Here is a 130,790-nt window from a genome sequence, read left to right on the forward strand (position 1 = left end):
GTGTCTGCCTATCTTGCTGAGCCTGTGGAGCCCCTGGACTGCGACCCCTTGGCCTACTGGGCAACCCGCAGCCTGATGTGGCCGGATCTGGTCACAGTTGCCCGGGAATACCTGTCCTGTCCACTGACCAGTGTGCCAAGCGAGAGGGTGTTCAGCATGGCTGCAGATGTTGTGACACCCCACCGCACCTGCTTGGATCCTGGTTTGGGGGAGCAGCAGCTGTTCCTCAAGGTGAACTTCCCTCTGCTAGGGGTCCCCAAGTGCCAGGTGCAGACGGAGTGAACACCGCCCTCCTCACTCCATCTGGATCACGAGTTTTGTCTGTCAGCAGCCTAAGGTGCAGTTTCCTCTCCGTTGTGAGGTGTAGTAATTGTGGGGGTGGTGGAGATATGTTGGCAGGTTTTGCATTTCTTGTCATGGCATGTTCAGCACCCATTCAGTGTGTTTTGGGCTATAGGAAGTTTGCATCTGGTGATTAGGTTGGTGAGGTTCGGTGCTAACTTTGTAAGAGACTGTCATTTGACTCCTATGATTGAGTCACAAAAAAGCAGCAAGGAGGAGGGTAAAGATCCACCTACCTTTTGTATTAATAGTTTATCTTGGACTGGAGCAGGGTGGACTAGAACTCAATCCACTTTTGTACCTAACAGGTGGAATAGAATCTGGCCTCTGGTGTCCACAGTGTAAAAAAGGTGGTCAAAAACTCGGTAGGAATCGGAAAGGATGAAGAAAAGGTTTTTTAGCAGGATGCTTAAAAAGATTCATCTATTTAATTTACCATTTGTTGTGGTAAAATTACCTCCCTAGACCTAAAGGTAGGCAGTAGGGCTGTACCCACATGGACGACAACCATGGGGTACTGGTCTGCAGGTCGGATGTAGGCCGGGATCCTTTCCATAATGTCCCTGACCCAAGCCCCAGGCATGAAGCAGACCTGTCGTGTCCAGGGGTCGGGCCGGCAGATGGGACCTTCCAGTCCTTGCAGGATGGAGTCTCCGATGACCAGGACCCAGCGTTTCTTCCTCCTGGTGTTCGCGCTCTGCCCATTGCCTGTTGTGTGGGGAATGGCATCGTCCCCGCAAGAGGCCATTCCACTGTCCTCCTCCATCACAGCTGCCAGGGTGTCAAACCTGTTCCCCAGCTGAACCTGGGGAGCTTCCACTGCTCTAGGCCTAGCAGCTCTGGATTTGGGCACTTTCTTCCACTCCTGCACGGCTTCATTAGGGGTAGGTCATGTCAGACCAACCTGATTCCCTTTTATGATCAGGTCACAAAGGCAGTGGATGCAGGTGTTGCCATGGACGTAGTCTTTCTAGACTTCAGTAAGGCCTTTGACACCGTGTCCCACCCTATCCTCATTAAAAAACTATGCGACTGTGGCATTGATGCCTTCACAGTCAGATGGACTGCAGATTGGCTCAAGGGTCATACTCAGAAGGTGGTGGTGGATGGGTCATATTCGACCCGGGGAGATGTGGGCAGCGGAGTCCCCCAGGGCTCGGTCCTGGGGCCCACGCTGTTCAATTTCTTCATCAGCGATTTGGATGATGGGGTGAAATGCAACCTGTTTAAATTCGCTGATGATACCAAAATTTGGGGCAAGGTGAGCACGCTAGTAGGGAGGGAAAGACTGCAACAAGACCTGGATATGTTACAGGAGTGGGCTGACATAAACAGGATGCGTTTCAATACTGACAAGTGCAGGGTGCTGCACTTAGGCAGTAGAAACCAGCAGCACACTTATAGAATGGGAAACTCCCTTCTTGAGAGCATGGAGGCAGAAAGGGATCTTGGAGTCATTATTGACTCCATGATGAACATGGGCCGACAATGGGAGGTCACGGTTGGCAGGGCTAACTGGACCTTGTCACGCATCCACAGGTACATCTCGAGTAGGGCCAGGGAGGTGATCCTCCCCCTCTATGCGACGCTGGTCAGACCACAGCTGGAGTACTGCGTCCAGTTCTGTGCGCCGCACTTCAGGAGGGATGCGGGCAACATTGAAAGGGTCCAGAGGAGGGCCACCCGCATGATCTGGGGACTACAGGGCAGACCCTGCGTTGAAAGACTGCGGGACCTAAACCAGTTCAGCCTTCACAAGAGAAGGCTGAGGGGGGACCTGGGGACTGTCTATAAACTCACTAGGGGGGACCAGAAGGGTTTAGGGGAGACACTGTTTCCCCTAGCGCCCCCTGGCATGACAAGGAACAATGGACACAAATTATTAGAGAGTAGGTTTAGATTAGACATCCACAGGAACTACTTCACAGTTAGGGCAGCTAGGAGCTGGAACCAACTTCTTAGGGAAGTGGTGCTGGCTCCTACCCTGGGGATCTTTAAAAAGAGGCTTGATGACTACCTGGCTGGACTCTTTTGAGTCCGGTCTTTTCTCCTGCCCAGGCGGGGGGTCGGACTTGAAGATCTACAAGGTCCCTTCTGGCCCGACTTCTATGATTCTATGAGTAGACAGGGGGCATAAGAAAAATGGGTGGTTACTACAGCCTTTTAATCTGGGATGCAACCTAGAACAAGAAACAGTGTTTGGGAGTTAAATCCAGACAAATTCCAAACAGAAATGAGGAACATATTTTCACCATGAGGGTCATAGACCCTTGGAACAAACTCCAAAGGGAAATGGGAGTTTCCATCACCTGATGGCTTTTAACTCAGGTGGGGTGCCTCTGGCTGGTATGCTTTAAGGACCTTCAAATGAGAGGGATCCATCCAGGTGTAACTGGGTGAGATGTAGTCCCCTCATCCATACAAAGGGTCAGAGATATAAGATAATGTAAGAATCCCTGAGACAATGTGGTTCCAATTATGTAATGTATCAGGTGATGCCCCAAGGAGGTATTTCAGAGACTTTTTCCTCAGTGATGCTATACAATAATTGTACAGACATGCACACAGAGCACACCTTAACCCTTTCAGCAGAGGTCAGGAAGGATTCAGACCCCAGAGTTACATGGACTAGGGCTCTTTCCCTTCTGCAGGAGGCAGCAAGGATACACCCATGGATGCACCACAGCTCAGACTTGCCAACAGGGGGGAAAGGGATACTCATAGGCTGAAACCGTGGGTCTAATGGATGAGTGGTGGGGTGAAATCCTGGTTTCCACCCCAGGTCTAGGAGGGGAGAAGGGCTTATTGGATTAGAGTGGAATGGACTGGGATCCAGGACTCCTGTGTCTATCCCTAGCTGTAAGAGGGGACTGGGGTCTAGTATGCTAGTGCAGGGCAGAGTAGTGTTAACTAGAGCTTCAGGGCTCTGCCCCAGCTTTGGGAGAGGAGTGGGATCTAGTGGTTAGAAAAGGGTGGTGGGTTTTATCCCAGCTGACAGGAAGCCTCCCTGGGGGCTCTTTTATACTCAGTCTCCTCTCCAGGCCAGTCAGGAGAACAGACATCTTTGCCAAAAACCCCAACCCCAGTGAGGAGCAGAAGGTGAGGTCTGGCCAAGGAACTCCACTTTTCAGTTCCAGCAGGAGCAGGGTGAAGCTAGGCATGAAACTACAGAAGAAAAAGACTTGGGGGTCATCATTGACCACAAGATGAACATGAGCCTCCAATGCGATGCTGTGGCTAGTAAAGTGACCAAAATGCTGGCGTGCATCCATAGATGCTTCTCGAGCAAATCCCGGGACGTCATTCTCCCCTTGTACTCGGCCTTGGTGAGACCGCAGCTGGAGTACTGCATCCAGTTTTGGGCTCCACAATTCAAAAAGGATGTGGAGAAGCTTGAGAGAGTCCAGAGGAGAGCCACACGTATGATCAGAGGTCAGGAAAACAGATCTTACGATGACAGGCTGCGAGCCATGGGACTCTTTAGCCTGGAAAAGCGCAGGCTCAGGGGTGATCTGATGGCCACCTATAAGTTTATCAAGGGTGACCACTAGGATCTGGGGGAACGTTTGTTCACCAGAGCGCCCCAAGGGATGACAAGGTCGAACAGTCACAAACTCCTGCAAGACCGTTTCAGGCTGGACATAAGGAAGAATTTCTTTACTGTCCGAGCCCCCAAGGTCTGGAACAGTCTGCCATTGGAGGTGGTTCAAGCACCTACATTGAACACCTTCAAGAGTAAATTGGATGCTTATCTTGCTGGGATCCTATGACCCCAGCTGACTTCCTGCCCTTTGGGCAGGGGGCTGGACTCGATGATCTCCCGAGGTCCCTTCCAGCCCTAATGTCTATGAAATATCTATGAAATAACTTCCCCATGAGCTGCTGGGGCACATTATACAAAGCAATTTTTTTCCTCGAGGAAGGCAGATTGGTATAATAGGAACGCAGTCCCAGAAGGATTCTTTTTGAACCGTATTAAGGGGGTAAACTCTCATGGAAGAATAGGGGCTGCCAGGCAGGGCAAAGAAAATGGGGGTTGTGAATGGGAGGTAGTGAGCACTGGCAGAATTACATGGGACGTGTCGAGGCTAAGTTAGCAGAGGGCTGTGGATCAGGAGTTAAGGGCACCAGCAAAAGTAGGGCTGTGGGGGAAATGAGGACTAAATGGAGCAGAACTGTTGAGATCGGTCTTTTTCTTAGAAAGTCTGCAGTTTCCCTCCCTGAAGAGACTGAGGAAGTTTATCAGTGGAACACTCATCCTGCCTTCTCATCCTTTTTCTTGTAAGTCCTGATCACTGCTTCTGGGAGGCAAGTGCAGGGAGGAGAAAAAGGGTGAGTCTGAGAGCAGCCACCTGCATTCCTGAGCATTCCTGGGTACTTCCCAGCTCTCCCAACGTGCCCTGACTTGGGGCTGGAAGGAGTGGCAGACAGCGCGGCGAATCCAGCCAACCACTCCTGCGTCAGGCACTCCCAGCCCTATGCCTCAAGGCTCCTCTATTACTCAGCTGCTCCAGTCAAGTCTCCACCAAGACTGACGGACATTTTCCTCCCCAGAGAGACCATGGAGTAAATGGGTTAGTGGAAGACGGGACCCACCAGCTGGTCTTGGAGGCATCTCAATGGCGTAAGTGACACAGCATCAGGGTTGAGGGCCATTGGTGGAGCTGTAGGTACAGAGGAGTGCAGTGCTGAGCTTGTGGAAGGGCTGTGGTTTGGGAGTGAGGGGGACGCCTGGGGAGAAGCCCAAGGCTGTAAAACAGGGGACTATAGGTCTTGATGAAGGGTCACCATCAGGGGTTTTGAAAGGTAACATAGGTAAAAACTCCTATGTCTTTTATTCTCTCTATTAAACTAATTATTTCTCTACTACTAGTTTAATTATCTCCCCTACACATCCCTATATTTACCCATTCACCTACATTCTCCCTCTGACTTTAACTATCTTTTTCCTTTTTCTTTCTGTCTCCATACAAATCTACCAATTTGTTTGCCTGTTTATTGTGCCATCTCCATACAGCTCTCTCTCTCTCCTGTTCTGTCATTACACAGTATTTCATCCAATTCTAGACTTTCTAAACCAAGCTCCACCTTCACTGCCTCTCTTTCTCTTTTCCTCCATGTAGGGAGACTCCTTTCATCCCACCTCATATCATCATGAACCAGTGCCTCCATACTGCTGGCAACATCACCCTCCTGAACTTCACAACTTCCAGAGTAGCAGGAACAATATTTCTCCTTCTAGCGGCTCTCATTGGCTTACCAGGAAATTTTTTTGTGGTTTGGAGTATCCTGTGGAAAATGAAGCCCAGCCATCGCTCCGTCACCTGCCTCCTTGTCCTCAATTTGGCCTTGGCTGACAGCATTGTCCTGCTCCTTACACCTTTCTTCATCCTCTTCCTCATCTTTGAGGGCTGGTTCTTTGGAGAACACATCTGCAAGGGTGTCTACTATCTTTGTTGTATCAACATGTACACTAGCATCTTCATTATCACCCTCATGAGCATAGACCGGTGCTTGGCTGTCTACCGGCCTTACCTCTCTCAAGCTATCCGCAAGAAGCATCTGGTGGTGAAAATATTGGCTGTCATTTGGTTAGTGGCCATCTTGTTGGCAGTCCCAGCCTTTATCTACCGTCGGGTAGTGGAGTATAAGTCCTGGAATCGGTACACTTGTGAGCCCTGCCATGCCAAGCCAGCATTGGCCATCTTCCACTTCACCATGGAGACCACGGTGGCCTTTTTGGTCCCCTATGGCATCATCATAGGGTGCTATTCTGCCATCTTGGTGAAAGTCCAGGGAAGACAATGGAAACGCCGAGGAGCTCGGACAGAAAAGCTCATTGCTGCCATTGTGATTTGCTTCACTGTCCTTTGGGTGCCCTACCATGTGGTCAACATCCTGCAGGTGGCCTCGAACCTGACCTCTGGGGAGGAAGCAGAGAGGCTGACCAATGCCTGGAAGTCTGGAAGGGTAGGGGCCACAGCACTGGCTTTCCTTAGCAGCAGCATCAATCCTGTCCTCTATGTCTTTGCTGCCGGAGACCTAATCAAGACCTCAGGAGCCAAGTTCATTGCTCAGTTCTTTGAGGGAGCCTCTGGGGAGATGAACAAGAAGTCCCAGTCCCAGAGGGACCTGGATAAGGACCTGGTAGTGGGGGAAGAGGGCATGTTGATGGGGAAGGTGGAAGTAGGAGCCCAGAGGACACAGCAAGATGGGGCTGTGGGTTAGGCTTCACCCCTTGGGTGATGTCTCCACCAAACTTTATGTACTTAGTCCCATGTGCAGGTATTTTGTAATTGCCAGACTCCATCTCTCATGGACATTTTCAGTTTAAGGGTGCATTTTCTCAAACTCTGGTACTAATGGAGGCTTCCCCTTTAAGAGTACAAGTTCTGACTGCAGCATTCTGGTCCTTAAAGTGACTTCACCTTTAAGAGCAGACTCTTTACTGTCATGCTGTGACTCACATAGAGATTTCTCCTTTTTAAGAGAAGAGGTTTGTACTGTCAGAATCTAATTTTCATGGACACTTTAATTTACTCTTAAAGGGAAAGTAATCACTGCCAAATACTGATACTTTCCAGCATCATGCTGCCTTTTAAAAATGCAGTGTTTACCTACAGTACTGCACAAACACTTTTCCTTTAAAGATGAAGTTTTTTGCTGCCAGATGGTCCTCATGGACACGCTCCCTTTAAGAAAACTAAATTTTACTGTAAAACTAAATTTTGTGGGCTTTTCCCCTTTAATATCCTCTTAAAGGGGAGTTTTCTGATACTATCACCCCACTACCTGTATTAATGGCAGCAGATCACCTCTGGTCATATGTGGGAGAAGCAGTAGAGAATGATGTGTAGTAGGCCTATTTGTGAATATGCTTCTCTTTCTCAGAATGTCACCTCGGTTTTCCATAATAGACTTTGTCTCCTTAAGCTCCATAGATTTCTTTTCATTGTGAAGAGGGTTCATTTGGAGGCCTAATTACATCTGGGGTCTGTACAACACTTGGCATGATAGGGGAGTTGGATCATGATTAGGATCCTTACAAAAGTTATACAAAACTTGTAACTCATGTCTCTGATAGTAGCTGACTGGGAAAATCTACGCAGGATGTTTACTGCACAGTAGATTAATTAGCTGCATAGTACACATCTTGGCTTATACATGTGCAACCCTATTAGGTTGGAGTAAATTAATTTACTCTGCAGCAAGTTAGCACTTGTAAATATGAGTACTATGCTGTGGCAGAGTAAAAAACTTCACAGGACTGGATGCTGCCTGGGGCATAAGGGTGCTTCAGTGTGGGGTATGGCTATAGGTTATCCCTATGCTGAACAGGGCAGATTAACACTTTAGTGGTCCTTAGGCAAACAAATCTGTGGGCCCCAGGTTGGTCGAGACCTCCCTCCTCACCCCGGTACTGCTACCTTTGAGGAGTGCAGCTCAGAGCCACCTCTAGGAAGCAGCCACCACTGTGGCAAGGCCAGCAGAGGGGAGGGGAAGGGAAGGGAAGGGAAAGGAGGCAGATTGGGTCATTTGTGCCACCACCATGGAGGGAAGAACTGGGGTTCCCTGCAGCTCAGGGCCCTAGGCACGTTCCTAGTTTGCCTATTCATTAATCCGGCCCTGATGCTGAAGCACCCATGTGCCCTGGCCAGCCCTTCCACAGAGGGTTGAGCCAAGGGGAGCAGCCCCAGGTTGAGGCTGCTTTGACCCAGCTCAATATGCTGCAGTCCTGGATGCATGTTCAAATGGCAATAAACTCTGGAATTTATTGCTTCAGAGTTTATTGCTCCCAAGTGCATGTTCAAATGGCACACATGGGAGCAATACACTCCAGAGCAATCAACTCTGGAGTTTATTGTTTTGCATTAATTGCACAGGTAAACGTGCCTTATGCCATCCATATTGTTACATGGTGTGACCTACCCATCTCTCCCAGCTACACTATGGAACTTCAGCCCAATGATTCCCATGGCATTTAACAGATCCTTTCAGTATTACATTTTTAGGTTTCATTTTATTAGCGATCTCTTTAATTTGAATGTGTAGAAACAGGTACATAGAGTGTATGTATGAGGATGGATGGAAGGACAGACAGACATTGAGACTCTCCTGGTATTATTAGCCCATCAATGTCTTCTACTGAAATATTTGCAATAAACAGTTTTATAAATTACCTTGGAAGGGGTGAAAATTCATTCCTCAATCAGGTGTACCGGCACCATTTTAGAAAATCAATAAAGGATCTAATCTGCTTATTTTAGGGCGATTTGTATTTGGTCAAGGAAAAGGGAATTGAAGAGGAGTTCTGTCTCCACGCTGGGAGGGCTGGGGGTCTTTTGGGCTAGAGTAGATATTCTAAGGCAAATGACTCCAGTTTTGGGACACAAGTAGAATCTATTGGATAAGAAGAGGTAGGAGTGGGTATCAGTGAATCTTGATGTCCATCTCTGGGCCTGAAGGGCTTCTAGGGGGCGGGGGGGGGAGGGGCGGGTAGTGAGTCAGAGTTGGTGGGATAGGGAAAGAGTGGCCCAGAAGTCAGCAACATGGTAATGTGGCCAGGTGCCTGGGGCAGAAGGGAAATAATGACTTCCAGTTCCCACTGTGCTGCCAGAGACAGCTGCTTTTTGTCTCCTCCCCTCCTTACCCCAAGTCAGCACTTTGGGGAGGTTTCCCAGTCACTGCACCCTAGTTATGCCACTGCCAGGAAGCCAGGAACACAGGTTCCAATATATTGTTGATCCAACAGATATTTGCAAGGTTGGTGTCCCTGCAGATCACCCAAGCCAGGCAGAGTAAATGTTGGGCCATTTCCAAGCCACAGGAAGTGGGGGAGGTGATTCAGCTGCTGAGTCAACACTATTCCCATTTACCTCACCCTGCATCCAAGCTGCACCAGGTGGGAAGCGCAGGAAAGGGTTCTGACTCCATCCCCTCACAGTTTGTGCTGATCCTAGGATCCCAGCATGACACCAGGGGTCTCTCTGTTGTAGGTCCCAGGGCAGGAATTCAGTAGGCACTCCCCACAGTGCTTCAGTGCTGTACCCATGTCCCAGGGAGTAAGCTATACTTGCTCCATACTGACCAAGATATCCTAATTCAATACTAGGAACACTGAGCTGTGGAGAAGGGGTAGGGGGACTCGGTAGGGGCCGTTTCTGTTCTCCAGTAAGTGCTACCCCAATATCCCTGCTTGGCTTGATACCCCTGAGCCAGACTCCTGGGTTCCACAAAACTAGGTACCTTCTTCTTTACACTTGACGCCTCCCTCTGAAGCACAGAGGTCTGATTGTGAAAGTACTGGGGGAGGGTGGAGGCTGAGACATACTGTGGCTTTCACAAGGCTCCTAGCACTTCCTTCAGATGCTCAGACTGTGACACTCACACCGGCAAGCCCAGGGCTTCGGCACCTGGAGGAACCCCCCCTAGGGACAGAGTCCACTAAGGAAAAAATAACTGTAAGTGGTCAGCTCTTTCCAAGATACAAGAGGAGCCCAGCACTGGGGAAGCAGGGAGCAGCAGCTCGGGAGTGAGGGGCACTGGGGAGCTAAGGATGGAGGTGATTGCTGGGGTAGCAGGAGGCCACAGGTTATAACTGAGGGTGGCTGGGGTGACCCCAGGAAAGGCAGGAGCTGAGGGTTAAGCCTAGGGGTCAGTCACTCACAGAGCTTTGGGGAAATCCTGGGGGTGGGGGGTGGTAAAGTAGGTTAGTGGGTGGGGGGGAGGGTTAAGGGATGGGCACTAGCAGAAATATGTAGATAGGTTTAAGGGAAGACATGTGATCTTTCTAAACTTATCTCCACATCCATCTGCCTCCTCTTCTGCTTTTGGGCAGTGGGGGAGGTTAACAGCATTGGCTGGCTGGACATGTGAGAGCCAAGCTGCTGTAACAGGGGTGAGAGCCACCTCCATCCCTGGGTACCCCCCGGATTGTCTTTTCACCTCTATGGCTGCCAAGAGGCACCCTCACTCAGCATCCTACTGTACTCCCTTCCTGCTATTTACTCTGAAGTGAGGCGTATGGGAATTGACACCATGCATTGGGGAAATTGCTCTGGTAACTCATACATCCTGTCCTGTTATCACAAGAAACCAAGTTGCTAGCTGGAGCTGGGGGAAGAGGGAGTGAGATAGCCATATAGAGAAAAAATAGATGGGCGTGGGCAGGGATAGGTAGATAGATAGATAGATGTGATGATGAATGTGTGCATAGGAATGCACAGATGAATGGATGAGTGGATAGAAGCAAATGTGGGTGGGGAGTGGGGGGGATGTGGATGGGATGGGTGAAGTAATACTTCTGGGGATGAATGGCAGAAGAATAGGGTGCGTATTGGGATGGTGGGTCTGTACATACGTATGGATGGGGGGGATGAATAGACAGCTAGAGCCTGTATGAGAGAAGGGAAAAGGTGTGGGGGTGGGGAGAGGATGGGGGCCTATTGATTTATGGACCCCTCAATTACTCCTGCTCCTTCACCGTCCCACAGACCCCTTGCCTGCCTCAATGGAGAATGACACCCTCTCTACCTCAGTGCCTCCTTCAGGACAGCCATCTCCACTGCCTGGCAGAACGGTAGGGCTGGTAGTGCTGTCCCTGGCATTCATCCTTGGCTTCCCAGGAAATGCCTTTGTAATATGGAGTGCAGCCTGCCTTGTCCGGAAGCACACTGTCACCAGCCTCCTGATACTGCACTTGGCCGTGGCTGATGGGGCCACACTGCTCACCGCACCCTTTTTCCTCCGGCTGCTGAGCATTGGGCAATGGGAGTTTGGTCTTTTCATCTGCCGGATGTGCTACTATATCTGTGGGGTGTGCATGTATTCCAGCGTCTACCTCATTGTTCTCATGAGTCTTGACCGCTGCCTGGCTGTTTCCAAGCCTTTCCTCTCCCAGAACATACGCACCAAGGTAGTAGCCAGATCCTTGGTCCTAGCTGTATGGCTGTTGTCTTTCCTACTTGCCATCCCCGTCATCTTCTACCGTCAATTGAAAAATGACTCTGGCCGCTTCATCTGCAAGGTGTCTCATGGTAACCAGCAAAATTTGGTCTTCCACAAACTCTTTGAGACCCTGACTGGCTGCATACTGCCCTTTTTCATTATCATCTGCTGTTACATCATCATTGGGCGCCGGCTGAAGGAGACGCGTTTCCGCAGGAAGCGCCGCACCAGCCGGCTCATCACAGTCATTGTGGTGGCCTTCACTGTCTTCTGGCTGCCTTATCACTTTGTGAACATCCTTGAGGTGGTCGGAGAACTGAGTAGCTTGCAAAGTGTCACCCAGGCTGGAAGGAAGGCACAGCCTACCCTGATTGCTTTGGCTTTCTTCAGCAGCAGCATCAACCCCATCCTCTATACCTTCACGGGTAGCAGCTTGCTCAAGACAGCAGGTGTGCGCTTCATGGCCAAGCTGCTTGATGGCACAAACTCTGAGATGACCAGCTTACGGCAAGGGACTGGTCGGTCCACCCAGCAGCGTGAGGAGGTGGAGATGAAGGTGGTGAGGAATGAGAATGCTGAGAACATCACCACTCTCATCACCCCGACAGGATTGCCAACAGAGGCCACGTTGGATGGGTGCTGACAGCTCCTGCCACCTTCAGCCAGCCCTTAGAAGACCCAGATGGATGGCTGCCTCCTTAACAGGGGTGAGGTCTAAATTAACAGAACTGGAGAATTTGCCAGAAAAGTATGGTTTATTTTATAATTGGTGATAAGGCCAGACAGGACAAACACATTACCCTGCTCTGTACACCTCTTTTCCTTCCCACCACCAACTGCTGAGGGGAGAAAACCAAGGATCATAAGACCTAAAGAAATCTCTTCTGAGGCACCAGCAGTGACCAATAAGGGTGAGCTACTAACTGAGAATAACACTGGACTCCTCACAAGCCTGATCCTTGCACTTCTTCCCCCACTCCCTCCCTCGCCTCTAAAAAATCAGAGCTAAGGGAATGAGGTTTTTTTTCCTGGTAAGATGGGAATCCTTGTGGTCTCTAATGCTGCATAGATCCCATCTCCCCAGCCAAGGTTGGTCATAGAAATCATAAAGAAGTTGGGTTGGAAGAGATCGCCACAGGTCATCTAGTCTAAACCCCTGCCTGAGGTAGGCTCATCCATATTCAAACCATCCTATACAATCCATAATCTAACCTCCAGTCATTATGGCTGGCACTGAACAGACCATGACCAAGATTGGGGATCCCCTCCTAAACCAGGTGATGCCCATGGCTTGAGACTGAGGACCCCCTTTTGTGAGTCCTCCCCTGCTTAAATAAATGTTTGCTTTTTGTTCTGTATCCTGTGGCCATCACTGTCAGCGGAGACTGAAATCTTCATCAATGACACACCGACTGGTTGACTGCTTTCCTCTGGCATCTCTGGATTCAGTTGCTTCTGCTGTTCCCTTTTGGGAAATGATGTGTGTGTGTGGGGGGGAGCTGTTATATAACCCTATTGTGTGTGTGTGTGTATGTGCGTGCATCCACTCGTGTGTGTCTACGTGTGTGGCCCTTGCTGGTTCCTGCAGAAAGGAAGGGGACCTGTCAGTATTTGAGATAGATTTCACTTGCAAATCCATAACACCATTTATTCCTCTAATGCAGACAGTGACATGTATACACACACAAACAAATTAAAGAAAATTAGTGAAGTTGCAAAGCCCAGTCCTTGAAAAGCCAGAATTAAATTTCCCTGGACCTCTTTCTTTCCTTTGTGTGGGTGCATCTTTATTGAAGCTTTAACTTACATGGTCACACTGCATTTTTCTCCCACTGAAGTCCTACCTCAGTTAGTGCAGGGGATAGGGCTCTCAACGTGGAAGTTTTCAACCTAGCCATCAGAGCCAAGGGCTACTCTCTTGCTCTCTCCCCCTTTACTGTGCCACTGCCACTGCCATCTCTTACCCCTCACTGCCAATTCTGGTTGCCACCAACTTCTGCTAGTGAGGAATTTGGTGGCAAGAGGTGATAGCTGCAATAAGAGTATAAAAGAGAGAGAGCAGGGAGGGCTGGGGCAGCAACAAGCAGCAGCACAGAAAAACTGTTCAGTGGCCCAGAGGAATGCTACTGTGCAGCTTCCCCTGGCTGCAGAATTGCCACTGACATCCCAGCTCCCCACACCAGATGCAATTACTTGACAGGTCAGATCCGTCCCACAGGATGTGGGTTGCTAACTCCTGTTCTAGCTCATCTCAGTGGCTACTAACAGCCCTGAAGCTGACCAGATCCAACTAATGTCAAAGCTTGTGTTGCAGGTAGGGTTCTCTGAACCAGAAGGCAAGGAGTGTCTCTGAAGTGTGAACAGGTGAGCAGAGGCTGGAAGCAAGTTACATAATGGACACAAGCAGCTGAGAGCTGTTCCTGCATGAATTAAACAAGCTTAAATTGGCTCAGGCAGTCTTATGAAGATCAAAATCACTGGGATTTGGCCAAAAGCTAGTTTTATTTGCAGATTTCTTAGATGGCATGTGTATATGCACATGCACTTGCACATGAATATTTGCATGTGTGTACACTAGTGATTCTCAGTCACGGTGCCATGAGATCCTTTCAAGGGTGCCATGGAGCGCTGCACAATGTTAGCAGTTAGATGTGCAAATACCTGCAGAAAATTCACAAGACACACTAAATAGGAATCCATAGCTTAAGATACATTATTGACCTGTGTGGTCTTTCTGAATTCTTTGCAACAGAAAAATTGCTTTACCATTTTTTTGTAGTCCAAAAATAAGTGAAATCTAAGAGCTGACATTTTCTAAAGGGTTCTCTGGGGCTAATGAGGAGTGCCTTGAGTCCCAAAGTGTGCCTCCTGTCCTTCAGAACTATACCAGCTTCACCTGGTCTTGGAAGCTAAAGCAGACCTTAGCAGAGGGCAGAGATATTACTTGAAATGCCAGGTTCTGTAACTTCAAACCCACAGAGTTTCTATTCATTACTTGGTGACCCTGGAGGTCAACAGAATGGATTTCATTTTCACCTGTTCTCACTGTTGAAGGGACAAAAGGGTAAATTAAAGTGTCAAGGGCTCCTGCGAAGATGACTATTAACTTTCTCATGGAAACGTAGCTTGTTGCTGTGGGATCCACATTGCACCGAGGGATAAAGGTTGCATTCATTTTGGATGCCCAGCCTGAAACTTCCAGGCCTTCACTTTCCATGGAACAGCTTGCAGAGCCATGGGTAGAGCTAGGAATTCAAAAAAGAGGGGTGTAGGAGACTCCACCCATGCTGCAGGGGAAGTTGCAGCTCTCCCACCAGTGGACAGACCATGCCATGGCAGTGTCCCTGGCTGATCTGGGGATGGGGGAGTCTTAGAGCTTGGTGCTTCAGTAAGCAGCAGCACTGGGCCTGTCTGGGGACAGTGGCAGCACTTGTGGGTAGGTCCCCCCTTCTAGCGCCTGCTCCCAGATCATGACATTGCCAGAGGGGGCTGACAGGGAGAAGGAGCACCTGAAAACCCACTGCTGATGCTCCAGCCAAGAGCTACCAGGAGTGGCTGCAGGGGGTTCTGGGTCACTGATAGTGGCGGTCAAGTCCTTGCTACCTTCCTCTCCAACATCTTTCCCCCACTGGCCCTTCACTGGCCTAGGTGATCCAGCTGCAAGACAGCTGCACAGAGTGCCAGGCAGAACTAGGGACATCAGTGAATGACCTCCCCTCTTCCAGGTACTCCTGCTCCTCAGGTGCCCACCATGGTCAAGCAGTAGGCACTGAAAGGGAGGAAGTGTCCACCAAGACTGTCATCCCATCATGCCTAGTACTCTGCACAACCGCTCCCCATAGCTAGAGTCCTTGAGCCACTGAGGGAAATGTGGTGGAAGAGGAAGGAACGGGGACCCACCCCCCACCAGTGCTGCTGCCCTGGCACCCCATATGGCCTTTCCTTGCATTTGCTCAGATCTGCCCCTGTATGGTGCTCTATTTTGTGTTGCTTCAGTCATTTGAGATGGCAGTGGAAAGTGCTCATCCCTTTTCTACATCAGGCCCGGTTTCTGAGTCATGCCTTGAGAGGAAGCATACAACTTTTGGCTTAAATAATATTTTCAGCACCACAAAGGTGCAGAATCAGGGACAGAATCATAGTCCTCCAGGGCTACATTCAGCAGCTGCTGCCTCATTCACTTCACACCTTCCAATCACAGCAACCAAATGGAGCAGGAGTCCTACAGACAACACCCAGCTTTACTGCACAGCTCCCTTTGAGGCCTCCTGCAAGCAAGTCCATCTTGTCCAAGGAATGGGGCAGGCTCTTGCAAGAAAGAAAGTGTGGTGGCACAATTAATTACTGGGTTCAAATTAATGCACTAAGCTTACACGGACAACCTTAATTCTGGGATTTTCCTGCTTTTCTGAGCATGGCTTTGCAACCACAATAATATTATTTTCACATGTGTGCATGTGAATTTATCTTTAAAATAAAAAAAACAAGTGGAAACATAACATTCCCTTAGATGGCATCATGCTTGGATCCAAAAGGGTTATCAGCAATGTGGGGATTGTTTAGACCCACCAGGCAGACTGTCGTGATTGGACACAACAGATGAGCTGATAGCAATGGGTGATTCATATCTCCTGTGTGGACAAGTTCTACCTGAAGGAGAGGAACTCATGGCCAGTAGGTTGCTCAAATATTTACTGACAGCAAAGGAACAGGTAGGCTCAGGCATCTAGTGCTGGTTCTCTACTTGGTAGGGAGGTGTATGCCTATAGCCACAGATCCCCTTTCATCCCATCTCTTTCAACAAATCCACTCTCATTCTTTCTCCAGACCTAGTCCCTTCAAGTACCCCACAACCATAGCTAGGCCCATCTCCCCAGCCAGTTCCCTATCTTATTTCAGTCTCCTCCTAGTAATCACTCCATATCCCCCACACTCCCTTCTTATCATTGTGAGTCCCCATCTTTGTCCAGAGAGTCTCGGGCTTCTCAGAGACCAGACCAGGTGACCTTTCCTGCTCTATAATGTTTGAACTTCCAAGCTTCCCCCAGTTCCAAGCCTTGGTCTCCCTGCCCACCTTGTCCCAGACTCCCCTATGAGTTTCCCACCTTCTTGCCCAATCAGCTGCATCTCCCTCTCAGCTCCCAGTTCCAGGTTTCCTCTCTATCCCCTCCCCCTCTCCTCCCCACCAGGCCCCAGTCATGATGCCCATCCCGAAACTGCCCCTTTGTTCTAATCAGCTGCCCTTCAAGTCCAGCTCCTGTTTACTCTGCCTCCAAATCAGGAGGCTTCCTTTCCCTCACTCTCTGGGTACCAGTAACACAGGCACTGAAACCACAGGTTAATCACAATGGCAGAACCAGAGGGGTGTGAGAGGGGCAACAGCCCTGGACAGGACTCAGAAAGAGTTCTCAAATGCCCCTCTTCCTCCCTGGAGTCTGTTGCTGAAGCAAGGACAACCCCACACTGCTTCAGTGTAGGAGCCAGGTATGGGGATACAGAAACAGCAGTAGGCAAGCAGTGCTATTTGCGTCATTCAAATGGCCCGATTTCTTAAATGGCATGTGTGCGTGTGTGTATGCACATTCACTTGCACATGCATATTTGCATGTGTGTGCACTAGTGATTCTCAACCAGGATGCCATGAGACCCTTTCAAATGCTTGAGTACTCACACCACATTTGCACAGCTTCATGCATAAAGAACACCCAAACTACTACAATATCATCATGCCTTTGCAAATGCAATTATTTCACACAGAGGTGCCTTCCTGCCTACACACATCAGCAGCCTCCACTAAGCATCTTTGGCCATTACATATACATATGTACTGGGCACCACCCATCTATCCCAGGGTTGCTGTGACAGAGAATGAGTGGTGCACATTGCAGAGTGCAGGCTAGCCTCACCGGAAGTCAGCCAGGGAAACCACCATTTCCTGCTACCATGGAGTTCATTAAATGATGAAATGCTCAATGTATCCCGGAATGCAGGAGGAGAAGTCTGACTTTGAGAAAAGGAGGGGCAGGGATTGCCCTCTTCTTGGACTCTCCCAGCTTTTGCAGAGTGTCCATCCTGCTCTTGGCCTCCATCACTGCTGCTCCAAAAAATGTTGTTTGCTCTCCCAGTTCCCAGGGCTATCATGTTACTTCAAGTCTCCAGTGAGTCCCCTCCGGAAAGTAGATATTCACCTCCCCATCTTCCCCAGCCCCTTGTTTGTCCCAAAGAAATAGTCTGAGATCAGGCCTCAGTTCATGATGCAAGTGAAACAAATGCAAAACAGTCAGTCTCCTGTGCTGTGAACACCCTGATGACAAGAAGAAAATACTGCAGTGTGATTCAGAGATCTCTACTGTGTCCATGTGTCCAGGGGAAGAAAGGCCTCAGCTCAGTTCAGCTCAGCATGGGGGCCTGTGGGCTGGATCGAGAGAGGTCAGTACAGACAAAGTAGGTACACAGCTGACCTTTACCCTTCACCTTAATGACCCCACGGAGGTAGCAGGTATAACCAAGTGTCTCCAAGGCTCTGGAGGTCTCTTCTGTGACCTACAAGAAGGAAAGAGAGAGAGAGAGACAGAGAGAGAGAGATGAAATAATTAACCCTGTAGTGAGGTTTGGGGTGTCCTTCCTGTGGCTGAGAGAGCCAAAACTGGGGGATTGCTGGAGCTGTGGGCTTACCCACAACAGTGCCCCCAGCCAGGGACCCCCAGGGCAGAAAGTTCCCCTGCTGAAGTGCCCCATACTACAAAGTCATGATTCCTCCTACCTGAATCTTGCCCAGCACCCCGGTACTCTCCATGCGGCTTGCTACATTCACTGTGTTGCCCCAAATGTCGTACTGGGGTTTCTGGGCTCCAATGACCCCTGCCACCACTGGGCCATGATTCATCCCTGAATGGTTCAAGCCAGGGGAAAGATGCAGGTGGGAATTGAGATTGGGAGAGTAAAACAGACATGCAGGGTGGAAACTTCAAAATTATCTGGCCTGGCTGCAGAGTACTGTGCAGCGATTCCCCCCACCAAAGCCTAAAATACCCCCAGCTATCTCAATGTTAAATTCCCCAAAAATCTCAGCACTGAACCCAAAATCTCAGCCCTGCAACCCCAGAATCCCAATTATACCCCAAAGCCCCAACAGCCCCATAGTTACAGTGGAATCTATTAAAATGTTACCGCATGCTCCTGAAATGTAAGCGATGTATCTCCCACATCAAAAATTGCTTGCATTGGAAAGCCACATTCCCAAATACATCCTCCCAAAATCCCCATTTGTGTCCCCTGCAACCCCCAAACAGCATCCTCCAGAACACCAATACCAAAAGAAACCCTCTTGCATATCCAGTAGCTCAGGTTCAAGCTAACAGTCAGTTGACATGTGCTTATGGCATGGACCCAAAATACAGACCTCATTTGTTGATTCAGCCCTGGCAACCAATATGCTTAGTGAAGAGGACAGGGTAGAACTGGCCATTAGTGGCCAAGAGTCATTAATGTTTGGCAGAGCCAGCCATAACCAGGCATGGTTAATAGGGAGCGGTTGGACATGGACATCTAACTTGGTGAAGAATTTGTCAGTGCATTTATGAGTCCTTTGGGATGGAGCTTAAGCAAGTAGTTTTCATTCATTACCATTCACAGTAGTCTTCACAGTAGTCTTTATTCATTACCATTACTGAGGGCCATTAGCCATGGGCTCTTGGGATGGTCAATGTTAGACGCTGGGCACTGGCAAGCATTAGCTGAGATGACTGCTGGCTATAAAGCAGCAGGCAAGACTAGTGCTGGCTTATAGGCACAGCTAACCACCCAAAGGGCCATTGTTAGCCATGGAAACACCCAGACACCACATAGGTGAACCCTGAGAACTGCCACACCCCATATGTGATGAATACTGACTATGGGGCTATAATTGGACGTTGGCTGTGGACCATGGGTCCACTGGGCAGAGTGAAGAATGAACCTTTTTGATCAGCCCAGCCAGAGTGGACTCACCCACACGAAGCTTGAAGTTGTTGAAGGAGTGTTTGTTGATGATGTCCAACTTGGCTATAAGAGCTACCGCAAACTCCACCATGATTCCCAGATGACTGTAGCTCCTTTCAGCATCCTGAAGTGTAAAACCCAACCCGCATCACATAGAGACAGAAAGCACTAATCACAACCAAGAATGTGAGCCAATGCAAATAGAAACAGCATATCACTGGAGCACATGTCCCAGCAATGAAAACAAGAATCTTCTGAGAAGCAAGAACCTGTAGATGGGGGCAGGTAGGACTTGAGGGATTTGCCAAGGAGCCGTTGCCTGACCTGAAGGGGTCCTGGAAAACTGGGGGAAATCACAGGCTGGAGGTCTGAGAAAAGGAGGAGGTACCTGCTGGTTGTCTTGGCCATAGGTGGCATTTAAGCCCGTAGCTGCCATGTAGGTGCTACCAATGGTCTTGATCTTCTCCACACCACTGAATTTTGGCTTTGAGAGCAGCTGTGGAATGGCAAATCACCAAGTCACCAGCTGGTTCTGCTTTCTCTCCCTGTCTCAGGACTGACTTTATTTTCCACAGCTTCTATCCCATCCCCTCAACCCATCTCTGCTGTGATTAGTGGAGCACATTTCCCCAAGTCCCCAAGACGGACCTCATCAAAGTCTGCAATAATTTCGTTGAGCAGACGCAGACACTCCAGCCCTTCACGGTTGACGTTGGACTCAGAGTAGAACTCCTTGAAGTCAGGGATGGAGGCAAAGAGGACGCAGACACAGTCATAAGACTGGTGGTACAAGTCCTGGTTGGGGTGGAAGATGGGGGAGAAAGAGGGAGACAAGTCACTTTCTAACCATGTTGCATACAAAACAGGAATGAAACCAGGCATGAAACATTGTAAAAGAAACTTAAGTGTATGGCCAACTGAACACAGCTGACACAGCCTTCTCTCCCATCCAGTTCTGCCCCTCAACTGCACCAGCCACCCAGTCTAAACAGCCCCTTCACTAACCAAGTTAAGCAGTCTCCTACTGCTCCTCACTAGTGGAGCAAAGCAACCCACAGTCCCGACATCCTGCTCCCAGCCTCCTCTGTCCCTCACTTGTGCTGGCACACCACACTGTGGAAGGCTCTGAGGGAGTCCCCCAAACAGGTAAGGATCCCCACTCCCTTCCTCTTCATACTCAGAGATACATCATCTTCTTTTAACTTTCCCCCCTTCCTCTGGTCCTCTGCTGCTTTCTCTGCTATCCTTGGGATAGGGAAAGCTTAAGAATAACTTCTGCCTGCTCAAGCCAGCTTGCACAGGGCCTGGGCTTAGCTGGGACAGCAACAGCCATAGTGGAAATCAGTAGTGGCTGAGATGGCCTGTTCATTGTCCTTGGGAGCAGGCGGGGAGAAGGGGTTCCACATCCCCATCAAAGCTGCTGCTGTCCCAGATGAGTTCAGCCCCCACACATCTGGGCTGGAATGGGCAGAAGCCACTCTGAAGCTTCCCTGACCCAGGACATCAGGGAAAGCAGTAGCAGCAGTCAGAGAAGGGGGAGAAGAGGAGGGGAGGGTACATGCCTTTGGGGAAGGGAAGGGGATTATCACCTGTTTTGGAGACTTTAAAAAGTCCCCAGAGATTTCTGCAGCATGGTCTAGTTCAGAAAGGGGGTGCAGCTGTGCCACTGCACCTCCTTTGGCTCTGCCTCTGGTCTGCATCCAACAAAACTATCCAACCCCAATTGCCCCTCCTCAGTCCACTCCCCTACTATGATTCCCAGCCTCCCACCATCAACTATATTATGTTAAGCCAGTCCCCTTTGTGTAAGCACACTTCTGAACCTATCCACAACCTCAGGCAAATCAAAGCTTGACATAACCCAAACCATCCCCCTCCTCAACACAACTGATGGCTCACCCCAGTCATAGGCACCACACCACAGCACCACCCCAACAGCAGCTGCTGTGGTCCAGTCACCCCCAGGATTCTGTCCCTATGAGAGCCGAGGGCCAGATTCTGTCCCACCTATTAAGGTGGAAGTGCACGTAAGTGTGATCCTATTCCCCCCTGGTCATATCCCTGAAGAAAAGTAAATATGCCTACCTTCGTGAACAACCTTCATCTTAGCTTTAAGACTAAATGACCAAAAGCATGAAGGACCCACTTCAGGGACTTGAACAGGGAAAAACAGAATCACTCTTAGGGCCTTGTTACACCTTAGGCTATGAGCCACATCAGTGTAGGTCAATGTTACTGCTAGCTTGAAGTTTGAAGCCGTCACATCCTTAGTTAGGAACCTTCTCTGACTGTCCCCACTTTCACAACTGTGACATGCCAGTAGAAGCCTGGTGAACAGAGGCAAGGCTAGGAGCTATAACTGTGAGTTGCTACTATAGGACTGGTGGGCCAGGACAGGTTTTTACCCCTGATCTATGTGTGAGGGTGTGAGTGATCCTGGGATACCTGAGGGCATCAACTTGGGCAGCATATCTATGAGTGGTCACATCTTAATAGAACAGGAGCTGGGTAGTGTGGGTCAGAGATGATCCTGCCCTGGACTGGCATAACTTTGAGCTGCATAAGGAGCATTTAAAACCACTTTAAGGTGCTGAAAATCCAAAGGTTAAAGAGCTCCAGGAGCTACCCAGAATTACCATGTAATAAGGCTCTTAGTTGCCTAAAGTCTGCTTACAGAATAAATTGTTGAAATAGGGTCCAAATATTTCCTTTGTAAGTCTGAACGATTCATAGATTGTAAGGGGCTAGAAGGGACCTCACAAGATCATCGGGTCCTGCCCCTCTGCAGTAGGGAGGAAAGACAACTGGGGTTAGGTGACCCCAGTGAGGTGACCATCCACTTTCCTATTGAAAATTTCCAGGGTAGGTGATTGCACCACCTCTGGAGGGAGTTTATTCCACAGTCTGGACACCCTAATTGTGAAGAAGTTTTTCCTAATGTTAAGCCTGAAATGGTCTTCCAGGAGTTTGTGGCCATTACTCCTGGTTTTCCCCAAGGTTGCCCTGGTGAATGGTTGTTTGCCGAGCCCTTGATGTATTCCCCTGGTATAGCAGTAAGCTGCTACCAAGTCCTCTCTCAGCTTTCTCTTTTTTAGGCTGAAGAGACCCAAGTCCCTCAGCCTTTCCTTGTATGGCTTGCCTTGCAAGTCTCTCATCATATGGGTGGCTCTCCTCTGGACTATCTCAAGGTTTTCCATGTCTTTGTAGAAGTGTGGTGCCCAGAACTGGACGCAGTACTCCAGCTACAGTCTCACCAGTGCTGAGTAAAGTGGAAGAATCACTTCCTTGGTTTTGCCTGAGACGCATCGGTTGATGCATGCCAGAGTATTGTTTGCCCTGCTGGCTACCACATTGCACTGCTGGCTCGTGTACATATTATGGCCTATTATTACCCCTAGCTCCCTTTCAGTTGTGGTGCTAGTCAGTTTGGCACCACCAAGCCTGTAAATATGTTGAGGACTGTTCATCTCCAAATGGAGCACTTTACACTTCTCAGTGTTGAACTTCCTCTGGTTCCAATCTGCCCAACTTGCCAGTCTGTCTAGGTCTGCCTGTACCTGCAGTCTATTTTCAAGTGTGACCATGCTCTCCCATAACTGGTGTCATCCATGAACTTGGCCAGTGAATGCTTCACTCCTGCATCCAAAGCATTGATAAAGATGTTGAAAAACACTGGACCAAGCATGGTCCCTTGAGGGACACCACTGGCCACTTCTCACCAGGACAAAACAGATCCCTTCATTAGAACTCTCTGAATCCTACGCTGCAGCCGGCTTCCTAGCCACTGAACTGATGAGCTGTTAAGCCCACAATCCTCCAATTTTCCTGTGAGAACATCATGGTATACCAGGTCAAAGGCCTTTTGGAAGTCTAGGTATACAATGTCAACCTCCTCTCTCTTATCTAGGTGGCGAGTTACTTGGTTGCAGAAGGAGATGAGATTGGTAAAACAAGACATGCCGGTGAAGAAGCCATGCTGCCTGTTAGGGCTGTGTGATTCTTCACTTGCTGTTTTGTTTTGATGCTGTGTTGGCAGGTTTTGAGCTCGAAACAGTAACATCGAAATGAAATGAAGGGCTTGGAAACAGCCTTGAAATGAAATGAGGCCAGTTGAAAAGTTTTGAAATGTTCTGAATTTCGAAGCCGCCAGCCAGGTGGTGGGAGGCAGGGGACAGCCAGGGCTGTGCTCCAAGCGGCTCTGCAGCCCCATGTGCAGAGCTCAGCCTGGTGGGGAAGGCAATCTTGGCTCACCTTGCTTCCCACTGCTGGGCTGCGCTCTGTGGGGCTGGCAGAGCTGCATGCAGTGCAGCACCAGCTCCATCTACCTCCCGCCACTGGGCTGCACTCTGATCAGCTCAGGCAGCCCTGTGGGACTCAGCCCAGTGGCCGGCACGGAGAGCCAGCACTGCGCTCCGCCTCCTGCCACTGGGCTGAGCACCACAGGGCTGGGAGCTGCTGGGAGCTCAGCCTGGTGGTGGGAGGCATTTCCCCTGCCAGGATCAGTTCCCCAGTGCTGGGAAGTGAGCTCGGTGGTGGGAGGCATTTCTCAGTTTCCCAGTGCTGGGAACTAAGCCTGGCGGCAGGACGCGCTTCCCCCAGCTGGGCTGAGTTCCCCAGTGCTGGGTCCCAGGCAGCAGAAGCAGCCTCCTGTCATTTGGCAGACTGCCTGTACCCCTGGGAGGGCTGCAGGGGCTCTGTCAGACTCCTCCTGGGGGTGTGGGCACCCCATCTGCCTACCGGATCACAGGACGCTGCTCTTGCTCCCCAGCTTCTGCTTGTCAGCAGCTTGAGGTACAGTTTCCTAGAACCCCTTGTACCTATCTCCTTGAAACTTGGCAGGCTTCATGCTCTCAGAGGGGGACACCATGCCTGCAATTTGCATCAGAATCAGGCATGAATGACAAAGTTATAGCCTGTTTTGTGCTTCCTCAGCATAGCCTATGGGCAAAATGTCGAAACAGAGAAACCATTTGAACCGGAACAGAACTGTGCTTTTGAAACAAAACAAAACTCAAAACGAAGTGCCGTTCCATCGAAACAGAAGTCGAAGTGGGACGCTGCTGTTTCACACAGCCCTACTGGCTGTCATTCAGAATCCTCCCTTCTGCAAACGTATTGCACGTGGACTCCTTGATGAACATTTCCAGGACTTCCCCTGGGATAGAAGTTAGGCTAATTGGCCTATAGTTGCCCGGGTCCTCTCTCTTTCCCTTCTTGAAGATGGGCACAACATTGGCCTCTTTCAGTCTTCAGGGACCTCCCCCAAGTGCCACGAGTTTTGGAAGAGTTTCGCCAGAGGTCCCACAATGACTTCAGCCAGCTTCTTCAGCACTCTTGGATGAAGTTCACCTGGTCCTGCTAACTTATGTCTAACTTTTCTAACCGATCATGCAGCAGCTCAATGTCAACAGTAGGAAGGCAGTCATTCCCACCATGCCCATTCTGAACCTTATCTCATAGGATTTTCCCCTTAGTCCGGTGAAATACTGAAGCAAAGTAGTTACTCAGGAGTTCAGTTTTCTCCTGGGTGTCTTGAGTTGTTATGGCCCCATGCTTCCATTTGTTTTCCTTCTGTTCCCTACATACCTAAAGAAGGACTTCTTGTTGTCTTTGATTTCCGTTGCTGGTTTGATTTCAGTCACTGCCTTACCTTTTCTAATCTGCTCCCTACAAGTGCGAGCTGTTGTTGTATAGTCTTCCCTGGGGACTATCCCAAGCTTTCATTATTTGTATGCTGCTATCTTGTGGACATTTCCAGTCCTGGGGACTATTTACCCATTAGGATGTGAGCCTTCCTTTGAGATGAGCTGTGGAATCTCTTTAGGCCTAACATATGAATCTTTGGTGTCATAAAAACTAACAGGAGATGATTGTGAAATTCACTCCACCAGGGCCACCACACATTTTACCCAAACTATGTACCATAATACATGGTTACAGCTTGAGGTAGCAAATGTTGAGAGGATGAGTTCTTGGAAGCTGGAAGAACTTTATTTTTTTCCTTTTTTTGTGGAAACAGAGAGCGGCAAATCCCTTAACTGGTTGAGACTGGGTGAGTCAAAGGGATGAATGGATGCATGAGGGACAGCTTCATACAGACAGAGGTTGGTGAGACTGAGGATTGTAATGAGGCCAGGCCAGAACCCTGGACTTATCTGTTCCCAGTCAAGAGAAAGGGGCAAGTCATTCCAGAAACAAGTGCCACCTGCAGCAAACCCAGACCAGTGCCCTGGTCCCCACTGGTCTGAGGCAATCAGGGCAGCCAATTGCCTGCAGTCACAGACAGCATGTCCCACCTGCTTCAGCCCTTAAAAGCCAGGCCCAGTCTGAGGTCTTTTTGTCCATACAAAGATGATTTTTATACCTTCTTGCTCTCACACAGGTGAAAGTTATAATCTTCCATATGTTTCCTTGCTGATCTTCTGGTTGACCCCTGGCTCTGTCTCCAGCTTCCAACTCTATTAAACCCCTGGCATTCTCTGATTCCGGTTCCCTACTCATTATTTTGGTTTGATCTTTGTCTCCAGCTTTTGGCTTGTGATCCCAGTTGACCCTCGACTTACCTTGTACCTGAATTCAACTTCTGACCTCATCTTGTCCTGACTTCAGCTATGGCTTCCAAATCCAGTTCCAACACTAGACCCCTCAGGACCTCAGCTCCCTGGGGAACAAGCCTAGACTACACCCATGCTATAGGTAATTAATTCCTAGGCAAGACCACTCACGGCCAGTGCATAACAAGGATGGTTCCAAAGTGTTTCCACCAACTTCAATTGTCCATTAAGCTTTGCTTGTGTATAGTAATCTAGGGCTCCTACCCACTGAAAGCTGCTGGCTTCCTGAAAAGGCTACTCTTCCTCTCTAAAAAAAACCCAACAAACACTCAAATCATTGCATCATTCTCCAAAGTCCTTTCCAAATATTGAGATTGAGAATTCAGATCTGTGGGGTTCATCCATTGAGAAAGCAAGTCCAAGGGCACTGAACCCATAAAAAAGGCACATCAACAAAAGAAACTGTGTTGGCAGTATATGCACCACAACAGTCTCCTCCTGTACTGCTGACATTGGGCAAAGGCCTGAAGCATGTTGCCACCAGGTGGCAGTCAAATCCTCCACTTAAAGGGGTGGGCTCACCTCATTACGGCGATTTTGGCCAATGAACTGCTGGGCCACATCAGCTGGGAGAACATTCTCCAGTAGGACACGGTTGAGGTTTTCCATGGTCTCAATTTCCTCACGCTCCTTCTTAAACTTCTTCTTCCAGAGGAAGTCAAGGCGGCAGTAATACTCATTCTGAGAGAGACAGAATGAGTCTCTCTGACTTTGGATCCTCCATGGTCATAGAGAGTGTTTTCTCCCAGGAGGACATCCCTGCATTCCCAAAACCCAGGCTGGGACAGGGTAGGGAACCCAGGTACCTGAGACAACAACCCATGGGAATCTCACAGCATTCCTGGTCTTGATGGGAGACACCAGGATGGAGCATGGGACCCGGTGCTCTGAGTTTCCCCCACTGGGGCTCTGCAGCTCCTAATCCCATAGGAAAAGACAGAGTGGGGTATGGGACTCAGGCACCTGGGACAACACCCCAAAGGGTCCCTATAGCTCCCAGTCCCTCAGCTGGGTAGACCAGGATAGAGAATGGGACCTTGGTGTTAAAAATGGCATGACTAGCTTTCCCTCCAGCTCCCAGCCCTCTGAGAAGAAGCCAGGCATCCAGAATGACACCCCAGTAGAGACCCACAGAGCTCCCAGTCTTTGTTTGATGGGGAGAAAGGAGTAGATCTCAGACATCTATGGATGTCATAAAGGGGAGTCATCTGTAAGGGGCCTTAAAGACTTACTTGTCTAGCCAGGGCCAGCAGGGTGAAGAAGAAGACAAAGAAGGAGATAGCTCCCATCAGCTTGGGTTCCTTCAGGACCCCTGGCCTGTGGGGAAGAAGAAAGGGTTTAAAGACAGGCCAGGTGGATGACTAAAGGACTGGATTAAAAACAGGCATCATCACGAGAGGCCCCCAGGAGATTAACTCATTTAATGTATGAAGGAGAGCATTTAGAGACCAGAACTTGCTCTGCTTGTACCTCCATATGGAACAAACGTTGGAGAACAGCCCCTTCCCTCTTGCAGACAGACACTGAATAAGCCTCAAGGCATGGACTGAAGGCATATGTACATCAGTGTTATCAGCAGGTGACACAAAGTAATTTCACTCAGCCCAGAGAGGAATTGCCTCTGAAGGAATCAGAGGTAAAACTCCAGGACTGTGATACAACAGTATATCATCTGCCCATATCTGTTTTGGGGTAGACATTAGGGGTGTGCAAAGCAGGTCCTATTCAATTTGGATTTGGATTTGGATTTGGCCCAAATCAGGGACAGTGATTCCATTTATTGATTCGGCTCGCTGTCCCTGATTCAATTTGGCTAAATCCGAATCTGAAGATTCGATGCTGATTCAGAGAATCAGCAATTCAGACATAGGCAAAGCTCTAAATGTTTTTTCTACATACCTCGAAGTACCAGCATGGCTTGTGAGTGCTGTGATGCTGGGGCGGATGGAGCATCCCACAAGAGCGCGGTGGGGCCCTCCACATGTTTGGCAGCAAAACCAGAAGTGGACCAGAAGTACTTCTGGTCCACTTCCGGGTCTGCCGGGGAGCAATTGGCCACGAGGGGACCCCAGGTGCACCCCTAGACCCAAGAGGCACCAGTCACTGAGTTGGAGGGTGCAAGGGGGGCCCCACGTGCAGTCGCCAGCAGACCTGGAAGTGGGCTGGAAGCGCTTCTGGTCCACATCTGTGTCTGCTCCCAAGTGCTCTGGGGAGCCCCCCATGCTTCTGTGGGATGCTCCATGCACCCCAGCATCAGAGCACTCATGAGCCTCCTGCTACCTAGAGGTATGTAGAAAAAACATTTAAAGGTGTCTCTATGTCCAAATCACCAGTTCTTTCCTAATTAATTTGAAAGGTTCCGATTCAATTTGAAGAGATTAAAGAGTCCTCCGATTTGATTCGGATTCAGAGATTTGGCCACCAAATCAGACTGAATCTCTGTCAAATCAAATCAGGGACTGAAGCTGTGCACAGCCCTAGTAGATTCAGGGCTCAAGGCTCAAGGCTATCAGGCTACTCCCTGCTCTCCTGACAGCTGGTGGCAAGGCACTGTAATACTTGCCTACTGTGTCAGTTACCCCTGGGTAGCTGCTACTCATCTATCTGCTTTTGATCCTGAGCACATTTATATTGGTATAAAACAGAAATATAAACTACACCTATGGATGTCCCATGACTGGAAATTAGACAAATGCGGGGAAGAAATAAGACACCATTTTTAAATTGTTTTTATAGTGGGATTAATTGGCTACTGGAACAACTTCACAGGGGCTGTGGTGGATTCTCTGTCCCTGGTGATTTTTATATCAGAATTGGATGTGTTTCCCCCTCCGTCTTCCCTCAAGAAGATCTGCTTTAGTTCTAAGAGGATTTATGATCATAATGGGCCACTCATGGCCTTATCATTTATGGCTCAATGGAGAGACACAAAAGTCCAATTCAGAATTTCCAATCTTAAGCAGGGCCCCAATAAATCATAGTTTTGATGCAAGACCTCTGAGTCCTGCTCAGAAGATGCCTTTACACTCGATGATGACTCCAATGTCCTAGTTCAATACATGGATGTGCTGGAAAGGGGGCTCAGCAGGGAATGGTGTTCAGTGTGGAGTACTGCATGATAGGGAGTAGGATGGGGAAGATCAATGGAGACAGTGTGTTCCAAGAAGGGGACCAGTAGGGGACAGTCTCCTTTTCACACTCCATGATGCTCTTGATTGCACCAGTTAGGGAGTACCTTGGATGAAGGCCCTACCCTGCTAGCTACCTGAGTGCTGTCTGGTCGGCGTAGAGGTGAGCAATGTAGCAGTCAGACAGCCAGCCATGGGTCCGGAGGAAGAGGGCACTGTAGACCACTAGACACAGCAGAAGCATCAAGAGCTTGAGTTCAAAGTTCATGTGGAGGAAGAGGGAACAGGAGAGGAAGCCCAAAATGCAGCAGTAAATAGAGTACTGGAAGAGATGGGGGTGGGGCATAAAAGATATAGGGGAAGTGAGAAAAGGGGACAAAGTGTTAATGACCTTCCCAAATCAAGATGCAAGAGCATAGAGCCCCACCCACTGCAAGTACAGCTTACCGGGATGCTGAACAGGGAGTCATTGGATCCATGCCCTTGACAAGTGCTGAGTGGTAACGTGCAGTTGGGGGACTGAGGAGGACACCAGGGAATGGGCAAAAAGAACTGCACAGAAGAAAAGGAGGGTAAGCAGAAGCTGGGGAAGTGATGGTGCCCAGAAGTCCTGGATACAAGCTCTCATTAAATTCCACTCCCCTTCCAGAGTTGGGAGGAGTCCTGCCTGCCAGTGCCCACAACTCAGCCACCAGTCTGGACCCCCACCTTCCACTCTGGTAACTCACCAAGTTGAGTACAGCCATAGTGAGGACAACCAGGATGGTGGTGATGCCAAGGGTGATGCGGAGCCAGGGCTGGGTGCAGACCGCAGTGGAAATAGAGGGCACCCAGTATAGCAGCTTTGGGCCTTTCAGGAAGCACCTCTGAAAGGAAAGGTTGGGAGGGTAGTGTTAGGGTGTTTCTGATGTGAGCAGTGCTCCCAGCCAGACGACACCAAGGACCTGCCCAGCTCACTTACTGCCAGGTTTCCAGCGAAACAAGTGAGGAGGAGGAGAAGGAAGAGGAAGAAGGAGATTCCATAGGAGATGCCCAGAGCTGGGGTCCTAGAGAACAGTGAGAGATAAACAAGAAGTACAGGGGCAGCAGCCTGGGGCTGCAGTTTGGGAGTGAGGGGCACTGGCAGGGTGGGCATGGAAGAGGGGATCCTCACTCTCCCCTGTCCTCACTTGTAGGCCACAAGCATCTGGATGAGGAAGTTGGAGAGGAAGACGAGGAAGGTGCAGGCTGTGTAATACTTGAAGGCAGGCAAGGCAGAGAGTCGATACTGCAGTGGGGAGAGACCAACAGGGTTTCAGTGAGTGACTCTGATCCCCGGGGGCTCACCTGATTATCCAGAGAGATTAGGATCCCTCAACTCCCAACCCTGCTTACACCCAGCACCTGGGAGACCAGGGGATGTGAGCTCCTACCCATTAGTGTCCCTTCCCTACCTAACCTCCTCACCTCCTTCTCAATGGATTTTTCCTTGAAGTACAGGGTGATGTGGTTAAAATCCTCTGACTTCTTCCACTGCCTGGAAGAGGGGGACACAGGAGGAGATGGGGGTGGGGTGGAGTCCCTCTGTGATGACGTTCCTCTTCTGTTCACCTATTCCCTACTGCCCTCCCCTCCCCTTCTCCTACTGACTCACTTTGCTTCCCCTCAAACCGCACTCTCCCTCACCAGCTTTAGTCCCTTCCAGGCTGCTGTCTTACCTCCGCCCCCACCCTTCCTTCCCCACAGCATCTCCTCTTCTTCCACTTCCACCTGTAGCTACCTCCCATAACCAGTCCAACCCCACCACTCCCCACACCCCCCTCTCCCACCAGACAACCCCTACTTGGGTGAGTTGAGCTGTTCAATCAGCTGGAAGAACTTTTCATCCACTCGGGCAAGCTCCTCCTCAGGCCCCTTTGGGGAGCAAACCCTGCAATCAGAGCAAGCTTGAGTCAGGGCAGAGAGAGCCAGACAGGAAGGGAAAAGGCAAACCTCTACCCCCCAGGTCCTGGGGCAAGGACAAAGATGGTGTACTCTGATACTGTTACATGGGCAAGGACCCGTGAATGCCCCCTAGAATCAGTTCTCCCTGAAACTGATCCCCTCGCCCTGGAATCCATCTCTCCAGCCCCCCAAGTCACTCAAATGCTGCACAAAACCTCACACCTCCCCCAAAATACCCAAGCCCTTCATTCATATACTGATGTCCCTAAATGCTCCATGCCCCCTCAGCCCCATCTAAATGTCTCTGATGCTCCCTAAAAATCATGCTGCCACAGTCATCCCAGTTTTTACACCCTTAGATCGCACGCCCACCCCCTCAGGCCCAGTGAAGGGTGTTGGTCTATGTTTTGGGGGTATATTGACCTACAGAATAGAGAATTTGGGATCCCAAAAAAGGTGTTAACTCCCCACAGGCTTTCCCATATATACCCTCCAAATGTACAAGGGCAGGAAGAGAAAGAGGTGCTCCATACCGCTCAAGGGTCCTTGACTGGTTCAGAGACCCCAGGGAGATTTCCTGTGGAGAGAAAAAGGGTGTTAGGCATTTTGTGGGTGCTGCAGTGTCACCCTTAATAATTTCCAGCACTACAGAAGAGCACTCTGTTTTGGACAGAAATGAGGATGGGCTTTGGCATGCTGCTGCCTCCTGCTGCCATGTGTAGGAATGACCTCACATCACTGTATATGGGGAGACAGTGAGGGTAATGGTATTATCATAGAATCATAGAAAAGTAGGGCTGTAAGGGACCTCTGGAGGTATCTAATCCAACCTGTTGCTCAAGGCAGGATCATTCCTATCAAAATCATCACATATGACTCTGAAAACTACACAGTCAACCCTGCTGCAAAACTACAAACATATTGCCCAGAGACACCAAACACCTAACATGCCACAGGTAAAGCAGGGGGACATGCATTGACAGTGTCCTGCCACTGCAAGGATTGTTAAAATGACCTAGAGAGATTCAAAAAAGAGAGCCATGCCCCTTCTCCCCTCCATCCCCTACTGTGCAGGAAGGCAACCTCCCCTTTCCACCCCCCACCTCTCCCACCACACTTCATACTAATCTGACCATGGAGGTCACGTAACGATTGATCTGATCTCATTGATCTGATCTCTGCAAGACATAGAAGATGGTGCAGGAGGATGTGGGTGAGGTTTTTCCTTGTTGCAGGAAAGGCAATACCTCAATAGTTCCTGCACACAGATCTCCTTTCCTGAAGATAGTCATGATGCTGCCATTCCTCAGATCCCCAGTGCAGCAAGGTACTTGGCTGTTCCTGCTTCTTCAAGGGAGCAAGCAGACTGAGAGGCTGCTTGCAGGTCACAAAGGGGAGCTAATAAGAGACTCACCTGACAGGTACAGGGTTCAGGCTTCAGCTATATAATCCCAGAGCCTGCATCAGTCAGGTAGTCTTGCCCTGGTAGCTATGGAGTGAGGAGTTCCTGAGAGCAGAGCAGCAGGACTCCTGAGTTGATGGTGGCTCTGAATGAGAAACTGCAATGAAGGGAACAAGGGGAGGTACTGGGGGCAGAGAAGTGCTTGGTGATACTGGCATGTGGCCCTGCTTTATCTTAGGCCTAGAGAAGACTTGAGTACCTGACAGAGAGGCAGGTGTTTATTATTAAGTTGTAGCAGTTTAGTCTGGAGCCCTGCAAGAGCAGGCAAGGCTTACTTAGAGGGCCTGTAGCCCAAACAGAGGCTGAATGGGATCCAGCTGGGACCCACAGACCTGAGGCCTGGAAAGGGCTGGGAATGTAATCGGAGGATGGAGGGACACAAGCAGAGTGGAGAGAGAGTGAGACCTAAGAAGATCCAAAGACAGGGAGAGTCCCTGAGTGTGGGACCTGGAGGTTCAGGAGCTAGGGACTGACAGACAGTTGGACCAGAGGGCCCAAGGGCCCAGGGACACGGTGAGGGCTAGATGAGGGTCCACAAGTCTGAGAAGGGCTGTGAGACAGACTGGGGATCTGGGAGCCCAGAGAAAGGGGCTGCATGTGAAAATAGGGATCCAGGAGCCCAGAGAGAGGGGCTGTGAGCTGGAGCAGGGATCTGGGAGCCCTGAGAGGGCTGAACGTGGGACCATAGGGGACTGAGAGCCAAAAGAGGCCAAGTGTGTGAACTGAACATCATAGTGATAACACCTGCAAGGCTTGGGGTATGGTGTAGGGGAGGAATGGAGCCACACAATTTGCCCTTAAGGCTACAGGTGTCCTACAGGGGCATAGTCAGGCTTAGAGGGACCTATCAGGCCTGAGGGCTGGCTTGAGACTAGTGTAGTCAAGGAGAGAACCAGTGAGGAATTGTTAGGATTAAGACTCACTCTAAGGCCTGTGGGCAGCCTCCCTTAATCAACCTTTAATAATAAGAACAAGGCGTGGTGGGTAAGCAATCTACAGAGAGCAACATTAGAGTCCGAGCCAGGCAGGAGCTGTAGGGCCACCAGGGACCACAAGCCGGTCACACCCAGGAGTCTCCTCATTGTTCCAATTTTGAAGAATAAATCTGTGGAGTTGCAATTCTAGTTCCTTGATACCAGCCTTTAAGAATTCTCCAAGTACATTATCCAGTCCAGTAGCCTTCTTGTTCTTGGTTTCCTTGATGGCATGCCAGACTTCTTCTAGGATAGGAGGATTGGTGAAGGATCCCCTTCTGGGATGTCAGGGGACAAACTCAGTGGTAGCATCTGTCACAACTGACTCATGATTCAGGAAGACCTTGAAGTGCTCTTTCCATCTAGCTTGAGTAAGTCATTGTCTTTGAGGAGCATCAAACCATCCTGGGACTGCAGGAAGGTGGAACCATGGTAGCTTGGACTGTAGATGGCTTTCATTACCCGGAAGAAACTATTCATGTTGTGCTTGTTAGTGTAGAGCTGAATCTCCTTGGCTTCATCCTGACAGCGCTAGCTTTTGATTTCCCGGATCCCACTTTGAGCTTTGCCTTTGAGGACCCGATATGTCTCCTCCTTCTGCTGAGAATGATGTGTTATTTTACCAAGCAAAATGAGTCCTTCTCTTTCAGTCGAGGAAGGCTTAGATTTCATTGAAGCAGTCTTGGGATTTGCAGATTATATAGCCAATGGATTTAGCACAAGCTATGTGGATGGAAGTTTTAAACCCCATCCAAAGCTCTTTAACATTACTTTCCGTTTTAGACAGGACAGCGAGCTTTTTATAAAGACACTGTTAGAAAGCCTTACAGACCTTTGGAACAGATGTGATGTTAAAAGTCCTTCACATTGCCTTTGGATGTTATTTTGTGTTTTGGAGCAAACCAGATGTTTATAATGGATCTGCCACGAAGACGATCTGTCCAGAAGTCACTGGCTCCTCACATGGCTCGAGTGATACGGACATCCATCCTGTTATAGGTGCTAACCATAATACAGTTGAGGAGATGCCAGTGCTTAGAATGAGCCAGTCCTCAGGTAGTCTTATACTTGTCACTCTGTCTGATGATGGTGTTCATAATGACAAGCCATGCTTGGTGCATTTGATCTGGGGGGGGGGAGGGGCAGGGATGCTGCTGAAATTAGGTTTTCCTACACCTTCCTTTTCAATGGTGCCACTCCAGGGGTCTAGGTTACACCCATCTCTGGCACTGAAATTACTGAGGAGTATGATTTTGTCCTCCTTCGGAGTATTAATCGGAAGACAGTCAAGATTGGAGTAGAATTGTTCTCTGATATCAGTGTTAGCACTGAGCATCAGGACATACACACTGATTATAATGGCATACTGATTGTTGCTGAGCTGAAGATGGAGGGTCATAAGATGCTCATTTATGCCCACAGGGAGCTCCATAAGTGGACTAACAAGCTGATTCCTCAGGATGCTGGCTGTCAGCATGCTTGTCCTGGGCTGGATTCCTCTTCCAGAAGAAGGTGTAACCACCACCCTGTTCCCTCAACTGGCCCTCATCTGGTCATCTTATCTCACTCAGAACTGCAATGATGTTGTATATCACTAGTTCCCTGGAGACCATAACAATTCTGCTTTCCAGTCATTCATTGTCTTGATTACCCAGCAAAACAGAAACATACCATGTTATGAAAATCATTGTTGTCTTATGATGTTTTCGACTTCAGAGACAGTGAACCTGCTGGACATGGCTACCCAGTGAAGAGCTGATAAGACAGCCTAGGTTCAGTACACCTTTTTTAGCCCCCTCCCCATGTAGGGTGATGCCAATAAGAGGAGTTATGCTGAAGAAAGGTTGACTGAGGAGTCAGTAGGGGATGCTGTTGTGCAGGGAGCAGGCAGTAGTCTTAGCTCGGGGTGCTGTGCTGCAGAGGGCAGAGCAGAGGCTAGGATGGGGGTTACATTAGGGTTAGGGTTAAAGCTCTCTAGAGCTCCCCTATTATGCTCACCGAGTGGTTGCTCCTGGCAAAGCCCCGCTCCTCAGCTGGGATGACATCAAGGTGCTTGAGATTGGCAAAGGGCTTGGCAGCTCCCCAGGACTCCAGGTAACGGGTCATGCGGACTGATGGGCTCATCTTGAGGCCCTCCCCAGGCACAGGAGAGAGAGTGTCGTCTCCTCCTTCCTCTTCCTCTTCCTCTGCCTGCCTCCACCAAGAATGACCAGTCACTCACAGGTGTGTGCTTTTCCCTGCCCCGTCCCCCTCCTGAGCCAGCCCTTGCCCCTAGCTTGGGACCAAAATGAGGCCAAAGCCCCCTGGAGGGGAAAGGCTCAGCTTCTCAGTGATCTGCTCCCCAGCACCCATAACCCTTTGCATGCTGAGTCTTGCATGAGGTCCAGAGTGGGGGCTCACCCAGGGGTCGATGACCAGGTAGGTCTTCACTTTGTTCTCCTTAAGGTAAGCATCACGTTGCCAGTGACAGACTTCCTCCACAGCATAGACTCCTCCCAGGTGGGACAAAGTGGCCTTGGTTATATGCACCCTCCTGTGGGGTGAGTGAAAGATGGCATAGTTCTTGATTGCACCAGGAGGGCTCAGCTCTGAAGGCATGCAGTTGCTCCATCGATCAAAAAGGGCAGCAACTGTCACCAAGCCAGACAAGGGCTTTTTCGCCAAGAGTGAGTAACAGCAGACCCACATCTCCCCCCTCCCTTTTTGCATCCATAGAAGTACACACAACTCTTCCATATACCAGTACACATACACATGCAGAGTTACTCTCTGCACCAGTGGAAGACAATATTACACACCCATCCACATAAAACTCTTCCATCTATCAGTAGATATGGACACACCTGATTCCTTTCTGCACCAATAGAAGGTAGCCAGCATTACACACACACACACACACACACACACACACACACACACACACACACTGTACCAGTAGGAAACTCCATTCAACCCATCTAAGGGTACACACAGCTGAATATCAGTTCTTCCATTCACCAGCAGGGAGAAGCATTGTGCACATGCTCAACACATCCTCCCCAAGACACATGCCATAAAAGCCACAGTTCCTCCTGGTACCACTGGTGGGTAATGGTGGACACATACATGAACACAGACACATGCACAGATACACTGTTCATCCAGTCACGAGGAGGCAGGGACTGCACTCTGAGCATATGTACACTGCTCCTCACCCCACAGTTCACATACCCAAAGATATACTGGTATGGCATGCACCAGTGGAGGACATACACACAAACGCACACACGCTCACACACAACTACGCAGTCCCTCTATACATCAGTCAAGGGCAGTATTCTTTCAAGACTACTTCCCCTCTCCCACCCCTCCATACACACACTCTGAAGACCACCAGCGGGGGGTAGCAAAGTCATTCCATTCCAGCCTCCCCTTTGGCCCTTACCCTGGTACTCCTCCAGCCTCCATGTGATTGGCCAGGGTCACATCGTGGGACCAGACATCATACTGCCACTTCTGAAGCCCGATCACCCCACACAGCACATTTCCGGAGTGCACCCCAACCCGCATGTTGATGTCCACCCCGGTGGCATCCCGGAGCTTCCTGGGGAGACAATAATGAGGTTAGAGCAGCATTCCCAAAGCTCACAGTCCCCACAGAGCCCCTTGCTTCCCTGAGCCAAATGGTTATCCCATGTGCCTGCAACCCACCCACCATGCCCCAGTGCCTGCAGTTACCCTCTAGTATATAAGAGCTACCCTGGGGAAATCTGTCTCTGTTTCACTCAGTAGTAAGATGCCCTTGTTTAATTCTCATTCTTGGTGAGAGTGGGGACAGAGACTGTCCCCGCTACTTGTTCATTTCCGTCTCCTCATGGCAGGGGGCACAGGCAGATGAAACCGGCTCCCACACCCCCTAGTAATGGGGCAAGGTAATAGTTACCCATTGTGTGAGCTACCCCAGGATGGGAGCACTTTTTTCCATTCCTAATTTAAATAAATATGCAAATGGTAACAAATGAAGTGAAACTGGGCATTAACCATTTCATTAGGTTGGTTAAAACATCTTGCTATAGCTCCATGGGGCTGAGTTCAAGCCCCAGTTAAGGATCATGTCAAAGGTCACCTGTAATCAACCCAGTTGGTCATGGACACTTGGTCATTCTGGTTGGGGGAGACAAATTGGTACCAATGAAACTGCATCCATACAAGAGGTTGTAGACATGGGTGGACTGTCCCCCTGATAGTTCTATGAGATGGTAGGCTCAATGTGTTCACCCTTTGATGACTAGAGAGTTTGGGAAGTGAAGTCCAAAAAAGCTACTGAGAAAGAACAGGGCCTCTGTGGGGCCCCAGAAGGCCATCCCAAGGCCTGATTGCTTTGGTGGTACCTAAAGGAGGGGGCAGATTCCCTAAAGGAAGCACTCCACACTCACTTGATAGCCCGACACATGTCCAGGCCCATCTTGACACAGTTACGGGCATGGTTGGGCAGTGAAACAGGGAGCCCGGAGACACAGTAGTAGCAGTCACCCAGGATCTTGATGCGCATGCACTCATTGTCCTGCACAGGGGTAGAAGGGAAGGAAGACTTGTGGATGGCAGGGTGACCATGAAGAAATCTCCTGACACAGTCATGGGAAAGGGGGAGAGCACCGTGGTAGGGGAGGTACTTTCACTAGAGATTGGGCATAGGGATTGTCCAAGGCATAAGCTATCTTTTTGCCTGGACTATCCCCCAACCTCACTTTTCCCACAAACCAATTCTGATCCCTCCTCCAAGTTGTCAAGGAAGATGGACTCAAAGCTGGAGGAGACTGCAGAGATGGGACACCAGGGCAATGAAGGGAAGAGAGTGCCCATCTCACCAAAGAAGACTAGAGGAACTTGGCTAATCTAACTTGGCAAAATGAATAGGCTGGATGTCTGTAAATATACTGGGGAGATAAATACTGGGGAGGGAGAACAGCAGCTGGAGATGAAGGACAATGAAGGCACAAACACAAATGGAAAGGAACAAGACAGGGATTAAGTACAGCTGGGATTTAGAAGAAGCTTTCTACCTACTGCAAGGGGCTAGGGCATATGGTCCCAGGGGAGTTGCAGGGGGAGGGTTTCAGGTCCAGGGGAGCCCCCCCAGAAGGAGGTAGGGGAAGACGACCTGCTTTCTCACCTTGGCAATCTGGTCAAATTTGCCAAAGAGCTCATTCAGCATCAGCACCAGCTCCTTGGGGGACAGCTCACTGGCCAGGCGAGTGAATCCCACAATGTCAGCATAGAGGATACTAGTGGGGTACAAGGAAGAGTGTGAAGGGCCTGGGAAGGTGGAAGGGGAGTGGGGAGGTCCTCCCTCCTCCTTGCCTGACTTCTCCCCAAACCCATGTCTCCAAGTGCCCAATCCGCTTCTTCACTCCAGTCCCACCTCATAACCCTCCCATACCCCAATCCAGCTCCCTTTTCCCTCTCCCATTTGTTTCTTGCCTTTCCTGTCCTTCGCTTCAGAACCTTTCCTTGCATCACTGCCCTGTCTACATGCCCCTCCCTTCCCTGTCCTTTCCCTCTTCTCTTCTCTCCTCCATCTGTGGGACCTGTGTGGGGGTGCCGGTACCTGACGTTCTTGTGGTGTTTGACATAGAGGCTGTGGAAGTTGTTAGCACACTCATGTCTCCGTGGCACCTGCCCCCCATCTCGGAGGCGCTCGATGATTTCAGCCTTCATCTCCATGGCGATGTAGGCAGGCAGGATTGAGAGAAGGAGATGGTCCTGGAGGAGACACAGAAAGGGAGTGATAGGTGCCAGAGATGGATGGATGGGTGGGTGGGTGTTTGGGTGAATGAGTGGATGCAGGTAGCTGTTTTTGAAGCAATGGATGGGTTGTAGGTATTTGTGAATGGAAAAAAGAGAAGCTAGAAGGGTATGTCAAGAATCTACGTGGATGGATGGATTAATGGATGGATGGTGAGACGTATATAGAAAATCAGTGAGTGGCAGGAAAATCACTGAGTGACCAGAAAGACATCTGGGCAGACAGGGGTATGTAGCGATGACACAGGCAGGCAAATGGGGGCCCTCATTGATCAGCCCTCTTCCTTTTCACCTGGTGCCGCTTCTCAGACTCCAGCTTGACCCGGGACTGGATGAGGTTGAAGGTCTCGTGGAAGGTCTCCCGCAGGGCTACCTCCATCAGGTGCTTGTGATAGGCTCCCACCACATTCCCACACAGGAAGATCACCGCATTGGCCAGGAGCTGGGGGGCAGGGTAAGCAGGGACAGTGAGAAAGGGTGGGAAGTGGGGAAAGGGAACTGGAGGGATTGAGAATATATGGGGCATCTGTGGGGAAAAAGACAAAATGGGAATGCACAGAGGGACCCTGAAGCAAGGATGGGGGACAAGGGAAGCATCAATAGGAGATGAAATGAAGCTGGTATTAGGGGGTGCAGGCAGAACAACAGAGGGGAGTCAGCTGAAGGGTGACAGACAAGGGGCTACTAGAAACCCCATGCCCCTGGGGAAAGGCCGCAACAGGGAGGCTGGGACAAGAAGAGCTTCAGAGGGGAGGAGGAAGACTCACCTGCAGGGCCAGCTCCATTCCCCAGCCCTGCCTGGCCGACAGGTAGGCTCCCACAATGAGGAGGTGGGAGAGAGAAGAGGCCAAACCAGCACCCACTGCTTCCCGCATGCCGATGGGCAGCATGGTGTAGACAATAAAAACAATGAAAAGGAAGAAGGCGACCTGGAGGAGAGGCAAGTTGGGGTGGGACCCTGTTACTATTATACCAGTAAAACAACCTTTCTGGTTTACATCATCACAGGGCACTATTCCCCTATAGAGGTACCCACCTCATGGGTCACCCTCTGCTGTGCCCAACACCCTGCTTCTCATCCTCTGCTACCCCCTAATGCCCACCACACAGAACAGCTTCCCCCTCCCTTGTTCTCACCTGGTCCCAGGCACTAACCACACCACCTGTAAACACGAAGACATGGCCCATGGCAAGGAGTCCAGCCCAGATGACAGCAGAAAAGACCCGGGTGCATCTCTGGAAGATGCTCTCAATGCAGGCGAGGATAAGGACAAGAGAAAATGCGGCCAGGGCCACAAACAAGGTGATGAAAAAGCTTAGGTCAGAGGTGAGATCCTGTAAAATACACATGAAGTCATATGGACTGCAGGACTCTGCTACAGGCCCAGGGTGGGAGGAAGTAGGGGTCACTGTGCTGCAGGGAGATGTTCTTCTTTCCCCAAGTCCCTGGGGTCTCTACGGGGCTGTAATGGGGCAGTTCATGTATTATACCACTAGGTGGCAGTGAATGATGGATGAGATGTCCTGTTCTGGTCCTCAGGTCCCATCCAGTCCTCCCCCCACCCCCCTCTTGTCTGTTAACCCTTTGAGGAACAGAAAGCAATTTCGGAGGTCTTGGTCTGCAGGAAGAGAGTCCTGGCTGCCAGGGTCTGTTTTTAGCCCATATGGCTTCCCTTCCAGCAGGCCACCTCTCCCCACTCCCCCCCACCCCACATCCAGGGGGCTATTCCCACACCATGCAAGGGGTGGAGTGGAGAAACTGAATGGGAAGGGGCTGTAATGACCTAGTCTGGCTGGGATGATCTAGTTGGGCCTGGTCCTGCTTTGAGCAAGGGGTTGGACTAGATGACCTCTTGCGGTCCCTTCCAACCCTCATTTTCTATGATTCTATGGAGGGGTAGATGAGAGCAAGAGGTGGTGACAGGAGATGAGATGGGGTGTGAGGAGGGTTTATGGGTAGTACTGGCAAGCATGGCATGGGCTTAGGTAGCAGGTGCGAGTAGCAAGAGTGATGTGCAGATGTGTATGGGGCTGTGGCAAAAGTACAGGAAGCCTATGGGAGATGGGTTATGGGGGATGGATTTGGTCTGGAGTTTCTGCCGGGAGTGGGTGGGGGTTAGGAACTACAGAGGGCAGTAGGGGAAGGGCTTGGGGATGGGTCAGGGACTGTAAGGAGCCCTCCAACCCCTGGCACCAGCTCTATCTATGTCCCATCTCCCCTGGGCCTCACCCTTCCAGTGGCGATGGCGGTGGCAGCAAGTGCCAGGCAGGTGCTGAGCACGAGGAGCAGCAGCAGCAGCAGCAGTGGGTAGAGCTGGCTCAGGCTGTAGTAGCTCTCGTAGGACAGCTCCTGGCGTGGGGGCTCGCTGGCTGGGGGGCGCTGGCGACAGGGCATTGTGCCCCCCAGGGATGTCCCCCCTCTCTGCTCTCTGGGGAACCCCCTGCCCTCCCACCCCTGCCTTCCTCTTTCCTTGTTGGGCACCTTGAGATGCCCTTCCCTCACTCCAAGATTCCCTTTCGCACCTCACCCTGGAGACCCGCCCCCCTCTGCCCTTTTCACAGTGCACCCTGCTCCCTACCAACTCCTTGATCCTTCACTCCTCAGCACCCCCACCCTCCTCCCATGCCCCTCAGAGTCCCCAAGGGCCTCCCAAGGCTCTCCAGCCACTGGCCAGCAAGTAGTTGTCCTCCCCTGCCCCAGTGCCCTCTAACCCCACCCTTAAGGGGGCTCTCCCTGTCCCTGGGGTTCCCCAGCTTTCAGTTCTGGGATCCTGCTCTCAGGGGGCACTGTGCCCCGCGCCTTCCTTCATCAGCCCCATTATGATGAGAGGGTTGAATAGCTAAGGAAGAAGAAGAAAGGGTTAATGTAAGTTAATGTGGGCCTGAAGATGCAACAGGGTTCATGCTCCTCACTCACCACCCCACACTCTCCCAGTCCAAAGCAGGCTTCCCATTCCTGGGAGCTCTTTTGATAGAAATAGATAGATAGATAGATAGATAGATACATACATACATACATACATACATACATACAAACATACATACATACATACATACATACATAGAGAGGGAGAGAGAGAGAGATAATAGGGGTGGATGGATGTAAAAATAAGTAATTGCATTCCACTCTTATCTATTCATCCCCCAGAACCATCCACCCATGTGCCTGTCTATCCAATCATCCCTACATGCCCCATTCATCCATCTAGCTAGCTATCTATTTCATCCATCCTTTGCTAGAGATCTCTTTATATATGCCACACACGCTTGCCTGTCTGGTCTGTTTGTCCCATCCATGCCTGGAATGCCCTATCTCGCCCACTAGCACGTGGCCCAGGTCCTGCTCCACTCCATTCCCCCCACCCACCACATATCCCTTAGCCCCATCTATGCCAGGGGCTGCAATCTTTTCCCACCCATGAGTGATGCCCAGGTACCCTGGTGATGGGTCTGGATCTCCTGAGGGTGGGTTAGAGAGGGTCCAGGGGATCAAAAGAGCTGTACCCCAATGCCCCATAGCTGCCTGCCCCCCCTTCCCAAAGCTCCCCCACCCCCTAGAATATCTCCCCTCACCTAGATGGTCCCAGATGGGGAATACTGGAGGGTGTTGATCATCCAGCCTGGGCTGCACTGCACAGGATTTCTGGCAGGAGCTGCCAGGAGTCTCTTCCACACCCGCTTCCCTAGCCCAGCCCTGCGGGCTCCTATCCCACAGCCTTAACACTTTCACAGCCAGGCAGGAGAGAATGAGGCTGGGAAAGAGACCCAGGAGTCTGTGAGGGGCCCCCATTCCCTGGTGGGGGAGAACAAGAGAAGACATGCAACCCAAGAGTCCTTGTTCTTAATGGGAAGAGACTTTGTAGGGGAATGGGACCCAGGCCTCCAGGAGTCAACTCAGGCCACTATGAGTACAGGTCCCTAACTGGTGGCAACACTGCAGATAACAACCTTTGTTTTGGAGCTTGCCATCACCCAGACTTCACAGGGTTAACTAGAGGGAGGGGAAGTCACACCTGTCCCATGCACCCCACCCAGAATGGGCCAGTCTCTGAAGTCCTCTCCTTTCTGTGTCCCCACAAGTCAGGGGAAGTAACCCAGGGGGCTGCTTTCCTGGCCTCCACCCTAGCTATGCCCTCCATCCTGACTCTGAGGCCCCTGTGGATATTGGGGGCTGAGGGTCAGGAGTGAGGGGGGCCAGCAGGGCTTGGTGTGGAGGGAGGGGCTGGTCTCAGTCCTCTCAGATAAAGGGATTTAGTGTTGAAGTGAGATGGGACACCCTCCACGCCCCTTCCCACAGGAGGCCTCATATCCTTTGACTACTCCCCCAGGCACCCCACTGTGAAAGACTGATGGCTGTCTGCCAGGATTCACTGCTGCAGAGGAAGCTCACAGGATGGGGTCCAGCTCAGCTCCAAAATGGGGGGACATGGAATATGCGCCAGCACAGAAAGGACAACAACTACAGATGTACAACACAACACAACACACAATACCAGCCAGAGAGAAACAAGAAACATGCAATCACAGGTGAAGAGATGCAATGCCTCCCCGCCCCCACACACTATGTATGACACTTAAACAGGGAGTCCAGACTCCTGAGTCCTACCCCTAGCTCTGCACCAGCCCCCTGCCCCTTTGTGACTCAGTTTCCTTACATGGGACAAGATGAGCTCCAAAGCAGTCCTAAGGGATTGAGAACCCCAAATCCTGTTCTCATATGTGATGAGGATGTGCCCAAATTCCTTAAGCAGCTTGGCTAGTTCCTGCTGCCAATGCCTGGAAGAGACAGGAGCTGTCAGTGGGAGAAAGCAAGTTGGAAAGTGCTGGGACTGAGGTCAGGGGCTGACCCACCAACCAAGTCACTGAGGGGCCTGGAAGACAAGTGGGAGCCATCAGCCATCAGACAGAGTTGGTGGTTTGGAGAGCTGGGCACCCTGCCATGACCACTTCCCTCGGAGGAAGACCTCCCCCTGCCCTGCTGGTGCCCGTCTCCTGACTCATGCCCTCCGGCCTCCTCAGCCCTGCCTGTGACCCCCTCTCCTGACCCGCAGCCCCTCCCAACTGGAATTCCTCATCCTCCAGTCACTTGGCAGAGACCCAGCCAACTCATTTCACTGTTGGCTGCCTCCTGTGACTGGGGAGGAGATGAGCTCACTTGATGCAATTCTGTCTGTACTATTCAGAGCCGAATGGGGAGGGACAGAGCAGAGAGGGAATTACTGGGCCATAATGGTTTACTGGAAATGCACCCATCTCTCCTGGGGCTGCTCTAATGGAGTCCACTGAATGACTCAGATGGAGCAACATGTGGCCTGTCCCTCTTCACCAGCACTGTCTCCCCCAACCCCACCTGGGGGGAGACTAGTGCATTCCCACCTCACCCTAAGCCACTGCCCCCCCTCAAGGAATAATGTCACCGACCTGGGACCACTCCTGGCTTGGCTGGATCCTGGGGACAGCAGCAAAAAGGCTCTGCAGGATGCTTTGGTTTGTGTCCTAGCCCTGCAGTGGGGGCTGGGCTGGGAGGCAGGACTCCTGGTTTCCATCCCCCAGCTCTGGGTGAGAGCGGGGCCTGGCAGGGTGGGAGTCAGGTCACCTGGATTTCACCCCTGGCTGCAGATACTAATAGGTAAGAAAAAAGTTGGGAGGTGGGGAGCTAAGACTTGTTCTACTCCCTGGATCAGCAAGTCTCCTTCCTGGTCTAGCCCTCCCTCATGAATGTGGCATGTGATGAGAGGGAGAGGGGCAGAGGAGACCACAGGGCCAGACCTGTGGGACTGGTTGGTCCAGTTCTCCCTGCCTGGGACCCTGGGGAAATCTCTCTCTACACTACAGCCTCTCCACCAGTCCTGCCCCATTTCCTCCCTCAGCAACCCCTCATGCACACACAACTTCAGTTAAGAATAAGGACTCATCAGGGCACTCATATTACATGGGTGGCTGGGAGCCAGGACGCCTGGGTTTTCTCCCAATTCTGGTAGGAGAGCGTGATCTTGGGGGTACTGCAGGTGTATGAGCCAGGATGCGTGGGTAATATTCCTGGCTCTGAGAGGCTAGGAGGTAAACGGGGAGGGGGGAGGGGGTTAGGATGTCTTAATTTTTATCCCAGGTCTGGGAGAAGAGTGGAGTCTGGTCAGAAGTGGGCAGGGCTGGAAGGCTGCCACCACCGCTCTTCTCTTGGTGCCATCCTCTAATTACTGCTTTCCTTGTCTACTGGGAATCCTGAGCAATTATTTCCCAGCTACTAACGCACTGCCAGCTCAGGCTGGCAGCTTGTAAAAAGGCGAGTGAGGAGCATGGTTGAGGAGAGCCTAAGGCTGGGGGCTAAGGGATGAGGAGCACCAGCAGGGCTGGGGGGTAGGGGACTGTGGGTCAGGAGTGAAAGGCACTGGCAGGGCTGGGGGGAGCCCAGTGCGGAGTGGGCTTTGGGTGAGGATTGAGGGGCATGGGCTGGCTGTGTGTCCCAGTGCCAGCTTCCCACACGTCACAGGAAGGGCTTGCCTGGCAGATAAGCCCCAGCAACCTGCAGGGAGGATGGTGGAGGCTGGGGCTGGCGCGAAGCAGTGGCTCCATGGTTCCTTCCTTCCTCTTGACCTGCTCCGGCTGCTCCCTGACCCGGGGCCCAGCCAAGGCATGAAGACCACACGTGCCTTCCTGTCTGGGGCGTGTGCCAAGGAGCAGCCCAACACTCTCCACACACTCCACTCCTGGGGTCTAGCCAGAGACCCCAGCACCAGACATAGAGCCATTTTCTGCCAGCTGGGACAAGCAGATACTTGCTCTGCACACTCAGTCTGTCCCTTCTTGATGTCTTTCCTTCCCATCTAAAACTCCCTTATCTCTCTAGCTTTCTTTTCCTCTAGAGTTGTGGGAATTATAGCAGGGGGAGCGATAAAAATAAAAGAAAGAATGCAACAGAGGAAGGATGGAGAGAGAAAGGATATCTTTGGTTTGAATTGTGTAACCCATGGTTTTGTAAAAAGCAATGTTTTTTGTCTGTTTATCTACCTACCTACTTTCTACCTACTACATGTCCACCTATCTCTTTCCCCCATCAACTATCTCCCTCTTTTCATCCCTTCACACTTTCTCCCATTCTGCTTTCATGTTTTATCTCTGTATTGATCCACATTTTTATTTCATTCTGTATCTGGCTGCCTGGTTTTCTCCTTCATGTTTGATTTCTTTCCTCCTATCCTGTGCTGTCTTTTTTGGCTTTGGATCCATCCAATCCTCCACCTTCATACACCATCCTCATACACATCCTCTCTCTCTCTGCCTGCCTGCCCCTTGTGTTTTCCTGCTCCTCTCCTCTCCCCAGCCTGAAGACAAACAAGGTACTGACCTTGTCTGTCCCCTGGGGACTGACCCCTTTTCTGGGCTCCCACTAATCCAGTTCAGCCCAAGCCCTCCCTGCCCCCCCGCCCCCGCCCTTCCCCTGGCTCTGAGCAGGGAGGTGGCACCCAGTGGTGGAATCTCGCTGGAGCGGATGTGCCAGGGGCTCCACCCAGCCAGGGCAACACCGCCCTCTTGAAACGAAGCCAGGCAAAGGCAGATGCCTCCAGCACAGCCTTCCCCTCTACACAGACATCCCCATGCTTAGTCAGCCAGCCATTCAGGCACCCCAATTATGCAGACTGCTACGGTTCCTCCCATCTGGCAGGACACTTCCCTCCCTAGCCAGGGAGACTGAGGGTTAGACATGCTGTGGGTGCCACACTGTCCACTGCCCCATGTAGGAGGCATTTTGTGAGGGTTGGCATGTGTGCGTGCTCTGTGTCTTCTCCTTTGCACTTCCCCAGAGAATTGTAGCCCCCAGAGTGTCCAGTGGCTGGTCATCTCATTGCCTTTCTTTTTCTTTTTTTGTTCACCTTTCCATCCATCCAACTCTACCTGTTCATTCATTTCTTCATCTGGCCATCCTTCCATCCATCCATCTTTATCTGTTAATTCATTCATCTATCCATCCTTCCCATTTCCCATCTTTCCATTTTTATCTCTTCATTCTTTCTTTCATCCATCCATCCATCCATCCATCCATTCATCCTTCTCTATGCCATTAATCCAACTTCCTTCCTTCCTTCCTCACCCATTATGAAAGTTGTGTATTCTCCTTATGAAATACCAGATCTCTCATTACAAAGCTTGTCTCATGTATTCACATCACTAATTCCATGTTGGTATTACAAAACCACTCCACTTTGCACAAAAGCACCATCCCTCAATGCTGTTGTTTTTTACCCCTTGAAGCAGTAGAGGGGCAGGTTGGGGGGCTAGCTGGGAGTAGAGTACTTTCCCAAGGGACAGCTCTTTGTACCAAAAATAGGGTCTTTGAGGGTTCAAGGGGGCTGGCTGTTAGGTACTCCAAGAGAAGAAATATGCAAACTAGCGAAGCGGGCTTTGGGAGATCAACAGGCTGACCCACCCACGGGAAGACTGCTGTAGCCTCCATCACTTCTTCTTGGAATTCTTCTTTGGCTTTTTTATCACTTTCATGACATTGTTTTTTCCAATTTGGATGCCGGTGTTGTTGCCAGTCAAGATAATGGGATTTCCTGTAAGAGAGATGGAAACAAGGAAGTGAAGAGAGACCGAGGCAGAGACCAGGGGAAAGACAGAAGAAAGGGGTCTATGGAAAGAGAAGCATATGGGCAGGATATAGGGTGGATGCAAGTGTGGATGTCTTTCCCCATTGGGAAAGATGAGTCCTGATGGGTAAGGACAGACAGGCAATGACTATGGCAGTGGTTCTCAACATTTTTAGACTCAAGGTACCCCTCAGAAAATGCCAACTCTTATTTTTCACTCATTTCTTGATTACAGAAAAATAATAGAGCTATTCTTTTGTTTGAAAGAGCTCAGAAAGACCACTGTAGGTAAGAAGATTTTGTTACACTAAGGATTCCTATTTTAAAATTTCAGGGTTCATCTTGTTAACCATATGTAGGTATTTGCACATCTAACGGTACTAATAATCTGTGATACCATTGAAAGGATCTCTCACCACCCTGGTTTAGAAACACTGGTCTATGGAGATGGATGGATGGATGGTTGGATGGATGGATGGAGAGGTGGGGACGCTGACTCAGCCTGCAACACCCCATCAAAACTCCCTATGGGGCCCATGGGCCCAATAATTGCCCACTCCTGGAATAAACAGACAGGCTGTGTGTACAGGGGTGGATGGATGCATGAAGGGGTTTACATGGGCTCTGTAGGTAGGAAATAAGTGGGGTGCATGGGGATGGGAAGAAGAATGGAAAGAAGGAAATGCTGCCTCTGGGCCTATCTTTCTTGGGGGAAACAGAACCTTTCTTGGGAGTGACATGCTGGATCCTTAAATCCCTCCACCCCTCACAAGGAGCCCCTTCCCCCACCTTGCCAGCTGTTTCTGAGTGTCCTCAAGTCCCCAGGTGAATGGGGCAGTGATGCCCACCGCTTGCTTACCTGCATAAACTGGCAGCTGCAACAGACCAGAGTGGCAGGAATGGGAGAAAGGAAGAGAGAACATGGCACAATCAGCTTGGAGGGAAGCCCCTCTCCATATCTCTACGTCCATCCCCCAAGCCCTAGACCAGCCCCCCGCCCCTTTCCATCAGCCCTCTTCCACCTCACCTACAGACCCAACCCATAGGCATCTGTTTCCCCCGGACTCCAACTCCACCAGCCCTATAGCTGCCCCCTACATTGCCTCCTTTTCCCCTTCCTTTCTTATGTACTCCACCCTCCTCCTGGCCCAGAGTACACACATACTGGGTAACTGTTAGAGTTCATAGCCCCTGGGTGGTAACATGACCCCTGGATGGGGAGTTGCATTTGTGGGAGGTTGGGGTTGGAGAGAAGCCTTTCTGGATAATCTGGGGAGGAAGAACATTTTGAGTTAAACTTTCCAGAGCACTTTCTCTTTAAGGCTGGAATTTTTCACTGCCAGACTCTGTCCCTCAGGGACATCTCCCCTTTGGGAAGACTTTCTCACTACCCGACTCTGTCTCTTATAGGCATTTTCCTTTTAAGAGTGGTTTATCATTGCCAAGTTCTGTCCTCACTTCCTCCCTTACCACCCTCCCACCTCCCCAGGTGATTACCTTTTAAAAGTAAAGTTCCTCACTGCCAACCTCTAGTCTTCATGTAGATTTCCCCTTTAACAGGAGAGTTTCTCACACCCAAACTCTGGCCTTCATTTATTCTTCAAGGGGAATTTACTTTTAAAGGGGAATTTCTCACTGCCAAACAGCAGACTCCATCCCTCATGGACACATCACCTTTAAGGGGGCAGCAAAGTTTCTCTGCCAACCTCTGATCTTCATGAATGTCTTCCCTTTATAAGGATACAGGTTGTAGCAGTATTGGTCTACAGGCACAAGGAATCAGAACTCTGCGTAGAGGTGGTATCTTTTATTAGACCAATTAGATATTTGGAAAAAAAATGTTTGCTTTTGGGCACACTCACTTCCGTCAGGCATAGGACAACGCAAATATTGTAAAATTTCTCCTAGATGGAAATGAAAATTCAATTGAAATTCATTTTCATTTCCACCTAGGATAAATTTTACAATCTTTGCATTCTCCTCTGGGCTCAGGCTGAATATAAGGAAAAACTTCATGGTTTGTGTGACCAGGCTCTGGAATAGACTCCCAGTGGGGGTGGTGCAGGCACCTACCCTGGGGATCTTCAAAAGGAGACTGGGCACACACCTTGCTAGGGTTTTTTGACTCCATCTATTTTCCTGCCCAGAGCAGCGGGGGCTACACCCAATGATCTCATGAGGTCCATTCCAGACCTAAACTTCTGTGAATTGGTGAATCCTATGCCTGAAGAAGGGTGAGTGTCCTAAAAGCTTGCAAATAAAGATTTTTTTTTGCAAATATCTAGTTGGTCTAATAAAAGATATCACTTCTACCCAGAGTTCTGATTCCTTTGTCTTGTATAAAGTTTTTTTGCAGCCAGATTGCAAATGTCACGGATTTCTCCCGGTTAATGGGCTCTTAAAAGGGAGACTCTTTCTGCTGGGCTCTGATTTGCCATCTGTACTACTGGCAAGTGACCTGCTGCCCCCTTGTGATCAAAGGTGAGTACTGCAAAAGTGGTATATCCTCCTGACTCAATCTTTGGGCCCAGGCAGGGTTTGGAAAGACAGTACCTGGAGGCCGAGTGTAAGTTTTCTCCTGGGTGCCCAAGCCTCCATTATTTAGTCCTTCAGTTCCCTTGAAAGAGAAAAATAAAAAATAAAGCCTCATAGGATATAATTGTAGGGACTTGTCTCCTGCTGCAGGTATTTTTGGGGTGGGGAGTGTCAGGGCTGTTTATATAGGGTTCCACTATCCAGTGCTATAATGCAGCCACCTGTGGAGTCGGCTGTACTGGGGGGCTCGTTGCCCAGTACTGAAATACAGACTGGTCTGGGGTGAGGCACACTGGAGCATGTTGACACAGCAGCCCCTGGGCTGGGGCATAGCCCCAGAAACAACATAGGGATGGCTTTCCCGGTTCTGACTGGGAGGGCACAGTGACTCCTAGTGAATCACAAACACTCCTCTGTACTGGACATCCTTCCTTTACAACCCATGAGAGTACAGGCAAACCCCACTTAATGCTGTTTTGCTTAGTGCTAGTTCGCTATAACACTCATTTTACATTCATACTTGATTCCACTTAACACTCAGCGAGTTTCATTAAAACGTTCATAGGCATTGAGCAGGGATCGTACCCGACACCACAGCGCACCGATGGTGTGCAGCCTTATTGTGCAATTTAGCCTGCCAGCACCTGGAGCGACCGTGACTGTGGCTGTGCCCGGCATGGAGGGCACCAACAACACCGCCTCCATGGCCCGGGCCCAGGAGGGCAGCAACGGCGTGGTGCTAGCTGAGCTGGCCCTGCTTTATCAGGTGCTCACGTTGCTGCTGCTGGGTGCCCTGGTAATGAATTATATTTATTTACATTAATTCCTATGGGAAAATGGGGTTTGTTTAACACTGTTCTGCTTAACATTTGGTTTTTTGGGAACCAATTAAGAGCACTAAGCAAGGGTTGCCTGTACAGGGATCAGCACCACCAGTGGAGGGATATCATCCACTTTCAGCTCCCCTGCCTTGCCCACTGCACCCTCTAATGTCTCTCGGGGCCATATGGGTCAGCACCATCTCTGCTCTCCTCCCAAAAGGTCTCCTGACCCATCTAGGCCCTGACCCACACCAACCCTGCTTAGCATAATAATCTGTATCCTACCCAAAGAAGAAGGCTGCTATTTACCTGTGATAGGGTAACACACCCACTCTCTCCTTTCTTTAGGATTCTTTCTTCCTCAAAGCCTGGTGGCATTGCCTCTGTAGGGACACAGAGTCCCCCATCCCCTGTGAGTCACTCCCAACATATTGGGGATGCCCTGGCCTCCCCCACACATTCCCCCAAAACCATCACTAAAGGCTTTGTAGCCCCACAGGCTGGTAATTTAACCCCAACATCCAGCTGAAGAAGTCCCATCTCTCTAACAGTGTGGCTACAGGAAAGGTAGGACTTCCTCTCTTGCCACCTACTTTGGGTGGGACTTACTATGCCAGCCCTCCAGAGGTGGGACTTCCTGTGTTGGTACATGGTCAGGCAGGTCATTTCCTCCACTGCCATGCCTTGTCTGGTCACTTGGAGGCAGGCGTCCTTTCCTGCCACTCAGGAGTCATCACTTCCCATAATGCCACTACAATATGTGGCCTTCTACCCTGGCCACAGCAGAGAGGGCACTTCCTGTCCAGCCATGCTGGAGCTGGGAATTCCCCCTGCACCACTTTTGATGCAGGACTTCCCGTACCACCCACCTCCAAGGTGGGGCACTCTCTGCACTCATGTCAGACATGGGACTCCTTTGGCAGACATGGTGGAGGTGGGGTTTGCAGTTTTCATGGCCAAGGTGGGGTAGGGGCTGAAGGGAAATACTCACCATTTTTTCTGGATGGTGTTTCCTCCAAGTGAAGGCTCTGGAATTTCTTTGAGATCCCAAGGGAGGCTGTAGGCAGCAGAGAGTCGTGGAGGCCTGGGTTTTCAGGAACAGAAGCAGCACGGACACCTTCAGAAGTTTGGTGATCCTTCCCAGAATAGCTGGCAACCGGGGCAGGACATCCAGGGATCAGGGTGGGAGACGGCTTTTTCAGCATGTCCTGGACCATGCGGACAGCTTGTGTGATGTGGGCATTGTAGTAGGAGAAGATTTTCATTGTTTTGTCACTGCAGTCTGGATGAGAAAGAGAGGTCAGGTGCCTTTAGTGCCATGCCGGTGCAAATGAACTCCCACAGCCCCACCAAGGAAGAGTACCCATATGGAGCCCCTATCCTGGCCCCTGCAGCTCTCGGTGGATGCCATAGGCACTGACTGCAGGAGCAAGGCCACCCTACTGAGGCTCCATCCTGCTCCACATAGCATAGTGCCCCATAAATCCCCCAGTATGGCAGCATAGCTCCTTTAGTATGGCTTCCCCCAGCAAGCATCCCCTTCTGGTTCCTAATCCCTGCAGCACAGCACCCACTAGTACTTTCTTAGAGTATCGGGGCCACCCCATCTGCTAGGAGGCTAACCTTGGAAGGTGGGTCTCTGAGAGCTTTCCTGGTGCCAGCATGACTTCATTAACTGCTTCATTTCCTTCAGTCCTGGCACGCCAGTGATGATGTCCAGCTTGGTCATGTCAGGCCTTTCTCCTGCAGGAATGTGTAGCCCTAAAAGGAAGCTCTTCCACTTAGGATGGACATCTGGGGACAGGGGAAGAAAACAGCTGTGTATTGGGAATATCCCCACACGGTGGGTAAGTGACATTGCAACCATGCTCTGATGCTTCCCTCCAGTTAAAGACTTTACTGCAGTGAAGACAACTGTCCCCCAGTGGTGACAGGTGACCTGTGTAATGCCTGAAATCTGTGAACTGTTCTGATGGCATAGTTAGGGAAGTTTTAGAGGTGGCACAAGTGGAGGCTCCATATCATTTCAGACCTACACGCCTGTGAGTTGCCGTGACAGAGTCTGAGGAGCGGAGGCGTGGAGACAGTAGTCAGGCGATAGGATGGGAGGGAGGCTTATAGCTCTGAAGCAGCTTCCCCAGGCTTTCTGGGCCGCCTGAAACGGACACTGGAAGGGACCTTGTGAGGTGATCAGGTCCAGCCCCCCTGCTCTGATACAGAGGCTCCTTGTTGATAGTTGGGCCACTGGGGCTTAAGCCTTGGTGGCCCCACTCTCAGTGTGGAGTTGCCATGGCTTGTGCAGACCACAGAGACCTGGCAAAGCTGTTTTTTCCCCAGATTCTGGTGTCTGGCTGAAGATGATTTGGTCGTGACCTCACTCTTAGTGCAGACCTACAGCTTGGCTTGACCAGTGAGCAGGGCTGTATTAGCCCTTTAGTAGGCCCTAGGCAAATGAACTCATGGGCCCTGGGCTGTTCGAGACCCCCGCAACCCCTCCCCACCCTGGCACTGCTGCCGTGGAGAGTGGGGCTCTGAGGCATGGCAGCGGTGAGGCCAGCGGAGGGGAGAGGAAGGGAAGGGAAGGGAAGGGAAGGGAAGGGAAGTGAGAGAGATCGGTCCCTTTGCACCACTACCGCCGAGGGGAGGACCAGGGACCTCTTGCAGCTCAGGGTCCTAGGCATGTTCCTAGTTTGCCTACGCATTAATCTGCCCTGCCAGAGAGCCCCAGGGAAGCATGTTTCCCACTGGCTTCCAGGTCTCATTGAAACTCAGCCTCCTGGTAGTGAGGCCATGTGGCCAAAGGAAGGAAGCCTCCCCAGCTCCATGGTCTCTCCACAATTAAGCTTCTCAGAGCAGTTGCTCTCAGAGGGAAGTGGGGGCGGGGAAGACTACTAGAGTTTTGGAGGGTGGGAACTGGGAAAGCAACTGAGAACTGTGCATCCTGGGGTGCTGAACAAGTGAAAGTAAAACATTTTACCACCCTTGACTATTCAAATACCCTGGAACATTATGGCTAAAACATTTCCAAGATCAACCCCCCTTTCAGTGACTTATCTTGAGAACATTGAGAGCGTACTTCTCATGGTTTAACATCCTTCAACAGGTGAATGTTTTCATTTTAATTGGCTGCATGCAGTCTTAAGGTAACCTGTGACAGAGCCAGGATTATTTATATAGGGACCCCCCTCCCCTCTTGGGACCCAGTTTGAATACTGCTGGCTAAAGCCCTAAAACACCTAGTTCTTCCAGACCTCCTTGCAATACTAGCCATGTTCCTAAGAGGGTTTCCCCACAGATGTGCAGGGGGTGCCATATTGGAACCAAAAACATTGGATCCCCCCATCCCCACACACCCACCCTCATGGAAGGATGAGAGAATCAAATGGGGCTCAGTGGCCTCATGCCTACTTCAGATGTGACAGGAAACATGCTGCTTCACTGCCAGTAAAACCAAGGCATGGAGTAGCGATGTGACTTTCTACCTTTTGCATCAAGGATCTGAAGCAGAGCTGTCTGTTTATTTCTTTACCCAGGTGTCCAACTCCCAGCTTTCCTGCTGTGACCCATTAGAGCTCATTCCCTTTCCTGGATCCAGACTAGAACCCAGGTGTCCTGATCCTCAGCCTCCCTCTGCTCCACCCTGCACTGGATCCTGCGTGCCTTCCAGAGCTGGGCATAGTACCCAGAAAAGGAGGCCTGGCTCCAAGGAAGAGTGACCCCTAGAAAAAAACTGTCTGGCTCCCCCACGCACAGTACCCCTGAGTGCTACAGTGGGTTATCTGGGTCAGCACCTCCTACTGAGCCCTCAGTCAAGTGTCTCTATGCATCTTCCATCTAGCAGAGCTAGATGATCCACTGTAAGACGTATTTATCAGAAGATACCCATAAACACACATACACATACACACACACACACACACACACACATTTGCTCCAACCAAAATAGTCTAGAATGGGGATGAAATACATTAGATTCCATTTAATCAAATCTGAGACATTTTCAAAAAAACAGATTAAATGACCACATCCTCTTTAAGATTTTTAGGTGGAAACCACTTGCCCACTGTCCAGCTTTTTATCTATCTTCAATCAACCATCCGTCTCTCTCTCCTTCTGTCCCTTTCTATCCATTTCCAAGTTTTCTACTTTGTCCCCTATCTATACTTCTCTAAAGTTTTTTTCCAATTTTCCACTATCTTTTTGCCTATTCATCCACTCATTTCTCCATCCACATTTTTCCACCAAACAATCCTCTTTCAACCCACATCCAGCAATGCATCCATCTGCCCATCCACCATCTCTCTGCATGTATCCACTTTTCCATCAAGCTAATCCTTCTCTCTCTCTCTCCATCTCTTTCCATAATCATCCATCTCCAATAACTAATTTCTCTGTTGGCCTATAGCATCATGTCTCCCCTCTTCCCCTCTTCTTGTGTCCTGCTCTGTTGTTTAGCCCAGACCCCAGGTTGCCACTAATTACTGTGCGCCAGCACGAACCTCTTTGCCTTAAATCAGGGGTGTCAAACATAGGACCCACAGGTCTGTTCTGGCCTGCAGAAATGGGTTATCTGGCCCATGAGGCTTCTCTCTTGGTAGCTGACCCACTTCTGGATTTGGCTTGCTGGGCTTCTTGCTATGGCTTCTAGAATTTCTGTGTTAGCAGAATACTTAGAGATTGAATGCTACCTCTGTTCTTATCCATCACCAAATTTCTAGTTTCTGACTGTTATCTGGCATGCAAAAGGGTGGGGAGAGAGGCAGGCCTGCAGCAGCATTAACCCCTATGTGCTGCCTCAACACTGAGTCTCCAGCAGCCAGGGCAAGAAACCCTGCAGTCAGAATCTGGCCCCTGCACTCATTTCAGTTGGACATCCCTGGCCTAGATGCATGAGCTTGCTGCCATCTGCTGGACTGACTAAGACCTGCCCGTCTCCGGACAAGGCTGATTGAAAGGAAGGGGTAAATAATGTCCCACCTGGGTATGGTTCTTCTCCAGTTAAAACAGACCAGGTGAGGATGGCATAACTGCAAAGAGCAAAAAGCATATGAGTCAGGATGGTGCCCCTTGCCAGTGTCCCCAGCTCAGCTGCCCGCAGCAAAACACCCCCTGTAAACCCCTCCCCTGAGACCCAAACCCACTCCCTGCAGCCCAGCACCCCATAGCACAACCCTGGGCCATCCCCGCATCAGCATGGTCCATCCAGCTCAGTGACAGGCAGAGGAGCTGGGCCTCCATTCACCTGTACATATCCGTAGCTTGGGTTGGCTTGTAATTAATATCATCCAGAGCTTCGGGCGGCATGTACTCCAGGGTCCCTCCAAGAACACTTCCTTCCTCCGACCTTGCTGCCTCCAATTTGGTAGTCCCTTGCTTGAACTTGGACAAGCCAAAATCTGCCAGCTGCAAGGGAAGAGCAGAAGAGAGGGAAGATCAAGGGGAAGGCAATGGGGTAGGGGGACTTTTCCCTCCAAGGGGTGCTGGCTTCAGGCTGAGGGCACTGGCTGACTGAGACAAGTGGGAAGCAGGGTGGGGGATGGATAGGCCATCCTTACCCGGACACTGAGGCTTTCATCAAGGAGGACATTGCTGGGCTTGAGGTCCAGGTGGAGCAGGGGTGGTTTGAGGCCATGCAGGTAGTTCATGCCCAGTGCTACCTGGTGGAGGAATTGGAAGCGCAGGGCCCAGGGCACATGCTGGATCTTCTCCTGCAGCTTGGCCAGGCTGCCATTCTCCATGTACTCCATGACAATCCCGAACTGTGGATTGGGGTCCCAGCTGGCCTGCCTTTTCAGCTCACAGAGACCAAAGAGGCGGAGGACATACAGGAAACGAGCTCTGTCCATGGCCCGGGCTTCAGCCAGGAGCTCTTTATGGCTGTAGGGGGAATCCCTGCCAGGGGAAGGAGGAGAATACAGGGCTATAGGGAGATGGAGAAGAGGAGCTGGGGGGTGTGACAGGACAGGAGGTTCCCAGTGGGAGAGAGGAGGAGGGGGAAGAAGGAGCAGGTGGTTGTGGAGAGAATAGAGATGGGGAACCCCCACTCTTACTGCCTCATCTCCTTGATGGCGACGTGGATGTGCCACCGCTTGTGATTGGCCAAGTAGACAGTGCCGAAGCCACCATGGCCGATCAACTTCATATCCTCCTCCAAGTCCTCATAAGGGATCCTCTCCTGGAATTCATTGCCATTAGCCATGGCAGCACCTGGAGGAGCAGATAGGGTGGGCCCCTCAGTCCTGACCCCCAGCCCTGGGGTCTCCCTTCACCCAGCCCTGCCAGTGCCCCTCACTCCCAACCTCCAGCCCCTGGGCCCCCTGGGCTCTGGGGTTCCCAAAGCCCTGCCAGTGCTTCTCACTGCTGACCCACATTCCCCATCCCCAGCTCTGAGCTTCTACTAATGCCCCTCACTCGCACTGGCCTCCCACCCCTTATCCTGGTGGTGCCCAGGTGGTACCCTGCAGCGCCTTGCCCCTGCCTCTGCCAATCCCCCTCACTCCCAGTGTGCAGCCCCTGCCCTTTGAGACGTCTCACTGCCCCCTGCTCCCAACCCACAGCCCCCACCCTGCCTTGCAAATGCCCCTCACTCCTGCCTCAAAGTATCTTGCACAGCAGCCTTGCTAGTGGCCCTTACTCCTGACCCACAACCCCGTCCTTTCTGCCCTGAGTTCCCAAAGCACGGTACCATCCATTACCTTTTCTGCCCTATTCTTGGAGCAGAGCTTATGTGTTTCACCTCAGACTTGCAGGTCCATTCCTCTCTCCCTGTTTCATTCCCTTCTGCCCCAAGTAATGTTTTTTTAGGTCAGTGCTGTGCCGGGTGCTGGAGGGCTGACTTCCTGGTGCCTAAACCCAACATCTTGGCTGACGTAACTGTGACACTGGAGGCGGAGACTAAAACTGAAAGGGAGCTGGGCAGGGGGAAGTAGAAAGAGAATAAGGGAGAGAGAAAGGAATTGGTAAAGAGAGAAAGAGGTTTATGGGGTGGGTGGGTAGGTAAATAAGGAGAGAAAGAGAGAGAGGCAGACAGCCAGACAGACTTTTTCAGTCTGTATTGTAAAAATGTTAACAACAAGCGGTGTAAATGCAAGAGTACAGAGCTCCCCAAAGAGCTGGGTATAACAAACTCATCCCTCACACACCCATGACTGCCAAGGCTTGAAACTCCCTTCTGCCTCCCAAACACCCGTCATGGGGTTATACCTTTAGAAATATCTGGCCCTCTTCCACCATGCATGGTGCCTCATTGATGTGCCTCTTCAATGTGCCTCAGTCACAGCATGAAATGCCCAAACTGAAAGGAGATACCCAGACTGGGAACCACAGAAGGGACAGGTCGCCAGCGATAGCGGCCAGAGCTCCATGCAGCAGCTGCCACTGGAAGTCACCAGTTTTCTGGGAGCTTGTACTGGGTGCTCCATAGTATGTGGGCTCGTTCTGGTGTTGCTGCTGGTAGATGCCACCTCCAGGTCATGTCAAGGCAGACACCAAGGACAGTGGTGTGACCCACCCTGCCTGTCCATTTGCACAGTGCCTTCCCAGACAGGAGCTCAAAACAGAGTCCACTGTCTTTCTTATCGGATAGGGGGAGGGACAGCAGGATATCAGGCCTGCTCCACTCATTGCTGTCCTTGGCTGGGGAGGTAGACAGCAATGGGGGATGGAGATGGCATGTCCAATGTGATTATACATAGACAGACAGACAGATAGATAGGCAAGCAGGCAGGTTGTTAGGCAGGTGTTTGAAGATAGATAGACCTGCGGAAAAATGGATGGGAGGAGGAGGATTTGTGGAGGTGGTAGGGATTTGAGGGTGAGTTACAGTGTGTTGGGGTAGCTGGAGTTCAGCTAGAAGATAGGGAGAGCTGGGGGCTGAGAAGACCAGCTGGAGTGGGGCTGGGTGTTACTGGCCTAGGGCAGGGACCCTGGCTCTAGCTCCGAGTACAGCGGTGGAGTCATCCCACGGGGAAGGGGCAGCACCCCGCAGAGCTCTCAGTGCTTCTGCTTCCATATCTAGGGCTGTTTGGCCCCAGTCCCTTCCTACTCATCATGTTCGTCCCTCCCTTTTGAGCTCGGGCTGGTTTCCATTAGTTTAATGGGAGCGAGTGAGGAGGGAACTGCTGTATACTGTTTAAAAACGTCACTGGCTCCAGGGTCATGGAAAAGGGAACTTGAGAGCCTTAACCCATTCTGGGCATGGAGAGCAAGGGGTGTGGGTTGGGAGCGAAGGGCAACAGCTGGACTGAGGAGGACAGGACGGGGGGGGGGAGGGGGCAAGAGTGGAGCAGTAGAAGGGCTGGATGCAAAATAGGACTGAGAGGCAGCAGCAGGGCTGGGGGAGGCAGGGGGACTGTGGAGTGGGGCACTGGTAGAGCTGGGGGAGCCCAGCGCTGAAGGACAGGCATCTACAGGGTCAGGAGTGAAAGGCATTGTAAGGGCGGGCGGATAGGGGACCATTAAACCCCCTGATACCATTAAGCCCTTCCCCATGTCAGAGTAAAAGAGAAGAGCCCATTCCAGTAGCAGAAATAAATCCACCCTGGTGTTTCTTTATAGCCAGCCTGATTACGGCACAAACAGGAGGGAGTCACTTGGACTCCTTTGAACTGATTTGTAATGGCAGAAGTTGGAGCAAAAACCACGAGTACATTTTTCTCCTGGACTGGGATGGCCTAGAAGTGGGTCCTTCTAGGGTAGAAGGGGCAAAGACCTTATTCCACACCCCTTGAGCCAGCCAGTCTGCTGCCCTGGGGACAAATGGAGTGCCCCTAGAGGGGAGGGTCTATCAATATTTTACCCCACAAAGACATTTAAATGAGAGATCCTGTTCCTTTAAATCTCCAGCTGGGAGAGTCTCCAAACCCAAAGGAAATCTATTGGGGGATGCAAGGGGGGGTGGGGTGGGGGTGTTCCCGGGCAGCTGTCCAATCAGCACCAGGGAAACTATTCCTCTGGAGAGAGAGATGGAGGGAAAATGGGGCATGGCTAATTTTCTTTCCCCTCCCCCCCATCTCATTCAGTGTTTTTTTATGGGGAGGGCCTAACATTTTTGTGGGCGGAGGGGGCGTGGCTGGGAATCTCCAGTGGGCAAATGGGAAGGAGAGAAAGGGGAGATGGGGGCGTGGCTTGATGGGTGGGAAAAAAAAGTTTGGGAGAAGTTTTTATAGTAAAAGGGGAGAAAAAAAATTGAGGCTGAGCAAGGGAAGGAGAGAAAGGAGGAGTGGAAGAAGGGGTGAGGGTCACTGTGGGACACCTTTTCGTGTTCCCCCATCACAGCTCCACCACACACCCCCACCTCAGCCATCTGTCCATCCTCTCCCATGGGGGCAGCCAGCTGCGAGGACGAGGACCTGGAGTTCAAGCTGATTTTCGGGGAGGAGGAGAAGGAGCCTGTGAGGATGGGGGTGTCGCTGGAAGGTGAGGGGTGGGCTATTTTGGGGGGACTGCTCTTAAAGGGTCATGGAAAGGGATAGCGGGGGGGATTTTTTTCTTCTTCCTTTTTTTTTTCCCATCAGTCGAGGAGCATGGAAAGTTTTGTCCTATTAAGGATGAAGGGAGGGAGGCTGCATCTCTTCCGCTGGGGGCTCTGTCTCCATCCCTCCATCCCAGGGGACATCTCTGGGCATCCTTAAGACAATAACAGTATTAAAAACGATGATGAAGGTCATGGTAACGAGGTGTGTGGGAGAGCCTGTGATGCCTGAATGTGTGTGTCTCAGTGATTGTGTGTGTGAACTACATCCCTGAGTGTGTAGGATGTTCCACGCTGTGTGTGCGCACAATTCCAAGTAGTGTGTGTGCACTAATTCTTTTTTGAGATTTTCAGCACGTGCAAGGTACATCTGTGTGTATGCATGTCCATACGTGTTTTCCTGGTATCCCTATGTGTTAAGGTCCCTGTGTGTGTGTGCATATGTAACATCCCTGTTTGTGTGCAAAACTGCTTTGTGTGATCCCTATGCATGTATGCGTGTGCCTGAGACCCCATATAGGCAGGCTATCCATACATGTGCATGTGTGTGAAATCCATGTTTGTGTGTTGGCTTTCCATATTGGTGAGAGCCTGTGTGCAAGAATCCGTGTGTGTGCACATGCACACACAATTCCTGTATGTGAGAGCCCTATATGTGCAAGGGCCCATGTACATCTGTGCGTGCATACCCACCTCATTCCTTTGGTGTCATCTCTTCCCCCTCCATGGCACATCTTGCACTGTGGGAACACATGCTTCATGGGAGTGTAGCACCAGGATCCCCACTGGGCCAGAAACCAGGTGCTTTTCCTCTCCCGCTCACTGCCCAGAATTGCGCCCCCCCCGCCCTCATTTGGGCCACTGCTGTTGGGAAGCTCACAGCCCCAAATTCCTCCCCCTACTCCTGCATGGTAGGAAGCTTGGAACTCAGCAGAGGAGACGTATCTTGGCTCCCTCCCCTCTTGGGCATATGCCTGTCTGGTCAAAGGTGAGAGAAAGGGTGTGTATGGATGTCCTGCACTCTCACCTGACCCCTCTGGTTCTGCTGGGACCAGGCCATGGGACAGGGCCTGGGGCAGGAGCAGGGCAGTCTGTGACATATGGTTTTAACCTGTAGAATCCAATGTACCACCCCCTCCCACTGCCCCAAAATAGCCCTCCCCACGCCATTCCTGGCCGGGTGCCCCGTGTTCCCATGGCCACCGTGGGGCCCTGCCAGCAGAGGGGAATGTGCCTTTAATTGTGTTCAGATGTCTCCCCCCAGAACCTCTCCCCAAGCTTTCCTACCCCCCCATCCAAAGACTGGGGTTGTTTGACCCACTGCAGAGGGTGGAGCCTAGACTGAGGCCCAGGAGCTGCTGCCAAGTTCAAGAGAAGGTTTCCAGACCCCATTGCCTGCCAGTGCTGCCAGAGCCCCAATCCCTTGGCAAGCAGGGGAGGACTGTAGGACCTGGGATCCCATGCAGAGCCTGGCTTGATTTAGCAGGGGGGCGCTGTGAGGGCTGTGGGGCAGGAGAGCTGGCTGCAGGGGAGGTTCCTCCTCTGGGTCCCCTATCCTGGTGCCGACAGCCTCCTGCTGAGGGAGTGGATGATGAAAGGGGCAGAGAAAGGGTTTTAAATTAGAAGCAGGTGTTTCTCAGTGCTGCAAATTGGTACAGATCAAGTTACTTTGCGTCTCTCCAAATATTTGTTTCTTTGGGGAGAAGAATTTTCCTGCCCGTGGTTTCTGGAGCAGACGGCTCTGCCCGCAAGACTCTTGCCCCTCTCCCCTCGGAAATGCCTCAGTCCAGGACTATGAACTTGGCACCTCCCAGGACACTTTCTAGTCCACTTGAAACTGAGTGTGTGTGCATGGGGGTGATGAGGATGGGGGGCCTCTAAGCAGCAGGAGACTTTTAGCCTGCATTAGATTTTGCCTGTGTCCCCAAGGGAGGGAATGACATCCTGAACAGCATGTGCACACATCTGTGTGTGCTTGCATGTGTGTGTCCATCTGTCCTGCCCCCCTGCTGGTGGGGACAGGCAAACTTGTATGTATATGTGTGTTTCCTTGCTATTGCTGGCTGGAGGGGATAGGCCCTCACCTGTATGCATGTGTGCTTGTCTGCATGGGTGTCCTTCCTGCCCTTTGCTGGAGGAAAAAGGGCCTGAATGTGTGTTTGTGCGTGTCTGTCAACACAACCTTCGCTATTTCATCTCTCACCCGTTGCCCTCTCTCCTTGTAGATCTGGATGCCGAAGACCTCCCTGCTTGCTGCACCCTAGGGCTGGGAGACCCCCCGGCCTATGCCTCCCCGCTGGGCATCCCTTGCCCACCTCGCCCAGGAGGGGGTCCCCGGGCTGGCATGCACTCCCCTCCACCCCGCCCTGCACGGGATGACACCTTTGAGAGCCAGCCTGCCCGACGGGTCCGCCTCGGGGGTGGCTCCCGCGTGCTGGAGTGCCCCAGCATCCAGATCACCACCATCTCCCCAGGCGGTGGGGGGGACTGGGACTGCTCCCCCCGTGACTACCTCTCCCTGGAAGCCTATGGGACATACCGCGAGGCCCCCCTAGCTTCTGGCTTCTTCACCCCCAGTCCTGCCAGCAGTGGGAGTGCCTCCCCCTGGAGCTTCTTCTCTGACGATGACTGCTCTGCTGGTGACGATGTTGAACGGGAGCTGAATGAAGCAGCAGCCAGATTTGCCCTCAGCTCACCCTGTGGCTCACCCAAGCCCTGGGCCACCATGGAGGATCCCTGGCCACTCTACACCGGGGGCCGTGGGGCAGAGGATGCCTGGCTGGCCCTGCCCCCACGGCCTACTTCTCCCTGTGGCAAGCGGCGCTACTCCAGCTCAGAGACCCATTCATCCACCTCGCCCTGCCTCTCTCGCCGTGGGAGCCTGGGGGATGAGGGCACAGCAGAAGTAGCGGATGGGGCTGGTGGGGAGGATGCACCTGGGCAGCGCCCACCGGAAAGCATCCCACAGAAAGCACGCAAGACCTCCACCGAGCAGACGGTGGCATTGACACGAAAGGAGGAGGGAGGATGTAATGGGGAGGAGCCGGGATTTGGGGGCTCCCGGAAGGAAGGGATGGATTATCTGGCTGTGCCCTCCCCCTTGGGCTGGTCCAAGGCCCGGATCGCTGGACACAGCCCCATCTTCAGGTACCGCATCACCATGGGGAGAGATAGGGAATGGCGCCTTCTACAGCGTAGTCATCCCTGCCCCTATCCATGCCATTTTCTGCACCCTGCCATATCCCCTACACCCCCCCATGCTTACCCCCTATACCCACCAGCCACCCCCTGCACAGTGGGGCATGATGGTAGTGGCACCCCCGATAGGAAAAATGCCTTGCACCCCACTCCCAACCCAAACTATCCTTCCTTCACTCTGAGGCTGGCACTCCCTAAAGAAAGCTCCCCACCCCCTAAGCCAGCCAGTGCCTCCTGCCCTGGGGTTGGCAGCCCGTGGAGAGGAAAAACCCCTGCCCTGCTCCCCATCTCACCCCCCTGGGCCAGCCAGCTCCCTCTTGCCAGCGGTTGCCTGGGCCTTTGCCTCGGCTGCCAAGGCCTCCTTTGTATAATAACAAGCTGTCAAGCCAGCCCCACGTCAGACGCGCCGGTGTCTTGAATTACAGATCCCAGACCCTGGCTCCGCACGCACATGGGGAACTGGCATAAACACCGCTCCCAGCTTTGCTGCGCGGACCTCTGAAGGGAAAATGGGGCTGGAAAATGTCTGCGGTGTGGCCCGAGCGGGGAGAAACCCCTCCTGTCTGTGCCCCTATGCAGCATGCCCTCCACACCTCACCCTTGCAATACCTCTTGCAGCACAGCACCCCCTACTGACCGCCTATACTGCTGTTTACAACACAGTGCCCCCTACTAGTTCCCCTACCCGCAGCACAGCTCCCCTCATGCTGAGTTGCGGCCCTGCTCCTTGCAGCCTGGTGCCCCTGACTGATTCCTGATCCCTTACTTCTCCCCTTGCCCTCTTCCATACAGCGTGCCCCCTGCTCCTCCTTTCCCTGCTCGTTGTAGCATGGCATCCCCTACCTCACCCCTCCAACACACCTCTGCCTCCAGCATGGCTTGCCCTACTAGCCCCCTCAACCTGCCACTTCCAGAATAGCACAGCCTATGATTCTCCCCCACACTGCAACGGTTCCTACTACTGAATCCCTGCCCCACATCCTATAGCACAGTGCCACATATTCAAGCCCCTGGTCATGGTCCCTGCAGCACAGTCCCATGCCCCCTAACCAGCTCCCCCACCCTTCTGCCTGCAGCATGGTCCCCCTCCAGGACAGAGTGCCTTGGAGACACGTCTTCTCTGATCTGCCCCTTAGGTCGTCAGCTCTTCCTCCCCTGGACTGGCCCCTGCCCAGCCAGTATGAGCAGTATGAGCTGAAGATTGAAGTCCAGCCGCGAAGCCACCACCGTGCCCATTACGAGACTGAGGGTAGCCGGGGGGCAGTGAAGGCCGCCCCAGGGGGGCACCCTGTGGTGAAGGTAGCTGGAGGGACAGGAAGGGCTGGTGTGGGAAGGCTCCCCTCTCTCTGGGTCTACCCGGGGAGTGGAAGGAGAGGATGTGCCAGGGAGGTACAACAGGCTGGATATCTGCCCACCCCCATCCCACCCCAAGGACTGCACTCATGAATATGGACAGGGGTGTCCCAGGAGTTACTGAGTAACATTTGACATTGCAAGGCCAGGCACAGATGTGGAGGAATGGGTTTCGGGGAAAAGTCCATCTGTTCCACTGTTGGGTTTGATCGCTTGTCTGTTCTCTATCTCCCCTTCCATCTCTCTGTCCCTTGGCTGTCTGTCCCCTCCCTACCCCTTCCTCTGCCCCCTTTCTCTGAGCTTCCATTCATTCGTTCACTATCAAGCTTCTTTCTTCCTTCCTTCCTTGGGATCCCCACCTCCCATGCCTATGGTTGGTTGGGCTGGGCTCCAGAGCCCTATTTGGGCCACCCTGTGATCAAGTCCAGAAAACGCAGTGTGGGAAGATGTGTGTATGCACATGTATGTAGGGGGTATTTGGTTTGGATGCACTCAGCAAGGGGGTGGTCGGTGTACATGTGTATTGTTCTCTAGGTGTATATTGGTTCAGAGGATTGTGTGTGTGTATCTAAATAGAATCTGGGTTGGATTTGTTGTGGGGGGAAGCAGCGTGTGCATGTGTTTATGTGTGCTTGTGTGTGCCTGGGCTGGATATGCCGGGAAGGGGAGATATTGTACATAAGAATGCGTGCCTGTGTTAGTGTTTTTGTGTGTGTGATGGTTGGAGGGAATCAGTCTGTGTGAATGTGGTGGTCTGTGTGCATCTCAACGGAGGAGCTGGGTAGGATTGGGGGGGGGGCGTTATGTGGGCATGCATGTGTCAAAAGTATGTAGGTTGGGACATTGGGTGGGGGTCAGTCTGTATGTGTGTGCACATGTGTATTGTTTGTGTGTAGAGGAAATATGGGTTGGTGTATGGTGCAGGGGGAAGGGGGAGGGGTTTATCCATGAGCATTTGTGTGCATGTATGTGTGTCTACAGGGGTCTGGGTTGGACTAGGGGAGGGATACTGGGAGCATGAGAATCAGCCTGTGCATGTTGTGTTGTGTGCATGGGTACCTCATCCACCTCCCCACTAGATACTGCCCCTCCCCCTGCAGTCCAACTGTAGCCAGGGCTGCAGCAGGCAGTGGAGGAGGGATCCTGGGAGTCTACATGGGAGCAGGGGTGTCCTTTCCCACGCTCCAGCACAGAGACTGGCCTGCACACACACACCACACACACATAAACACAGAGCTCAGGGCGCATGCACACATGCACAAACAGCCCCTGTAATCTGCAAATGCACATGTATACACACATCCACACACAAACACCGCCCAAGACACACACAAACACACATGCATGTGTGTCCAAAAGCATCCATGCATGCACACATAAACATGCATATACAGAGACTCTAAACACACACACAGACCACAGGGCTCTGCTCCTCCAGCAAGGGGCAACAAGAATATGTGCATGCGTGCGCGCACACACACACCCCTGGAGGATGGAGATCTGTGGCGGATGGGGTCATGTCTATGGGGATGGGAGTAGTCTATATGTGGGTTGCAATGTAGTTTGTGTGTGGAGATGTTTGGAGAGGATGCATACTTGTTTCTGGGCACATGGAGTGGGTTCATTGTTTGCATATGCGTGTGTGTGGTTGGTGGGAGTGGAGTAGAATATTTGTGTGGAGTGGGTGGGATTGCACGTGCTTGTGCATAGTGGTAGGATTATGCGTGTTTTCTGTGTGTGCACAGAGTGGCTGGGAATGGGGGGGGGGTGTGTGTGTGTGTGTGTAAGGAATGAGAAGTTGTGTATATGTAGTTGTGTTTGTGCATGGTGGGAAAGGCTTATGTAAATGTGGGTAATGGGAGGTGTTGTCCATGTGTACTTATTTAGTGGGCAAGGGTGGTGTGTGTGTTGGTATGGATCAGGGCTAAAAACATGTTTCTATGGAGCCAGAGTTTGTGTACATGGTATAGTCAGAGCTGTGCGTGTATTTAGTATGTAGAGTTGTGTGCACATGTGTACAGAGTATAATGAGTGGGAACTGATTTGTGGGTGTAATAAGTGGGGATGGAGTTGTGAGTGTGCAGCAGTAGGTGGGGGTGTTGATTTAGTAGGTAGGGTCATATGCATGTGTGTGTGTGTGTGTGTGTGTGCGCGCGCAAAGTAGGTGTGGTTGTGCAAGTGTTTTTAGTAGGTAAGGTTGCATATGCATGTAAGACCTGGTGCCCTTCTTCCTGGCAGGCTCCTTCCATCTTGTGTGCAGGTTGGGGGGATGCGGGGGGAGGGTAGGAAGGAGGGGAGGGGGGAAACCACTCATCCCCACTACCCCCCCTCAGCCCCTGCCTGCCCAGAATATTCCATTTCGCACAACCCAAAGGGAGGTGAAGCAAAAGGGTTATTTTTCCTCCCTGTTATTCCTTCCCTTGCTCCAATTGAGTCCAGCTGTGCATCCTAGCCACTGATCAAAAACATCTGGGCTGGCCCTGGGGCCAGACCACCGAACCACTGACGTCGCCCCGCCCTGGCTGGGCCGGGCCAGCCGCCAGGCTCCGGAGTGTGCGTCGGGGGCCAGACACGCAATGCGGCTATGCTCCAACCCAAGTGCTCTTAAGGGAGAGAAACTGAGTCACGCAAGGCTCCTACATTGCCCCCCCTCCATCACTGTTTTTCTCCCTGGAATAAGGCAAACCCAACATCTCCAAAGTGAAAGGAATCCAGCCCAGGATTTCCCTGGGTTTTTCTTCCCACTCCTTGCCTTCATTCCACGGTTAACCCAATTTGAGTTTTGCCTGCCCCCGCTCTTATTCCCCTTCGGGGAACCAATCCAGGTTTTCCCTGCGTGCCCTCTCCCTGCAATGGATTACTTAATCCAGGGCTTCCATGTGCTCTCCTATTCCCAAAGGACTGCTCCCTTTACTATGCTGACAAGATTGGATGAGAGGCCAATCTCTAGATGGAGTATTCCCTTCACTGACTCTGCTCAAAAATTGGGTGGGGGGATCCAATCCACATTTTTCCTACCTCTCCCACTTCCTTTGGGGAAATCCATCCTAGGATTCCCAGATCACCCTCTCACTGGAATAACCAGGACAGTAGATCCCAGGGGGAGCAGATCAGACTCCATTGGCAAATGGATCCTGACCTGGGTCCTCTCTTCCATTTCCAACCCCCTGTGTAACAGCTCCTGGGCTATGATGAGAAGCCGCTGACCCTGCAGATGTTCATTGGGACTGCTGACGAGCGCAACCTGCGGCCCCATGCCTTCTACCAGGTCCACCGGATCACTGGCAAGATGGTGGCTACCGCCAGCTATGAGACTATTGTCAACAGCACCAAGGTGCTTGAAATGTCCTTGCTCCCCGAGAACAACATGGCTGCCAAGTGAGTCCTGGGGAGTGGTCCCCTTCTGGGTTTTCTCCCCATGCCCGAGTCCATTTCTGTGGAGGAATGAGATCCAGTTCTTGGTTTAGTACCTATGCGGAGGTGGCGGCATGATGCTCCCATCCCCATGGACATAACCCTACCCCCAACAGATCCCCATTCCCAGATTTTTCCCCGTTTTGGGGATGGGAGGTATGGCACCCAGAGTCCAATCCGGGAGTGGGGAGGGCACATAAACCTGATGCCAAGTTTTCTGTACTGATTTCCCCCCCAACAAAACTACAGTCCCAGATCCATGCCATGGTTGGGGCCATAATCCAGTACCAGGGAAAAGCTAGGATTTCTGTCCCTCTGAGGTGGGGCCCACAACAGAGCCCATTCTGGGTTTTTGCCCCAGATAAGTGGCTCAGGAGCTCCAGTGTATAATATTCCAGCTCCGGGATTTCCAGGGCCCAGGGGGTGATAAATGGCAAAGGGTAAATGAACTCTCCAAGGTGAAGGGTAAATTAGCAAAGGGTAAATGGGTAGGGATGTAGGGGACTCCCCTGTTCCAGCGACTACCCCCTCACTGCCCATTTACCCCTACCCCAGCATTGACTGTGCAGGGATCCTGAAGCTGCGTAATTCAGACATTGAGCTGCGGAAGGGCGAGACTGATATTGGACGGAAGAATACGAGGGTCCGGCTAGTCTTCCGGGTCCACGTGCCCCAGGGCAATGGCAAGGTGGTCTCCATCCAGGTGGCCTCAGTCCCCATTGAGTGCTGTGAGTGCACTGCTACTAGGGGGAGGCTGTGGGCATGCTCCCCTGAGGAGCGTGCTGGGAGAGGGGAGGTGAGATAGCTCATGGTGGCGGCAGATTGTATGAAGCAGGCACCCCTTAGGGATCCTGCTGCAGAGTGCCTAGTTTCATGGGGGGATCCCTGTGATGGGTGAGGTGGGTACACTATGGGGGCATGCCCAGGAATCACGGAGCCAGGTCCCCATTATGGCACTCTACTAGGAGTGGGCAGTTTTGCAAGGACCTAGAGAGCCAGTATCCCCAGTAGGGTAGCCTGTGGGTGGATATCTGTGCTGGGGTAATGGGACTAGTACTAGAGGTTGGTCCCACTGGGTGTGCCGTGGGTATTTCCCTTGGGTGCTGCTAGGGTAGGGACTTGTACCTGATAGTAGCTATGGGGAGGGTAGCAATGCCATTGGCCTGGGCCTCAGACTGCCTCTTACCCCCAGCCCAGCGCTCGGCTCAGGAGCTGCCCCAGGTGGAGAGCTGCAGCATCAGTGCAGGATCAGTGCATGGTGGAGAAGAAATGGTGCTGGCTGGTGCCAACTTCCTGCCCGACTCTAAGGTCATCTTCATTGAGAGGGGTCCTGGTGAGTGACCCACCCCAGGTAACCCCCATGCACCCCCTGACCCCATCATCTACTCTCCAGACCCTAGAGATATCCCAGGACCTCTTTGTCCTCCCCCCACGTGATAAGCAGACTTCATCAGTCCCTGCCCCAGTTATCCTGAGATCTCCGTGCTCCCTACTGTCCCATCCCCACCTCATAGCTCCCTCCACTTTCTTGCCTCCACCAGTCCCTCTCCCAGGGAACCCCCCTCCTATCTCTCCAACACCCCTCCCTGTTTCCCCACCCCATCCGTCCTCCCCCATCCCTGCCTTTGGAGGCTCCGCCCCTTGGGGCCTCTGATCCTATCTCCTCTGGTTGCAGATGGGAAGCTCCAATGGGAAGAGGAGGCTTGCATCAATCGGCTCAAGAGCAATGAGGTATGGAAAAGACGGGTTGGAGCCTCTTGAGAGTGGGTGGAGGCAAAGGGATCCTGGACTGGATGCACCCATGCTGGATCGGGTTTTGGATCCACCTGGGGAAAAAGTGTGGCTAGGCAGAAATCCTGGACTAACTGCACTTAGGGGCCATCATGGGGGAAGTCCTGGACTGACTGAATGTAGGGAGAAGTGGGCAGATGGAGGAAGCTTCTGGACCAGATACCCCTGGGGGAACAGAGGTGGGAGTTGGGGAAGTCTCAGCCTGATTCCACCTAGTGGAAATAGGGCTGTTTGGTGGGAAATCCAGGCCGGTGTTCATGCATGCATGCAGGGGTGGGATAATCCGAGCCTTGAACTTCCTCCTAAAAAGAGGGCAGGGGTGTGGAGAAAATCCCAGCCCAGTTGCACCTAGCCTGGGTAGTGCCTGGGCGGGGTGGGGGAATTCCTGGGCTGGATCTGCCTGGGGGGGAAGCAGGCAGAGACTCCAGAAACCTTGGACTGTGGATCTAGACACCCTTCGATGGCAATGCAGAAATCCTGTGCTGGATTCCCCCTAGGTTGAAGGGGGTGTGGCTGGCAGAAATCCTGAACTGGATCAGTTTGGTGGGAGTGGGGTTGATACAGGAGAAAGTCCATATTGAATCTATCCAAAGTAGTGGTGTGAGGGTAGTGGAAATCCTGCCATGGATCCACTCCCAGAGGAACAGAATGGATAGGAGGGAAAATCTGGACAGGATCTCTCTGGATCTGGGTCCCTCAAGTGAATTGCCTTTTTAGATGCCCCTCTGGTGCTTCACCACTCTTCTCTTCTCCCACTAGACCACACTGACCCTCACGGTCCCTGAATACAACAATACCCGGGTGTCCCGTCCTGTCCAGGCCTATTTCTACGTCTCCAATGGGCGTCGGAAACGCAGCCCCACCCAGTCCTTCAAGTACCTGCCCAGTGAGTGTGTTGGGGGACATGGGGATGGTAGGAAGGAGGGGAGATAAGGATAGAGGCAGGAGAGATGGGTGTGGGGGAGGGAAGAGGGGCTGCCTTCGGGGGGGGGCAGAAATATTTATTCATCTCTAAACCCCTCTTCCCCCCACAGTGATATTCAAGGAGGAACCATCGCCAGACTCCCCACTCCGAGGCTTCCCCCCTGGCTCCCCTTCCCCAGGGCCCCCCCACAGCTCTCCCTATTCCCCAGAGATCCCCAGGGACATGGATTTCTCCCCCAGCCGACCCCCCTTCCCCTGCTACCCTGAAAGCACTCCCTATGGGGCCAGCTACTCCCCCACAGGCTACGGGGCACCTTCTCCATACCCCGATGGACCCCATCTGGTCACCCTCTCCCCACCCTATCGCCACTGCCTCTCCCCTGAGCCCCCTCTCCGCTACCCCCCAGTAGAGCAATATGGGGGACCCAGGCTCACAGTGCCTCCACCCTTTCACCCACTTGGCTACCGCTCGCCCCACTTCCAGCCCCCCACCCAGCTCACCCCCGCACAGCCTCCAGGGGAGCAGGGGGGAGCTAGGACTCCTGAATGGGGGGAGGCAGAGTCGGCAGACAGTGCGGTGCTGGAGAAGCCCAGTGGAAGTGGATACCGGGCAGCTTTCCGGGAGAGCCTGCCCATCCAGGGCATCACGCTGGAGGAAGGTAAGAGGGCATGCTCCCCTCTAGTGGGCCTCAGCTCCCAGCAAGCCCCACGTTGATGGGAAAGTAGACTCTGATGCTGGGGAGTGGGACATGGGGGCCTTTTGTCTTAGAAGCAAGGGACCATATGTCCCTGATGGGTCACCTCACCCTTTCTCTCCTCCCCTCTCTCCCCCCCCAGTGACTGAGATCATCGGCAGAGACCTGAGTGACTTCCCTGAGCCACCTTGTGAGGGCAGGGGCAGCTGAGACTATAGCCTCTCCTGGGTGCTTCTTGGGCAAAGAGACCCCCCAGAGCTGACCCAGCTCAGCCAGCCAGCCAGCGAGGTGGGGGCATTAGAGCTGGAAAGCAAGGCCTGGGCAGCACGGGGCAGGCGAGTCTGTCAGCCTGCCTGCTTAAGGTCTGTCTGTCTAAGCTCCATCCATCCATCCAAACTTACCCTTTCCTCCCTCCTTTCTAGTAGACCCATATTCATCCAGCCCTTCGATTCCATCACAGCTCAGTTTCATCCATCCATGGTTATCTTCATCTCTCTCTCCATCCATCCAGTTTTACTCCCTTCCCCTTATTTATCCATCCATCCATCCAAGCTTGCTTACTCTCATCCATCCATCCCTTTATACCAGAACAGTTCCCTCCATCTATTCCTCCAAATTTATTCACAGACATTTGTCCATTCCTCCATCTATCTGTTGGTCCCTTTCCACCTCTGCTGGAGATGGATAACTCTGGAAGCTTTTCCATCCTACCGCATAGCTCCCCAATAATGCTATCCCATTTCCTGCCCCCACTGTACTTAGCCCCCACTGCAGGGCAGGGTGGGGGTGGGAGATGGGGATGTCACCCCCAACATCCCACCGTGTTGTCCCTCAACCTGAACAGTGGGCAAAGCCTTCTGCCCCACAATTGGGCCATGTGTGAGGTTTCTTTCCCTAGTGGGAACCCTGTGAACACCCCTATTTCCAATGCCCATAGTGGGGAGCCCTCTACTCACTCAGAGAGGGAATGATCTGTTTAAGGGGGAGTAGAGTTGGGGGCAAGGTGGGCACAGGAGGGGCAAAGACCAAGGGGAGGAAATGCATGTGGTGAACTGGAGGAGTCAGGTTGTCCCATCCCATTTTGGAGGGAGGGGAGGCATTGAAGCCCTTAGCAGACCCCATGGACTGGGGGAGGGGCAAGTATGTTATAGGGAGTTATGAGCATGTGGCATGGACTCACCTCTCTCCTTCCTATTCTGTGCCCTCCAGTTGCAGCCCCTTTCTTTTTTTGAGGGAAGCTCAGAGGGTGGTGGGTTATATCTATTTTTTTTTTATTGTCTTCCGTCCCCACCACCACCCCCCATCTTTTTCCCAGTTGTTTTTTTGTATTGAAATAAATGGATCTAAAAAAGAAATAAAGAAAGCCTAATACTTTAAGGGCATCTGACTGGAGGGGGTGGAATCAGGGCAGTGGTGAGGAAGGAGGGGAGGGGTGGAGGTTTCAGTGGGAAAAAATAGGAGGGGGAAAGGATGCAGGGGCAGGAAGCTAGGGGAAGGGGAGGAGGGGATGGGAGTGGGCCTGGCAGTGGCTCTAGTGGAGGGAGAATGGAGGTGGAGCTGGGAAGGAATCCTTTTCTAAGCACTTGGAAGAGAAAAAAGGTTGATTAGGAACACTCAGCATGGATTCACCAAGAGCAAGTCATGCTTCATCAACCTGATTGCCTTCTATGATGAGATGACTGGTTTTGTGGATGCAGGGTGAACAAGGGATGTGGTTTACCTTGATTTTAGCAAGGCTTTTGATATGGCCCCCCAAAACATTCTTGCAGGCAAGCTAAGGAAGTACAGCCTGGATGAATGGACTGTAAGGTAGACAGAAAACTGGCTGGAACAGTGGGCTCAGAGGGTGGTAATCAGCGGCTCAATGTCTAACTGGTGGTATCAAGTGGAGTTCCCCAGGGGTCAGTTTTGTTCAGTGTCTTCACTAATGATCTGGAAGATGGGATGGGGTGCACCCTCAGCAAGTTTGCAAAGAACATCAAGCTGGGGGGAGTAGTAGATACACTGGAGGGTAGGGCTAGGATTCAGAGTGACCTAGACAAATTGGAGGATTGGGCCAAAAGAAATCTCATGAGGTTCAACAAGGACAAGTGCAAAGTCCTGCACTTAGGACAGAACAATCCCATGCACCGGTACAGGCTGGGGGGTGACTGGCTGGGCAGCAGCTCTGCAGCAAAGGACCTGGGGGGTTACAGTAGACAATAAGATGGGTGAACCAACAGTGTGCCCTTGTTGCCAAGAAGGCTAACAGCATCCTGCATTGGTAGGTGTGTTGCCAGTAGATCAAAGGAAGTGATTACTCCCCGTTATTCAGCACTGGTGAGGCGGCAACTGGAGTACTGTGTTCAGTTTTGGGCCCCCCACTACAGAAAAGAGTTGGACAAATTGGAGAGAGTCCAGCAGAGGGAAACAAAAAGGGTTTGGGGGCTGGGGGACATGACTAATGAAGACAGAGTAAGGGAACGGGGCTTATTTAGTCTGAACCACCTTCAGGGAGTTGAAGGCTGCTATTTAATCCCCTCTCAGTCCTCTCTTCTGCAAAGAGGACAGAGCTGGGCTGTTCTCAGTGGTGGCAGATGACAGAACAAGGAGCTAAGTTGCAGCAAGGGAAGTTTAGGTTGCATATTAGGAAGAATTTTCTCACTAGGAGGGTAGTAAAACACTGGAACAAGTTACCCAGAGAGGTGGTGGAGTCTCCATCCTTGGAGGTCTTTAAGACCCAACTAGTCAAAGCCTTGGCTGGGATGATCTAGTTGGGGGTGGTTCTACTTTGAGCAGGGGGTTGGACTAGACAAAGGTCCCTTCCAACCCTAATTTTCTATGAATTAGAGAAGGGGCTAGGACAGCAGTTGGGGGGGAAGACTTGGAGAAAATGATGGGGGAAAAGGTAGGGGGGAAGAGAGGGGCTTGGAGATCTGGGTGTCCAGTGGGGAATAGCAGGGGTGCAATTTGTGGTGCTGAGGGTATGGAGATGGAGGGCTGACCCAGGTATGCACTGGTGCTGAGGTTGAGGGCCATAGCCCCCACGTGAGAAGCTCAGTGTACTGGGGACCTCATGCTCCACCTGGAGGGGGAGACCTCATGAATGCAAACCCCGGGGCTTCTCCACTGCCCTCTCCTGAAATGACCTGCAAGTCCCCCTGCAGCACCCAGATGTGCAGGGACCTGCTGCCCCTTAGCACCCCTTATACAGCACAGCTGGCCCTTGCACCCCCTCCCTGAGCTTCTGCCGCCCCTTGTTGCCCCACAGGTTGAATTCCTTCTCAGCCGCGCCTTGCCCTCCTTCCCGCCAGCCCTTCCCCTGGGATGCAGGGTCCAGCCGCATCTCTTACCACACTGCAGAGGGGCTCGTTCGTTCTGCGTCCTCCTGGGTGCACTGCTCCTCACCAGAGGTGGCTGCATGTCAGTGGAGCCGGGTGCACAAAGCTGCGCGTGTCCCGCCCCCCCCAAGGCGCAGCCCTTCCAGCACGGGGCGCAGGCACACACGGACACACGTGCACAGCAGAAACGTGTGCGCACGCGCGCTAGAGCTCGCTCGCTCTGTGCGCCCCGGGCTCCCTGCCCGCTTTCCCCATTGGCTGCGCCGGGAGCTCACACCCCCCGCCCCGCCCTGCCCCGCCCCGCCCCTCGCTCACTTCCTCCTCCGTAAGTTTCCAGCCCGGGCCGCGGCCGCCGTCACGGTGACGCGGGGGCCGGGCCGGGCCGGGCCCCTGCAGCTGCCCCGGCCGCGCCCCGCGCCGCCGGCCTGGCCGCCCCGGCCCGCGCCGCCCCCGGCCCGGGCCCGGCTGCCCCCGGGGGTCGAGGCGGAGCGAGGAAGCCGTCCTGGAGGAGGAGGGGCCGGGAGCCGCGCCATGAAGCTGGAGAAGTGAAGGCGGCGGCGGGGCCAAGGTCTGCATCTGTGTATGAGGGGCTCCGCCTCCTCCCCTCCTCCCCCCCACTCCCACCCCAGGGTGACCCATCAGCCAGCACTGGGACCAGGGTGGAGATGCCCCTTTGGGTCCCACCAGCTCTCAACCTCCCGGGCAAGCTCCTAGACCCCTTTGGCATAGGGGTGTTGAGCCCCTGCCACCCCAGGGTCATACCAAACGCCCCCCTCCATCCTGTACTGTCTCAATCTCTTCCACCCATCAGGGATTTCCTTCCCCCCATGAGTTGAGCAGAGTCCTGTGCCGCCCACCCCCACTGCCCTTTCAGTTCTGCCTCCCATCCCATTAGGCCTCTCGCCTGGGCATTCCCCCTCCAGATCTGGTTTCTCCTTTAGGCTTTCCCCACTACCCCCCACCTTCATTCCCCCTCCCCATCAGCCCCACAGCAGGGTTGCCTCCTCTGATCTCTGTTCTCACCCCAGGTCCAGCCTACCCATCGCCATGAGGCCGCGCCGGTTCTACATTTCCATCAAGGGCTTCCCCGGGGGCACAGAGCTGTGGGTACCCCGGGGCAGCCTCCTGAGCCAGGCTGCACCCCTAGAGGTGTCCCCCTCCCGGGACCCTACCTTCAGGGCCCAAGTCCTGGACACAGAGGAGATAGTGAAGGTGCCCTCCAAAGCCGTGCTGGAGCTGAGTGAGCCCCACGCCAGGCTGCTACAGGCGGTCACCAATGGGGAGGAGCGGCTGGAGCTCTTTGAGCAGGAGGAGCTGCTCCAGCGGCTCTCAGCCCTGCGCCGGGGGGACCGGGTCCGGGTCCAGATCATCTCGGCCTCTGGGGAGAAAGTGAGAGGCGTTGTGCGCTACCGGGGACCCATGAGCAAGAACAGAGATGAAGCTGGGATCATCTTTGGGGTGGAATTGGTGGTGAGTGAGGCAATGGGGACTCTGGGGAGCACCGGCACCAATCTCACCCTGGTGTGGGGGAACAGCAGAGTGTGGGGTGGCGAGTGCTTCATGGGGTCTATCCTCTCTTGGAGGTGCTGGATCTGATCCAGCCTGAGGGCAGGGGACTGCTTGCTCAGTGGGGGTGAGTGACGGGTCACAGGGCTTTTCCCCTCTTGGGGACAGGGGGCAGGAAGACTAGCTGGCTGATGCATCACTTCCACGTGCATATACTTCATCCTCCGCAGGGGTCAGCAGCTGGGAAGGGCTTCACAGACGGGTCCTTCAAAGACCAGAAGTTCTTCTCATGTCAGGAGAATTGCGGGGTCTTTGTCCCTGTGAGTCGGATTGAACCAGATGAAGGCAGCCCCCCAAGGCCCTGCTGGGGCAGCACCAAGGCTCGCAGCAAGTTGCAGCAGGTGGAGGATGACCCCCTGAGGTCCCCTCCTTTGGAGCTCGGTGACCGTGTCTTCTTCAACATGGATGACAGCCATCCTACAGGCACCGTGATGTTCTGCGACTACCTGCCGGAGAAGGAAAATGCTGGCATCTTTGTGGGCATCCACCTGGTAATGAAACCTCAAATTCCTTTGTGTGGGGAGGGTGAATCCCACTGCGAAATTCCCTTAGGCAGGGCTTCCTTCCCCCACCCAGGACCCCTTCCTTCATCCTCCTTATTTTTCACCCTGCAGGACCAGCCCATTGGCTCATGGGATGGCATCTTCAAAGGTCATGCCCTCTGCCGTTTTCCTTCCCCAGAGCATGGGATTCTCTTGCCAGTCTCCAAAGTATATAAAGGTAGGAACTACAGCAGACATCCAGGCTGAGAGCCTGGCTGAGCTTCACCGTGAGCCACAGGGCTTATAATACCCATTCCAGGGCCTGTAATATTCACTCAGAAAAGTGTTAAAGATAGCCACTCTGGTGGCCTCACTTCCAACCATGAGACGTAGAGCTGCCTTTTCTCTGTGCCAGGCTGATGTGGGCCTTTGAGATGAAAATGATGGGTATGCCTGCAGCTCTAATCCTACTTAAGCTGGATAGTCACATAATCGAGATGGCCACCACGTGGGTGGGTGGGCAAAGCAGTGCCCGAGGCATCCACTTGAGCAGAGGGTTTTTTCGGTGACCAAGCTGGCTGCCCCAACCATAGTTTTCCAAATCACCCGGCAGGAATCCCAAGTCGCTGCCCTAGAAATGTATCTCCTGTCTTAAAATTGTATTTCCCATTAGTCAGGATGGCCATGCCACTAGCTTGATTCCCAGTCATGGAAGATAAATGCCTCATGACACAGCTTCTACCATCTGGGCAAAGGGGCCCACTCTGTGGCAGGTTTTCCACCTAATTATATGGGAGTCTAAATGACATCATCTCCAGCTAATGTCGCCCCTCCAGTGAGATATATTTTTTTACCATGGCTGCTTCAATGGTAGGTTCCCTCACCTAGTAATAGGGCTGTCACAGTGATATCCACTGATATCCAGTGAAGCCAACATGGGCACTTCAATGGTAGCATTTTCCCATTGGGCAAGAGGGCCATCATCCGCTGTCATCCATCTGCACTTCGGTGGTAGCCCTTCCCTTCAAGCCACCTTCCAAGTCAGGTCTGGCATGTTTTGTTTCCTTTTCTTACAGAAAAGATTGAGCATAACCGCAAGGCCTCAATAAACAACCCCTCTCTAGGGTTTCTTAAAGACCCATCATGTTCCCCATCCATCCGGTATCCACCCAGGATAGAACAGCACTCTCCAAAGGGGCCTCCAGCCTCACTTGCCTCCATATTTTTGGACAAGGACAAGGGTGAGGAGGAGAAGGAGCCAGAGGAGGATGATGAAGAGAAGACGCCTGTGATTCCACTGGAAATCTACTCCATGGTGGAAGTGCACGATCCCCCGATATATGGGGTCATCCGATGGATTGGAAACCTACCAGAAGTCAGGGAGACCATTGCTGGCCTAGAGCTGGTAAGACAATAGGGATGAGATGCTTGTGGGACAAAGAGTGGGAGCCACTAAAGGGGTCATCTCCCCACCGAGACATAGAAGCCCCTGTACCCAGTAGGGTCACCTCCCCATAAGGGCACACTGAAACCCTATATCTGTGTTGAGTGGCACCACCTATTCCTATAAAGGGGGGGGGTCACTTTCCTGAAGGTGGGGGGGGCACATAACTCCCATATCTGTAAGCTGACTGGATCATGGTTCCTCAGGAAGAGCCACTGGCGTCAAGCTGCACAGATGGGAGTTACCGAGGGACACGCTATTTCCAGTGCCCACCAGACAAGGGCTTTTTTGTGAAGCTGCGCCACTGCCGGCCAGACTCCCGCTTCGGGGCACCCCAGCCCCTAGAGAACCCTGTGCTGCGCTGCAACTCACTAGGTTTGGATGATTTGGGAGGAAGGGTAGTAGGATGGGACAGAAAGGGGATGGGGCACATCCCAAGGTAGTGGGACATGGGGTAGAGAAGAAAGGAATGGAGTAGAAGTGTGGAAGGGAAGGAGGGCAGAGGAAGGGGGATAAAGGTAGAGTGAGGGGTGGAAGGAGATGGGTGGGGGACTATAGTAAGGTGACTTGGCAAAAGAAGGGGGTATAGCAGGCTGGAGGATGGGAGGAGGGGGCACCCCTCTGCAGGGTGGGGCAGGGAGTCACAGGCAAGGAAATGGAGATTGGGAAAGATCTAAATGTGTGGGGATGAATTCCCCTCAGATCTCCCTTTCTGTCCCTCCCCCCAGATTTCCGCATCTATGCCAGCGAGCGGGTGCTGGAGAACACCCCTCCAGCACTGGGGGAGGAAGGGGGCCAGCGGCTTACCGGCTGGAAGAAGGGGATTCAGGGTCACTGCAACTCCTGCTACCTGGATGCCACCCTCTTCTGGTGAGTGACCCCCTGAGAACCCAGGTGTCCGCTTTTATAGCCACAGCCTCTGCCATGTTCTAGCCAATAGATCTCACGCCTCTCCTGGGCTGGGGTATAACTCTGCCCCCCTGCTCTAACCCGTTAGACCCCTCTCCCATCCTGGGGCTGAGGAGAGAACCCAGGTGTCTTGACTCCCTGCCCAACTCAGCTTACCCATTAGACTCTCCTCCTATCCCAGAGCTGGGATTGAACCTAAGTGTCCTGTCCCTTCTCCCCCAGCATGTTCACCTTCAGCTCAGTGCTGGACTCCCTGCTTCTGCGCCCAGCAGACAAGAACGATGGAGAATCCTATATGGAGACCCGGGACCTGCTGAGAACTGAGATCGTTAACCCCCTGCGCAAGTGAGACCCTGTGAGGGGAGAGACAGTGCTTGCAAGTGGGAGGCACCAGGGAAATGGAGGCCAGTGAGGGCTCTGGGGAGAAGCAGAGTAGGGAGGTCAGGGGTGTCAGAAGGGGTAGGAAAGGTAGCAAGAGACGGGTAGGGTTGTGATAGAGCTGGGACAGGGGTCTGTGGAGTGGGAGAAGAATGGTCTTTGGGGAGGCAGAAAAATGGAGTCAGGGGGATTTGGGAGATGTAGATCTGTGGATTGTGGTGGGGAGGTAGGAGGTTGGTAGTGATGGAGGCTTTGGAGGTGGAGAGAAGCGGGGGGGCTCCAGGAGGGGTCTGAGATGGGGAGCAGGGGTCTGCAGGGAGTTTTCGGTGTGCTTAAAGCCAGGGGGGGACAACAGAACTGTGTAGGAAGTACTGAGGAGCCTGTGGAGAGCAGAGGGGGTTAGTGCACAAGTTGCCCTGCAGGTGACTGCCTTGTCCTCCACCCCAGGCACGGCTACGTCTGTGCCACCAAGGTGATGTCCCTGCGCCGGGTGCTGGAGGCTGCCGGATCTTCCCCGGGTTTCACCTGCGAGGAGAAAGGTGGGGTGGGGTAATGGGGGTTGGAGACCAAAGGAGTCTGGTGGGGGAGGGATGGAGAGGGGAGAAGCCCAAAGTGGTGGAAAGGATAAGGGGAAACAGTAGGGGAAGGGGGTGGGAGTTCAGGGGAACAGCGGTGAGGGGTATGAGGGAAAGGTGAGTGCAGGATGGCAGAGGGGCAGTGGGGAGCAAGGGGGTTTCCCTGCTCTCATCTGTGTCCCCCCCTCAGACCCCGAGGAGTTTCTCACCCTGCTATTCCGGGTGCTGAAGGGCGAGCCGCTCTTTAATATCCGGTAAGCCTTCCCACTCCCCCACAAGCCTCTGCTGTCTGCCTATCCATCCACTTCCCAACTTCCCTTTACTGCTCTCCAACCCCATTACTTACCCCCACTCACTCCCAGTTCTCTCCTTACTTCGCCCAGTGCTCCCTACCCCACTGTAACCCACTCCTTTCCCAAGCTACATCCCCCTCATCACACCCCTACTAAGCCTGCTTCTATGCCCAGGTCAGCAGACAAGGACCCCCAGGGCTGCATCTTCTACCAAATCTTCATGGAGGGGGCCCTGCCTGGGGTGACTCAGGGGGTCCCCACAGTGCAGCAGCTGCTGGAGGGCTCCCTGGCCACCGGTGACCTCAAGTTCACAGAGGTGAGAGCTGGGCTGGGAGATGGGGGCTCAGGCTTTGTCCTGCTCCTCCCTCAGCACTGACCTCCCCTTCCAACAGGCCCCCTCCTGTCTGATCCTGCAAATGCCTCGAAATGGGAAGGACTTCAAGGCTTTTGCCACCATCCTGCCTACCCTGCAGCTGGATCTCACAGACCTGCTGGAGGATGGTAAAGGAATATGGAGGGTAGGGGCAGGTTGACAGAAAGCCTGCACGGGGCAAGAACAGAAATCTGTTATGAGGGGGGAGTAGAGAGGGTGTCTCTAGGGGAGCTGGGGCAGCAAGTGGGCATCTGTGGGGGTATGGGCAGGAGGTATCTACTCCAGGGTCTGGAGATGATGGACCCTTTCCCCACTTCTTCGTAGCTCCCCGGGAGTGCTGTATCTGCCAGGAGCTGGCGGTGAGTGAATGCCCCCAGTGCTATGGGGACCCCCACATCACAGCAGGCAGCATCCGGCAGTACTGCAGTATCTGCTGCCAGCAGGTAACCCAGCTACCAGGGGGCAACACAAGAAGTGCCCACAGGATGATGGGGAAAGGAGTGGAAGAGGGGGAGGTGTTGGGGGCACAGTGGGGAATGGAGGCATGACACTCAGGTCACACCCAGTCACCCTTCTCTGCACCCTCACAGGTGCACCGTCACCGGGCCCGGAGCTCCCACCACCCCCGGCTGCTGCGCCTGCCCCCAGAGCTCTCCCACCTGCCCCCTCTGCCAGTCCCTCTGCCCCGCCAGACTATGCAGCTCTATGCTGTCCTCTGCATCCAGACCAGCCATTACGTGGCATTTGCTCGCCATGGGCCCCACCGTGAGCACTGGCTCTTCTTTGACAGCATGGCAGACCGCCACGGTGAGATGTGCACACGGGGGTATACGGGGCAGCTCTGTGCTGTGGACATCCTGGGAGCTGCTGTAGGCATGATTCCACTGCCTTTTCCATCTAACTTCTTTTTTCCCCTCTATGTATCTCTCCCCCTCTCGCTTTTTTTTTTTTTTTTTAATCCCTTCCCTTCCTTTTTCTTCCAGGTGGCCAGAATGGCTTCAACATCCCGCGGGTCACCCCATGCCCAGAGGTGGCCGACTACCTGGAGATGTCCCCCAAGCAGCTCCAAGCTCTGGACCCCAAGTCCCTGCCTCCTTGTGCCCGACGCCTGCTCTGTGATGCTTACATGTGCCTCTACCACAATACTGCCCTTGGGTTCTACAAATAAACCCTTCCCTCCAGTACTCTGCGGGGAAGGATGCAGAAAGCAGCAGTATGAGACTCAGGACTGCCACTCAGGGAAAGATAAATCGATTTTATTATCAGGACTTTCATTGCCCTGTAATGAAACTGTGCTGTTAAGGAACTGGTGAGAAGTATTTGGTCACTTCAGTCAGCTTCTGGTACCCCTTAAAGGGGTGTTCCACTGTACCCTCTCCCCCTACCACTGATCTGTTCCATTGTGGACGTCCCTTCCCCCCCAGGTCCGTTATACTGTATCTTCTACCCTACCCCTTCTGCTGCTGATTTGTAAAACTATGCAAAAAGGAAGGGACAGGGAGAGAAACTACTTTTTTAAATTGTATTTTAAATAAAATTGCACTTTATTTTGCTATTTAGTGTGTGGAATTTATTTCTTGGTGTATCTTCAGTCCTGCCCTTACTGCCTTGAGAAAGCTCCCATACATCTTTCAGAGTTTTGAACCCCTTTCCTCTTTGTTGCCTAAAGGGTTACTGGCCCCCTGTGTCTCCTTTCCACCCATGAGCAAGCCAGTGTCCCCTGGGCTGGGGCAAAATTGGCACTGGTATGGTTCCCTAACTTCTGCTAATTCAGCACCCCTGAGCCACCCAGTTCTTGTGCCCTGCATAAAGCCTGCACCTTCAAGAGGAAAACCTCATATCCCATTCCCTACCCCCTGCCCCCGGCCCAGATCAAAGCTGGAACCTCCCAGAAAGTAAAGGGCCTGTGTCCCATTTCCCCACCTCCAAATAAGTGGTCTAAATTCTGGAGAGAGCAGAATTTAGACCATCTATTCTTCACATATTTTGTGAATATGAATTTATACCACATATTCTGATCTATACCCCCTTCAAGAGGGGCATCAGAACTACCTTAACTCTTGAACCTCATGGGCTGACTGGCAGACTGGACTTTTGTGAAGAAACTGCTGCTTCAATCAGTCTTCATTTGATGGCAATGAAATCCTGTACCACTTTCCCTTGAAGCAGCTGTAATTTCAAAATTTCCTTGCCCTGGATCTAAACCACTTTGGATTTATATAGTTTGGGCTGATCCTTCTGAGGTCCTAGACCAGAGGAAGGTCCAGCCTGGCACGCAGACCCACCAGCCCACCAGGGCCTCAAGGAGTGCTGAGTGCAGGATTTAGACACAAATAGCACAGATGAGGGTACTGGCAACCCCAAATGTTTTGGTGGATGCACAGGCTCATACCCAACACAATAAAACCTAGGAGCCCTGGACCCAAGGAATCCCTCCTTAAACCCACCAGGTGCCTGTTCCTTCCCAGAGATGGACATAGACCACCAAGAGTTCTGGCACTTGCTTTATGATGTTAGGAAAGTGAGGACCCTAAATAACCAAGAACCTCCTGGAAGGCAGCAGACCTCTCAAGAAAGAGGGTCTGGATGAAAAAATGGCTCATTCTGTGCCCAGTGGGAGGGAGTATCCCACAACACTCATCCTTTGTTGCTTCCTTGGTGGGGGCAGCTGTTTCCATCCTGTCTGCAGTGCAGAGGACACAGATGCCTGGTCCATCATGTTGTGAGAGCTGCATAGCTGTTGTGCAGGGCTATTGATGGAGCAACTGATGTGCCTTGTGACTTCGGACCTGAAGTGACCAATTTCCACCCACCATTGGTTGGGTCATCTTGCTCAAGCCCTTCTTCTAGCCAGTTTCCATGGTGTCCTTCTCCGGGTGCAGGACCCAGCAGTACACGTTGATCCCTGTCTCATGTTCCCTAACGTGCAGCCTGCTCACCTCCCCTTGGAGCTCCCCCAGCTGGCCCTCCAGAGTCTTCACCAGCAAGCAGATCCCACAAGTGAGGGTGCCAGAGCTCCAGCTGCCAGTCTCCAGCAGACATGCCAGGCAGCCCTTCCAGTCTGGAGTGTAGGGCTTTGTCTATGTGGAAGCTAGGCTCATAGGCTCTGTCTGGGTAAAGACCTCCATGGTACCAAGGGTGGGTGGTCCATCCAGGCCTTGAAGCCTACAGGTGCAGTGTGCACCCATTACCATGTCTACGGGGCAGACCTGAGTCACACAGCCTCCTAGGTGGATGTTCAGGTAGTAGACCAAGTGGATTTGTGGGATTACCTTCACATGGTCCCTGCAGCTGCTGTAGGAATTTAATGCAGATAACCTTTGAATGCTCAGCAATAGGATCTTTAATGTGAACTGCATATTTGAATCTGAATTAGCCCATTAAGAAGAGAGTTCAACCTGTGAGAAAAAAAAAAGATTCAGTTAAATCACTCACATCAGGAGTGACCAACCTGCAGCATGGGTGCTACAAGTGGCATAAGCAGCCTTTGTATGTGGCACATAGCAAATTGGAGGCAGGACAGGTAGCACAACAGCAGATAGGACAGGGAGCAGAAAGCAAATCACCATATTGGGCAGGGGGCACAGGAAAGGAAGCAGAACAATGGACCACACAGCAAGCATAGGGCAAGGAGCAGAAAGAAGAGCAGCAGAAGGGGATTGGAGTGGCACTTGATAAGGGTGCAGGGCTAATTAGAAAGGGGGGCCATGGCTCACTAAAATATTAGAATTCCCTGAGAATGTCAAACGTTTTCTGGAAGTCCATATATACTGTATCAGCTGGATGACCCTGATGCACATGCTTGTTGATAAAGTCCCATATCAAAGGCTCCTAATGAAACTGAGGAGTCACAGTATTAGTGGAAAGTTGCACTTGTGGATCAGAATTTGGCTTAAGGATAGAAAATAGTACGGGTATAAATTGTCAGTTTTCAGAATGGAAAAAAGCAAGGAGTGCAGTCCCCCTAGGGATCTGGGTTGGGGGCAGTGGTTTAATATATTCATAAATCATTTGGAAAGGGGGTGAGTAGTGAGGTCGCCAGATTTGCAGGTGATGCAAAATTGTACACAGTGGTAAAAACCAAGGCAGGCTGCCAAGACCTGCAAAATTGAGTGAATGGACAATACAATGGCAACTGAAATTCAGTGTTGATAGAGGGTGAAGTGATATAAATGGGAAAAAATAACCCAAACTATGCATATACAATGGTGGGCTGTACATTAACTGTTACCACATAGGAAAATAATGTTGGAGTCTTTGTAGACAGTGCACTATTTCAGTGGTCAAATGAAATATGAGAAACAAAACAGGAAGTTTTTATTATTATGACTCTTTATAAATCTATGGTGTGCCTGTACTTTGAATACTGTGTGCAGTTTTGGTCCCCATGCCTCAAAAGGATATAGAAGAAGTAAAAAAAAAAAAAAAAAACCATATACAGAAGGGCAAGAAGGTTGATCAGGGATATGGAGGGGATTTACATCCTGTGAAGGAAGGGAGATGAGGATGATGACTTTTGCCAATACTGCCCTGAATACCGGAAGACATCCATAATATTTCATAGTTGGGCCCCAGACCTGGCTCCCAAGTCTGCTGTAAGAATCAATGGAGAAATAATTGGATGCTAGAAAACATTTCTGATGGGCTGTCTCTAGAATCTGCTCCTTTTGGCTTCAGTGGGTAACCAGTGCTTCAGGCCAAACAGGGTCCTCTCCATCAGGTAGGGACATTGATGGCCTGTGTAAGGAACTGCTTTGGTTCAGCCTGGTTTATTTAGAAGTAACCAGTGCAGAGGACGCAGTCAGAACACAGCAGCACAGGCAGGCACCTTGCTCGCAATTTCAGGGCTCTCCCATACCCCAGCACCTTGGGCAGTGGTCTCCTTCAGCTATCAATGCATGAAGGAGCATTTAAATGTTCCTTCCTTTTTGTCAGAAAGAAAGCTGCTCAGCACCTCCTCCCTTTAGTTTTACCCTGGTGCACAATTTGCATGAGCACGTCCAAGCATCACAAGAAGCAAGTTAAACTCCTCAAGGATAAGAGCCTGTGTGTGCAGTGGGCTCCTTTAGGACGTCATCACTCATCAGAGCTCAACTGAGACATGTCACTTGGAAGTGGTTGGATGCACGACAATCTTGTTGGGGTCTTGGCGAGGAAGCTGAGGGGTGGGAAGGTGATACTTTCCTGATGACCATCGGGACCAAAATGGTGATCCACATCCAAGCCAGGACCTGTAGGTCCTGTTGATTTTGTGTCTTACTTCTTTGCGTTTCTTGCTTAATCTCATGAAGCACCCCAGTGACACTTCCCACAGACCTGCAAACTTGTCGGTTGATTTCCTTGATCCATTCTGTGCATTCATTCAGACTCTTCATGATCCGATTTATTCGCACATCAGCAGCCCTGCTGGCCCTCCTAATGGTTCTTGGGGGAGGCGGTAGCAATCAGAAGTGTAACTTGAAACACATGTGATTGAACAGTGATCATTTTCTGAAAGGTAGAAGTCTTCCTGAAACAGCTGTCTCAACATTGCCAAAGCTGCCTGTGAGTGTCTGTGTCCCTCGAGGTTTGCAGAGAGCGACAACTCAAAATCACGAGTAAGTGGAACCTCAAAGAAAGAGCAGACTAATAGTACCTGGTTGTGTGCTCTGCATTTTGACATATGACATCACCAGTGGCTTTTTAATGTCATGGCAAAATCACACTGGCACCCCTGCCCAGTTCACCATACACAAGACTCTCCAAATTAGTACAACTTAGGCAACATACCTTGAAGGGAGCTGGAGGTCCCAGGTCTCTCCTCCTGGTGCTCAGACCCCACACAGGATGTATCACCACATGCACCACTGTGCTCTGAACTCAAGTCACTGACAGCAGTGCCTGTGGCCAGTGTGGTGGAAGAGATGCTGCCCCTATTCGAATGTCCCGGGACAGAGGATGCCCTGGTGCTAGTGGTTGTGGACATCCATTGTTCCAACACAATGTGCTGAACTAGGAGGAGTTATGCCCCTTGTGGTGAAACAGCCTTGTCAAGCATGATGTGCTGGGGTTGTGGTGACAGTGGCTGGCACTGGGTGCAGGGCAGGTGCAGCTGTGGGCAGCGTGAATTCTGTTAGAAGACCAGGCTTGGTAATTGTTTTCTGTGCATTTTTTGGTGTGGATGCCTACTTGTGCCATGCACAACTTGAGAAATAGTTGGGGTGACTAGGGTGAGCCCCTAACTTGAAGACTGATGTACATTTTTGACCACTGGGTGAAGTGACTTTGCATGCTTGGAATAATCACCTCATCTACATGAACCCAGGGTGGGTGCTACGGGCACCTCTGCCTAAGGGTGACAAAGGGGGTGTTTCTAGGGTGAACCCAGAAATTTGCACACTGTCACAGCTTGTATGACAGTGCTGGGTGCTGCACAGTCTCAGCCATGTGGGGTGCAGAAAAGTGGGGTACTAGCATGGCAAAAGTCCAGGGCAAGGGGCTTCCCATGAAAACCATGTGTAGGCTGGCAGGTGCAGCCCATGGGGCAGAAAGTATCTTTCTCTGGGGCACCAAACAGTCTGGCAGAGCCAAGTCAGTCCTGGGTTGAGCCATTTGGCACAGGGAGATCAGGAGACAGTGCTACGGTCCGCTAGTGTGCTTGGTGTCAGAGCTAGAGCCATCCTGGCAATGGGGGACCTGCCTGGCTGAGCACTGGGGTGGGTGACTGTCACACTAAAACTGCACTAAGGCTGCCAGGCAGGGGTGTGAGGCCCCCCTGCCTGATGCAAAACCCGAAGGGGTGCCTCATGCTCAGGGTGTCAGAGGGTGCTGGGGCAGTGCTGGCAGGGGCAGCTGCCGTTGCCTTGCAGCACCACTCACACTATTCAAAAGCCCATGTGACACCCTAAATCACTGATTGACCTAGGGTCCCTCACGCTGAGAGAAAGTCCTTTTTTGGAGCTTTGCAGCAGGGACTGTAAGAAAGGTGGGGGGGACAACAAAGAGCCAAGGCAGGAATGAATGGGCTTGGCAATGGTTTGCTGACAAACCCTGGCATGGTACAGTCCTTGGGGTACCTGATGACCTGTGCCATGCACAATTTGGGGAACTGTTCGGATGACCACAATGAGCCCCTAATTTGAAGACCAAAGTAAATTTTTTACCACTGGGCGAAGCAACTTTGCATGCTTGGAGTGATCACTGTGCCCACATAAACCTGGGATGGGTGCTAGGGGCACCTCTGCCTAGAGGGTGACAAAGCGGGGTGTATTTCTAGGGTGAACCTTGAAGGGCTGGGTTTCCCAGCTGTGGCCTGCAGCTTGCAGAGGAATCCCAGGCACCCTGGAATTTGCACACCATCACTGCTTGTGCACTGCTGCGCGCTGCACACTCTCAGCCATGCGGGGTGCAGAAAAACAGGGTGCTGGCATGGCAAAAGCCCAGGGCTGGGGGCTTCTTGCCAAAACTGTGTGCAGGCTGGCAGGTGCAACCCATGGGGTTTTGTGGGCCAACTTAAGTCCAATGTGATCAATGCCCCCTATAAGGCCCTCTGCTTGGCTTGTATAGCACATGGAAAACATGGGGTGGGGGTGAATCATGTTTCCCTTTAGGACTAAAGGACCTTGAGAACAGTGAGACTTAGGAGGGCTGTGCAGGTCTGAAGTCCCACAAAGATAATGAGGTCTTTTTGGACAATGAAGCCTTTTCTGGCCCTGTGCTCAGCGACATCTCATTCACTCACACTCACTTTCTTTCAATGTATGCTTCTTAATATGCTAGAAAACAAAGAAAAAAGCACAAAAATAACCCCTAGGTAAATTAAGGAAATGAAACTCAACAGCTTTCTGAATGCTAAACAACTGTATTTTCATTGAGAATTAAAAGAGAAAGGCTCTTCTATTGCAGAGTGAACCCCAGATAACCCTTGAAAGAACAAATAAGGCTGAAAATCCCAATCATAAGAAAAAGAAGGTACAGTTAAATTCCTTGCATTGTTGAGATGCTTAAGAGAAGCTTGGGAAGAAGGTAAAGGAAAAAGTAAATAGCTAGAGAAAGATGGGAAAGATATGAACACAAAATAAAATACTTTGCTTTAAAGGAGCTGAAATTCAGCCTAACTTAGGATTTGACACAGAAAGAGGTCACTCACGCAGACAACAGCAGGATGGTCATGGTGGTATCGGCAAGCTCTGTCTCTTGGCTCAGGATGAGGAAGGTAAGGGGAAGTGCTGGGGCTGGGTGGCAGTTGTGGTGAAGGTGATGTCACGGCAGAAGAGGACTGGATCCTGGCCCAGTCTGAGGCGGTACTGCCACACATACAGGCTCTTCTTGGGGGCTATGGTCACCTGCAGGGTCTTCTCCTCCTCTCAGGCTTCGATCCAGTCTTCCTGCACTGTTTGGATCCTGCTGCCTCCATAGTCAGCTGACACAGAGAACTGAGCCTGAGCTATGAGCTTGGCAAGGCCTCCAGTCTCAACAGAGGTGGAGACACTAATGTTTCAGTTTTGCTCAATGCTGGACATCTCCTTCTTGGCATAGCCCACCTTGGGAGTAATTTTCTCAGTCCAAGTGATGGGCACCTCAGACTCATTGTGTAGGGACTTGATGCAGTCCCAGGCACTCATGGAGATACCCTTGGTGAGGGTCAGGCCACCAGGCAGGAAGTTGAGCATGTCGGGGCACCACCATCTGCATGAAGATTGGAGCTTTCTGCATCACTGTAGAGGTTGAAGTGGACTCCCCACTTTGTGTTCTTAAAGAGCCTTGCCTTGTAAGACCCGATACCAAAGCAATAGCCATTCAGATCAAACTTTGCATCCAGTGTGTCTTGCCTGTGGGGAGGTTCACTCAGGCCACTTGTCTCATAGAACAGGCCCCCCACAAAGATGATCACAAAGGCGCAGTTGCACTTGAGGTAGTAGTTGGCATTGCAATAGGTGGAGTGCAGCTTCTGGACGGAGCCACCCCTGTCTGACGTTAGGTCCTGCACTGTGCGAAACGAGTCGCTCTTGATGATGTAGATGTTGGAGTCCTCCACACCGCCCAGGTAGAAATCCCCTGTGCGGCAGAATGGGTGCAGGCTGTGAATCTGGATGTCCTTGCCTTCGTTGAGGAGGGTGGTGATGAGGTAGCAGCCCAAGTCAGGGCGGACAACGAAGTCTCCCTTGCTGTTTTGGAAGATGTTGGTGCCCTTGGCCTTATCCTGTGGAACAAGTAGAGCCTTGGGCTCGTGGGCCTGGAGAGACACAGAGGAGGACACAGGAGTGGGGTGGCAAAGCCATTTAGGGTATGGGGCTCTCTGTAAAGGGGAGAATCCACAGCTCTGCGTTCTGCAGCTGGATCCCAGGCTGAGATCCTTCCTATCCATGGAAAATGGCCACAGTGAATCCCTAAGCAAATTCAGGGGAACCGTTTCCCCTCAGAGTGTGGAAAGACCTTGGATTGAAGGATGCTGCATTCTCCAGTTCTAGCAATCCCTGAGGAGTTGTCCAGAGGGCAGGGCACCAGCAAACTGTCTCTTGACAGAAGGCTCGTCTTGTCAAGGATCTTGTGGGATCTTGGTTGTGTCCCCTCCCAAGGGGAGCTAACCTTATCTTTTCTGTATTTTGAACCTGGGCCATGTGTCCAAGTTGTACAAGGAGGTACTGCAATTGAAACTTAGAAGGAACGTCGACTGAGTCAGCTGAAACCTTGCAGCTGGACCTAGTGGCCTCAAGGGTCAGGGTGGAATCTCCTCCCATTCCCCTGTGTCAGACCCCTGCCACTGTGCAGATATCTCCCACAGTCCAACTCAGACCCAGGCCTGATTTACAAATGAAGCTGAGCCCTGCTCATGACCTTCAGTCCCACCTCACAGCTCCCCTTCTATCCCAGCCTTTGTCCCTACCTTTCCAAGCCCTGGTGATGCCCCTCTATCTTAACCCACGCTGTTCCTCTCTCACTCTTGCTTTCTCCTCCTTCTGATCTGGTAAAATCTACCTGGGTAACACCCACATTCAGTGCTGGTAACTCAGCTCTGGGATCCCTTTCACTACCTCTGCCAACGCCCCCTCAATTTCTACTTGTTCCTCCCCTCCTCATATGCCAGATAAGAGGTCCTGCCTTCTATAAATGAATCCCAGCAGTCATCCCCCTGCCATCCCAGCCTGGGCTGATGAAATAAGTCTGTAAAGAAAGCAGACCAATGGAATAAGGTTAGATTTGATTTCAGCACAGTGTTTTTCCTCTGTGATGTGACATCCACCCTCCTTCCTGAAACCTGGAGTAGCAAATCTGCAGCAGCATGGGTAAAACACCAGGGGTATTAGGACACAGCAGAGCATTGACAGGAGTCATGAGTTCTTTGCTAAATCTTCTAGAAATGATATCATTTTTATGGATTGAAACAGGTCAGGCTGGAAGCCGGGACTCGGTGTTTATTCCCAGCAGTGAAAAGGGAGGGGACGGGAGTCTGTTGGGTTGGATAGCAAATGGGGAATGGTACCTAGGACTCCAGGGCTTTATCTTAGCTGTGGGATGGGAGTGGAGTCTCATGGATCAAAGCAGAGGGTGGGGTACACACAGTCCAGGACTCCTTGGTTCTCATCCTAGTTCTGTGAAGGAAGTCGTCTGTAGTGGGTTCAAGTGTTGGGCGCGGGAATCAGGATTCCTGGGTTCTGTGCCCATCTGTAGAATTGAGCCTGGGTCTACGAGGTATAACGATCAGGAAGGGCTGGGAGTCAGGACTCCTCAGTTGATTTCCAGCTCTAGAAGGCATTGAGGCCCAATCAGAACAGCCAGAGCTGGAGCCAGGATTCTCGGTCATCTGCTTGGCAGCATCCCTCCACTCCCTTTCCCCTGTTCCCACTCACCACTGTGTCTCAGGCCTGGGCTCTGCTGCACTGGTGCTGGGGAAAGGCACTTGTGCTGAGCAGCCCAGGGGACTGGTGTTAAATAGTAGCGATTTCCACTCCTCCTCTCCATTCAGGGGGAGGAACAGCACATGGTGTGTTGAGCCCCATAATCCCCCTGTCTCCATTCTGACAGCACAACACCCAGAAGGGATCAGCTCAGGTGAGAGATGGGATCAGGGGATCTTGCTGAACCAGATCCCAGGGGAAGGGATGGGGCCAGGTACATGGAGCAGAGAAAGAAGGAATGCCATCTAGGGGCTAGATGATGGGTGCTGTAAGGACAACTCTTCCGGGGCTGAAGAGCACAGTAGATAGATGGATGCATATGAGGTCAGGTTGATGTGTATGGGAGGTCTGGCTGATGGTGTGAGGGGGAACAAAAGAATTCATGGAGAATAGGTGTTGGATGGATGGATGGGCATGTTTGATGGTGAGAGAGAGAAGTGTGGGTAGATGGATGGGCTGAGGGACCGTTGGAGTGATGTGCAGTGGACAGACAGTTCCTCTGTCCTCTAAGATAGAGTTGGGGAAAAGTGTAGTGAGAAGCTGGAGGTCAGGACTTCTGGGTTTCATGTCTGTCTCTAGTAAAGGTGAGGGTTTGAATAGGTTAGAGTTTTTGGAGGAGATATGAGTTCAGACTCTTTGATGGTGGGAAGGGTTCAAGCTCTCCGAGTTATAATGGGGAGTGAAGAAAGGGGGCTGGGAGGGTAGATGCCTACGTTCTCTCCCATATTATACAGAAGTGGGGTGCAACAGGATAGAGAGGGACTAGGGTCCATGGCAGACTGGCTCCTTGTGTCTTCTGGGGTGGCAGTGGACCTTGAGGGAAGGATGGCAGGTTGTTTCCCTGCCTCTTCACATATAAACAACCCCTGCCATTCCAATGGAATCAGGGCCACGCAGCACACACAGTGTGTGCATGCAAACACTTACGCAACACTCAAAAATAAGAAAGTTTAAATTTTATAAACCTCTTTAAATTAGTCAGGATTAAACCCTGTGACGTGTACAGGTGATCCCAATGCTGGGACCCAGAAGGTACCCTAGTTCCAAGGAGGGACTTAATCAGCCCAGGAGGAGCTCAAGGTTACTGAAGAGGTACAGAGGGGATTTCAGTGGTGTCAGCCATGGGAGTATAACCACAATTTCATAATATCTCCACCCAAATTAATCCAGGAGTCCTGACATCTAGGCCTCTTCTCTTCAACAGTCCACTACAAATCACTTCCCTCTCACAGCTGAGGATAGAGCATAGGAGTCCTAGCTCTTACCTAAGATAACTTAACTAGATCCTGTCTAGGGCCTTGTGTTGCCTACATGAACCCAGAGGAATTCAGATTTAGCTGTCTAAGCTCAGGATCTGGGAAAAGCCCAGCCTTGGGGTAGGACTGCTCCCGCCTTGCAGGGGCTCACAGAGACAACGGGTGAATGCAAAGGAGATTGTTGGGTTGCACACTGTTGGGTTGCTCAATCTGAACAGGGGATTGAGCTGCTGGCAGCACAGAGAAGGGAACCACAACTGCACACAATCCCACACTTCTACTAAAGCTGAATCCAGGAATTCCTATCCCTTCTGATTTAAAGTGCCAGAAATTTCCCCTCTCAGAAATAGGAACACAATTTAGGAGTCCTAGGTCCTAGCATTATTTACCGAATTCCACTTTCCTCTAAATCCCTGGGGTTACAGACCAGGATTCCCATGCTCTGTGACCCAATCCACAGGTCCCACTCTACCCAGAACAGTCTCCTAGTCCCAGTATTAGTCCCTAATCCTACCTATCAGGCTCCAAGCCCTGGCCATCTCTGAGTACAAACCCCAGGGATTATGACTTCCCCCAGGACTCAGTGACCCACTGTCCAAAGGTCTGGACTTTCTCCGAGACGTGGGCAGGGCTGGAATTACCAAGGCCCAGGTCTGCCTCTTGCAGTGGGGAACAGATCTGGGGAACTCCCTACTACTGCACTCTGAAACAGCAGGGATTGTGAAGGGAAATAGGTGTTTGTTGCTGGCGATCTGTAGGCAACTTCCTGGGAAGAACAGAATCACTCAGGCATCCATGTAATGTAGGCTAAGTCCTGGAACTCGAGTCAGAGAAAAGCTGCTCAAGAAATTTAGACACAGGAAGAGAAGTGCTTTTGGGTGCTTTAACCTATTAACCTAATGACAAGGGCACCTGCCCATGTTCTAGACTCCACTGATACCATTTATTTGACTAAATAGATGGAGAGAAATAGGGAAGTTTCTGCCCACTGGGAGAAGTAGACCAGGCTAGAACCTAATGAATTATGCTTCTAGAAGTTCGGTCCTTAATGAACTCCAACTAGGTACAAGTATCAAGGACAATAAAAAGCCCTTTTTCAGATATGTGGGGAGCTGGAGGAAAAGCAAGGGCAATATTGGACCCGTGCTAAACCAGATGGGACAACTGACAACTGACGCCCAGGAAAAAGCCAACTTGCTAAATGGGTACTTCGCGTCGGTTTTTCACCAGTCCCAAGGGATGCCCTGCCCATTACGGGACGGGAAGGCCTCGGTGAGGGAGATTCCTTACCGCCCATCAATGCTGACCTCATGAAGGAACACCTGACTTGAAGGCTGGACACCTTCAAGTCAGCCAGCCCTGACAGTTTACACCCCAGGGTACTCAAGGAGCTGGATAGCATCATAGCCCAGCCCCTGGCAAGGATGTTTGAGAACTCCTGGTGCTCTGATGAAGTGCCCAAAGACTGGAAGAAGGCCAATGTGGTGCCTGTCTTCAAGAAACAGAGGAAAGTGGATCCAGCAAACCACAGGCCCATCAGTCTGACCTCTATCCCGGGGAAGGTCTTAGAAAAGTTTATCAAAGAAGCCAAAAGACTGGCCGATGGCAACATCCTGAGGGATAGCCAGCAAGGGTTTCTTGTGGGTAGGTCTTGCTTGACCAATCTTATTTCCCTTTATGACCAGGTGACTTATCACCTGGACAAGGGAGAAGAGATTGATGTCATATATCTTGACTTTAAAGAAGTCTTCAATTTGGTATCCCCTTATCACCTTTTAGCAAAACTGGCCAACTGTGGCCTCGGCTTCACCACAATCTGCTGGCTGGGGATTTGGCTCCGTGGTCAGACCCAGAGGATGGTGGTTGATGCAAGTCAATCATTGTGGTGCGCTGTGACCAGTGGGGTCCCTCAAGGCTCGGTCCTTGGGTCTATACTATTCAATATCTTCATTAATGACGTGGACATTGGTATCAAAAGCGGACTGGCCAAGTTTGCCAACGACACCAAACTTTCATAGTTTCTAGGGTCGGAAGGGACCTGAGCAGATCATCTAGTCTGACCCCCTGCCATAGCAGGAAAGAGTATTGGGGTCATACAGCCCTAGCAAGGTGTACATCTAACTTTGGGTAAAGCATCCACACCTGAGGACAGGAGGGCAATCCAGGCTGACCTTGACAGGCTCAGGAAATGGGCAGCCGAGAACCTGATGGTGTTTAACACCAAAAAATGGAAGGTTTTCCACCTTGAGAAGAAAAACCCGCAGCATGGTTATAGGCTCGACAGGGCTATGCTGGCTAGCACTACAGATGTATATAGTTAAGTACTGTGTCCCAGCGTGGCTCTATATAGAAAAGAGGGAACTGCTCCCCTGTGACAGGGTCCCTTCCACAGCACTCTTGCCTGACCACCTCATCCCTCCCATTTGTGCTCAGGGCACACCCTTGGGTGTACCCAGGCTACAATAGTTTCCTGAAAGAAATGCCAAGGTGTCTCATTTTCAGTTTACTAATAATATTCTTCCACCTGCACTTCCTCTCCTTTTTTCCAACACAGGGCTTCTCACATACTGGATGCATCCCTAGTTTCACTTCCCCTAAAATTTTACTTTCTACCAGATTTAAGAATTTTTGGCTTTTGTACTTGCTAAGTCTAAGGCCTCCAAGAAATTCACAGATATGAACACATGGGCCTTGGTCACTCAGAGCTGTGAGATGGTCACAAGAAGGACAGCTTGGCATCCCATGAAGATTTCATAATTTCATAGACATTAGGGCTGGAAGGGACCTCATGAGATCATTGGGTCCAGCCTCCTGCCCATGGGGCAGGAAGTCAGCTGGAGTCAGATCACCCCAGCAAGATAAGAATCCAAGCATTTCTTAAAGGTATCCAGAGTAAGTGCTTGCACCATTTCTGGGGGGAGTCTGTCTCAGACTCTGGAGACTCAGAAGGTAAAGAAGTTTCTCCTTATGTCCAGTCTAAAACATTCTTCCAGCAGTTTGTGGCCATTAGACCTTGTCTTCCCTTGGGGTGCCCTGGTGAACAGCCGTTCTTCCTGTTCCTGATACACCCCCCTTATATACTTAGAGGCTGCCACCAAAGTATAGCTCTGCTGATTTCTATGAACCTCCTAATTGTGCTCCAACTGAGGAACTGACTTCTTGGACTCCATGGCCGATTTACTGCAGCTAGGGATCTGACCCAAGAGTGGTCTAATCCTAGCTAAGCCTGGATGGGTCCTCCTGGGTTCTAGAAAAAAACCCAGCCCAAGACAGGTCCCAGAAAGGGCTCGGAGAAACAAAAGAGATGAAGAATTTCAATGGTGTCAGCACAAAGTAGCTAATCACTACCACACGCCTTGTTTCATGTATTCTTATATAAGGATGGGGTTACACATCTCAGGAGGCCTGTCCCGTAGCCCTCTCTAACCTGTTGATCTCTACATCTGTAGAATATGGGAAAGAACATAGGCATTCTTCCTCCCAGCCCCCTTTCTCCACTCCCCAAACTCTTGAGAGTTGAACCCTTCCTACAGCTAAGTCTGAACACATACCTCCTCCAAAAATGGTACTCTGTTCAAACCCTCGCCTTTACTAGAAACAGACATAAAACCCAGAAGTCCTGACTTCCAGCTTCTCGCTATACTTTCCCTCAACTCTGTCTCAGTAATGCCAAAGAATTTTTTTCAAATTATGCCTGCCTATTCACAGGTATCCCCCATGACATTTCTTGGCACTTGTACTCTGCCTTAACTTTCAGTCATAAAAACTACTAAACACAAAAAAAGCAGGTAGTTAACCTGCATGAGTGCTACAGGTGGCACAGGGTGCCTCTGCCTGTGACATGTGGCAGATCAGGAAGCAGGTAGACAGCAAGGCAGCATATAGGGAAAAGAGCACAAAACAACCAGAAATCAGGCAGGGAGCACATAGCCAGAAGCACAAAGAGGAGGAAGGAATTGGGCAAGGAACACAGGGAAGGAAGCAGAAAGCAGAGCAGCAGATCAGACAGAGTAAGGGGATTGGAGTGGCACTTGGGAAGGTTGTGGGGTTAATTCGTAGCACAACTGTCAAATACGTTGGTCCCCGCTGGGTTAGAGCCCTTAAAGGAGATGGTCCCTACCCTCTCCTATATGGGCCCTCCTGGGTTGTAGTTCAGTAGTGGGGTTTTCCTCTGACCATAGGAGAAGAGGCAGCCAAGCAGGCTTCTTCATTTCAGCCCTGATGAAAGGCAAAGATAGTTGAATCCCATTGGAAAGAGAGGCCTAGAGACCAGGGTGAGGTTATGGAGCTGGGACCTCTGGGTGACATCTCTGGTCTGGGAAGGAACTGGTATTTAGAGGTTTGGACTTGCTGCCAGGCCTCCTGGGTTTTGTTTTGGAAGTGGTATGAGGTTGTGCTTAAAGCAGGTGGGGTCCTTACAGTTGCCTAATTTGCATGGATAACATCTAAAACTTCCCTGCTTAGCCCTCCTTTGTTTCCCTGAGCCCCTGCTGTACTGGGTGAATCCCTCACTGAGGCTGGGCCTTTCTCCTGATCTCAGAGCTCAGGAGGAGCATCTGGATTCCTCTGGTGCCACAGAACCATCTGGGGTAAGGCTGTGCACACAGGTCCCTGCACTGGGGTCATTTGGCTAGGTTTCCACTGCTGTACATTGGCTGTCATTTAATTCAGTTTATTCTCACCGGGATATATTATCTGTAGCTCCACTGGGTCCAGTGAGTGAGATCTCCAGCTGGTAGATTCAGTGTAGATGGTAACCTTAGGGGTAGCAGGCAGAGGTGAACTGCCTGTCATGGGTGGGGCCTAGGAGCCGCCGTGATCTCACTAGCGCCCCCTGCCGTGTCAATCAGGCAATCCAGCACCCTCTACTCGCCCGCCACATCTTTGATATTATAAGGTTCAGTATGGGAGGCTGCCTCTTATTGCCCTGGACACCACGCTAATACTATTCCCCGTTCCGAGTGGGGTGCCTCAATGCACCCCTGCCTTATGGGCAATGCGTGCCTCCTACCTCCCCTTTAGCACGCCCCAAGCCTCGCAGCTCTTCCTGGATGTTATCTGGTCCTTAACCTTCTGCGCCCTACCTGGCGCCCCCGGGCTTGGCCCACAACCAGCGCCCTTCTCTGGCGCCTTTCCGCAATCTGAATTAGTTATTTGTATCAATTGGGCTCAGGCGGCCTGAGCCTTACCTGGCCCCTTCTGAGTCCTGTCAATTATGATTGTCAAATTAGGCTCAGGCGACCTAAGCCTTACCTGGCCCCTCTAGGCCGACTGGGTCTCGTCAATCATGTGACTCCAGTTAGGCTCAGGCGGCCGGAGCCTTACCTGGCCCCTCTGGTTCCTTGGGCTTCCTTTGGCTGCGGAAGCCCTCTGGAACCCCTTTTAGACCACACCCGTCTTGGGCTGTCTGTCAATAATACATGCCTCCCCCCTTGGGGTGGCTTTATACTGTACATGCCCCCCTCTGGGCTCCCTTGGGCTGGGGCCTATGCTGTGCCCCCTCGGGCTGGGGCCTATGCTGCGCCCCCTCACCCCCTCGGGCTGGGGCCTATGCCCCACACGCTGAGCGCCTCTCCGGTGCTCACCCGCCGTGGCCACTGTGGCACCCAACGCTGTGCCGCCCTGGCACCGCTCTCTGTGCCCTTGCTGGGCACCGGGAACCCCCAAACTACTGGGGAGCCCCCCGTGAGGCCTCTTCATGCCTCTACAGCCTTACCCAGTCCTCCGGTATAACAATAACTAAACCATAAGCCAAACGGCTGCAACATAACAAACAAGAAGCCTTCTGGCTTATAACATACGGCCTACGCTTCCTTGGCTCTCTAACCACGCCGTAGCCGCTCGGGTGGTCATGCTGCAACCATCAGCTCTGCTCTCCCGCAGAGTTCCTGCTCCTGCAGCTGCCAAAAGGGAACTGCCCCCTAAGCTGTGGCCTGGGCTGTTTATAAAGGCCCGGCCCTGCCCCCTTCCGGTCACATGGCCCGCCCGGTTGCCACAGCAACGGGCACCTGAGCTGCCCCTGGAGATTGGCAGCTCCACTTCTCCACTTCTAGGAACAGGGCACCTCAGTGCTCCTGTGACACTGCCCCATGTACTGGACATGTTACAGCACAGAACTTCACACCGACATTAAGAGCAGAAGGGCGGCCCAAGATGCTTTCTGGGTTGGAATCGGTCTTCTCCTGATCCCACAATGTTCTAGACTGGGCTGTGCTGATCTAGCTTAATCTGGATACTGGGGTCACTGACCCACTGAAGAGCCTTACATCATATACCAATAACTAAGACAGAAAATTTCCTCCGGGAAATGTTATTAGAAGAGTATTTCTCAACCAGGGTTCCAAGGCAATGTTAGCACTGGTAGGTTATACAAGCATGATTCAAAAAGTAAATCTAGAGATTGCAAGCAGGAATCCATAGTGTCAAAACCATTCTGTCCTGCTGTGGTCTTTCTTTGCAACAGAAGAATCCCTTTATTTATTTTTTCTGTAGTCAAAAATCAGTGAAAACTAAGAGCTGGCATTTTCTGAGGGATGCCTTGAGACTATCTAGGGGTGCCTCAAGTCTGAAAATGTTGCAAATTACTGTATTAGAAGGTTGAACTAGGTCATCACCTGTGCCTGAGGGCCAGGGGTAGGACTAATGAACAACAAGCTTAGGTTTTCATTCCACCTCCAGGAAAGGAACTGGTAACTAGAAGGTCAGGAAGATTGGGCAGTGAGCCAGGACTCCTAGAGAAGTTAGCCTGTGAGCCAGGACTCCTGAGTTCAATTCTGGCAGAGATTCAGAGTGGTTGCAGTTCCTAAATCTGTGCTGACAACACCTAAATCTCCTGTTCACCCCTTTTTTTAAATCCCAGCTGGGATGGGCCTTTTTTCCTGACCGGAGAGCTCAAGAGGATCAGCTTTGATTCATCTGGTGCCTCAAAGGTATTCATGGTAAGAGGAGGTATACATGTAGCTGCTCTGAGATCATAGGGCCAGATCTCCAGGTAGTGCCAACTACCCATAGGTCCACTGGAGTCGTGGACTTGATCCCCAGCTGGGGGATTCAAGGAAAAAAGGAATGTCACAGGGAAAGGGGTGGAGGAAAACTTCCAGAGAGTCTCCTGGACACGTTCCAGTGACAGAACATAAGTAACGGCGCTGCTTGGGGTGTCTGGTAGAGATGTAAACTGTGGTGCCTTGATTCTGGGAACAGTAACCCATTAAAGTGATCTCTTATTACCTATCATCAACCAAGAAGGAACAGGCTCCGGAGAAAATATCTATGAATATCGAAAAGGGACTTTGCCTAGGCCTTAGGCTACACCCACGGTTCTTGGTAAGAAATAAGATGGGTGCACTAGATTTGAAATATACTAAATGAAATTACTTCAATGGAGGCTTCTCCATCACCAGAAGTAGTTGATAGCCTAGCTGTGGCACCTACTCTGGTTGTCCACATTGGATCTTCAAAAGTGGGTGTTTGATAGTAGAAATGGATGCAAGAGCAAGAACAGTGAAGAGCCAACTGAAGGGATGGCTTGTGCCATGCACCTACCAGGTTTGAGAAGTTTTATGGAGGGTACTTCATAGTATGCAAGTCCCAGACTGTGTTTTATATTTGGCAGAGGACCTACATCATACTACAAGCTGTAATTAGGAAACCAGAGAGGTAAGGAGAAGTAATTTGTTTGGATCAACTTTGAGAAGTGTTCTGAAGGTTTCAACCTAAAAGACCAAGAGCCTTTGGCAGAAAATTAAAACATTACATACAGATCAAAGGGACAAATGTTAGACTCAAAGCTCACTCCTCTTGCCACTGAAGGTATTGTACAGCTAGACCCCAGATTCCTCAGTTTCACCCCTCCTCTCCTAGCTATGCCCCTAAATCCCCTGACCTGCCAACAGCCCATCATGCTTCTTGGTGGGGATAAGCCACAGATTGCAACAAATACCTTTTCACTAGGGAACATGATATGAATCCAAAATCCTGGGAGAAACAGACTGGGAGCCTCTAGATGGGCAAATTTTGGGAGAGCTGCTAGGCAGTGATACCCAGAATAACTGAAGTGGTCCATAGAGTATACTTGGCTAAAAGGACTTTTCACAAAGATGCTCTGAAGGGACAGAAAGACTCTGTTTGGCTGCCCAGAAACTGCCCTTTTGGCCTGAGAGTTTAGACCACAGGGGCCAACCTTTCTGGCAGGTGTGTCATAAATTAACACCAGACTCTCCCCAAGTGCTACTCCAATCCCATTCCTCTTCCTGACCTCCTGCTTCGTTTTCTGCTACCTACTCTATGATCTCTGCTTGATCTGCTGATCTGCTTTCTGCTTCCTTCCCTGTCTGTCTCTGTGATCCTGACCCCTCTCAATCTGCCATGTGCCACAAAAAGGTTGCCTGTACCACTTGTGGCATTTATGCTGTAGGTTAGCCCCTCTTAGTTTAGACAGTATATTTTGGGCTGTCCAGGTCCATATTCATCAGCAGAGGAGGCTGAGTTTGAGCTTTGGGTAAATGTTTACAATGAATTAATATGGCATCAAGCTTCCCTGAAGTGCAATAAAAACACCTCTAGTGGGAAGCTCATCAACCACAATTCTGGCTTTCAGCTAGCTAGGTAGGTACGTAAGTAGCTAGCTAGATATACTCAGAATGAAGTACTAAATTAAGAAGGTACAACAAAACAAACTCTTCCTCCATATTTCCCCAAATTAAAAAACAATCTATGCCCTCCCTCTCCCCTACCTCTGACAAAGAAACCCAACCCAGCCTTACTTCCCAAACCAATTCAATATGCCTATAAAAAGAAAAGAAGCAGCCCCACGCAACACCCCATATTCCCCGCTATCCCCACCCATTTCTAATTCTCTGCCTTTTACCTAGAGCAATCTCCCTTCCTGTTACTATCCCTCCCACACTATACCTCTGTGGAGGGCCAGTAGGGGGCGCTTCTGCATTGAGCCACCCACCTCCCTGTGCCCGACCGCCGTACCACCGTCCAGGCTCCGAGTGTCTCCCTAGGGGCACCTCACGTCCGGCTGACCCCCTTCCTAGGGCACACTTGCTAGCCTGGGGGTAACGTAGCTGCCACCACCCAGAGAAGGGACTCTCTTGGCCCTGTGTCCTCGGGGAAACACAGTCCTAAAATCCTATGGGTACTCAACCCAGTACAGGCACTTGGGGCACTTCCCCAAGTTGGGGCCAAAAAGGAAAGTCTCCCTTAGTTCGCAGACCTAAGGGGTCTCTTGGGCATAATTTAGACCCTGAATAAGTCTCCCACACCAGTCACAAAGGAGAACTTTATTGATTACAGGGGTCGGGTGAAAATAGGGTACAAGATTGAGCAATATCCTAGAAATCCTAAAGAGCAAACAGTCTGGCTGAGGTAGCCTTTTGATCACGCATCTGAGTTACTGCCAGCTAGATATCTACCCAGATCTCGAGTCGCTTACTTATAACCATCTTCCAAAGGCCGGTGAAGTTTCCCTTTGGAGGCAGGCTGTTTCTAGCTCATGAGTTTTGGTGGAAAGAGCCAGGTTCAGATGGTCATGCTCCTCTGACTCCCCCGCATGGCTGCTGCCCCCTCGTCCTGGGCAGTCTTAACTTATATAGCCCCTGTGACCTCATTCGCCTGGCCCAGTGGAGGCCAGCTCCAGTTGGCTGTCGGCCAACCAACTTGAAATACAGCACCAGTTGCCGGGCAGACTCTAGCCCACCAGGTAGATGCCCCTCACCCAGGTAGCTGATACTAGTCATGTAGGCAGAGGGAGCAGGTTTCCCCCCCTCCCTCAGGAGTGTAGCCAGCTCAGGTTACCTAAAGAGACAGGGTAAGGTTGTGTCTCCTCTGCTGGGCCCATCCTAATCACATTGTCACAGGGCAGAGATTTTAGGGAGAAACAAAGGTGGCTTCCTGCCACAACCTCCTCGCAAAAGTGAGCTGTGATTGTTTCCCAGGCCTGCTCATCTTCTCCTCCCCCCAAGGAAATACATTGTTCAATTAAAAAAAATAGGACAAGCAATATGAAGAAACAGCCCTTTCCCAGTTTCTTTCCCCACCAAAAGTGCCCATCTTGCATGCCCATCTCAGGATACCGTCCAGACCATCTTTTTCCAGATCAGGTGGTTACTACTTCCCTTTGACCAAAATCTCCCCGTGGCTTTAGCTAGGCTCGTGGCTGTCTGTAGGCCTGTAAGGGATCCATGAGAATATGTCAGCATCACAAGAGGGCATAGCTGACTTTGGAACCATGGCTTCCTTCATTACCAAATTGTCTGTCTGCATGAGTATCTTCTCAGTTTGATTGCTTGATTCCCTAGCTACAGGCAGCACCTACCCCCTGTCTAGAATTTTGCCAGATGAGAGGGACCCTGTCATCATCTAGCCCTGTGAGTCTCAACTTCTTTAAAGTCAGGCCACTCCACCCCAACTTTTTTTGATTTTGGCAGTACCTCAGTTGAGAGCTACTGTTTTATTGCCTCTGCTTGCCAGCTTAGTGCAGATGAATTTTTCCAGCTCCTCCTAGCAGTTAGACTGTTCCAAGTACCCAAAAGTAGCCAAGAATTTCAACTTTGTATGTAGGGCTGCTAGAGAGCTTTTCTCTGTGGTTGCAGGGCTGAGACTAGAAATAACGGACTGAGGCCAAAGCAGAGGAAATTTAGGTTAGAGATTAGGGGGAACTTTCTGACTATGAGGGTTGGTTAAGTATTGGAACAAGCTGCCTAGAGAAGTGGTGGAATCTCCATCTCTGGCAATTTGCAAGACAAGGATGGACAGACACTTAGCTAGGATGGTTTAGGCAGGGATGATCTTTCCTTAAACAAAGGGCTGGACTAGATGACCTCCTGAGGTTCCTTCCAGCCATGCTTTTCTGTGACCCTATGATCTCTGCGTACCCTTAGTTTCTTTGAAAATTAATGGAAGGTAGAAGCCTAAGTCACTTCGGACATCGGCTTTTAAGTCCCTGAGACATTTTTGATAATGTTGCCAATTAATACTTCAGAATTTGTATCCTGACTGAACTCAGAACCTACCTCAGGGCTGGTCCTGCTCCTGCAAGCTTTGAAGCAAGCATCCATAGGTAATTTGGTTAAAAACTCAAAAAGAAACTGAGGAAAGCTTACGGTTTTTTTCCAGCCACATGTGGCTTAGTGCAAAATTGGTGAGAAGCTTATTTTATTTCAACCAAGTACTGTGGGTGACGCCTCTTTTTCCTTCTCTTATTCTACTAAAATAGATAATGAACAAGTTTCCACCTTTTCCCATTGTATCCTATTGCGTATGCTAGTGATTCTCAATCAGATAATGTATCTGCCACCAGATAAAATTGTTCGTGTGCCTTGTGCGCAGCCAGACCAGAAAGGGCTGTGGCATGCACACACTTTCCTGCCTCCTTATGGTTCCTGGATAAGTCTAAAGCAGGCAGGACAGCCAGGGCCTGCTGTAGACCTTCCTGGTCTGACCCTCCAGCAGTGCTGGGACAGGCATAAATTGACCCTTTCACAGACGCTGGGAGAAGCATAAGTTGCTAATAGAGGATCAGACCAGGAAGATCTGTAGCAGGAAACAAGAGGCACACGTGTTCTGCAGACCTTTCTGATCTCATTGTACACAAGGCCCCTGGGGCAATTTTACCTGGCCACAGTGGTGGCAGCAACACCCATGCCATGCTATCCCATGGGGGAGACAAGGGTCATCTCATAGAACCCTAGCTGAAAGCCAATTATCAGCAAACAATAGGCTAGAAAATCCATGCTTCAGTTTTTAATAGCTAATTTAATCCAAACCAACCAAAAATGTCAGGGTTAAATAACCAATTGAATTGAAAATAACCAAAAATAATGGCTGAGGAGAAATGCTGTCTCCGAGATAATGTGTTAGTATTGTCTGTGGCTCCTCAGCACCACGAGGTCTGTAAGAGAAACAAGGCACGAGCACCCTCAAAGTAGGCCTGGTCCACGTGGGTCATGAGGCCTGTGAGGACAACGTGTCTGATCCATGTGGTCATGGAGACCATGATGCTTGTGAAGGTAGACTTATGAGACCGTTGAGATTCATGCTAGAGCTGTATGACCTGTGAAGAGTCTGACACCTGGTCGGTAACATGACCCATGAGGCCTGGTGCCAGGACCATGTGGCTGATGGAAATCATGAGGCCTGTAGGGAAAAACACAAACTGGGAAGCCTCATATTGGGCTTGTAAAACCATTAAAGACCATGGAAATACTGAGATGCTCTGTTGGGTCCTTGTGGCCCACGAAGATCAGGAAACCTACCCTTCAGAACAAAAAGGTGCAGGCGGCTGTTGAGGTCAGTGCAGGCCTGCCTGGCCCCTGAAAGCCCTGAGATAAGTTAAATCAACTCTTTTTTTAGCCCAGTCAGAATTACTTTTGTCCATTCATATTTTCAAATTTTCAAGCAATTTCTATTTCTCCCTCTGGATTTCTCTTTCCTGTCCCTTGTACGTTCTAATTTATAAAAGCCTAAGTCTATCTGTCTGTCCGTAAGGCTTTATTCCCACTCTGATTGACTGACAAACAGCCAATCAGAGCACGAAGAAGCATTCTGACAGAAAGCAGTCTGCCGCCATGATGGTGGGGACACGGGACGGAGCAGGCGGGAACAGAGTGGATGGGGTGGGGCAAGGCCCTGCTCCATCCCTGCCCTCCCCCCTGTCATTCTTGAAGGGTAATTAGCTAGTCTTCATGTAAATAGCAACCCCAGGGCCCTTTCCCTTCATTTTAACCCTTCAACATATCCCAAAACCAAGAACAAAACACTGAGAAAACCAAGGACGTTCAATGCCAACTACCTGGTGAATGCTAAGCAAAAGATTCTTTATTGAAAACTCAAAGATCCTGGCATTCAATTCTGAATCACACCTAAACCAGAATTAGAGTTATGAATCATAATCATAAGGGAAAAAAACCAAAAATCACTTCAATCAGTTTTAATGTTAACAAGGCTTGTGGAGAAGCTCAGAACAAGCTGGCAAAGGAGAGAGGAAGGGAATGAGTCAGGAGAAGATCTGGAGAAGCTGATAGCACAGATTTGAATTCTCTGATTTCCAGGAAGCCAGCATCAGACTCAACATATTCAGCTCTGGCTTGTGGAGACACGGACAGGATGGCTGTAATGGCAGCCTCAGGCTAAATCCCTTGGCAGGCTCAAAATGATATACTGAGTGGGATGTCGGAGGACCTGGTGTTGTCACTAGTGAAGGTGATGTCATGGCAGAAGAGGACAGGTTCATGGCCAAAACTGAGGCAGTACTGCCACACCTTAATATTCTTCTTGGGCTGCACCACCGCCTCCAGGGTCTCCTTATTCTCCTGGGCATCAGTCCACTCTTCCTGCTCTGTCTGGATGGACTTTTCTCCATCATCGGTCGAGAGGGAAAACTGGGCCTGGGTGAGCAGCTGAGCAAGACCTCCAGTCTCATAAGAGCTAGAGAGATTTCATAGATTTCATAGACATTAGGGCTGGAAGGGACCTCGGGAGATCATCGAGTCCAGCCCCCTGCTCAAAGGGCAGGAAGTCAGCTGGGGTCATAGGTTGACGTTCCAGTTGTGTTCCATTCTGGTCATCTTCTTCTTGGCATAGCCCACCTTACGGGTGATCTTCCCTGTCCAGGTAACCAGCTCTCAGGATTTGAAGTAGCTTCTTCTCCTTCCCTTGTCACACCTAATCTCCATACGCCCTACCGTGAAACCATAGGACTTTTCACTGGGTTAGCAGGGGGGACCCACATGATGTGTTCTGAGTGGGATGGGAAACAAAGGGTTTTCTCACTGTAGGGGAATGGAGAAACCCCTCCTCTCAGGGGTTGACAAGTCGTCAGGCCTGAGACAGCACCATGGGGCAATCACCACCCTCAAGATGGCTGAGGATGTACTTAGGCTCCTCTAGGCTTTGAATAGCGTGTCCAGTTTCAGGGGTCTCTCTATTGACTACTTGGGCAAGGAGCTGCTCCCCTAGTGCTGAGTTCTGGGCCTCTCCTGACCCAGGTGGTGATAACAGACCCCATCAGCCTTTTACAGAACTGCCTTCTCCTTGGGTACCTCCTACAGACACAGATCCTGCCATCCATGTACCCTTCCTTAGGCACACCATCCATCCCTCAGCCCACTCATTCCTTTGCTCCTCCTTCCATCCACTTAACTAGTGCCCTCCACCTCCATTCCCCACATTTCTCCCTCCATCCCCATCACATCTGTCCACTGATCCCAATACACACAGTGCTATCCAATCTGCCACCTCCACATCCCTTCGACCCACCTCATATGCATCTACCAAGTCCTGTGTGCCATGGGTACTTTACTTTTCCCTGCCCTCCCTGCACACACACCTATCTCCCTCCCTCTACCTCCAGCCCTGTTTAATACTCCCTTCCCCTTTCCAGCCCTCACCCCAGAAACACTCCCCTTTCCTCCCACTCTGTACCATACATCTGGCCCCATCTCTGCCTCACAAAACTGGTTCAGCAGGATCTGTTGATCCCTCTATCCTCTTTCACACATGAGCTAAACCCTGCTGGGTGTGATGCTGACAGACCAGGGTGGGAGTAAGGTAGCTTCACAGTCCTGAAGTTGCTCCTCCCCCTGGCATAGGAGTCCCCCCACCCCACCGCAATTAACTTCTATTTAAGCCTAGTTCCCTGGGCTTCTGAGCACTGGAGCAGCAGAACCCAGGGCTAAGGTACAGTGGTGAGTAGGGACATGGGGTTTGGGCGGGGCAGGGATCAGAAGAGGAGCAGACCTGGAGTACTGATCAAAGCTCCTCTTGTTCTAACCCATTAGAGCTCACTGCTCTACCAGAATGGAGGAGAGGGTCCTGCTTAATCATCATTCATAGATTTCATAGATTTCATAGATATTAGGGCTGGAAGGGACCTCGGAAGATCATCGAGTCCAGCCCCGCCCCGCCCAAAGGGCAGGAAGTTAGCTAAGGTCATAAGATCCCAGCAAGATAAACACCCAATTTGCTCTTGAAGGTGTTCAATGTAGGTGCTTGAACCACCTCCGCTGGCAGACTGTTCCAGACCTTGGGGGCTCGGACAGTAAAGAAATTCTTCCTTATGTCCAGCCTGAAATGGTCTTGCAGGAGTTTATAACCATTCAACCTCGTCATCCCTTGGGGCGCTCTGGTGAACAAACGTTCATCCAGATACTGGTGGTCACCCCGATAAATGTATAGGTGGCCATCAGATCGCCCCTGAGCCTGTGCTTTTCTAGGCTGAAGAGCTTCATGGCTCTCAGCCTGTCGTTGTAAGGTCTGTTTTCCTGACCTCTGATCATGCGCGTGGCTCTTCTCTGGACTCTCTCGAGCTTCTCCACATCCCTTTTGAATTGTGGAGTGCAAAACTGGACGCAGTACTCCAGCTGCGGCCTCACCAGGGCTGAGTACAAGGGGAGAATGACGTCCTGGGATTTGCTTGAGAAGCATCTATGGATGCAAGCCAGCATTTTTGTTGCTTTACTAGCTGCGGCATCGCATTGCAGGCTCATGTTCATCTTGTGGTTAATCATGACCCCCAAGTCTCTTTCTTCTGTAGTGCTAGCTAGTGTAGCACTGCCGAGCCTGTAATGATGCTACAGGTTTTTCTTCCCAAGGTGGAGAACCTTGTATTTTTCGGTGTTAAACACCATCAGGTTCTCATCTGCCCATTTGCTGAGCCTGTCCAGGTCAGCCTGGATCGCCCCTCTGTCTTCTGGTGTGGCTGCTTTTTCCCAAAGTTTGGTGTCATCAGCAAACTTGGCCAGTCTGCTTCTGACTCCAATGTTCACATCATGAATGAAGATGTTAAACACTATGGGTCCAAGGACAGAGCCTTGTGGGACTCCACTGGTCACAGGACACCATGATGAGTGACTTCCATCAATTAATACCCTCTGGGTCTGACCACGGAGCCAATTTCCCAGACAGCGGATTGTGGTGGACCCAAGGCCACAATTGGCCAGTTTCGCCAAGAGGTGATCTTGGGATACCAGATCAAAGATTTTTTTGAGGTTAAGATATATGACATCAATCTCTTCTCCCTTGTCCAGGTGATAGGTCACCTGGTCATAGAAGGAAATGAGATTGGTCAAGCAAGACCTACCTGCAACAAACCTGTGCTGGCTATCCCTAAGGATGTTGGCATCGGCCAGTCCATTAAGGATGGCCTCTTTAATAAACTTTTCTAAGATCTTCCCCAGGATAGAAGTCAGGCTGATGGGCCTATAGTTTGCCAGATCCACTTTCCTCCCTTTCTTGAAGATTGGCACCACATTGGCCTTCTTCCAGTCTTCGGACACTACACCAGAGCACCAGGAGTTTTCAAAGATCCGTGCCAGAGGCTGGGCTATGATGCTCGCCAGGTCCTTGAGTACCCTAGGGTGTAGACTGTCAGGGCCGGCTGACTTGACTGGCAAAGTCCAAGGGTCCTGCTCAATCCTAGCCTCCACTCCCCTCTTAGCACCAGGATACGATCCAGGAGTCATGGCTCACATGGGCTCTGTTCATACACAGGAGGCCACATGCCCCTCATAGAATTGGAAAAGAAATCAGGCCCCTCCCACCTGAACCCAGTCGACACCTTTCTTCCCCCAGAACTGGCAGTGAGTCCAGGATTCCTGTCCCTGTTCTGCCTGTATGCCTGTGGCACCCTGCATCCCTTCTCCAGTTAGACCTGCTGCTCCATTCATGCCCCAGAACTCCTGAGGTGCATGGTGGTGGTGCGGGGGCGGGGGGGTGTTGATACCAAGACTTTGAAGGAAGAAGCTGAATATCAAGCACACATGACTAGACTTGACCATAGTATTGCAAAAGGGGTATTACCATAAACTTGTACAGGGATACTAGGATCTCCTTGTCTCTGTTGTGCATATCCTGCTGCATGAGCCTTATTCATGGTCACATCATACCAACAGTTCAGAGCCGTCTTATGACTGAATCATACTACCATATCCCTCCCTTCCTCATTTGCCTACCATCTGGCAGCCCCCTGTTCATAGCAAAGCTTCTTGTTATGTGTTCCAAAGTGCACGATTTTGCAATTCAGGTTATTGAGAAACTCTACTCAGTTCCTGTCTAATCTCCTTATTATACTGATTTGCTTTCTTTGCAGGCTTCCTCTTCACCCAGGCTGGGATATAAAGGGGCTATTTGCTGGCACTGCACGGTATCAGCTGAGGTGGGGAAGAAAAGACCAGGACTGGTGGAGGGTGGATTCTGATAGAGGACAACAGTGGATTTGGGAATGGGGAGAGGCAGGGAGTGATGTAAGAAGTGGTGGGCTGATTCAAGGTTGAGGGGAACCTGGGACTGGAATAGCAAGAGGGTGGTGGGGTGGGACTGGAGTGACTGGGCAGATCTTTGTGCACGTGTGTAAAATCACTGTCTGTGTATCCAAGAATTATAGCTTCAAAATAGTTCTTCTGGTGACTAATATAAGGGTAAATCTCAGTTCTGTAAATTGGGACCCTCCCAGGGGTTTCATGATTGAAAACCTCAAAAGTGGGATCCAAAATCATTCGTTCCTCTTGTAAATATGGACCTTGATCTGTCTGTGGCTTCAGGAAAGGCCCAAAGACTCCAGGGCTCTGGGTCATGCAGGGATGGGAGATTTCTTTCTGTACAGTCCTGTGCAATCCCTGAAGGCAGCAGTTTTGTCCCCAAGATTCCTACTGATCCAGTACTTTTTCCTTCTAGGCTTCAAGTTGGGAACCTCCAAGTACAAGGGATGGAGCAACCAGGTGACACTGCCAAGATTGGAAAGACTGAACAGGTAATGGTGGCTCTCCTTGGGTCCCCTTGGGGTCTCCCCAGAGACATGATTGCCAGAACCCCTTCCCTGGAGCCACTCTCTGTAGCTGCTGAGACTGAAGTCTCAGAGCATTTTTCAATCCAGTCTCTCATTCTGGATTTGTGCCGGGGTCACTGAGCAGATTACCCTGAACTGGGAAAAAACCCAGCCTGGGCACCAACCGCAGCTCCAGCTCCAGCTCCATGAGCTATGGGCTGCCATCTCCATCCCATCACCTCTTTATCTCTCCCAGGCCCAGAAACCCAAAGCTGGACTGGTCTCACAGAAAAAGGCAAAAGGCACCAGCATATTCCAGAACAGCAAGGGGGACTTCATCACTCACCATGACCTGGACTGCTACCTCGACACCAACCGCCTTCATGATGGCAAGAACATTAAGGTTCGAAGCCTGCACCCCTCCCTGCCGCACTGGGTACTTCTCCCTGGGTGCAATGGGGGACTCCAATATTTATATCATCAAGGGAGACTGCTACAGGATATTGCAGAGCCTGAGCAAGAACAAGGGCGGCACTGTCTGAAAGCTGCATCCCACCTACCTCAATGCAGACTATTACCTCAAGTGCAACCACACCTTTGTGATCATCTTCCTGGGAGACAGGAAGTTTTTTGAGACAAATGACATGAGCGAGCCACCACAAAACAATGTCAAGCTAGATGATACGTTCTGTGAAGGGAGCTTTTTGTTTGGAGACAAGAAGCTTGTTGCAGTGGTCAAGCAGAGCAAGAAGTGGGGAGTCCAACGTACCTCTATTCTGACTTGACATCCTCTGTTTCTTTTGTGGATGGAGGTGTCTCCTCCATCCACCCCAGTGTGCTCAGTTTCCTGCCTGGGGGTCCAACTCTCACCAGGGGTGTCTCCATGAGTGCCTGGGAGTGCATCAAATCCTTGCAAAATTAGCCAGAAATGCCCATCTCCTGGAGTGAGAAGATAACCCACAAGGTGGGTTATGCCAAGCAGGAGATGTCCAGCATCGAACACAATTGGGATGTCAAGACCTCAGCCTCCATTGAGACCGGAGGCCTCAGCAGACTCATTGCCCAAGCCGAGTTCTCCATGTCTTCTGAGTGTGGAGGCAGCTTCAGCCAAAATGTGCAGGAAGACTGGACTGAAGCCCAGGAGGATGTGGAGTCTCTGAAAGTGAGTGTGAATCCCACACAGAGCCTGTACGTGTGGCAGTACTGCCTCGGTCTGGGACAGAAGCCCATCCTCTTCTGCTGTGACCTCTCCTTCGCCCAGGACCCCAACCAGCCCCAAGAAATTCCACTGATTTCATTGGCTGGAGCTTCCTTGAAATGGTGTCTACAGACACCACTGGGCACTTATACATGTGCAGGGAGGCTGCTCCAATGCGCTGTAATTACAGCATGTCGGAGCACACTTGATGAATTGAGTCTGCTGGAGTGTGGTAATTACTGCGCTCCAACAGACTTCAGCGTCTCATGTATGAGTGTCCCCGCACTTAAAAATGGCAGCTCATTCGACAAGCTTTAGTTAAAGTGCCCCTGCTGCTATTTTGCAGCACATGATGTTGCGGGTACTTTAATTAGAGTAGCTCTCAGAGCTGCTGTAATTAAAGCGCCCTCTTGCCTCCCACAGCACGTGTATAAATACCCAACTATGATCATCTTGATGTTGTGAGCCTGAGTGAAAGTTCCTTGTACTGACTCTGACTATGGCCTCCTGGGAAATGAAAAATTTGAGCCCTGCTTATGACTTCCCCCAAACCTCTCCCGACTCATTCCTTTTCTTCTGATCCCCAAAAGTCTTATGTGGAAAATCTTAGCTGTGCAAATTATTTCACAAAATCTTTTTTTCCCCCCTGTGATTGTATTTCACAGTTTTAATTCTGGTTTGGGTGTAATTTTGGGGAGCTGAATCTGTAATGGGAATGCAATGACCTGCCAGTTCTTAATAAAAGCTCAGTCGCTTAGCATTCACCAGGTTGTTGGTATTGAATTATATTGGCTTCCTCTGTGCTTTTTGTGGGGACTTATTGATGGGTACAGGAGTGAGTGATGAAGAGGCCTGATGTGTATGTCTCTGTATAGCTTAACTGAGAGCAGAGGTGCTGGGAATCCAAAAGACAAAGAAAAACTGGTAAAATTAGAAGGGACAGTAATAACGTAACAAAAAGGTGAATTTGCAACTTCTCTGACTTCAGATTCTTCTGGGCCCTTCAGGTTTCCAGTCCCCTCTGGTCCTCAGCCCCATGCACTGGGGTTCCCAGTGCCCCATGCCCACCCCCTTGGCCCCCCCATGCCAGGGCTGGGGCTGTGAAACCCCACACCACTCCCATGAACCAGCAGCAGGGCCCGAGAGTCCCATGCTACCCCTGCTGGCCCCAGACACCAGGTCAGGGCCCTGGAGCCCCGTGCTACACCCACCTATCAGGATTGGTGTTGCAGAGCACCGTACTGCCCCTGCCTGTCAGGATCGGTGCCCTGCAGCCCCACATGCTGGGACTGGGTCCTGGGTTCCTGTTTCACCCCGTTAAGCCCCATGTGCTGGGTTCAGGGCTCTGTGCTGGGTTGGGGTCCCAGAACCTGCGCTATCCCCACCCACCATCACCAGGGCCTTGGAGCCCCAAGTCACTTCCACCCACTGGGATCAGTGTCCTGCACTGGCCTTGCTTGGCCCTATACACCGAGATCAGGTTCTGCAGCACCCTATAAGCCTTCTCTAGTGGACAGGGTCAGGGACTGCAGCACTCCCCATGAATTCGTGGAGAGCCCCATGGGACAGACAACAGGGGACTGGGGGCTGAATCTGACCTGTGGGCTGGGGGGGGGAGGGGGGAGAGTCCCTGTCTTAATCTCATTGTCTTCACAGCCTTGTTTTTTTTATAGGTAGGACAGGGCTCCAGGGCTTCACACAAAGCTTTACAGGCCTGCAGCCTCTTGTGCAGGGTTAAGATGGCAGAAGGAGGTTTAATTCTTTGGGCCCAGAGTGAATCGCAGTGAACAGGTGGCTCATGGGAGGGGGAAGCAATTCGTGGGGGAAGTGGATTGGGGCTCAGAACAGCTGGGTTGAATTCTCAGCACTGCCACTGACCTGCTGCATGAGCTTGGAAAGTTACTTCTGTTTTGCACTTCAGTTGAATCCAGGGGTAGGCAACCCTTGCACAAGTGTCAGAGCATGTCAGTCAAAGGCATTTTGCTTGGCATGCATGCCTTGGGGTGGATAGCAGGGAAGGGGCTGGGGGCTGCCCCACTGTCTGCTCCAAGCATATCAACATTTTACAAGTTGAGGCTGCAGGTGTTTTGGGCACTCCAACACAAATGTTGCCAACTCTTGGTTTAATCTCTCAGCCTTTGTCTTTTGAGCCTGTCTCTTGCTGTGAGACTGCATAGCACCTGGCATGCTAGCTGCTCAGGGTCTGCGCAGCTCCTGAAACAGTGTGAGCCCTGTGTGCTCTGAGTGTGTCAGAACTTCGTGCTACAGTGACAGCCCCAATCGCCATGCCACTGCAAGCCCCTTTAGTGAACAGGATTTCGGGTGGGGTGGGGATGTGTGGCGGGGAGTGAGGCTTACTTCACTGCCTCTGCCAAGCCTATGGAGTGAGCCCTGCCCAATGGTGGCTTAGAGTATTGCAAACATGAGTGCAGTGCATGGGGTTTCCGGCTGAGAGAGACACGAAGCTGTCTCAAGCGCTAAGTGAAAGTAACTTGATGAGATAGGGCAGCCATTCTTCCTTCTACGCAGCAGAAAACTCTTGCAGCTCAAAAGAGGTGAGTTGCGAGGGGGTCATGGAGGCTTGTTGGGAGTCTAGAGGCTGGCAAGGACGGGGTGGGTTACAAGGGAGGCAGGATGTGGCAGTTGCAGGGGGGTGAAGGGACAGGGAGGCAATGGTGATAGGATACACGGCTGAGTGATGATGCCAGGGGAGTAGGAGGTTTGCAGGGGGGAGCAGGGAGGGCTGATTGGTAGCAGGGGAGCAGGGATATCCAGGATGTAGAAATAAGGAATTCACCCATCCCCTGAATTCAGCCATGAAGGACGGAAATGCATCTCCCCACTCTGCCCCCTTCCATAGACCCTCAGCATTTTTTTAATCTTTATTTTCTCCCCTGGTCCCTGGGTTAAGCTGTCCTCAGCTCCTTCTTTCATGGTTTGAGGATCAGCAGCATTGTCCCAACTCTGGCAGCTTCCCCCATGTTGAAGTCACATTGCACAGCTGCCCCCAGCCCTGACACTAGGGAAGAGGTTTTCCAGCCTGCAGATAAAACACACTCAGTGGGTGAGAAGCAGGAGACAGAATAGCACAAGTTCCTAATCAGCCCCACATATCCAGCCATAAAGGCTATTAAACCCTGAAGCGGCTTCCAGGGGAGGCTGGATGATTCGCTGCTCTGTGGACTTTTAAAATGGAGATGAGATTTGATCTGTGCTCCAAGTTCGAACCTGGTTTGGGGAGCACAGTTCCAGCCTGTGAGCATGGCAGGATAGAGAGGGTGCCTATTGTTGTATCTTCAGGAGTGAGGCTGTGCCCCAAATCTATTTGAATAGGAAAGTTAATCATGACCCCATCCACTGGTCCATTTGCTGGAAACCCTGGGGTTACATCCCTGAGAGGTGTCATCAAGCCACACCCAAGGTACACAGAGAGCACTGAGGGCGGCTACAAGGTGTGCAGTCATTCAGGAACACGCGTAATAGTGATCACAAAACTAGTCGTGTCGTCAGTGCAGCCCCAAGATGGGGGAGACCTAGATTCTCCCCGAGAGTTTCCAACCCATAGCTCCTATGTCTCAGGAAAGGTTAGGGATGAGGTTAGAGTTGCTTTTCTTTCTTCCCCCTATACATCTGTTCGCCATCATAGCGGGTGCTGACACCTGTAGAGACGCTCAGCCAGCCTTCAGGGCCCCTTGGGGAACTACGTATGTATCTGGGGCTCTCAGGACTGGAGGTCTCCTCACCCCTTAACAAGGGCACTTCACTGCTCCCTGCATGACAAGTATACCCAGCTTCTCTTCTCTCTGCAGGGCAATGGCTCCACAGGCCAACCCCATCCTGCTGGCCTCCTGGCTCCAGGCTCTCTGCTCTGTCATCTTGGCTGGTAGGTGGTGCATCCTCTTCCCTGAGCTGCCAACCCAGATGCCTGGGTTCTGTTCCCTGCCCTGCTTTCCCAGTCACAAGCATTCCCTCCCAAAGGGGTTCAGCATTACTCCCGCTCCACGTTCATCCTGTCCCAGGAGGTGCCAGGCTTGCCAAAGATCCAGAATATGCTGAAGGTGAACTATTTGGCGCTCGCAGTCTATGACAGCACGACCAGAAGTCTGACAACCCGGAATGGCTACAATCCTGAGGACCAAGAGACCCAGGAGTGGTTGAGGGGAGGGAACACACACTGCCAGGTGTGGGACTCCTGGATGGAGACCGAATTTAAGGGCCTACTGCAGGCAGTGAATGCCAGCTCCCCAAGGACAAGTGAGTGTCCTCTTCTGCGCTCAGGTCACCTTCAGAAAGAGATGGACACCGCTTGTATGGGGTATATGGCAAGAGTGATGTGGGCATGAAAGAGGAGCCATTCCCCTGATAACCAACGGGTTAGAGCAGGAGAGGCAGCTGTGGGTCACGACTATTGGTGAGTTTCTCCGCTGGATTGAGAGGGGAACGAAGACTCCTGGTTAGCTTGGGATGGGGGAGCCCAAACTCCTTCCTTCTCTCCCAGCTCTAGTGGAGTTTAGTACGTTACAAAATGGGGGTTTTGGAGCCAGGACTCCTGGGTACAATGCACAGGAGAAGACTCTCTCATTTTCCTCCCATTTTGCTTTCAGCGGCCGATGCTCACCAGCAGTAGGCTTTAATCATATGGATTCTCTCTCCAGAGCTCTACTACATGCAGGTTTTGCACACCTGTGATTTGGATGAAGCCACGGGGGCCATCACAGTTGCCACCAGGTATGCCCTTAATGGGGAAGATATTCTGTACTACCGGGGAGACCAGAAGCGATGGCTCCACATGCACCCTGCTGCCCAGAGAGTGGCTGAGAGATGGAACCAAGAGAGGCAGAAGCTGGAGGGGATGAACACACCAAGCCCTCAGCAGTGCAGATTCCTCATCCAGATGACTGCACCATATTCTGCACAGAAGACAGGTAAGATGCCACTGGCTCTGCCTATGCCCCTTCTTCCCAACCCGCAAGCCTAGGCTGTCACAGGGCTCTCTCCCAGTACAAAGTTTGGGAATAAACTGTCTCTGATAAAAACTTATTCTCCTCAGAGATTTTCTGCCAGCTTGATTATTTGGGGGTTTAGGAAAAGGAGGTTGGATCAGAGTTCATAGTACTTCCAGAGAAAATGATGGCAGGCAGGCAGCTGCCATTTCCCGAAGAGTGCCTGACATGCAGGAGTGGTTCCCTACATGGCTTGGACCACAGGGAATCAAGGACCAGGATAGCTGATGGGACCACAGGCAGGTGGGGAGGTGTCCTTTCACAGCTCCACTCTCTTTCTCTTCCTCTCTCCTAGCCAAGCCAAATGTGCATTTGAGCCTCCTCCCAGCATCACAGGGGCAGCCGCAGTACCTTGCCTGCCATGTGACGGGCTTCTTCCCCCCCCGACATTGAGGTGATGTGGGAGCGGCAGGGACAGATGGCTGATGGGGAGCAGCAGACCAGTGGGGTGCGACCCAATGAAGACCACACCTTCCAGGTCTGGGTGAAGATCGAGCTGGGGGAGATGGAGGTCAGCCCTGCAGAGCACGTGTGTGTGGTGCGGCACAGCAGCCTGGGGGAGACCCCACTGAGGGTGGCTTGGGGTAAGTGCTGGACTAGGGGGGTTGGGAAAGTGTATGACTCTGGAGAGTGCTTCCAGCTGCATCCTTTCATGCCCAGATCTTGGAGGCTGAGAACTGAGCTTACACTGGCAGGTCTCCATCTCACTGTTATGGGCTCAGGCTTGCAGCAGACTCGGGCAGAGTCAGGCTCTTGTTTCCGTCCAGGAAGACTCCTAGCTGTCTGATGGGTCAGCCCAGAATCTGCAGAATGAGGACTCAGAAAAAGACAGGGCATTTGCTTGGAGCACAGGGAGCTGAAATTAAACATCTGCAACCTTCAGAAGAGGTTGGGAAGGGATCATCCAATGTCTCCTAAACCAGTTGAGGCTGGCTGCTGTCGGAGTGCAGGCTGTAGGGTAAAGGGAAGCTGTAGGGGAGAGTTGTGGACTGGGAAGTGGAGACCTGTCCTGTGTCTGTCTGGGAACATTGCTCACTAGGGGAGCTGCAGATGGGGACGAGTGGTGGCCATCACTGAGAACAGGCCCATGCAGGGAGAGCGGTGGTGGGAGAAGGTCAGGCAGGGGTGCACATGGGGTGCTGGGACAGGCCGAGGGGCCCTTCCCAGGGTGACAACACTGAGTCAGGGATAGGTCAAGGCCCTGGGGCAGGGAGTGGACTGGGGGGAGACCTGAGGAATGAAGGGCCCTCTGAAAGCAGCCATCTTGGTCTCTGTCATTCTACCTCTCCAGCTCCTCCAGGTGAAAAGGTTGCAGGAAATACCTACATCATATTGGCTGCTGCAGTCGGCATCTTCCTTGCCTTTGGAGCGGGAGCCGTGTGGTTTTATCGTAAGAGGAAAGGTAAGCAATGCTTTCCATGTAGCACAGCATTCCCAGCTCACTGCACTGGGGTCTGCCATGGAGATGAGAGGAGAGCAACTTTGCTGTTCCCAGATCCCCTCAGCTCCACAGCTGTGGTCTCCCATCATATCCCCAGCCCAGTTCACCCTTCCTTCTCCTCCCGCACGTGCTGTGCTGCTGAGTGACTTCTTGTGTTTTACCCACAGGACACAAGGACAGGCAGTATCACCCAGCAGGGAGCAGGCCAGGTAACGTGCCTCCATGCTCAGCACTGAAAGCTAGGCCTGGGATGTGGAAGTTGTCAGGGTGGGGCACTGTTTTCAGGTCAGTTCCCAGACTGGGGGCAGAGGCTGCCTCCGGCTGGGACATGGAGCCATTCCCATCTCTAGGGTACGTTGGTCCACACCAAGCCTGAACTTGGGGGGTGTGGGTGGCTTGGGGCATTGCAGAGTGGGGAATGGGGCCTTTCCCCCTAGTGGAGTGCTGGCTGAAATCTAGCCTTAGAAGTGCCTGTCTGGGGAGCTGCCCCTATGCCTACTGAAGGGAAGACCAGAGTGGGTTGTAATTGGGATCCTCTAGAGCAGCCTCTGAGGGATGTCCCAGGTGCCCCGATCAGAGCGGGATGTTCTGGAGAGGGAAACCGATCCCACATCCTTTCCTTCCCTGTCTAGCATCAGCCGACTCCTCCAGTTCAGGACCGTCCTCAGCCAGCCTCTCCATCCCAGAAGCCAAGGAGTGACCCTCTTTCAAACCTATCACCTCGTGGGGCAACACCTGTCTGCCAGCCCCAACACTGGACATTTGAAGGATTTGGGGAGCGGGGGAGAGGTAGGAGTTGAGGGGATTCTTTCAAATGCCTTTTCCAGCTCCTGAATTGGGCAGGAGTAGATGAACTGTCAAAACTCAGGAGAGGCATCCTAAGTTGGAATTAAACTGTTGCTTTTCTTGCTGTTACTCCTTTTCCTCCCCTGACGTCACCTTTGGAATTTATGAGCCAATCACAGGTAGAAATTTATACATCCTTTGTTTGCCAGTTTTATGAATCTTTGGCTATTTGCCTATTTAAAACCCTTTCCCTGTGCTTTTGCTTCAGTGTGTGACTGTTAATTAAATTCCCTGTGCATGAACTCCTTGGATGTAGTTTAGTTTGACTCTATGGAAATTAAAGCATAGCGTCCATGGATTCATTGCATGCAAACACAAAGGCATTCGAAGACGTGTAATGAGTGTCTTTGTCCACTTATAGATGGCTATAAGTGTTTGTAGCTCACCCCTTTGAAAATGCTGTGGAGACAGCATTGTGAAAACAGATGTTTGGAAATGTTTCCATTGTTAGGTGATTTTGTTGCCAAAAACGATGTAAGTGCGTCACCTATAAAAACTCTCATATCTGCACACTTAAAAAACTTGGAAACAGAATTTTCTAACCTGTTTAAAAATCTTCCAAACAAAGAGTTTCAGTGGGTTTTGAACCCATTTGTTAAAAATATAAAAATGCAACACCTTCCGATTAGTTTGCAAGAACAACTGATTGACATCAGGGAAGATGGAAATTTACTAGCTGGATTTCAACAAAAACTTTGCATAATTGGTGGATGGGATTGAAAAATGAGTATCATGATTTAGTAAGCGCAGCCAACAATGCACTTCTTCCATTTGGATCTATGTATCTTTGTGAGGTATCTTTTTCAGCTATGACAGCCATTAAAACCAAGTATCGAAATAAACTGAACTTAGAACCAGACCTTCAAATCGCTGTATCACAAAGTGTTAAACCAAAGTTTTCAAAAATAATGAAGCATATTCAATCACACTGCTCTCACTAAAAAATATTATTATCATTAATAATAATTTTTTTAGTGGCAGCAAAAGTTTTTTGTACCGTTAATAAATAAAATAAATAAAAAATGTAAAAATATTGTTTATTTCATCTTTAGCTCATCCTTTTTTAATTTCTATTTTTTGTGTCTGTTTTATAATGTACATAATACATTAATACAGTAGTACATGTATATAATTTATAAATAAATAAATATACATATATTGGGGGGGTGTGCTCAAAAATTTTTTACTGATAGGGGTGCATGATCAAAAATGTTTGGAGACCACTGGCTTAGAGTATTGCAACCATGCGTGCAGTGCATGGGGTTTCAGGCTGAGGAGGAGCACATGACATCCAGAAAGCTGTCTCAAGTGTGATGTGAAAGTGGTTTGAAGAGGAAGGGCGGCTTTTTTCCGTTCTGCATAACAGAAAAACACTAGCAGCTCAAAAGAGGTGAGATGGAGGATGGGGTTATGGGGGCTCCTGGGAGTAGTGGAGGCTGGCGGTGAGTATGAAGGCTGGCAGGGAGGGCTGGGTTACTGGGCCAGTAGGTGGCAGCTGCTGGAGGGTATTGAAGGAAGAGTAAGGGAGGCAACGGTTATACAGCCAGAGAAACCATGGCTGATAATGGCAGGGGAGTAGGAGGTTTTTGGGGGGGAGGGGTGATCAAGAAGGGCTAACTGGTAGCAGGGGAGTTGGGGCAGATCTAGAGGCTCAGGGGGGAGCTCGAAAGCAACAAAGACATCCAGGCTATAGAAATAAGGAATTCACCCATCCACTGAATTCAGCCATTAAGTAGTGAAATCCATCTCCCCTGCCTGCCCTTCCCTGCCCTCTTTGCTTTTTCCCCCTGTATAAATCTTGCCTTGTCACTTGGTTTAAGCTGTCCTCAGCTCCTTCGCTCATGGTTTGAGAATCAGCCGTGTTCTCGTAGCTCTGGGGGCTTTCCCCATGTTGGAGTCACATTGCAAAACTGCCCCCAGCCCTGACACTGGGGAAGAAGTTTTCCAGCCTGGAAACAAAATGAACTCTGTGGGTGAGAAGCAGAAGCTAGAATGACCCAAGTTCCTAATCTGTCCCAGATATCCAGCCATAAAGCCCATTAAACCCAGAAGTGGCTTTCTGGGAAGGCTGGTAGATTCGCTGTTGTTTGGACATTCAAAATGGAGATGAAATTTGATCCATGTGTCCAAATTTGAACCTGGTTTGGAAGCACAGTTCCAGTGTGTGGGCTGAGAAAGGCCCAGCCAGGAAGTGACACCACTGCGCTATAGATAAGACATTAAATGCCAAAGTCTAAGAGAGAAGTTCACAAAACCCCAAGTAACATGTTTAGTTCCCTGGGATCCCTAAGGCACTTGCTTCTGACAGAAAAGCTGCTTTAGGTCCCTTGAAGTTCAGCTTCTCTTTGGGGGTGGAGATGGTGCCACCTTGGCGGCACTGCCTGGGTTAGCATCCTACAGTCCAACTAAGGCCCCTTGGGATTCACTAGCTAGGCTCCCCTGGGGCTATATCCCTGGTGGGGGTCCTCAAACCACATGTAAGATGCACAGAGAGAACTGAGGGTGCCTCCAAGGTCTGCAGTCATTCAGAAACATGGGTAATGGTGATGACAAAACTAGTTTTGTTGTTAGTGCTCTCCTCCAATGTGGGGGATACCTGGGTCCTCCCCTGAGGGTTTCTAACCCACAGCTCTCATGTCTCTGGAAATGCTAGGGCTGAGGCTAGAGCTGACTTTCTTCCTACTGTGCATCTGCTCCCCATCACAGAGGGTGCTGAGTAGGGCTATGCGAAATTTCGCCGAGTGTTTCATTTCAAAGCTGTTTCGATTCATTTTGAGCTCGAAACAGCGAAATCGAAACAAAACAAAAAGCATCCAAACAGCTTCAGAATGAAATAAAGGCACCTGAATGTTTCTAAAGTTTTGAAACATTTCAAGTTTCGAAGCAGCCCAGTGGTGGGAGGCGGGGAAGAGCCAGGGCTGTGCTCTGAGCGGCTCACAGCCCCATGTAGCTCAGCCCGGCAGGGAGCACAGCCCTGGCTCTCCCCGCCGCCCACTGCCAGGCTGTGCTCCAGTCAGTTCTGCCAGCCCCATGGAGCTCAGCCTGGTGGCAGGAGGCGGGCAGAGCCGGCAGTGCACTCTGCCTTCCACCACCAAAATGAGCTCCATGGGGATGCGAGCTGCTGGAAGCTGAGCCCTGTGGTGGGAGGCAGCAGCAGCAGCCTACAGTGATCTGCCAAGCATACTGGGGGCCCGTGCTCCCAGGAGGAGTTTGGCAGAGCCCTGCAGCCCTCCTGGGGTGTGGGCAGGCCCTGGATCTGCCTGCCCGATGACAGGAGCCTGCTGCTGCGAGCAAGTGACAGGAGTTTTGCTTGTCAACACCTGGAGGTGCAGTTTCCTAGGATCCTGTGCACCTATTTCCTTGACACTTGGCAGGCTTCATGCACTCAGAAGGGGCTACGATCCCTGCAAGTTTCACATGAATCAGGCAAGAAATGACAAAGTTATAGGCAGTTTCATGCTTCCCCATTAGAGCCTATGGGCAAAAAGTCAGAACAGCGTCAAAACAGCGAAACAGTTTTAAAAAAACAAAATTTAACAGTGCTTTTGAAACAAAATGAAACTTGACATGAAACATTGTTCCATCAAAGCGGAAGTCAAAGCAGCACGGTGCTGTTTCACACAGCCCTAGTGCTGAGGTTTCTGGGGGTGCTCACCCAGGCTTCAGACCAACATGGGCTGCTCCACATGTTTCAGGGGCTCCCAGGCCTGGAGATCTCTCCCTCCTTTCCTAGGACACTTCAGGGCTCCCTGCTAAGCATCCATAACAAGCATCCCCTGCTTCTCTGCTCCCTGCAGGGCAATGGCTTCTCAGGCCAAGCCCATCTTGCTCGCCTCCTGGCTCCAGGCTCTCTGCTCTGTCATCTTGGCTGGTAGGTGGTGCATCCTCTTCCCTTCGTGGTCATCCCAGATGCCTGGGTTTCATTCCCTGCCCTGCTCTCTCACCCGCAGATGGTCCTTCCCACAGGGGTTCACCATTACACCCTCTCCCAGCTTTTCCTGTCCCAGAAGGTGCCAGGCTTGCCAAAGACCCACTCCATGTGGAAGGTGAATAACTTGGTGTTCAAGTTCTACGACAGCAACACCAAAAGGCTGACAACCTGGAATGGCTACACCCCTGAGAGCCAAGAGACCCAGGAGTGGTGGAGGGGAAGGAATACCCACTGCCGGGTGTGGGAACCCTGGATAGAGACCAAGTTTAAGGCCCTTGTGCAGGCAGTGAATTGTCAAAACTCAGGAAAGGTGCCTGAAGGTGGGTTTAATCTGTTATTTTTCTTACTGTTACTGATTTTCCTTTCCTGACATCACTTTTGGAATATGAGCCAATCATGAGTAGATATTTATACATCCTCTTGTTTGCCAACTTTATGGATCTTTGGCTATTTGCCTGTTTAAAAACCTTGCCCTGTGCTTTTGCTTCATTCTGACTGTTAATTGAATTTACAGTATGTAGCAAAATCAGGCTAAACTCCACTTTGGAAATCTGTCAGTAGCCAAGCTGTCCAGAGTCCTGGACCAGTTCCAGTCTTATGCCAGGGGTTATCCTGAGTATCCATAATGCACTCATGCTGGTTGTTTTTCAAGGGCTCAGTCACTTCTGTGATTATGGGCCACCATGTTACAGGCACCAGACAGGTCTGGCCTTCAGTCTTGCAGACGTGTTTCCTCTTGCAACTGAAATGGTCATGTTAGGCAGGAAGCATCAGCTGTATCCATGGTGCCCTCCCTTGTGCCTTGTTGAGCCAAAAGATGCCATCCATGGAGGTTGCTCAGCCAGTGGGTAGACAGTTCGTTCCTGGTACCCAAGGGCCTTTGTACACACCATGTTTTTTGTCCTTTCATGCACTGCAACTGCATGTCTGTTTGCATGAGTGGGATTTCCGGATGCTTTAAAAGTCTTTCTTGTACATTAACTCCTTGGACGTAGTTTAATTTGGCTCTCTGAGAATTAAAGCATTCTGTCCACGGATTTGTTGCGTGCAAACACCAAGGCACTCAAAGACTTGCAAGGAGTCTGTTTGTCCACCAGATGGCTGTGACTTTTTTGTAGTTCACCCCTTGGAATTACTTTCGCTTTTGAATTGCTTCCACTTCTTTTTTTCTTGTGAGCTTTGCTGGCTTCCAGTGGCACAGACACAAGCATGAGGCATGGGGTATAGGGTGAGGGACCCCATGCCAGCGGGGGACAGTGCTGGTCCGTCCCACTCTTCTGTGGTGCTGGCTGGAGACCAGGCTTAATTTGTTCAAAAACCTAGTAGGTGCAAACCCTGGCAAGACACTCCAAAGCTCAATTTATTCAAAAGCCTAGTGCATTCAAACACAGACACAAATTTTATAAACTTATTTAATTTTTGAGGATTAAAACCCCTGGTGTGTCCAAGCACCCCAAGTGGCCCTAGGGTTTCCTGAGCTTGGGGATGGCTGGATATATGAGGCAGCAGTGAGGGGATGGTTACTCCTTTCATTTTGATGCTGGGAGCACTGAAAGAAAGCTTCTTCCAGAGGTGCTGGGCTTCAGGGCTTTGGACATCATCATACTTCAAAGGCTAACCAAAGAAGGGGACAATAAGTACACCTGTTTGTCAAGCACAAGAAGTATTCATTAAACCTTGTAGATATTCAGACAGTGCATGCTGTCAGCCAAAGTGAACAATGTGCTCTGTGAGCTGCTCATGGTGCAGGCTGGGTCCAGTGTCTCCTTTGGGAGAAGAGAAGGGCAGCAGTGGCTCATAGAGAGTGACTTTGTCCTACCAAGCCCTTCTCACTCTGTCCCCAAAGAGCTTGAGGGGCCTTGAGGAAATGCTCCTGCCTGAAGACTGTTGCCTAATGGGCAATTGAGTTATGGTGCCATCCCAAAGAGAAGAAGGTCACTATCACCATGCAAGCCTCTTCTCACTGGGATACTGTCAGGCATCAGCCACAGCCCAGGTTTGTACCCAGGACATTCAGACCAGTAGCCACAGAGGAGAGGACACTGAGTGGATTATCTATCAGCAAAAAATGCTGCTCACCCCTTACCTCCTGCCTGACCTTCTGATTCCTCTGTTACATGATCCACATCAATTGGGGAATGAGCGTGATGGGGGGGGGTGGGGGGGCAGGGGATGGGGATGGGGATGGGTCTGCAGGTGCTTGTGAGCCACATGCATTCCCATTGGATCCCTGTAGTGTTTTGCTAGTCTGGAAAGATTAATTCTACTGGTTGTCTCAGGGATCCTTTGCTGATTGGGGATAAGCCTGGGAGGGCTGGCTGGGACCACAGGTGAGTATTGACTGGCATTAAACCATTTCCACCACCAGCCTAGCCTTCTTGCTTATGACTGTTCTTTGCCTACACTGGCAAATACAATGTTTCCTGAAGCGAAAATGTCAGGGTGTTTTTCTTTTAGCAGTCCAATCGGCTGTATTGCTGTGGTCAGCAGGGGAATGGGGTGGAGAGGGCTGGCATCTCTATATGAAATTCCTTTGCGGAAGGTGTTGTTCTTATCCTATCAACAAGTGATTGGACTTGTGGAAGTGAAGGGCTCTTCCCATAGGCTTCCCAGAGCAGAGCAATGGGGTCTGGACACAGCAGCATGACATGAGAGCAGGGATTCATGTATGTGTGGCGGGGAGATTCCTTAGGATCGGACATAGGACTCCCATAGTGTAGGAAGCAGAAGTCACCTCTCAGCCTTATGCACCTCTGCATGCTTTGTACTTGTGCTAAACTTAAGTGTGAAGATTCATTGGGATTGAATGGCTGAGACTCTTGGATTAATTACAGTGTCGTAATCAGAGGATACAGAGAAGTCAGGAAGATGTGCAAATGTTATTGATGCCAATTGAGGGAGAAATAAATAAGATGTATAGCTATCCTCACTGTTTTTATTGCTCGGCAAAATGCCCCAGTGCTGAAAATGCTAATGGGTAGAGATGGAAAGGATGTATGTAGCTCAGTGAGCTTATCTCTTTGCTTCCACTGAGTCCCTCGTGCTCTTTCTAAGCCTGGTTTGGAACATATACTGCTAGGTTATCTGTACTGGTAGCTGGGAGGTTTTCTCAGTGGTAAAATAACAGTTATTCTGGGGAGAGTGCACTAGCTAGTTACTTTCTCATTTGACATAGAAGGAAACTTCTTGCAGCCAAAAGAGCTGAGAGTCAGGGGCAACAGGGCTGGCAGAGGATGGGATAGTTACATGGGAAGCAGAGGGGGGGTGATGAGAAGAGTAGGAGATTACAGGGCAAGCAGGGAAATGGGAGGTCTCAGGCATAGAGGAAGGTGATGGAGTTGGCAGGAGCACAAGCAAAGAGGATGGGTTAGTTTCTTGGGGCTGAGGGTTAGGGTAAAAGCAAGAGCATGGGAGAAAAGATACAGGGCATAGTAGGGTGTTAATATCTTGGCAGAAGCATGGAGGTTACAGAGTGGGCAGGGGAGTGGGACAGTTGGGGGGGTTAATTGTTATAGGGTTGGCACAGGATCGGCGGAGAATGAGATAGCAATGGGATTATGGAGCGACCAGGGGATTGAGGGGGTGAAGGAGTAGCAGGCTGGGATGAGAGGGATGGCAGTGGGCAATGGGCAGTTTGGGGAGGGAAGGCAGGGGAGCTGTGAGGGGTTAAGGGGGTGCCAAGAAGCTAGGGCATGGAGAAAGGGAAGTGGTTGTATCAGAAGTGTAGAAATGGAGTTTCTCTTGATGATCCTGATTAACCCATCAGTTCCCCAAATCCAAATCCCCTTCTCCTTTTTGACTACTTAGGGTATTTATCCCTCAAGGCCTCCCACCTCAGCCCAGGTTTTAGTTTGACTCTAGGTGTATACATTAACCATGGGGTCATGTAGAAAACAGGTCTCCCTTCCTGCATATGGCCAGGCTTCCTCATGGAGCAGGTTCTTGGACCCATGCTCCGAGTCATTGTCACGGAGTTAAGCACACTCTTGGGCTATAACCCTCCCCATAGATCTGACAGCTGGAAAAGGCAGGGTCAGGTAGGGAGGCTGAAACTTGTGGGCAAAATTGGAATTACCCTTTTGAAGTGCAAGTGAAAGCAATACAGCTGTGCAAGCAGATATAGTTTCCTGGTAGCAACAACCATTAAATACTAGAAGAGCTTTCTCATGGGACTTCCTGCCAACTGGAGTCTTTCAAGCCAGTTAAGCATTGATCTCTTCCTCAAAAAAATGAGGGTTAATCCAGTTTCATGGAGAAAATCTATTGGCCATGAATGCAGCTGGATCACTGGGACCTTCTAGCAGTTCTGCCTGGGCCTGGAGTCTGTGAACAAAATTAATGGGGAAAACTGTGTCCTTCTCTGTGGCTGAGGCTTCTGGCCCCACTCCAAAAACTCTCTCCTGCCATTTGTCTTGCCTGACACCAGCACTCTTCATTTTGGTAAGTATTCTTCATTTGCTTGGGAGCAGAAGTGCCTTCCTCAAGGTGGTTTTGTTGTCCCTACTGTAGAAATGTACAATGGCTGTGGTACCCATGTAGATAAATTGATGCTGGGGCAAACAAGAGCCTTATCAGTGATGGTAAGAAGTGATCACTCGCTGTGTGAGCTGAATGTCAAGTCAGAACCTTGGCTTTGTTCCTTCCTCCATTTCCACCATCTTCCTCCTAGAGAACAAGTTGTCTTGGGAGCAAGATGTACCCGGGGACTTAGGCACCGAAATGGGCCTCAGGTAACAATGCCCAACAAGTAACTCACCAAACCCCCTTCTACCCTACTGAGATGCCTGAGACCATGTAGCCACCCCAGTTAGAAGCAGGCCACTGTGCCAGAAGCTCTGTGGGGACAGAGAAGCCAGGGTCGAGGGACCTGACTGTGTACCCCTCTAAGAAGGGCATACGAACATCTTAGGTGCCTCAGTCTAAACAGCAGTTTCACAGTAACGGGCATATCTAACTTGGTACTGCAGCAAGGCAGGTAAATCTAGGAGGGCACTAGAGATTTAAACTCTTTGTTAGTTTCCACTAGCTGCCGTAGGTCCTCTCCATCATAAAATCATAGAAAACTACAGTTGGAGGGGACCTCAGGGGATCATCTAGTTCAACACCCTGCTCAAAGCAGGACCATCCTCAACTAGATCATCTCAGCCAAGGTTTTGTCTAGCCAGGTCTTAAACACCTCCAAGGATGGAGAGTCCACAAGCTCTCTGGGTAACCCGTTCCTGTGCTTCACCACTAGTGAGAAAGTATTTCCTAATAGCTAACCTCAGCTTTCCTTGCTGCAACTTGTGACCACTGCTCCTTGTTCTGTCATCTGCCGTCTGAGAACAGTTCAGCTCCATCCTCTTTGCAGCCGCTCTGCAGGTAGTTGAAGGCTGTTATTAAATAGGGCTGTGCAAAACAGAACCATTTCATTTCAACCAGCATTTCAACATTTCTACAGAACAGTGTTTTGTTTTGACTTTTGTTTTGAGTTGAAACGGCTGTTCTGTTTTGTTCTGTCAAAATGTTTTGCTGTTTTGACCCTGTGTCAATGTTTCACCCATAGGATATAGTGGGGGAGGTCAAAACAGGCTATAACTTTTTAATTTCTGCCCAGATTTTCATGAAACTTGCAGGAATGGTAGCTGCTTCTGAGGGCACAATGTGTTCCCAGTGTCAAGAAGTTTGGTGCAGGGAGTTCGGAGAAACTACACCCCAAAATCATGAGTGCAAAACTCATGTCACGTGTATGTGTTAAGACCACAGTGGGGTCAAAACTGCAGGCTTGCTAGCCCCTGCTGAGGCCAAAAAGCCTGCCAATTTTCAAGAAGATCGGTGCAGGAGGTTTGGGGGGAACTGCACCCCAAATTCTTGAAAGCAAAGCTCATGTCACATGTATGTGTTAAACTATAGTGGGGTCAAAACTGCAGGGGTGGTAGCCCCTGGTGAGGCCACAAAGCCTGACACATTTCAAGGTGATAGGTGCAGGGTTTTGGGGGGGACTGCACCTCAAGCTGCTGACAGGCAAAACTCGTGATATAGATGAAACTGTGCATGTTAAGGCGCAGTGGGCTGAAAACTGCAGGGTTGGTGGCCTCTACTGAGGCCACAAAGCCTGCCAAGTTTCAAGGAGACAAGTGCAGGGGTTTGTGGGGAACTGATGGGACTATTGCAGGCCTGGCTGCTAAGCTACTGTGCTACCAGTTACCAATTAATCATGATTCACTCAGGGACCAGCTCAATACACAGTACCTAGCTACTGCATAATGACTCAACGAGCATGGATTAACACCCACAAAATCAGGACTAAGGAGAGGAAATAGTTTCATAATTGGTAGGGTTGGAAGGGACCTGAGCAGATCATCAAGTCCGACCCCCTGCCATGGCAGGAAAGAGTACTGGGGTCAAACGACCCCAGCAAGGTGCTCATCCAGCCTCCACTTAAAGACCTCCAGGATAGGAGCCAGCACCACTTCTTTTGGAAGTTGGTTCCAGACCCTAGCCGCCCTGACCATGAAGTAGCGCCTCCTGACATCTAGCCTAAATCTACCCTCTGCCAGCTTGTGACCGTTATTCCTGGTCACTCCTTGCAGTGCTTGGGGGAACAGGGACTTCCCCAGTGCCTGCGGGTCCCCCCTGACTAGTCTGTAACAGGCCACTAGATCCCCCCTCAGCCTTCTCTTGTGGAGGCTGAACAGGTTCAGGTCCCGTAGCCTCTCCTCGTAGGGTCTGCCCAGAACTGGACGCAGTACTCCAGCTGCGACTTGACCAGTGCCGCATAGAGGGGGAGGATCACCTCCTTGGTCCTGCTTGAGATGCATCTGTAGAAGCATGACAAGGTATTGTTGGCCTTCCTGACCATGTCCCCACACTGTTGGTCCATGTTTACTTTGGCCTTAATAATGACTCCAAGATCCTTCTCTGCCTCTGCACTGACGAGAAGTGAGTTCCCCAACCTGTAGGTATGCTTCTGGGTTTTCCTCCCCAGGTGCAGCACCTTGCACTTGTCAGTGTTGAAACCCATCCTGTTCTCATCTGCCCACCCCTGTAACTTGTCTAGGTCTGATTGCGGCCTATTCCTCCCTTCTAGCGTGCCCGTGTCCTCCCACATCTTAGTGTCACCTGCAAATTTGAACAGGGTGCATTTTACCCCTTTGTCCAAGTCGCTGATGAAGATGTTGAACAGTGCGGGCTCAAGGACTGAGCC

At 51.3% G+C, this 130,790-nt stretch overlaps 7 protein-coding genes and 1 long non-coding RNA gene across 19 annotated transcripts; 6 read left to right on the forward strand and 2 right to left on the reverse strand.

Annotated features, from left to right (window-relative positions):
- Window positions 1–4,819: 4,819 nt before the first annotated feature.
- On the forward strand, window positions 4,820–8,521 carry LTB4R2 (leukotriene B4 receptor 2). Its single transcript, XM_090052016.1, has 2 exons — window positions 4,820–4,966; window positions 5,466–8,521. The coding sequence occupies exons 1-2, from the start codon at window positions 4,962–4,964 to the stop codon at window positions 6,568–6,570; spliced, it is 1,110 nt and encodes a 369-aa protein (XP_089908142.1). The 5' UTR covers window positions 4,820–4,961; the 3' UTR covers window positions 6,571–8,521.
- Window positions 8,522–9,469: 948 nt separating this feature from the next.
- LTB4R (leukotriene B4 receptor) lies at window positions 9,470–16,866 on the forward strand. Its single transcript, XM_090052695.1, has 2 exons — window positions 9,470–9,803; window positions 10,836–16,866. Exon 2 carries the CDS (start codon window positions 10,853–10,855, stop codon window positions 11,930–11,932), a length of 1,080 nt encoding a protein of 359 aa, XP_089908821.1. The 5' UTR covers window positions 9,470–9,803; window positions 10,836–10,852; the 3' UTR covers window positions 11,933–16,866.
- Window positions 16,867–17,003: 137 nt separating this feature from the next.
- ADCY4 (adenylate cyclase 4) lies at window positions 17,004–42,775 on the reverse strand. Of its 2 annotated transcripts, XM_090052680.1 has the most exons (26): window positions 42,728–42,774; window positions 41,385–41,994; window positions 40,292–40,489; window positions 39,922–40,083; window positions 39,447–39,596; window positions 38,958–39,112; window positions 38,523–38,634; window positions 37,786–37,913; window positions 36,795–36,953; window positions 35,771–35,903; window positions 35,369–35,560; window positions 31,468–31,511; window positions 30,834–30,920; window positions 30,458–30,527; window positions 30,181–30,278; window positions 29,973–30,057; window positions 29,740–29,877; window positions 29,459–29,563; window positions 29,149–29,333; window positions 27,116–27,200; window positions 26,406–26,564; window positions 19,918–20,064; window positions 19,658–19,765; window positions 19,279–19,393; window positions 18,053–18,177; window positions 17,004–17,832 (listed from the first exon to the last, which is right to left on the reverse strand). In XM_090052680.1, the coding sequence occupies exons 2-26, from the start codon at window positions 41,547–41,549 to the stop codon at window positions 17,680–17,682; spliced, it is 3,258 nt and encodes a 1,085-aa protein (XP_089908806.1). In that variant the 5' UTR covers window positions 41,550–41,994; window positions 42,728–42,774; the 3' UTR covers window positions 17,004–17,679. The 2 variants fall into 2 exon arrangements, with proteins under 2 accessions (XP_089908806.1, XP_089908807.1); XM_090052681.1 differs by lacking the exon at window positions 19,658–19,765 and having other exon boundaries at window positions 42,728–42,775.
- A 1,034-nt stretch (window positions 42,776–43,809) lies between these two features.
- On the reverse strand, window positions 43,810–75,437 carry RIPK3 (receptor interacting serine/threonine kinase 3). 10 transcript variants are annotated; one of them, XR_016443058.1, is made up of 17 exons: window positions 75,278–75,431; window positions 61,264–61,310; window positions 58,302–58,392; window positions 57,794–58,009; window positions 57,149–57,305; window positions 56,654–56,990; window positions 56,341–56,501; window positions 56,076–56,125; window positions 52,722–52,892; window positions 52,090–52,380; window positions 51,408–51,481; window positions 50,296–50,359; window positions 48,908–49,011; window positions 48,602–48,617; window positions 47,580–47,709; window positions 44,576–44,776; window positions 43,810–43,930 (listed from the first exon to the last, which is right to left on the reverse strand). XR_016443058.1 is itself a non-coding variant. In XM_090052693.1 (16 exons), the coding sequence occupies exons 5-15, from the start codon at window positions 57,295–57,297 to the stop codon at window positions 47,606–47,608; spliced, it is 1,521 nt and encodes a 506-aa protein (XP_089908819.1). In that variant the 5' UTR covers window positions 57,298–57,305; window positions 57,794–58,009; window positions 58,302–58,392; window positions 61,264–61,310; window positions 75,278–75,431; the 3' UTR covers window positions 44,827–46,013; window positions 47,580–47,605. The 10 variants fall into 10 exon arrangements, 9 of the variants coding, with proteins under 9 accessions (XP_089908819.1, XP_089908820.1, XP_089908817.1 ...); XM_090052693.1 differs by lacking the exons at window positions 43,810–43,930; window positions 44,576–44,776 and adding an exon at window positions 44,827–46,013; XM_090052694.1 differs by lacking the exons at window positions 43,810–43,930; window positions 44,576–44,776; window positions 48,908–49,011 and adding an exon at window positions 44,827–46,013.
- Window positions 60,080–73,376, forward strand: NFATC4 (nuclear factor of activated T cells 4). Its single transcript, XM_090052685.1, has 10 exons — window positions 60,080–60,515; window positions 62,796–63,717; window positions 64,905–65,067; window positions 68,300–68,499; window positions 69,091–69,263; window positions 69,728–69,868; window positions 70,211–70,266; window positions 71,086–71,212; window positions 71,361–71,909; window positions 72,088–73,376. The coding sequence occupies exons 1-10, from the start codon at window positions 60,419–60,421 to the stop codon at window positions 72,153–72,155; spliced, it is 2,496 nt and encodes an 831-aa protein (XP_089908811.1). The 5' UTR covers window positions 60,080–60,418; the 3' UTR covers window positions 72,156–73,376.
- Window positions 75,438–75,593: 156 nt separating the features above from the next.
- On the forward strand, window positions 75,594–82,834 carry LOC149862175 (ubiquitin carboxyl-terminal hydrolase CYLD-like). 2 transcript variants are annotated; one of them, XM_090052683.1, is made up of 15 exons: window positions 75,594–75,833; window positions 76,294–76,735; window positions 77,002–77,322; window positions 77,446–77,551; window positions 78,390–78,718; window positions 78,964–79,132; window positions 79,486–79,627; window positions 79,889–80,011; window positions 80,492–80,583; window positions 80,810–80,873; window positions 81,087–81,228; window positions 81,305–81,413; window positions 81,610–81,728; window positions 81,876–82,092; window positions 82,269–82,586. In XM_090052683.1, exons 2-15 carry the CDS (start codon window positions 76,313–76,315, stop codon window positions 82,451–82,453), a joined length of 2,541 nt encoding a protein of 846 aa, XP_089908809.1. In that variant the 5' UTR covers window positions 75,594–75,833; window positions 76,294–76,312; the 3' UTR covers window positions 82,454–82,586. The 2 variants fall into 2 exon arrangements, with proteins under 2 accessions (XP_089908809.1, XP_089908810.1); XM_090052684.1 differs by lacking the exon at window positions 81,876–82,092 and having other exon boundaries at window positions 82,269–82,834.
- Window positions 82,835–110,511: 27,677 nt separating this feature from the next.
- Window positions 110,512–113,109, forward strand: LOC149862176 (uncharacterized). Its single transcript, XR_016443084.1, has 3 exons — window positions 110,512–110,576; window positions 111,095–111,170; window positions 111,442–113,109. It is a non-coding gene; the product is annotated as an uncharacterized LOC149862176 (long non-coding RNA).
- Window positions 113,110–114,875: 1,766 nt separating this feature from the next.
- LOC149862177 (major histocompatibility complex class I-related protein 1-like) lies at window positions 114,876–120,726 on the forward strand. The gene is made up of 7 exons (XM_090055254.1): window positions 114,876–114,938; window positions 116,193–116,266; window positions 116,403–116,637; window positions 117,039–117,308; window positions 117,682–118,788; window positions 118,995–119,036; window positions 119,460–120,726. Exons 3-5 carry the CDS (start codon window positions 116,433–116,435, stop codon window positions 117,777–117,779), a joined length of 573 nt encoding a protein of 190 aa, XP_089911380.1. The 5' UTR covers window positions 114,876–114,938; window positions 116,193–116,266; window positions 116,403–116,432; the 3' UTR covers window positions 117,780–118,788; window positions 118,995–119,036; window positions 119,460–120,726.
- Window positions 120,727–130,790: the final 10,064 nt, after the last annotated feature.

The sequence above is a fragment of the Crocodylus siamensis genome, chromosome 6 (assembly GCF_052110815.1).
Source record: "Crocodylus siamensis isolate JL-2025a chromosome 6, ASM5211081v1, whole genome shotgun sequence".
NCBI lineage: Eukaryota > Metazoa > Chordata > Crocodylia > Crocodylidae > Crocodylus > Crocodylus siamensis.

What these genes read in the sequence shown, in the direction of transcription:
- RIPK3 (XM_090052689.1), bottom strand. Translation starts at nt 57,297, where the DNA reads ATGGCTAATGGCAATGAATTCCAGGAGAGGATCCCTTATGAGGACTTG. An exon ending in GCCATCAAGGAGATGAGGCA is followed by an intron (nt 56,991 to 57,148) that starts GTAAGAGTGGGG and finishes TTCCCCTGGCAG; the next exon opens with GGATTCCCCCTACAGCCATA. An exon ending in AACACCATCCAGAAAAAATG is followed by an intron (nt 51,482 to 52,089) that starts GTGAGTATTTCC and finishes GTGTCCCTACAG; the next exon opens with AGGCAATGCCACCAGGCTTT.
- LOC149862175 (XM_090052683.1), top strand. Translation starts at nt 76,313, where the DNA reads ATGAGGCCGCGCCGGTTCTACATTTCCATCAAGGGCTTCCCCGGGGGC. An exon ending in CTGGATGCCACCCTCTTCTG is followed by an intron (nt 79,628 to 79,888) that starts GTGAGTGACCCC and finishes CTTCTCCCCCAG; the next exon opens with CATGTTCACCTTCAGCTCAG. An exon ending in ATCGTTAACCCCCTGCGCAA is followed by an intron (nt 80,012 to 80,491) that starts GTGAGACCCTGT and finishes CCTCCACCCCAG; the next exon opens with GCACGGCTACGTCTGTGCCA.
- LOC149862177 (XM_090055254.1), top strand. Translation starts at nt 116,433, where the DNA reads ATGCTGAAGGTGAACTATTTGGCGCTCGCAGTCTATGACAGCACGACC. An exon ending in TGCCAGCTCCCCAAGGACAA is followed by an intron (nt 116,638 to 117,038) that starts GTGAGTGTCCTC and finishes TTCTCTCTCCAG; the next exon opens with AGCTCTACTACATGCAGGTT. An exon ending in ATATTCTGCACAGAAGACAG is followed by an intron (nt 117,309 to 117,681) that starts GTAAGATGCCAC and finishes CCTCTCTCCTAG; the next exon opens with CCAAGCCAAATGTGCATTTG.
- NFATC4 (XM_090052685.1), top strand. Translation starts at nt 60,419, where the DNA reads ATGGGGGCAGCCAGCTGCGAGGACGAGGACCTGGAGTTCAAGCTGATT. An exon ending in CTTCATTGAGAGGGGTCCTG is followed by an intron (nt 69,869 to 70,210) that starts GTGAGTGACCCA and finishes CTCTGGTTGCAG; the next exon opens with ATGGGAAGCTCCAATGGGAA. An exon ending in ATCGGCTCAAGAGCAATGAG is followed by an intron (nt 70,267 to 71,085) that starts GTATGGAAAAGA and finishes TTCTCCCACTAG; the next exon opens with ACCACACTGACCCTCACGGT.
- LTB4R (XM_090052695.1), top strand. Translation starts at nt 10,853, where the DNA reads ATGGAGAATGACACCCTCTCTACCTCAGTGCCTCCTTCAGGACAGCCA.
- ADCY4 (XM_090052680.1), bottom strand. Translation starts at nt 41,549, where the DNA reads ATGCCCTGTCGCCAGCGCCCCCCAGCCAGCGAGCCCCCACGCCAGGAG. An exon ending in AAAAATCCATTGAGAAGGAG is followed by an intron (nt 30,279 to 30,457) that starts GTGAGGAGGTTA and finishes TCCCCACTGCAG; the next exon opens with TATCGACTCTCTGCCTTGCC. An exon ending in GGGTGCTGGGCAAGATTCAG is followed by an intron (nt 17,833 to 18,052) that starts GTAGGAGGAATC and finishes TCCTTCTTGTAG; the next exon opens with GTCACAGAAGAGACCTCCAG.